Raw genomic sequence first — 141,373 nt, 5'->3', positions numbered from 1 at the left:
AAAATTGCATAAGTTAGGGATTAGAAAACAAATCTCGCTAGTCGAAAACTGGGGGCTCCGGTGATGGCTCGAGTGACGGGTACCGCTTGTCTCTTGAGCTTCCGATAGATTGTCGGAAATGATGATCGGAAGAGGCTTGTTTTCTCCAACGAAAGCGTACCGAAGATGTGGTGGCAATGGTTTCATTTCCACGATTGGTGGCACAACAGAGGAAGGAGGGGTAATTCCCCCATTCTTGATCAAATTCTCTTGTTTCGGCTCATCTTCTTCAGAATATTCATCATTAGACTCATCGGAATAGAAAATAACCTTTGAAAGTTGAGGAAAAGCAATTCCGTGTGTTGCAGAGCTTGTTTCGTTCGAAACAAAGCCTGTTTCGTCCGGAACAGAGGCATTTTCGGACAAAACAAGCTTGTTTCGGACGAAACAAGCTGTTTTGGCCTCCTCACTGTTTCTTTTTTTGTGTTTCTGTTTCGGACGAAACAACATCGTTTCAAAAGAAACAAGCTTTTAGAAGTTTTTGTTGTCCCAAATTCCAATTTTTTTTCTACACACCATCAAAAATAACACCCCTACATCACATGGAACTAAAAAATAAAATGGACAAAATTTGTAATAATAACAAAACTAAAGTAAAGAGAAGGGTAAAAACAAAAATCTAACCTTTCGGGAATGCCTCCCGAGTGCGCTTGTTTAGAGTCGTAAGCTCGACTAGCAATCCTCAAAATCATGGAGGATCAAAAAGAGCGACTTGCTCGCGACTTTCATCTATCAACACTCTAGGATATGGTTTGCACCACTCTCCAAGCACCTTAAAAACATCTCCATTGCCCCCCTCCAACTCAATCAAATCATCCTCCAATTTGCGCCGTGTTTTAAACGGTCCGCTCCACTTAGAAATCAACTTCCCCGCATGTGAATGCGCTTGAGAGGTTCGAACTTGGACGTACTCACCAAGAGTAGCAACTTCTGTATATATTTGTCTCTTGCTTGCGGTTCTTCTTCATAAGTCTTTTGCATAAGCGAATCGCCCGAAGCCGCATCAATAGTAGCTCGGGTGGTGACATTTGTCCCATCATAGAATATTTGTATAACCTGCTCTCTATTGAGCCGATGATGAGGCACACTCCGTTGTAAATCCTTGAACCGCTCCCACGCCTCATGAAGTGATTCTCCTTCAAATTGGACAAACTCAAGTATGTCCTTAGTCAACTTTGTAGTATTGCCATGAGGGAAATATTTGTTGAGAAAAGCTTGAGCCAACTCTCTCCAATTGTGAATAGACTCATTTGGTAGAGAATGTAACCAAATGCTAGCTTTGTCCCTCAAGGAGAAGGGGAACATCCGAAGGTTAATTTGGTCCGCCGTTATCCCATGAAGCTTGAATGTGTTTAGAACACCCAAAAACTTGGCGATATGCTCATTAGGATCCTCGTGACTCAACCCAAAGAAGGCACAACGATTTTCCAAAAGTTGAATGGTACTCGACTTGATCTCAAAAGTTGCCGCTTGAACCGGCATTGCGAAGCATCCAAAAGTGGCATTATCCACATCCGGCAAACAAAACTCGCCCAAAGTTTGTCTTTGTTGGTTTTGCACTTGTGCGTGCACTTGGGGTCGATCATCCCTTGGGCGGTCTTATTGCCTTGGTCGGTTCACATTCCCTAATGGAGGAGCGGGTGGATATTGTTGTTCCCCTCCATCCATTAGAGATTGAACCTCTCCTCTTCATCATAATTGTTTCTCTCGTTATTCATAACTTCGGGTATACGGGCTCTTCTTCTTACACCTCTTTCGTAGTTACCGAGGTTATCTTGGAACAGTTCTAGTGGTAGATTTGCTCGTCGCGTATTGTGCATACACGAAAATCAAAATCCCTACACAAACAAAAACAAGAAAACCGAGTGTAAATCACGAAAGACAATTAATAAACAATAAAACCAAAAATAGAAAATAACGCTAACTCGACCGAATTTCAAAATACTTTCAATCAATTAAACGCAACCTTGTCCCCGGCAACGGCGCCAAAAACTTGTTAGAGAATTTTCACTCACTAACTAGTAGTAATCCGGAAGTCGGATGTCGAACCCACAAGGACAAGAGGTTTAAAGTGAACGAACACGAAATTGAAGTTCAATTCGGAATTTGATTTAGATTAGTACTATGGAGTTTAATCACTAATTTAACGAACAATTAAACGCTAAAACAAACAATTAACACGTTACTTAAATTAACAATTAACTAAACAATCGCTAATTAACACAAGATTTAATCAATAAGAGAAACGCTTAGAGGTTGCTAATTAGGGTTGAAACGTTTTAGCTAACCGGGGTTGATTTAGTATTTGGTTCGGGTCAAGTTTTTCTAAAATGCCTAATCCGCTCTCTCGAGTCCGCAATTAGAGCTAATTGTAATTAAATTAATACACCGAAATCTAAATCGCTCTCACGTAATTAGATTTCGATTATATCAATTGAATCCAATCACAAAGCTAACCTATAACCAATTAAGTCCTAAACCGCTCTCGCGTGATTAAGCCCTAATTAAGTGATTTGCTAATTCCGGGTTATTAAATGACTCTCGCCTAATTAATTAACCTTTTAACCTAGGATTAGGAGATCAATCTATCCTAGGCATTAAGCACACAAATCACTACAAACCCTTATACCCAATCAAGCCCTAATCAACTAATAACAATCACCCTTCATTAACAACCCCTAAACAAGGGGTTTAGCTACTAATCACAAACATACTAACAATAACTAATAAGTAAGAAATAGGAATAAACATAGTGTAGAGATTAATTACCTTGTAATAATTGAAGACCCAAAGCATAAAAGAGATAATGAAGAATAATAATAAAGGAACCAATAATCTTCTATTAATAATAATAATCTTCAATCCATAACAAAAGCTCAAAATATCACTAAGAACAAGTGTAATTCAAAAAGCTGAGAATAGTAAAGTAAAAATGGGGGCTACAAATCTAAAATGAGTGCATCACCCTAAAAGGGAAATAAAGGGGTCCTTTTATAGTTCAAGGACAAAAAGGGTGCAAAATTACATCCTAGTACAAGTCTAAAATAAGCCACCAATGAAAATAAACCAAAGAGATGCCCATATATGTCATTCCAGCTTTCCACCATGTTTCTTCATTAAAAATGCGTTTCTGTCAGAAGTTGGCTTGTTCCGTCCGAAATGGCCCTTAAATGAAGAACTTCTGGACACATTCAGAGCTTGTTTCGTCTGAAACAAGTGTGTTTCTGCCGAAACACAGGCAGTTTCGGACGAAACACCCTTGTTTCGTCCGAAACAGGGCCTGGCTTGCAGGTTTCTGCTCCCTTCGACTTCGATTTCTCCAAATACGCTCCAATTTGCCTGATTCTTGCCAATATGTACCTGAAACACTTCGACATAAAAATGAGCAATAAAACACCTTCAATGGACATTAACATGGCATTAATAACTCAAAATAGACAAGTAAAATAGGTGTAATTCTACACCTATCAATTTACAACACACGCACATATAGGGTATTGATTATGGTTAATATTACACATCGGAATGTACTATGTTTCTTTACTCGTATATTGTCGATACTCGTTCTCGTATCATATTGCTTTACCCTTCCCCGGTTCTTTAAGCGATTATGTTCTTTTCATTCAACTATGTTATTATCAAAATAACATAAATATTCGTTTTCAAAATATATATCATAGTACACTTTCAAACATACATATCGTATACAATTCAAACATATAATATATTCATATAGCCCACCGTATTAAAATGTGTGGTTTTATGAATATCGACGAGTAATTAAAGTATACTCACCACTTGATATCCAAATACTTCAATACGAGCTAAGCAATATCACGATCTTTAAGTTTTGAGCCCCGTCGGTATTTGCCTCGCCGGGTCTACACAAATTCGATAATAGCAAGAATTAATAAAATTATAGTCATAACTATTTTAATGAGAACTAGTTTTCTAGCCAATTTCGGCTATCGAAATTGTTTACTTAAAACAGTCCGACCCCTAAATAAAATTGACATTCTTGAAGTTTTGGATGTCGCCTACAATTTTTGTTTAGGTCTCGGACTGAGATTAGCACCCGAAGGTGTCAGAAATTAACCTGGAAATTACTTACTGCAGAGCAGTCGGAGCAACATAAGGTTCTTCTCAAAACGAACATCTTAGAGACCGAATTGGGAAAACTTAAACTTAGACAATTGTAGAAAACATCCTCAAGTTTCTGTACCAAAATACAAAATTAAATTTGGATTTACACAACTCAAGATATCGCTCTCGCATTACGGCTGTTTGCATAACAATTTCTTGCAAAACATCAAACTATTGTTTATAAATTCAGATTGAAACCATTACGTGTCGGAACTAAAACCCTGTCAAAATCATGCTTCTTTGCTTACACCATTCAACCACCATATTCATTCCTAACTATTTACAATCCATGCCTTAGACATTATCAAACTTACTCAAACATGAATTCCATATTTGGCCGAACCCTTCATACATTTTCATACCAAAACTTAATAATCAAATTCAATTATAATTTAGCTATAACATCTTCAATGGTTAGAATTATCAATTGACTCACTTATCATCATCTTAACTTCATTGCGAAATACCCTAATCCATTTTCATTCCAAGTTTTCATCAATAACAACACTATTCTACAACCTAAATCATCAATTATCAATCATTACAAATTCCATATAATTGCCGAACACTTAGACCAATTCCTCATTCAATTTCATCAATAAAAACTCACTAAATTTCAGAAATTAGCTCACCTTGATTGTAGCTTCAAAACCGAAGGTGTAGCTCCAAAAATCACCATGAAAATTGCTCCATTCAAGCTCACAAGCTCACTAGAACATCAAACACATATAACCTGCATTAAACCTTAAAACCCTAGCTTTTTCTTTTCCATAATTCACCAAAACAACTCAGAAAAACCACAAACTATATAGCTTACCTTGATTACCTTAATATTTGTGGTTGATTTGCACCAAAAATGGTTGAATTTGGTGAAGAAATGGTGAAGCTAGGTGATGGAGGTGGGTTCGGCAAGTGAGAGAGAAAAATGAAGGTTTGAAGTTTCTTTCTCTATCTTAATCAAATGATGATGATGATAAATCCCTTAGTGAATAAGTTAATGACATCATCATGTGGTTAAAAGTCCATTTTGGCTCGGTTAAGGTACACTTTAACTCTATCGATTAACCGTCGTGCTCAACTTTCAAATCACCTCGGAAAATCCTTTTACCGATCAATTCTTAATTGTTTTAAATAATAATAATCCCTACTTCAAATTATTTTTATTTTTTGATCCATGTATTACTCTTATTCCGATTATATTTCTTAACTTTCACTTAGTCCTGCTACTAACTGCTTCAACGAATAATAATTTCTACTTCAAATTATTATTTCGTGATCCAACTGATATTCTTATCCTAATTATACTTTTTAATTTGATTCTCTTTCCCGATCTTTATAATGCTTTTCTACTTAGTAATCCAGTAAGGGTAAAACAACCTACAAGAAATGAATATGGTCAATTATAGTAAAATGGAATGAAACAGGCCCAAGAGAATTTCAGTCCCGGGCTAAAAGAGTCTTTATCCGGGATTGCCTTATGACTCATCCAGGATTTGCATCACTAAGGAAGTCGCCGGGCTTGAGGCATAAAGAACATTACTTGTAAAGAAAGAAATGAAGGCCCGGTTAGCCAAGGGGGCCACTAAGGATTATCTGACAAAGAGAACATACACATAACCACGCTCTGAACACCAATATAACTGAAAGGCGAGCTCAGCCAACAAGATAAAGGGACACCTCACCATTGGAAGCATGAGTGAAGAAGAAGAAATACACTATATAAATCACTTTATCCTTAAATTCTAATGTATTCCTTTTTGATCTCACATATTTCTCTTTTTGATTTTACTCTTCATCATCACCAAATACTTACTTGAGCGTCGGAACGAGCGCCCGAAAAATCTATTCTGGTGTTCTTTCTAACCGTGTTCTATGTTCTCAAATCCTGGAGCTTTAGTAGACCAGTCTCCTTTTTTTAATTATTTATCACTACTTACTAAACATTTAAAAGTATGTTTGTTATACCGTTTTAGTGTCATCTTCTAATTTTTTGTTGCATGAAAAAATGAAGTATTTTAAACTCCAGATTGAAGCCATAGTGCCCTTAATTTTTTATGAATATAATTCTTCTCGTTTGTATGCATTAGACAAATTTCGTTCAACTGCTATAACAGTCTCGTTGTCGTAGTCTTAAACATCTGATTGCAGTTCTACAAGTTGTTGTTTGAGTTGGTTGATTTGTTGGCGTGAATTACTTGAGTCATTGCAATTCCACCTAACTAATTTATATCGACAATTTTTAAGTTGTTAAAAACACCCGATACATTTTTTATCCCCTTACTGGTTGTAGTCGTTCTTCTGATACAATTTGCAAAATAATATTATTTTCTGCCCACCGAGCATCATATCTGAATGGCCTAATTACTTGTAAACTATCCGTGTTGAAACTTTTTTTATTTATACCCTGACGTAGGAAAAAAAGCGATGGTATCCTTTTTTGGGTTTTCATGTTTCACCTCTACCCAAAAGTATTAAATTGACATCTTTTTATTTAAAAAAATTTAAATTAATCCTTCATTTTTAGCCTATATTCTAATTAAACCTTAATGTTATTAATAGTACAAAATCACATTCTTCTGCCAAAAAATTTAAAAATTGTAATAATTTTTTTAATAGCAACCTCACCTTGTAAAACGGTCAATTGCGCCCTATTTTAGATTTTTCCATTTTAATAGCACCCTAAATTGAAAAGATTATAAAATTTTGTTATTATAAGGAAGAAAATATGTAAAATAACTAAATTTAAGAGCTATATTGTACTTTTTTCTATATGGACAAATTTAAAGAAGTCCTTTAATTTAGAATATAGTCAAATAAGCTCTCTTCTTCACAAATTAAAAAAAATTAATAAAAAACTATTAAAACGTATCCTACCCACCTCGCTCGAGCCGCCATCTTCCCCAACCCGCCACCTAGGGGTGTGCAAAATCGAACCAAAACCGAAAAACCGAACCGAACCGACAAATTCGGTTCGGTTCGGTTGGAAATTGGACGTAAATTTCGGTAGGTCAGTTCGGTTCGGTTTTTAGTGTAAAAAAATTTCTGACTGTTTTACATATAAACCGAACCGAAATAACCGAACCAAACCAAAATAACTGACCGAACCGACCGGTTCGGTTCGGTTCGAAATATTTTCTTCCTCTAAATTTCGGTTCGGAACCACCACCCACCTCGTCGGAGCCACACTTAGATCCGTTGTCGTCCTTCATAGGAGGACTAGCAGATTAGAGGACGAGCTGTTATCGTCCTCCATGGGAGAACGAACAGAGATGTCGTCCTCAAGGACGAGCAGTTCTTGAGGAAGAACAGAGTTGTTCTTCCTCGCTCCGTTCTTCGTCAAGAACGGTTCTTGACGGAGAACGATGTGTTTCGTGGCGGCAATGGATCTGAGGGATGCGGTAACGGATTCGAGAAAGGTGGCGATTGGTCAGAGTTTAATTATCTCTATTGAATAATTATTTTTATTAATAACTTTTAAATTTGTGGAGAAGAAGGTTTTTTTTGTAATATTTTATAACACTAAATATTATTTAGAATATTATGATAAATATGAAAGATTTGTTTTGAATTTATTCAAATAAAAAGAGTTCAATTTGATATTTTAAGGTGCTATTGAAATGTAAAAATTCAAAATAAGGTGCAATTTACTATTTTATAAGATGAGAGTGCTATTGGAAAAAAAGGGCCTATTAGCCTAAAAAAAGGTTAATAATCATTATTTTTTGGCCTAATTATTTAAAAAAATTCCACCTTATAATATTTTTTCGTTTATACCCTCACCTAGAAAAAAGTTCATTGGTACCCTTTTTTTGATTTTTCGTTTTCACCTCTACCCTAGAGTTTAAATTTTGACAATTACATTAACTAAAAGATGAAAACATTATAAATAATTAATAATATTAATATTTAATTTAAATATTAGTTAAATATAAAGGATCATTTTAAATATTTTTTTAAATGAAAAGAGGTCAAATTAGCTCTTTAGGGTAGAGACGAAAATGAAAAATCAAAAAAAGGATACAAATGAACTGTTTCCTACGTTATGGTATAAATAAAAAAAATATTACAAGATAGGTTTTTTTAAGTAATTAAGCCTTATTTTTTAATATATTTTATTTATGTAATTTTGCTATCAACTCATATTTTTGGTACCGGTGGTTATAGATTACCGAGTGGGCAATCTCCCGCGAGACTGCAGTTTTACTGGTAACAGAAAAATAAAAAAAAATAAAAAAATGTGCATATTCAAAGCGAGTTGAATTGAAATGATCAGACGCAGCAGAAGATGAGATTCAAAGTCCCAACCCCAAATCCCACGGTTTATAAACTTTCCATGATTTTTCTTGGTTTTTTACACCCAATTCTTTTATTTTCATTTTATGCCTATAAATATCATTCACTTCTCTCCTTTATTACAACATTTTTATTCTTTTTTTATTCTACCTTTTACAGGTTCATATCTTTCTTTCTCATTATTCATGTAATTATTACTCAGAAAACAAAATTTAGTGCCATTTGGTTTCATGAATGTTTTGTTTCTTATAAAGTATTTTCATGCATATTTTAAAGTTTAATGATCCTTGTCTAGTTTTCAGTTAGGTGGCACGGACACGGAACACGGGACAACAGCATTAGTTTAAGTTTTTTTATATTGAAATTAAAGTTTTGTGTGTGAAACGCCAAGTGTCCGACATGTTTCTAAATGGGGAAACATCGATCGGGTGAAGTGTTTGTGCTGCCTAGTTGTCTGGATTTGTTTTTCTTCTGTTTCTTTATGGTTTAAGCTTATTGAGTATGGCTACTTTGTTGCTCAATGTTAATTATGATTGCATATTAACATTAGTGTTTGTGCCACTTAATTTTGCTTATGATTGTTTTACTGCCTTCAAGTGCTAAATGATTGATTACATTCATGTTGTGGTGGATATGGAACATCTGTTTGTCAATCTTAATGATTTTATTGGAATTTCCCTTTTCATTGCAGGCATTTGGAATAGGGCTATTTCTCCTGTTTCTATCAGATCAAAAGTGTCTGCTTTAGTCATGATGAATGGGGCTGTCGTCATCGAGAATGAAATGCAACAGATGAAGCTACTTTCTGCAATCAATGATGAACATGAAGGTGTTATCGTCGAACTGGCTGAGCCTATGGGCTTGGAAGTCTTTGCTTCAATGCTTAAAGCTTCACTTGCTCACTGGAGAAAACTGGTTAACTTTACTCGTTTTTCAGTTTATATATGTTTGTTGACAGCTTTGTTGAAATATAATTACTTATGGTGCTTTTTCGCTCTATGCGTAAAAGAAAAAGAAAAGAGAAGATTATTCAAGTATAAGTGACTAGAATGCTTAGTTAAGCTTCAGAGCACAGCGTATAGTTAATGTACAGCTTAACGCAGCATAATTCAGCCAGTCAATTCAGTCAGTTTGAAGATACACAACCCAGATGTTTATTGCTTTTTGTTCATCCATACTAGACGCTTTCATATGTGATCTTGCTCTTTTTTCTTATGATTGGTCTGCGAACGTATGTGCAGGGTAAGAGGGGCGTTTGGATCAAAATTCCTATCGAATTAGCCAATCTTGTTGAAGCTGCTGTTAAGGTAATTTAGTTGTTTTGTCAGAACTCATAGATTGTGCTTGAAAAAATGGCTTATACGCCAGATCACGCATTCAAGTATTCTTGAAGTTATTGTCTTTTGTTTATAATTCTCTTTACAGGAAGGGTTCTGGTACCATCATGCAGAGCCGAAATACTTGATGCTTGTGTACTGGATACCAGAAGGCACTCATACTTTGCCTGCAAATGCAACTCATCGAGTGGGTGTTGGAGCATTTGTCATGAACAAAAACCGAGAGGTATTTCCTCAGTTTTTCATCAATCATTCTTACCTTCTGTTATGAAGTTGAGTAGTTTTTGGGGGGCTTTTCTGCATCCCTGTGGTCATTATACCATAAAGGTCTTGCATGATACGTCTGCTAATATTGGTCATCATTGCAAAACCGGGCAGAAGGATGTTTTTTCTGGTGATTGTACTTGAAAGGATTGCCTATTTGCATTTGGAATAGCATGGTAAGGACACAGAGAGAGAGAATTACAATGGTTCAGAGCTCTGAAAGATTTTTTATTAATGCAGATTATTCTCAATTCACTGAATCTTAATTTTTCCTCGTTATTCTGATGTCAATGCATAGGACATACTTACTATTTGATGATTGATATGGTCATCTGGGAAGATAGTTTGTACTGCTGATGCTTCTTTAGTTCTTAATTTTCTTTTTCGTCATCCTTATTGGTTCTCTTTGTCCGTGTTTGAAAAGTTTGCATTCATAATTTTCATTTCAAGGTGCTAGTGGTCCAAGAAAAGAGTGGAATTTTTCGAGGGACAGGTGTGTGGAAGTTCCCTACCGGAGTAGTTGATGAGGTATATTAATCATCAAGCATTTATGCACCATGTATGTATACATATAAAATATATAGGCAACAATATCATACACGTAGAGCTGTATTATTATCTACAGGGAGAAGATATTTGTGCTGCCGCGATAAGAGAAGTTAAAGAAGAGACAGATGTAAGTTACTGAATGCTACTTGTAGTTTTTTTTTTTTTGGACAATTGAATGCTACTTGTAGTTTACTCAAAGCTTAAAGTATATGATTATAATTTATTTTTGGCACTTTTCTTTTGTGCTGGAACAGATTGATGCAAAATTTATAGAACTTTTAGCGTTCAGGTATGAAGTGTGGACTAGAGTAATGTATCCTCATCTGTTAAGAAGATGCAAGTCTTGTTTTGTGCATCTAATTCTCATCTTGTTCTGGTAAATTGATTTTTTCGTTGTCCTCATGATTCACAGGCAAAGCCACAAGGTATTCTTCGGGAAGTCGGATTTATTCTTCTTATGCCTGCTGCAACCTCTCTCCTTCAATGTCCAGAAGCAGGAATCAGAAATTGATGCAGCCCAGGTAAGATGTGGTCATATCAGATTTTTCATTCGGAATGTGTTTGTGTTGGCTATTAACAGAAGCATAGTTGAAGCTAGTTAATATTTCCCTCGTCGGTAGATGTGTGCATTCATATCAAACCGAACTGAACCGGAATTTTGATTGCAGTGGATGCCTGTGGAGGAATATCTAGCACAGCCATTTGTTCGAAAAAACGAGTTTGTGAAGCAGATTTGTGAGATATGCTTGACAAAGACTGATAAAAACTATTCTGGATTTTCTCCAGTGCCTACCACATCAAATCTTGTCGATGAAAACGGCTATTTATATTTGAACATTCAAGACATGGAAAAGCATTAACATCTCGGCCATCATTTATTTATTCAATTCTGCTTCAGCAAACAAATAAATTCTGTTATTTTATTTCATAGTTTAGAATTTAAGGAAAATCAATTATGTTATTATTTTATTGCATTATTTAATTGATTATGTGAACTACATTGATCTGTAAGCTCAGTTAATTAAATAAAGTTATTCACTTTATTGTCTTCTCTTTACTCTGTTGTTGCATCATAAGTTATGGAGTAGGCAAATTGTCAGTGATCCTACCCAGTCCAATGGAATTAACACAAAATATAAAATTTTCTGCATATTTTCTCAATTACCTTTTATAATGACAAAAAATTAAAATTATATTATAAAATATTTGGTTTTAGAAGTAAATTGTGTTTCAAATAAATATGTGTTTTAAATTACTTGATATGTGTTTTAAATTACATGCATATGGATCCTACTAAATAAAGGAGGTTAGATTTCTAAGAGTAGAATTACATAACATTTATTAGGAAATTGCATCACTACTATTACATTCATTTTACGTATAAATATAAGATCGAAGAGAATGCATTATGGGCAAAAGTCTCAGTCACCACTGATTCTGAGTTTATGTACTGAGCTCGATTGTTCACTACAGTTTCCGATCTTATGCAGCTCAGATTCAATTGCTTTTCCTATTTCAGTACCTTCTGCGGCTGCCTCAGGCAGATTCACATGGAAAGAACCTTGTTTAATTGGCTGTGCAGGTTGCTTTACCAAGGATTGCTGCTTTATGTAGTCATAGAGTTTTTGATGAAAATGATGGTCTAACGAAAAGCAATTTTCAGCTGCATCCCCTGAACGTCGAGATGATCCAGGTCCTTCTCTTTTACAGAAATGTGGAAGAGATTCCAAATCCATTATCTACAAGAAATTGGCAAACAAGATCAGTTCTTAGCGAGCTACTTCGAATAATGTGGGAACGGGAAACATGCTCGTAAGATTTCTAGAGATTACTGATAAGCTGAAAGGGAAATAGCAGTCAAGTTCCATATTTCAATAATCATGGAATCGCGGAGAATGTATCTTACCTTCAACAGCTCATCTTGCCCGTTCCCTGATAATACCTGAATTTTTTTTCTTGTCCTCTCTTGCAGTAAAGGCTTAACAGCCTGCAAAATATTCATATGTTAATTGCGTCTCATGGTCATTAACAAGCTATGGTTTTCATCACAGAATGCTCTTATTGGACTCCAACTTTTACCAGCCAAACCACTCAACTATGGTTATGCTTCAATTAAGTGTGTGTTTCCCAGATTTTTGCAAATATTTAGCTAAAAATTTGCAATGTGTTAGACCGTGTCACCTAATATAGTTGTAAGTGTCTGCCGAAACCAAAGCAGAAATAATTTGATTGACAAAAGAATCAAAATTAAGTAATTTTACAGATACAGACAGATCAAGACCATATGCATACTAGCTACCGATAAGTTCAATGACTAGAGGTGACACTAACCCTACAACTAATGCGGCCAACATGATCATTGCACTTTAACGTGCACGGCTAAAGGGATAGTGAAATAGCATCAGACAATTGACTCCTAGCGAAAGGAGTGAAAGGAGCGAAAAAAGAAGAAGGCTTACCTTCCAACAAGCTGAAAATATGTATGGGGCATTTACAATGTAATATGTTTTAGTTTTCTCTGGATAATTTAAGTCATCAATAGTTGATATGATTGTCAACAACTGCAATACCAAAAATAAGATATGATTAGTATCAGATAAATCGTGAATTTATCATGAAGCAACATCAAAGATTTAAAGTCAGAAGCCTGTAAGAGAACAGATTTTAGAGTAAAAATGTTATTGTCCCTCGACACACATCAACTGACGCATGAACAAGTAAAGATGGAATTCTGAAGAAAGATTGGTGGAGAAAACCGAAACTTTCTAAAATGGCGAGTTATACCTTTATTTGGCTAAGTGCTGATAGCTTCAGACCAGACATATCCAGAACCTTGATGCAGGTGGTTATCGGTTGCTTATGTTTTTCTGAAGCAGAAGGCTAAACAATAGACACATACAGCCAGGTCAAAACAAAATTAAGATATTTCAAATGCTCTCATTCTAAGACTCACCAATATTACACGGTCCCTATACTCATTCATTTGAATGTGTGACTGCACATAATAGTTGACCTGTGATGAATCAAGAAACGCAAAACAGCTTCATAACTTACAAATATTCAAGAATTATTAGAATGAAAAATTAAAGTGAAAGAGTTTCTATATGTCACTTACAGATGCTTTATCATATGTGCTTAGACCAACACCAATAGCGAAAACCGGAAGGCCCTGAAGATAGAAAATGTTATAGGACTATCCATCAACACTCTTTCAGAACTGAAGAAAACATTTCTTGTTTATCGAGCATGATACAACAGCATCTAAATTGTTGTTAACTGGGGGGAAAAATAGTATCAGATCTTTAGATATTGAGGGAGTACCTCTCTTGAGTAACCCGACATTCCTATGAGCTGTGAATCACGCACTGCTCTGTATAAATCAGTGGGGATTATCGGTCTCTGTAAAAAGAATTAGCATCAATGTCAGACTTAAGAATGTATCCACCAGTTAATAATTGACAACATTTATCTACATTGGTAGAAAACTGCTCAAAAAACTTGATATGATTCTAAAGACTCGGATACTTTTTTTTTAATGAATTCGCGTCAAAGAAACTAGAAGATACAATGACAGTCTGCAATTTTCATTTTGTGTTCATACATGACAACAAAAACATACCGTTAATATATTGTCAATCTCATTTTGTATCCTCCAATGCAAACAATCAACTAACTGCAGCATTATAAAGGTATTAGGAACCATATTAGAAGTAAGCATCATTTCATTGTCCAAAAAACAAAAGGATTAGAAGAAGATGGCAGTATGATTTTGTTGCAAAAGTTCAACAAAACATGTTAGTAGTAACCATTTTATGGGCTTTGGTAACATTCCATTCTCTAGCTTTCAGGAATCGCATCGAAGTTTCGGTTTGATAGCCTTGATGGATATTCTGAAATAAAGAAACAATGGTTCAGCAAGGACATAGTAAACGTATACACATGGTGATGAATCTACAAATATCAAGAATGAAACCTCACACTATTTTGGAACAACTAAATCGAAAGCATACTAACCTTATATGTTTTCTTGAATGGATCCTCAACTGCCATAGCCACATTTCAAAGAACAAAAGCAGAAGAAAGTAAAGCAATGTTATTGAATCTATAGAAAGCAAAAGAAAGTTAAGAATAGAAAAAGAAGAAACCTTGGTCCATAAGTGCCTTAAACTGATCAACTGCCTCATCTGGAACAACCACCATTAGTCCTCAGTTGCCTCTCTTTTTATTCACTAAAAAGATTGTGTTTTTGTTAAATGTGATTATTTAGGAGTTTGATTGTTAGGACATGTTGTGTTTGTTGTGAGGTCAAGAAAGGCGGATGTGCATAGCTCACCAAAATGATAAAATTGAACAAGACAATACTAGGAAAAAAGTCAAAGCATTATAAAAGAGAAAAATAGAGGGTTTAACCCATTTATAGGCCCTTGTACTTTATACATTTTTCTCCGTACGTTTTTACACTTCATTTTTGTATTACCTAGTCCTTCTACTTACCTATTTCCGATTTTCAGGTCCTTTTTGAGTTTTTTCAAGTCCTTCTACTTACAATTTTTTTCCTCCAATCCGTCTATTTATATTTTTTTTTTCCTCCAGTCACACAAAAGGACTGAAAAAAACTCAAAAAGGACCTGAAAATAAAAAATAGATAAGTACATGGATCAGATAATACAAAAATGAAGTATAAGGATCTATAAAAAAAATATAAAGTACAGGGCCTTTAGATGGGTTTGACAAAAAAAGAGCACTTTATTACTGTTTCATTCTCATTTACAACATGTCATGAGGAGCCTCATTTGAAAAATTGAACCGGTGGCAGAAAGAAAGAACCACCGGTTTATATGGTTCGATGAGTTGGTCAAACTGATTTACAAAACCATTATTTTTAATTTTTAATTTTTAATTTTTTATGAATTAAATTTATTTTAATGTTAGTAAAATAGGCTAAATTAACTTAGCTACAATTTTGTTTTAAAATCCATTTCAATTAAATCAGCCACCAATTTTATATTGGCCAAATGACTAAAAAAACTAAATTTTTCATGAAAATTTTATAAAAGTCCAATTTTTTTAATTTTATCCAATTTATCCTGAAACGCATAATTTCTTGTCAATTATGTCCAACTAGATAATTTTACTTATGTGGCGATGATGTGTGACACGCCACATCGGCGCCACATGAACAAAATTGCATAGTTGAACATGTTGAAACAAAATCATGTTTTCAGATAAAATTAAAAGGTTTGAATTTTTGTGAAATTTTCGTAAAACATTTGACAATTTTTGGTCATTTGGTATTTTATATTCAACAATGTTTATCTCATACAACCGTTAGATAATTTTTTTTAAATAATTACTTTTTTTATCATTAAATATTGGCTAAAGGGCTGAAGAATTACCGACCTTTATTTTGGTTTTCAATTCCACCCTGACGTATGAATTTTGTCAATTTTACCCTATTTCGGATTTTTGGTTTTCTATAGCACCCTAAATAAAAAAATAGATGATTTTTTACTATAAGTATTAAAGTACGTAAAACAAGTAAATTTAAGGATCATTTCATTTTTTTTAATTTAGGGTGCTATTGAGAACCAAAAATCTGAAATAGGGTAAAATTGACAAATTTTTTACGTCAGGGTGGAATTGAAACCGAAACAAAGATTAGTGGTTTTGTAGTCCTCTAGCCATATACAAGGCAAATGTATCATTAATTTATTGCATAAATGATATAATACAATCATTGTCTTGTATAATTATTCTATATTGAATAGATTCAATCGATTCTATTCAATTTTGAAAAACATCCACTAATAGTTTCAAAACTATCTGAACATTATAACTCAAAAATGAAAAATTACCTAGTTTTTTCGTAACAATCACCCAATTTTAAATTTCTCTTTGTATATGTACCTAAAACATTCTTGTATTTGTTTTATAACCCCACTTGAAAGTGAGAGTAAATGTGTTGGGTGAGATTCGGTTGTTGTTCAGTGGCCAAACCACTTGTGGTCGCTGGCGGTCAGTGACCCTACCATAGTCAATGATCGAGCCAATATTTATCAGATAATTAAAAATTAAAAACATTGTTAACCTCTTATAAGAAAGATTACATGATTTGCCACCAAAGTAAAGGCTTATTGCTCTGTCTCTCTATATATATATTTGACTATATAAGACTAATAAAATAGTCCACATGTTAATGTTGAGAAATGTGGTTGGACCTGTGGTTATCTGGTGGTCAGATCTAGGCTGGTTGTGGTAGGATATATGGTGGTTGGTAGTGGGACCCGCAGTGATCAGTGAAAACTGTATGTAAACTCAATGTAAATTTGATGTTAAATTAAGTAAATAATTTTAAAAAAAATACTATATTGATTATAAATTTAAAGCTTAAATGTACAAACATTCGCGTGTTTTTGGTATTTCACATAAATTTTTATTTTTGTCAAAAAAGTATATAAACTTCCAAAATTTTGCAATTAAAGACATCGACACCGTTTTGGATATAAAACGGTACCGTTTTAGATTAAAATGACACCGTTTTTTTATATAAAATGACACTAATTTTCAAAGAAAACATTCATGTGGTGTTAATTGCAAAAAATTGAAAAGTTTATTTTAAAAATGCCAAAATTAAAAAAATTATGTTAAATATCAAGAACACGCAGAAGTTGGTGATTTTTGGCACATTTAACCCTAATTTAAAATTAATTTAGTCCAATTAAATTAATGTTAGTGTAAATTAAACATAATCTCATTGCAAATTAAATATCAACTTAAAATAAACTAACTTAAAATAGTTTGTGGCCGACAAACGATTATGCTTTCTGCTTTTCTCCATCTAATGGAGCTTCAGGAGGTCTACTATGTATCTGGGACTCTAATTCTTTCACTCCTTCAGAAATTGTCATTCAACCTCGATGGATTCGTATCGATTTTGAGCTCAACTCCAATCAGTTCAGGTTTATTTTGGTCTATGGTAGCTGTAATTCTGCGGAGAGATCTTTTCTTTGGGCTGATTTGTTACACGAAGCTCAGACAGAGAAAATTTGCTTTTTAATGGGGGATTTCAATGAGATTTTACAACCGGAAGAGAGATGGAATTTCTCTGGTTACACAGCTGGAATGCGGGATTTCCTGAATTTTGTTCAAGGTTCTTTTTTGACAGAAGTGGATTTAAATGGTCGCTATTTTACGTGGCAAAATAGTAACTCTAGATCGAAGATTGATAGATGCTTTGTTTCGCCATCGGTGTTCTCTACTTGGCCGAACTTACTGTTAAAAGCTCTTCCGAGAAGCTTCTCTGACCATGTTCCGCTCTTGTTTAATTCAGCAAATGCTATCGAGTGGGGTCCAAAACCATTTAAATCGATTAACGCTTGGTGGAATGACGACTCCTTTCCTGATTTGATTAAAAATTCTTGGGCTGCTATAGAGATAAAATATCCAGGGGCTGATTTAGTTCTTAAACTGAGAGATCTTCGCAACATTATTAAGGAGTGGAACAAAAGCTCTTTCGGTAATCTAAACACCAAATTTGATTCTCTTCAGTCTGAGATTTTTAATTTGGAAGCGGGGATGGATTTGAATCAGAGTTCAGACTTGGACTTGGATAAATGGGCAGTTCTTCATGAAGAATTCTCCAAGGTTTCAAAACAACTTGAATCTCTTTGGCATCAGAAATCAAGGTTGAATTGGAATTTACATGGAGACAAAAATACGAAGTTTTTTCATACTATTGCATCAGTTCACTCTCGTAGTAACTTGATCACTGAAATTTCAGTTGATGGTCGGTTCTGCACCTCTCTGGACGATATCAGGAAGAATATTCAGTTGTTCTACAAGAACCTCTACAAACCGAAATCTGCTGTGAGTTTCTCCTTGGACGGACTGCCTATAAAATCTCTCTCAAGAGCTCACTCGGTTGAGTTGATAAGAGAGTTTACTGAAGAAGAAATCTTTGCGGGTTTATCGGGATGTGATGATAATAAAGCTCCGGGTCCAGATGGCTTTAACTTTTTCTTTTATAAAAGGGCGTGGAGTATTATTAAGCACGATTTTATCGAACTTTTTTCTACTTTTTTCAAATCTGGTTTCTTTCCACCGGGTCTGAACACGGCTTTTCTTGTTCTTATTCCAAAGATAAAAGGTGCTTCAGACATCAAGGATTTTCGGCCCATTAGTCTCATTAATGGAGTCTTCAAGCTTTTATTCAAAGTTCTGGCTAACAGGTTATCTTCTGTACTACCTTCAATTATTTCAGAAAACCAATTTGGTTTTATTAAAGGTAGGAATATTCATGATTGCCATATGATTGCTTCGGAATTAATTCACTTAACCAACAGGAGGAAAGATCAAGTTTTCTTAATCAAACTTGATTTTAAGAAAGCTTTTGACTCTATTTCATGGGATTTTATTTTGAAAATGCTTTCCAGGATGAATTTTGACAAAGTTTGGATTGAGTGGATTTATTCTTTTTTTGATTCGGCACAATTATCAGTCCTAATCAATGGCAGCCCTTCGAAGAATTTTAATATGGGCAGAAGTGTCAGACAGGGTGATCCAATTTCTCCAATGCTATTTGTTTTGGCGGTAGAAGGATTAAAGGCTATCTTTTCGAAGGCAGTCAATTTAGGTTTGCTTGATGGCATTCATGTAGATGGTTACCCTGAACCAATTTCTATCCTGCAATTTGCAGATGACACTTTGTTATTTGTTCCTAATAATCTTGACATGATTAGTAATCTTCTCTGCATTCTTCGATGTTTTGAGTTGGTCTCAGGTTTACAAATAAACTATCAAAAATCGGCAATCATTGGGTTAAATGTCGACGATGCTTCTCTAGCCGCAGCTTCTGAAATCCTTAACTGTAAGATTGACTCTCTGCCTATTGTTTATTTGGGATTGCCTTTGACTGCTAAATCGGTTAGAGCAAACTTATGGAATCCGATCATTCATAATTTTTCTTCTCAATTAGCAAATTGGAAAGGAAAACTATTATCTCCTGCAGGAAGACTAATTTTGATCAAGTCTGTTCTCAGTAGTCTGCCAGTTTATTTTCTTTGCTCCTTTTCGATTCCGCAGTCGGTTATTACTACTCTTGAAAGATTTATGAGGCTTTTTTTATGGAGTGGGTCCGGTGATCAGATGGGTTTCAGCAAAGTTGCTTGGTCGGATGTTTGCTTACCTTTGCAAAACGGTGGTTTAAATATTACGCCCCTGCGGTTTAAGAACCAATCCCTTCTTCTTAAGTGGATATGGAAATTAAGGACAGATAGCAAATTTTCCCTTTGGTTTACAGTAATTTCCAACAGTTCAAATATTTCGAATTTGCATGATCTTCATTCTATAAATGTTTCGAAACTTTCTCATCTTTGGCGTGGGATTCACTCGATTTGTGTGAGAAATAAGCAAATATGGAACTACTTTAATGAGGGGTTGCATGTTCATTTGGGTAATGGTGAGGATATTAACTTCTGGAATGATATTTGGTTGGGAAATCAAGCTCTATCTTCTTCTTATCCAAGGCTTTTCAGTATCGTTACGAATGAGTCTGCTTCGGTCTCGGATATTTTTAATACGGAAATGGGCAGCTATACTTTCACATGGAAACGAAGATTACGTTTGGGAGATATTCAGCTTCTTGACAGTCTTCAGGAACAGCTCCTCAATTCTACTCCAAATCCAGAACAGCTCGATTTTTTTAGCTGGTATAAGAAGAACAGCTTTACTCCTTCAAACTTCAGGTCCATCGTTCAAGCTTCAGAAATTGCCTCTCATACCGTTTCAGCTAACCCAAATAATCAAACTCATGCCGCATCTTCTGGACAGATTACGGCCCCTCGCCATGTTTCTGCAATTTCTACAGTTTCAACATTTTCATGTCATAGAGCAGCAATTCGGGGAGCAGCAGCAGATGCTAATCTATTTTCTTTTTTCTGGAAATTTAAGCTTCCCCCAAGGATTCTTTTCTTCTTTTGGTTGTTGGCAAGGGACAGAATCTCTTTGAAAGCTGTTCTTGCAAATAGAGGAATTATTTCTGTAAATGAATTAGCTTGTTCATTCTGCTCTTATGATGAAGATAGCCTTCATATTGTCGTCCATTGTCGATTTGCATGGTTAGTTTGGTCCAAGTTACTTCAGATGTGCAATGTTAGTTCGGTTCTACCTGCCTCCTTGATTGATTTCTTCTACTTTTGGGATGACTTAGCCCTTACAAGGTTTCGTGGATTATGGCAGATGTTATGATTCTATTGTATTTGGGAATTATGGAAAGTTCGAAACAGGCGAGTTTTCAGGAACGAAGTTACAGAGGTGGACACAGTGGTTTTCACAGCAATTTGCAAGGCAGTGGAGTACTACAGAGACAACAATCATGGTTTTGCTTATTCAGGCAATGATGTTTTTCGTAATTTACTTTTTTTTCTGTAAATATGCATGACTTTTCTCGCCTTTTTTTAAGGCTTTTGCCAATCACGGCTTTGTGATTGCGCTAATATACCCATCATTTATCCAAAAAAAAACTTAAAATAGATTTTTCCTAAATTTGTTATAAGTTTAACATTAACTTAATCTAATTAAATTTATTAATTAAAAATATACACTATTAAGAATTAGTTTATAAATTGACAACTAAACTATTAATAAATTAAAAGTAAACTATCTGGCGTGCAGTCTGTGTAAATTTAAGGCTTAATTACTTAAAAAAATCTCACCTTGATCTTTTTTTTGTTTATACCCTGATCTTGTAAAAAAGCCATTTGTGCCTAATTTTGGATTTTTATGTTTCGTCCATACCCAAAAGTACTAAAATTACCTCTTTTTATTTGGAAAAAAGTTCAAAATAATCCTTCAATTTATATTTATATACTAATTAGACGTTGATGTTATTAATAATATAAAATACCATCTTCAAAAAAAAAAATTAAAAATAACAATAAATTTTTATTAATTTCAAAATAATTCTCCCCGCAGCTGCCGCCGCTCCATCTCCACATATGGAGAAGGAGCAGCGGCCGCCGCTCCTTCTCCAAAAAAGTTCAAGGTGGGTTTTTTTAAGTAATTAGGCCTTAATTTAATTTAAACTTAATGTAAATTCAGTGAAATTTTAACATCAATTCAATGTAAACTCAAAGTAACCTATTTGAAGGAATTAATAAGCTAATTATAACTTAGATATTAACTTATTGTAATTAAATTAATTTATTAATAATTTACGCTATTAAAAAACTTATAAATTGAAAAATAAACTAATAGTTATTTGAAGGCCTAATACCTCAAAAAACCCTAAACTTTTAGCCCCTTTTCAATTCTACCATGACGTTGAAAACTGGTCAATTTTACCCTATTTCGCATTTTCTCTTTTCAATTGTGCCATAATATTTTTAATTTTTCACAATTTATTTATTTAAATGAAAAAATCATTTAATTAACTAAGTTTAAAGATAAAATTAAATTTATTCCATTCAAAAAAGTACAAATAAGTCATTTATTTTTGAAAACTAACTATAAACCATAATCAAATTAAAACTAATTTAAATTCTTAATTAATTTAACTAAATCTAAATAAATTTTCAACATATACAATTAATATATACTAGACATGGAGAACGTTTTTTAATTTTTTCCAAACAAAAAAAACATCAATTTAATATTTCAGGGTACAATTGAAACACAAAAATGCAAAATAGGGTAAAATCGACCAATTTTCAACGTCAGGGTAGAATTGAAAAGGGGCTAAAAGGTCGGGGATTTTTAAGGTATTAGGCCTTATTTGAAAGTAAACTATCAAAGGTTTTATTAAAATGGAATTGAAAGTATATTTAAAATAAATTTAAAGTAAAATTAATGTAAATTCAATGTAAAATTAGCTTGTATCCTACTATGATAATGAAATTAATTGTTTATAATTTACACCATCAAAATATAATTTATAATGGACAAAATAAACTAATAGTAAATTAAAAATAAATTATTTAAAATAGTTTATAGTAAATTGTGAAAATTTAATATAAACCCAATGTCAATTTAAAGTCAACTCAATGTGAATTTACTAATATTATATAAATATTTTAATAAATTGATTATAAATGTAAAATTAAATTATTTTAATTAAATCAATTTATTAATAATATACACTATCAAAAATAACTCATAAAATAACAAATGAACTAATAGTAAACTAAATATAAATTATTTAAGTTCTTTCTGAAGTGAAACGTAATTTGAATTTAAAATAAACTTAAAGTAAACCGTAAACTTAATGTAAACTTAGTGTAAGCTCAATGTTAATTTAATGTAAATACAATGTAAATTTAAAATAAACCAATTTAAGCTAAGTTATTAGTAAGCTCATTATAATTTTTGTATAATTGTATAAATTAAAAATTAACTTATTCTAATCAAATTATTAATTTTTAATTTACACTATCAAAAATAAACTTATAAAATAACAAATAAACTAATTATAAAATTATATAAGGATTTAATGAAATTAAATTGAATATAGATTTAACATAAGCTGAATGTTAATTTAAAATAAATGCAATGTAAACTTGTAGTAAACTAGCCTAAAGTAAATTCTTAGTAAATATATTATAAATTTATAATCGATTAAGTCTAATTAAAATCATTTTTAAAATTTTATAAAAATAAAAATATTAATAATAAACTAAAAGTAAACTAACTATGTTTTTATCAAAAGTAAACTAAATGTAAATTTAAACTAAACTAATCTAATTTGATCTTTTAGTAGATTGATTAAAAATTTATAGTAAAAGTATTTACTAAAATATATAATACTGAAATAAAATTTTAAATCAGTATCATTAATATTAAATTAATCAAGGTTTTATTGAATTTAAACTAAATGTAGGAAAAAAAATAAATTGGACGTCAATCTAAAGTAAACCAACTTAAAATTAATTCTTAGTAAATTGATTGTAAACTAATTAAAATAAAAATTGTCTAACTAAAATAATTTACTATAAATTTATAATATAAAAAATGAACATTTATAAGCTATAATTAAACGGAGAGCAAAATTAGATTTTGAACATAAAAATATTTAGTTAACTTTTACTATAAATCGAATTAAAATAATCGAACTGATCTGTAATAACCTAGGGGTGTGCATAAATCAAATCGACCGAATTAAATCGACCGAATTAAACCGAATAAGGAAATTCAATTCGGCAGTAATGAAGAAAACGGCACCGTTTGGTCCAGGTATAGGGAAAATTTTGGTTAATGATAAACGATTCGGCTATGGTTATGAGTCAACCGATTTAACCGAAAAACCGATTAAGAAAACGACGTCGTTTTAAACTGAAGGAACTCGCACGTGGGGAGAGCAGAGCGTGTGACTCAGCGAGTAACCCTACACAAAAACGCAGCGTTTTGTGCAGGGTATATATTCTCTCATTAAAAAACCCTAAACCTATATCGCTCATTTCATTTTGCACACAGCCTCTTTCTCTCTTGTTTTCTCTCTTCAGTTCACTGAATGAAACCCCAAACCTAAGTTTTCTCTTCACAGACACTCAATCCCACCCCAAGTTTCATCTACACCTTTTCAGTTCATGATGTTGTTTCTCATTTAAAAGAACATGCCTCCAATTTTATTAACTCTCTGTTAATAATTAGTGAAGAACAACATCGCAGTGAGGGTTTTTTAGTATTTTGATTTCATTTTAATCAAGTTTCATGCTTGAAGTATCTGTGTTCGATTTTAACTAATGGGTCTCTCTTTCTGTGTTTGATTCTTGCATATTTCGTGCTTAATCTGTTGGATCTGACTTTTGAGCACCGATTCATTTCATTTGTGAACATCAGATTGAAAAAAGGTGAGTACTTTGTTGTAACCTGTTCGTGTCTTTCTGTGTTTGATATTGTAATTATTTTCTATTACTCATTCATATCTCTTCTCTGGTTTTTGAGGATTGAAGTGTTGGTGGTTGAACCTTACTTGTGGTGGGAGCACAGTTTGATCTCTTTCTGTTCTGTTGGTTGGAATCAAAATCAAAAGTTTGATCTTAGACTTTCTGGTGGGAGCAAAGTTTGATCTCTTTCTTTTTTTATTGAGGGATTAAGAATCTGATGGCAACAGATTCAATGGTAAGAAATGATTTTTTCTGTTTTGTTAATTATTACTATGTTTTGTATTCTGTTAATTCAAAGGTATCTGACTTTCTCTTGTTTATTTTACAGATGCCTACAGTTCAAGAAGCTGGGACTGAGAGCAATATTGCTCCCAGTCCTGCTCCTGTTGATGCGTCATTGATTGAGGGAACCACTAGACCTCAACCTGTGCCTCAGCAAGCAATTGATACTAATCCTCAATCTAGAAAGAGGAGGCAAACGGTTAGTAGATCTCCTGTCTGGGATCATTTTGAAAGAGTGTGTGATGATAATGGTAGAGTCCTTACTGCAAAATGTTTGTACTGTGCTAGACTTTATAATTGTCATAGTAAATTGAATGGGACCTCTACTTTAAGAGCACACATGCTGGCCTGCTTAAAAAACCCACATAGTAAGCAGACTAGGCAGTGTTTGTTGACATTGCATCCTGTTGTTGTTGGTAATGTTGTTGATGATAATAGAGTTAATGTGGGAGCCTGGAAATTTTGTCAAGCGTCTGTTAGGCAAGCTATAGCTTATATGATAATTGCAGATGAGCTACCATTTAGATTTGTTAAAGGGTTGGGGTTTAAAGAATTGATGAATACTGCTTGTCCTAGATTTATCATACCCTCTAGGTGGACTGTTACAAGAGACTGCTTTAAATTGTATGCTGATGAAAGGTTAAAACTAAAAGCTTTCTTAAAGAGTCATAGTTAGAGGGTCAGTATAACAACATATACATGGACAAGTATTCAGAAGATTAATTACATGTGTGTAACTTTCCACTGGGTTGATGATGACTGGGTTTTGCATAAACGTATTATTGCATTTATGCCTGTAACTGGTCATAGGGGTGAGTATATATCCAAGTCTTTAGAGAATTGTTTGCTTGACTGGGGTCTTAAAAATGTGTTTACCATTACTATGGACAATGCTTCTAGTAATGATGTTGCAGTCAATACCTTTAGGAAAGCATTGCTTGCTTGGGGAACTGGGGTTGCTAAGGGGCAGTTTTTGCATATGAGATGTATAGCTCACATTTTGAATCTTGTTGTAAGTGATGGTCTTAAGGATTTGAATGCTTCTGTTAAGAAAGTTAGGGAGTGTGTTAGATATATCAGAAACAGTCCTGCTAGGCTTAGAAAATTCAAGGAGGCTGCTGAGTTTGTAGGCATTCAAACTAAAAAATGCTTATGTCTTGATGTTCCCACTCGTTGGAATTCAACCTTCTTGATGCTTACCACTGCATGCTTGTATGAAAAAGCCTTTGAAAAATTTGATGAGGATGAGTCCTCTTTTAGAAGTGATTTGAATGGTGGCATTCCTGATGCTTTAGACTGGGAAATGGTAAGGAAGTTTGCTGATTGTCTATCTCATTTTTACTATGTCACTTTGCGAATATCTGGTTCTCTATATGTGACTGCATATATGCACTTTCAAGAGATTTGTGATTTGAATGTGGTTCTGACTGATATGATAGAAAGCAGTGATGTTGATGTCAAATTGGTGGGTCAAAAAATGAAACTTAAGTTTGATAAGTATTGGGGCGATCCTGAAAAGATGAACAAGCTGATTTTTTTTGCTTATATATTTGATCCTACCTCTAAGTTAGATGGTATGGAATATTCTTTGAAAATTATGTTTGGTAATGAGAAGGGTCTGCTTCTGTTTAAGTCTGTTGTTGATGAGCTAACTAGTTTGTATAATGAGTACAAATGCTTGTATGATTGTGGTGGAAGTGGAAACAATACTGCTGTTGTGGGTTCTCAAACCCAACTGGGTCAACCTCAAGGAGGCAATGCCTCAGGCTCAGTCCCCAGTCTTGTGCATGCATCCAGTTCAAGAAAGCCTCCTTCAGTTATGAAAGAAAGATTTAAGCAGCATAGAATAGAAATGGGAACTTCAAGCACTCGAAAGAGTGAACTGGAAGTATACCTTACTGAGGATTTAATGGAGGACGGAGAGGAACTTGAGGTTTTAAAGTGGTGGAAGCAAAATGCCCAAAGGTTTCCAATTTTGTCTAAGCTTGCTCGAGATATTCTTGGTGTTCCCATTTCTACTGTTGCTTCTGAGTCTTCCTTCAGTGCTGGGGGAAGGGTATTGGATTGCTTTAGGAGTTCATTAACTCCTAAATTGGTGGAAGCCCTCATTTGCACACAAGATTGGTTAAGAGCTTCAAGGGCACCTCTGGTGGTTGAAGAATGCATTGATGAACTGGAAACATTTGAGCAAGGTTATGCACTTCTCTCCCTTTCTGATTTTGTTATTTTACTAAGCAATTTTTGCTGCTGTATCCTGAACTTCTCTTTTGTTTGTTTATCCAAAAACCGACGGTACCGATTTAATCAGAAACCGACGGTACCGATTTAATCAGAAACCGAACTTTTAATACTTTTCTTGTCCCTACTGCTGAATGGTTATCGATGAAGTGGTTATCGATAGTCATTAAAATGAAAATTGGACGAAAAAGTGAGAAAAAGTGCAAGTTAGCTCAAAATGGAAATTTGAGCGTTTTTGGCCAAAATTGTCAAAAAAAATTATTGGAAAGTAAAGCTATAAGATATGGAAATAAATAATACGGAATTTATCGAGAATCGAATGATTAAGCGATTAGTGGACTAAATTGGACGAAAGAAAAGTTATGGATTAAGAAATGAGGAGGAGGTGACAATTTTAAGGACTAAAGTTGATATTAGCCAATTACTTACTAAGGAAGATGTTGAATTCCAACACTTATTATTTTCTCTAGCTTATTCATATCCATCATTGATTAAAAAGAAAAGGAAAAAAAAAAGAGAAAGATGCATAAGAGAGAAAGATGGGGGTTTGGAGCGTTTTTGGTAGAATCAAGCTACAGAGCTTGTTTCTCGACTGAATTCGATGATTTTAGTGGCTATGGATTCGGGACTCAATTATATACTCAAGGTAAGCATCAATTCACGTTTTTGTTGTTAACTTTTGCACGAAATTGATGAGTATAGGGCTGTTTGTTTCGGCGAAATTTGAGAATTTGTGATTGATGTGTTTTGATGATTATGGATGTTAATAAGCTATGAATTGTATGTTTTGATGATGAAATTGTGGGTAATTAAGGTTATATATAAGGTCATGGCCGAAATTAAGGGATTTTTGGTGATCAAATTGGATAAAAAAATTGGAAGATGAGATAGTTGGTAATTTGCGGAAATTCTGACGATCACGTGTATTTGATTATGCTAGTTGAATTTGAGTTATGAATTATGAGTTTTGATGGTTGAAGTTTTTGTTAGACTAGGGCTGTTGTGTTGATGAAAAACTGGTGAAAATTGGATAGGATTTCGGTAATAGGAGTGTTCGAATTGATTGACGAATTGTGACGTGTTTGGAAAATGTAAATGGAGAGTGGTAGTGATAAAACGTTGTGCGTTTGTTTGCTAGGCTCGGAAAGGATTCCGGACAGCCATGCCCTGCCCCTACTAAGTAGAGGAATGCATATATCACAAGGGCTGAGTGGGCAGTCCTCACGCGTCGAGGACGGAAAATGTTCGTCGTTGGTTAAACTCGACGAGTAACGGTCGAGGTAAGGATATAGTTCGACGTTTTCAAATTTAGTTTTGATTGAAGTTTGGTATGATTAATGTTCAAGGCATTTGGCCCTAGGCTAGAACAATGTTTTTTGATATAAATGCTAAGGTCTAAGGTTCCCTTAAGTTATAAGTTACGAGATAATCTTTACGCAAACAAGTAGGACGTTTTGCAAAAAAACTGTTCTGCAAAACAGCCATGTTGCATAGGCTATATCTCGAGCTATTTAACTCCAAATTAAGTTCAGTCTGTTGGTACGGAAACTTAAGGATGTTATCTAAACATGTATAAGTTTAAGTTTTGGCAAATTTGGACACTAAGATGTTCATTTTTGACAGAACAGTTTGTTGTGCAGTCTGCCCTGCACTTGTAATCAACTCCAAGGAAATAACTTCCGAGCTGATTTTCGACACCTTCGGGTGCTAGTTTTAGTCCGAGACCTAAACAAAAGTTGTAGGCGACATTCCAAACTTTAATAATGTCAAATTTTTTTCGGGGTCAGACTACTTTAAACAAGCAGTTTCGATAGCCGAAGTTGGCTAGAAACATAATTTTGGTTAATTTAATAATAGCTAGAATTTTATTAATTCTTGCTATTATTATATTTGCGTAGATAGGACGAACAAATATCTATAAGGCTTGAGGCAAACGGATCGAGATATCGTCGTGCTTATTTGAAGAATCTGGATAGCAAGTGGTGAGTACACTTTAAATTACTCGTCAATAGTCATAAAGCCACGTATTTTAATACGAAAGGCTATATGAATATTTATATATTTGAAATGTATGTTTTTAAAATGTATATGTGTGTATGTTTCGAAAATGATGTTTTATCGTACTGTGATATTTTTGACAATAACATAAATAAATGAAACAAATATATATGCTTAAACATCGGAGAAGGGTATAAAGTAATGTTATATGAATCGAACATCGAATAAAATACAAGTATTGAACCAGATACAAAAAAACAAAGTATAGTACAATCCTAGGGTTAAAGATTCTGGGGGTCACCCAACTTTTTCCAAGTTGCAAAATGGTCACCCAATTTCAATTCATTACAAAATGGTTACTATACTCACTAATATTGAACTTCCGGTGGTTTCTAAATCATTTCTGGCGATATTTTTCCTACGTGGCTACCGGATGCTGACTCACTCCATTCCTTATTTGCCATGTCATTTTTCTCTTTTGAAAATTCCAAGTCAGCTTGCCACGTCAGCTTCTCCTTCTTGGAGGGGACAGAACCGCCATCCATAGCCACCAGAAACCACCCACACCCACCATAGCAGCAACCAGCAACCACCCACGATTACAACCACAACCACTAGCAACCACCCTAACAGCAACCAGAAACTACCCACGCCACCACAGCCACTAGCAACCACCCACACCCACCAGCAAAATTAAATCTAAAAACCTCCGACGAGCATCAGCTTTTTTGTTCAACACTACTCATCTTCCCGCCTTACTCCTCTGTTGCTCGTCTTGCCGCCTTTCACCTTAGGTCGTTCTTCGGTGCTGCTGCTTTCATTCAACACTGCTACAAAGAAGATCGAACAATCCTCCACCACTGTTGTTGCAAACGCTACTCCTCGTTCAACACCATTTGCCACCAACTGCTGCTGCATTTTATATCTTTTGCTTGTTCATCTTGCGGCAGAGGAGACAGATGGCTGATAGAGACAGACAACGGCGATGGACGATGTGAGGAAGATGATATGCGGCGGCAGCTGGTTGATAGATTAGGGTTAGGTTTAATTAAATTAGGGTTAAATTTAATTTAATTAGGGCTTTATTATTTTAATTAGGTATAATTAGAGATTAAATTATAATTAAAAGAAATTAGGAAAGAGACGATGACATGGCGAAGGAGGGAAGGCATGATTCAGCATCCGGCAGCCACGTAGGACATATATCGCCGAAAATTATTAAGGAACCACCGGAAGTTCACTGTTAGTGAGTACAGTAACCATTTTGTAACGAATTGAAATTGGGTGACCATTTTGTGACTTGGGCAAAGTTGGGTGACTCCCAGAATCTTTAACCCTACAATCCTATTTGTACTATTACTCGAATATTTATAAAAGAACATAGTACGTTCTTGTACATACTATTAATCATAATCAATACCCTATTGTGCGTGTGTTATAGATGTAAGCTTTTAGATTGTATTGTGCATGTCATGGTCCATAAAAGATCAAGAGAACCCAACAGAAATCATCAAAATGATAAATACATGAGATAAGAAAAATATACTGTGACATATTAAATAATAAGAGCTAAGATACAAGGTTGAACTCGATAGAATTATCCCGGAACCTGTATCTCATCCATTCTCGATAATAGTCCTCGGGACTCATACGAAATAAAAAATAAGTACGATACATCGTGAATCAATACAAAACAAGATCGAGACACAATATGAACAAACTTTCCTATTAAATGTCAATAGGAATTATATGAATCAATAGTTAAGTTCAGAAGATCTGCAGGATGCAGAGTCTGAATACAGACACAAGGTTAAATTCGGTTGAACTATCTCAGGACCTGTGTCTGATGAGTAACTCAGTTGAACTATCTCGGGACTCACAACTTTGGATTAAGCAGTGGCATGAGTAACTCGGTCAAACTATCTCGGGACTGTGCCACATGGTTGTGGGTAACTCGGTTGAACTATCTCGGGACCCAACCATAAGCATCAAGTCACAAGAGACTTGTCAATGATTTAACTCAACTTAGATACATGATGATATAAACTAAGATTTTAGACTCGGTCGAAAACTGATGCAATAAAATGAGAAAAGAAAATTATTAAAACCATAATAAGAAATCAAAGATGTCAATACGTATAAATTATAAGTTTATGAAATAAACTAAGAGTTATGAAGGAAAGTAAAGAAAATATGCAATATGATTTGAAAAGAATATTTTTTATATGTATAAAATGGTTTTGCAACAGTTTTAACCCTTTATGTGATATTGCGTGTAATTTGGTGAACTCACTCAGTTTTATACTGACCTTGTTGCTTTTCCCATTTTCAGGAATAGCATGATATGATTTGGAAAGTCAAGTTTCCGAAGTTTTAATTCTCAGAAGTCATTTCCACAAGAAGTGAAAGAAGGTTTTCATTCTAGCGGTCCGCAATAGTCTAGATATTTTTGTCTATGTATTTGTATAACGCATTTTAACTCTGATGTTTTTGTAAAATGGGGTCACATATATTTTGTATATGAAATATGATTTGATTTGCGAAAAATTTACACAGGATTTTAGGCTTGCTACGGGTTTCGAAGTTACCACTCTCATTCCTTAGCGCCGGTCGCAACTTATAAATTTGGATCGTGACATGATCAGTTCAATTTGGTTTGAAATATTAATTCCTCAAAATTTCAGTTCATTTTGATTGAATTTTGAAAGAAATTAAAAGTTACAATTATGTTAGTTTCAATCTTTTTTCCATTTTTTAAAATCTACTTTTAAAAAAATTTATAATTAATTCTACTTAAATTACATAATTCAAATGTAAGATTTTAATTTTTGATATTCAATGCGAAACTTGTGATCATTAAAATAGAAGATTTAAAATCTAAATTTTAAATAATTTAACGCATTTTTTAACTTTTTAGTTCTTATTATGTATAAGAATCAAATGACTTAGACAACTTTTTATATCCAAAATGGGATTGCACCCAAAAAAAGGCAAGTTTGTTATCAAGTATATTTTGAATTACAATTTTTAGTAGGTTTTTGAAATATTAAAAGCTTATTAAACTGCATGCTAAATATGAAGGGTATATTTAATTTTTTTTTTCCATTTTAATTTGAAAAGGCTGCTAGAATTAAAACTGAATATTGAGAGATGATTTAAAATCAATGATTTTAAAAGTTTAAAATATAAATAAAAAAGTAAAAAAAATAAAATATTTTTGGATGATTAATTTTTTTTTAAAATTATAAAATATTTATAGTATATATTTTTATACATATATTGGGTAGTTTGAATAAAATACAAGAATAAATATAATTTTACTAATTCATCTTCACTCAATTAATTGAATGCCTTCTATCTTCATTCTTGAGTTTTACTGTGAGCTTGAAGAAGTGAATTTGTCAAAGTTTGTGGCTGCACCTCTATTGCTGCTCTTTTCTCTTCACTTTTACGGGTTATTTCTCAAACTATACTTTATAGGGAGTGTTTTTCCCATTTTGTGCCATAATTTTGTGTATTTCTCATTTAGTGTCTTTTCCCTAGATGCACGCAAACCGAGTTTGCGAGCAGATTGCTAATCTGTATGTTGCTCTCTAAATGGATTGGAGAGCAGCTCTTAATTACTTATTATCACTCTTAATTACTTATTAACGATATTTAATGCTGCTCTCCAATCCATTTGGAGAGCAGCTTGTATTAAAAAAATTAATAATTGGAAAATTAATCATTAGTATTTAATGATTGGTTTCCCAATCATTTGCATTTAATTATTATATGGCATGTTTTAATTTTTATAAAACTCTAACCCCTTATAAAATTTAAACTCTTAAAACATTAATTTTAAAAATATAACTTTTAATTTCTAACTTCCAATTAATCCAGCTACGATAGTTTTTTTATTTTTATCGATGTTCATTATATCATTTGATGATTATCCGTTAATTTTATTTATTTAATATTTATTAATTCTGTTAGTAAGTTTTTGGATTATTTAATAAATTATACTTTATCAATCGAAAGAGAAATCATTATTATGAGATAAAAATAGAAAATAAATTAATTATAACAATATTTTACAAAAAATACAAAACATTTCAAGATTCCGGAGTTAACTTATTTAATATGTACTTTTTGTAAAATATTATTGCAATTTTTTTTCTATCTTTTAATAATTATGATTTTTTTTTTCGAATGATAAAGTATAATTTAATAAATAATCAAAAAACTTACTAATAAATATTAAATAAATAAAATTAGCGGATAACCATCGAAACGATATAATGAACGCCGATAAAAAAATAAAAAAATAATCGTGATTAGATTAATTGGAAGTTAGAAATTAAAGATTATATTTTTAAAATTAATTTTTTAAGAGATTATATTTTAGGAGTTAGAATTTTAAAAATTAAAACATGATCATTAAATGCTAATGATTGGTTCTCCAATTTTTTTTTAATAGAAGCTGCTCTCCAAATGGATTGGAGAGCAGCATTAAATATTGTTAATAAGTAATCATGAGTGTTAATAAGTAATTAAGAGCTGCTCTCCAATCCATTTGGAGAGCAGCATGCAGATTAGCAATCTGCTCGCAAATTCACTTTGCGTGCAGTTAGAGAAAAGACACTAAATGGGAAATACACAAAATTGTGGCATAAAAAGAGAAATACACTCCCTATACGGTATAATCTGAGAAATAACCCTCACTTTTACCCCACAGAACAACGTAGAGTCCGAGAATAATAAGAATCGCACCGATTATCCTGCAGTTTTATATTACAATAATTTATGTTAGTTTATTCGATGTCTAATTGACTCGATCTTTAATTAAATTTTGGGTCTTTGATTTTATAGGTACCTAAAATATCGCTATTTTTATTTTGATGAGCAAACTCTCATATATTTATTTTGGTTATTAAATTTTAATTTTATTTTAAAGGCTTAATTACTTAAAAACCACACACCTTAAACTTTTTTTTCGTTTATACCCTAACCTAGGAAAAAATTCATTTATACCATGACGTATGCATTTATGTTTCACCTCTACCCCGAGGTACTAAATTAACCTCTTTTCATTAAAAAAAAGTTTAAAATAATTCTTCATTTTTAACCTAAGTTAATTAGAGTTTAATTAGAAATGAATTTTTCTCTAAATGAAGGACTATTTTAAACTTTTTTAAATGAAAAGACGTAAATATAGTGCCTCGGGGTAGAGGTGAAACATAAACACATACGTCAGGGTATAAAATGAATTTTTTCCTAGGTCAGGGTATAAACGAAAAAAAAGTTTAAGGTGGGTGGTTTTTAAGTAATTAAGTCTATTTTAAATGAGGTTTTTTCCAGTCAAAACGAATAGCATTCAAATTTTAACACGTGACAATAAGATTTTTTAACTTGACTTTGAAAATTTTAATGTATACATCATTTTTTTTGGAAAAGAGTCTCAAATTAAATTATGCATATATGATAAGCCTTCAAGTTAAAATAAAATAAAATCCGACTGCCATATATCCATTTTAGTTTAAAAATTTATCATTGAAATAAAATTAAGGCTTAAATGCACCAAAAATCACCAACATTCGCGTGTTTTTAATATTTAACATAATCTTTTAATTTTGGCAAAAAAGTACACGAACTTTCAAAATTTTGCAATTAAAGACACCGGCACCGTTTTGGATATAAAACGGCACCGTTTTACATTAAACGGCGTCGTTTTGGATGTAAAATAACACTATTTTTCAAAAGAAAACACACGTAGCCTTAATTGCAAAAAATTGAAAAGTTCATGTTAAATATGCCAAAATTAATAGATTATGTTAAATACCAAAAATACGCGAAAGTTGGTGATTTTTGGTGCATTTAAGCCTAAAAAAAAGCTTAATAATAAAATTTAAACAAAATAAAATTTTGTCACCAAATTATAAAAACATAATAATTTGGATACCCTCATTTACCAATTATCCTAAATTTTGTGATACCTTCCGGAGAATAGACGTTCGCCTAGAATGAAGAAATCCATAATAGCAACTAAAACTGTTTGCATGGGCTGAAACACCGCAACAAACACAGGACCGCCTTTTTAGATGCACCATGTTTGAACAGAAATGATAACACCAGACCCCACGATTCCCTTCATTTTTAAAAACAAAGTAAATATTTAAAGGTCATGAATAAACTACAAAAATTAAAAAACGGTACGTTACTAGTTAACATATGAATTTTATAAAATGATAACCAAACTATAAAAATTATAAATGGTTATTGAATTATAGGTTTTTATAAAACGGTTATATATTGAACTATAAACTTTTAACAAAACGATTACCAACTTGTTTTATGGTTGGTTGCACATCTCTTTTTTTGTCCACATCTATAATTTATAAAAAAATTATATTTGGTAACCTTTTTATTATTTTTTATAATTCAATAATAGTTTTGTAAAGAGAATATAATTATGTTACTATTTTGCAACTAATAATTCTTCAGTTACCATTTTATAATAAAACTATTATCGTAAAAATATTTAACCCGAAATTGATACTGCAACAAGAAAATAAACTTACAACATATACGATAAAAAAAAAAAACTTACAGCATATAGAATGGTAAAAAGTTGTTGTCTTGATTGGATTTTCCATTTATTGAGGTCCGTTTCTACAAATGCTGCTATCATCAAGAATTGGATCAATCCGAAGAAGCATGTGAAAGAACTGACTGTGAGTTTAGCTGGATACTTGTTCAAAACTGGAACCTGCAAAGCTTTAATAATTTTACTCTTTAGTACTTAACTTTTAATATACGTACTTTACTTTTATTCGTTTTGGTTATCCAACTTTAATTTGTTTCGATTTGAGTACTAGACGGGAGGTTTTTAAATAATTTCCGGCCAAATTTTACGCATACGTGACGATCAATGTTTAATTAGCTATGATGTGTATGATGTATACCTGAAGGACCAGCCAAGCAGCACATGAGAAGCAGCTGGCCAGAAGATAAATAGAACCCCATGTCCAATTCATAGGAGTAATTTCTTCTTGCAGAAGAGGAGAGCCTTTGTAGAGGATAATTACAGTAGCCCCCCCTATACTTGTAATGGTCCCCCCAATTTTGGCCAATCCATGTCTTTTTCCAATAATTACTTCCTCTAGTCTGGCTCAATCAATTATCATTATTTTTTTGGAGGAAGGCTCAATCAATTATTAGTCATACAAAATATCTTTCTTTTTCTAAAACGAAATTGGATTTATTCATAAAAATAATAATAGAGTTTATTTGTATAAAAATTTCTACCATTTGTTTTCGACTTAAGCACATTATTCAAAACGTGGCACTCTAAATTTTCATTTTTAGTCCAGTGTCGTTTTAGAGAATTTTCTCTTAAAAACAATGTCATTTTGGCCATTTTGAACAACTAAAACTACATCGGATAAAACATTTAGATTGTAAAATGACAAAGAAAAATAAAAAATGGGCTTTTTATGCTAAAAAGTTGAAATTCTTATACCAAATTTAAATAAGGGTTAATGTTATAAAAAATCACCAACTTTACACATTTTCTCATTCTAATCACGTAGTTTAAATTTTCTCATTTTCATGCACGAACTACCACTTTTTTCTCAAATATATACACGATGTTGAGGTGGCACTCATTCATTGGTGTAAAATGACCTCCACCTCAGCGAATTACACCAATAAAACCGTGACACCTCAGCACGTGCATGAATTTGAGAAAAAGTGGTAGTTCGTGCATGAAAATGAGAAAAATTAAATTACGTGATTAAAATGAGAAAACGTGTAAAGTTGGTGAATTTTTATGACATTATACCTTTAAATAATGTACTTAAATCGTAAAAGAGTTGAGATTTTACATACATATAACCGATAATAATAATAATACCCTAGAACTGAAGCCATGACAAATGTAATCGCAGGAACAGAGTTTGACATTGCTGAAGCAAAAGTCGGAGATGAATAATATAATCCCAGGAGATAAAATCCTTGATTTCCTATGATTCTGATTTCATTACAAATGCATTAGGTTTTTTACTTTTTTATAATTCTTGTAATTATTATTTTTTGATATACAATCCATTTAACCAATTCTTACTTACCCTACTAATCCTAGTACAAAGAACTGCACCACAATACCAATACTCAGAGGTGGCCTTTCATTCCTGAAACGCATTCAAAGTTTCGGAGTTTCAGAAGCGTTTTAGAAAATAAAGAGACTTAGTTTCCTAAGAAACAAGAAATTAGAGGGACTTACTTTTCTAAGAAATAAGCAAGAGGACCCAACAAAAGAAGCGCAATGATGTTCCTGTAAATTGGGAAAACAAGGTTGCTAACACCAATATTTAGTGCAACTCTTGTAACAATAATGAGCCCTGAAAAACATAACTGCAGCACAAATAATGCCACAATAAGTTTTGTTCTCTCAGACAGTATCATTACTGGCTTTTGATTAGAGTCTACGACTACCCTCTCTCTAAATGTTGCTTTATAGTCGGCTGTGGTAGATGGCAACACCTTAATTATTGTGGAGCAATAAATTAGTATTATATTCTGTGGACATGTTCTATCAAAAATTTAAGCTGAGTGTAATCGACATTTAAACTTTTTTCCAATAGCATTCCGAATTTGTAAAATCATCAATTCTACTCTATTTTACATTTTCAATTTGCAACTGTATTATGAAGCATCAAATTACTTCTTTTTTTTCACTCGGATAAAATTCAAATAAACCTTTCATATTTAACGTATATTTAATTCGACATTTTAACACAGCTGACTCCTTCGTCGCCCTCGGACCCGCCAAACCGGATATGGTTCGTCTTCCATGGAGGAAAGACTGGTCTATCTTCCTCCATGAAAGACGAACCAGATCCGGTTTGACGGGTCTGAGGGCGGCGGCTGCAGCGGGGTCGGAGGAGGGCAGCCGGAGTTGGAAGCGTTGACGAATGACGGTTCTTATTTTTTAAAAAAAAATAATAAATTTTAAAAATTAATTATATATCTAATATATTTGTCAATTAGAACTTATTTAGATTTTTTTAAAAGATAAAAGACTTGTATGAAATTTTTGAAGTGGAAAAATATATATAATATTATCTTTATAATTAGTTGTTTTGAATGGTTTCATCCTTATAGTAATAAAATTGTCCGAAATTGATGTTTCAAAGTACAATTAAAAGTCGGAAATGCGGAATTGAGTAAAATTGACGGTTTTATAAGGTCATGATGCTGTTAGAAAAGTCTGAAGGTTGGTGATTTTTGAGACATTTTACTTTTAAAAAAAGGCCTTGAGTCTAATAACCACAATAATAAATAAATAAATAAAACAATAATAATAATAATAATAATGATAACTAAATTGGTTTTAAGGAATAACTGGTACAGTAATAAAATATAATGCACAAGCTTTAGCAAGCACAATCAATCTCATAAAATTCTCGGCACAATCAAATAAGGAACCATTTCAAAAATTCAATCTATTTGACATTGAACCAGATGGTTATTAAGGTTCAACCAGTTAACGGTTTTCGATTCTCATGGAATTTTTCGGTTCAAAACGGTTGAATCAAAAATTTAGATTTTTGCTCTAAAATAAAAAAAATTTGAATTTTAAAAATAAATTGAACCGGACCATCATCCGGTTTCCAGCTGAACTTGTCGAATTATCCGGTCCGGCCCGATTTTTTAAACCATGGCTACAAAGTTGAAAATGAGGTTATTTGGTTCACATTACAAAGCTGAAGGGCTAAATTAGCTTTTATTCCAAATCGAAACCTATGTGAAAAGAAAAGAAGGCAAGTTTTATTCAGAGCTCACAGTAGTCTGCACTCGTCGCCATAGCAGCTCCATAGTGAGTTTTATTCAGAGCTGAGTTTTAAGAAGGTAACTTTACATTTCGTATTTTCCATTGCTTTTCAATTACTCGTTTAATTTTGCAATTGGCGTTTAGGAAATTTTGTTTCAGTGGGATTTTAATTTGTGGGTTTAATTTAATTTCAGTGCAAACGATTAGGGTTTTGATTTAGAGTAGAGAAAGATGAACAAGAAGGAGATTTTTAAACTTGCAAAAGGGTTTAGAGGAAGAGCAAAGAATTGCATCCGAATTGCAAGGGAGAGGGTCGAGAAAGCCTTGCAATATTCGTACAGAGATCGTCGAAACAAGAAGCGCGATATGCGCTCCCTGTGGATCCAACGCATCAATGCCGGCACCCGTCAACATGGGGTAAGTTGTTTTTCTTGAATCAAATATTGTTTTTTAGTTTCCTGGCATTAGATTGTTACTAGAGTTTGTACTTTTGCATCCTTTTGGTGCTCTTATTGTTACTTTGATTGTAGAGATTTTGTTGTTATGTGGTATAGAATACTTGTAATCACCTATAAAATATTTCTTGATTTGATAAGTCAATGATTTAACCTTGAATAAAGAGAGTTAATTACAATGCAGTGATGCATTTGAAAGGGAAGCAATTACAAAAAAAGTTGTAACTAAATGGACTCTGCAGCTATATATGTACCTATTTGATAGCAATAGCATGTTAGTTACCATGGAATTGACAAGCTTACGTAAATGTAGGACATTGACTCATTTAGTAGCAATTCTTAAGTAGTTTATAGACAAGCCTGCTAAATGTGCAATGAGGTTATTATTAACTGGAAAATATAAGTCGCAGACCAGCTTTCCTTCGTTTAGCAAACTCATAGAGCTTGAGCAGTTTTAGCGAATTCATAAACTTTAAACAGTCTTGCTGTACAATTTTTAAATATTTATTGTTAAAATTTGATCACTAATGCATGTGTTTGATATCCATACATATGTGTGTATCTGGGAGTATGCACATATTCAGTGTGCATGTTTGCCTCAAATTCAGATAAGAAGAGCCTCGGATTCGTGGTTGGACTCTATTATAACAAATTCATTTATATACATAATTAGGTCTAAAGCTATTAAAATATGTTATTAATTTCTCAAGAAGGAATTAATATTAATATTATGATATATATAGGAGTATTGGCGGAAAAAAAATCCCAACTTTTCACTTTTTTAGTGATTTAAGTTTAATGTTTAAAACTTTACGAAACAAGTTCTAACCTTTTCAATTTTTGCAAATTGTAGTCCAAGTTCTAATTCCTGCCATTTTGTCATCTTTTTAAGGCTACAAGTTGCAAAAATGTGAAACGTTGAGATTTTATTTGCAAATTTTAAAATGTAGGGATTTAATATACCAATAATATGGCTGCCACATAAGCAAATAATCGCTAGAAAACGGCTTAGGCTACAATTTGCATAAAATGAAAAGGTTAGGATTTGTTTCGTAAAGTTTTAAAAGTTAGGCTTAAATCGCAAAAAAAGTGAAACGTTAGGATTTGTTTTGCCAATACCCCTATATATTAATAGAATATATGTAATTGATAATTTTAATTTATGAAAGTTCACAAAAGTATTCATTTTTATATAACATTTTTAAAATCAACCTTATATAAATATTGTTATTTATATATATGAAAATTTTAAAATTATAAAAATATCTATATATTTTTAATAATTGCACATCTCCCCTACGTGTCTTGTCCTTCGTTTTTTGAAAATGTTGGTTCCCCGTGTCCGTTTGTCGTGTCCGTTTCCGTTTTTGTTTTCGTGCTACCTAGCATGTCACAGTAAGAAACATCCCATATGGCGTTAATTTTCTTTGCAATAATATTTTCTGCATGAGACCTGAGCCCATTTGAAGGAGCTAGTTGAGGGTATTCTTTCTGTAAGTTATAATGGATAATATTCTTTCTTTCCTCAATTAAAATACAATTGAATGGTGTTTACGTCTGCAATCATTGTGGCACTCTAACATTGATTTAGTTTCCCTTATGAAATGCGAATTCCTAAAAATGTGATTATAAACAGGACTTGTTTTTTCTTATAGACGTTTTTAGAAGGTATTACATTGGGAAAGGGTTGGGATGGCTGTTCTGCTTTGAGCCTAGATTTCATTCATTAAGGATAAAATGTTAGCGTATCTAGGGAAACCGGTACATATCCTTCCCATTTCATTTGCGATGATCGGTACAAATTAGCAGTTTCTGTTGTGAACCGGTATGCAGAACACCTCATGTCCACCTTTTTAATAAAACCTATGCAAAACACCTCATGTCCACCTTTTTAATAAAACCTAGTCCCGTTATTCAAGAGTAAAGTTAGAATAAACTTGTGAATAAAAATTCTTGTCAAGTTTAGGCACACTTTTCTTTTATCTGGTTGGAACTTGGAAGGAAAACTGACTGCTCTAATTTTTACTCGATACATTAGCTTTTGTTTGTCTGGTAGAATTTTGGACGAGGTTTGAGAATGACTGTCCTTTTTGTCAAAAACTGAATTTTTTTGGGGTGATATGTGACTTGAAATGCATGGATTATTAGGTTGTCAAGTCCTATGTTTGGGAGTTCTGTATTCATTTTTGAATTTCCTTTTGAAACTCCAAAATTTTATATTTATAACTTAATCTTGTAAAATGTGGTTTTTTTCGTTTTCCATTTCAACAATTTTGTTTCATTGCAACATAGTGCATGACCAAACATATTTTCTGTAGCCAAATATCTCCATGAACAGATTGAGAATGCACATATGGAGGAACTCATAGGTTTTCTTTAATAAAAATTGCAAAGTGAGCAGGATTTCGAAGGAATGCTGACATTTTTCTTTCCATGGCGTACTTACTCTTTTGATTAGGTAAACTATGGTAATTTCATGCATGGGTTGATGAAGGAGAACATTCAGCTGAACAGGAAAGTATTGTCGGAGCTGTCTATGCATGAACCCTACAGTTTCAAGGCTCTCGTGGACATATCTCGTGATGCCTTTCCTGGAAACAAAAACTTGGTTCATGCTCCCAGGAAGGTGGACACCATTTCCATCAATGTATGAATTCCAATTTTTCAGGTCTTTTCTGCAACTAACATTTTAATTAGCCTCTCTTTCAATTTTTTTACTTGTTGGATTTGAATGTTCATTTGGTTCTTGTAATTACCTTATGCTCTCTTGGTCGATGTGTAGAATGTCATCAAATTATTTGTGGAAAATACTCTACACCAATCTTAGATAAAAAGTTCCCAATTCTTTAAATTTTGTTAAATAAAATCACGTGTAAATTAATGTTAGTGCAATTTTCTTGCAACCGAATTTCAATTTATGAGCAATAAAGTTTTGCCAGAGTATAGGATGAGCAAACAGTCAACCCTGTCCATGACCTTGAATTCAAAGTCAAATAACTCATCTTTATCTATTTTTGATCCATTAAGAACAATATTCTTAAATTTTGAATTAATTGAGGATGATACTCTCTATTTTTAGGTCAAGTATAGATACAATTTAGTTATCTCGATCCTTAAACTAGTACATATTGCACAATTATGTCTATTGACCCAAACATTAATAGTAGGGTTAATGTTTAGCGTATTTTCGATTTAAGTTCAACCTTTAAAACGTCTCAACTAATAGCATAACCTTTCATTATGTGTCATATATTAGCATAAATGTTTAAAACGCTGTCGTTTTAGTCGTCTATATGGCAAGAAACGACGTCATTTAAACATAAAACAGAGCATAAAATGCATATCGGGCTATAAAATGAAAAATTTGGAAAGATTGGGCTAATAGATGAGATGTTTTAAAGCTTGGGCTTAAATCGAAAAAAACGCTAAATATGGTGCTATTTGGTGAAATTAACACTTAATAGTATTGTTCATAATTAATCAAAATGAATAAAACTAAATTATTTGACCCTAATGGTTCTTGAACTGTCGGCTTGAGTCTGATCCAACCTACAAAGAAAGATAGGTTAGAAGGATTCGAGCCGGTGTTGGCTCGAACACCCTCCGATGCCTAAATCAGATAGATTGGATTGATAATGAATTTGATGAATATGGATAAAGTTAAAGTTTGCCTGACTTAGGTCCATTTGTATATATACCATTAGTTATTGTAATGTGTTTCTTCTTCTTGTTTTGAATTCATCTTCTTGTTAAGATGGATGATCTTCCGTCGTTATCCCTAATTTTTTGGGATAACGAGCTGATCTTTTATACTCGTATGGTTATCACTGGGTGCCGTATCAGGGACATACTGACATACTGGTTACTCTTTGTGTCAGTAACTTGCGTCTTCTAGTCACCTCCTAGTATTACTTTCGGTGTAGTATCTATTAGACCCTAAATCTAAGTTGAGTGATTGGTCAGACCCCTTTGGTTATCTGAATAGTAAAACTTATATTATTTGAAAAATCAAAGCAATTTATCATTTAAAGGGATGAAATTTTTTAGTCTCATAATTTAAGAGTGGTGTTTTTGTGAGAGGATTTGTGAATATCCAATCTTAGATAAGATATTCTGAAGATGAATATATCCAAATGAATATCTTTATAACTTATTTTTGGTTCTGAAATCATACTATATATAAATTTGTTTTTTCTTAGAGAGAATTGTTTTGATATAGTAAAATGTTGAATTGAATCACATAACTAATCAAACATTAAATTCTTCCTAATTGTATCTCAGGAATTTAATTTACGAATCATTCCTACTAAAAATTATGAACACACAAATTAATTGGGATTAAATGATTATTATAGCCTAGAAGTAATCAATCTAAAATAAACAAGAAACAAAAGAGAGAATAAAAGTGTCATTTTGCTTAGAAATGAGCTGTGGACGAAGTCAAATTACATTAAAAGAATTTAATTGGTTTGGAAACAAAATTATTTCCGTACACATCATCAACAAATAAGTTGGTTCATATTTGATATGAACCTTTCGTACATATTAAAAGCTTCCATATATTGACTTCCAACATTTATATTATAACACGATGTACCAAACTGAACCGGAATCAAATAGATAAATTTATTTCGGTTTGATTTAATTTTTTTTTTTATTTTTGGTTTGATTTTAATTGTAAGAAATTCAATTCAATTTTTTATACAAACTTAATTGAATCGAAAATACACAGAACCCGAGTGGTTCAATTTGGTTTAAAATATTTAAGAATTTATAAAATGGATTTGAATTTAATTTTAACAACTTTAAAATTTAGATTCGGTTGTGTTTAAACCGAATATACACTCTAGAGACATCACATTCAGATTAAGAAAAAATCTCTCAATTTTGTTGTAATAATTATAATTAAAAACAGGTAAGAGCAGGGGGAAATATTGACATTTGAATGGCATATACCTAGGATTATGCTATACCATAAGATGTATATTAGTTTTACAATTCAAATATATATACATATCTATTCAGAAGAGTACGCACATACTGAATAAATATTATTTACTATTTAAAAAATATACACTCATTAATTTTGTTTTATTTTATGTTGAGAGGATAACTAAATAAATAGAGACATATAAACACACCATACTTGGCATTAATGTTTTTGTAGAAGCACTTTCTCTAGATAAAACTCTCCATCACAATACAGTTTCGTCGAACGGAAAATTATGTCGGATTGGATAACGGAGGTTGAGGTAGAAGAAGAAGAAGATGATGAAGAAGAAGAAAGGAGTTATCGTCGTAATCACTACTACCACTACGCTAGTAGTTCAAGCGAAATCGAGGAGGAGAATTCAAATGATAGTAACAGAGAGAGAAAGGTCATGGAATCGATAAAAGAAGAACCGTTCGAAGAAATAAGTGTGATTTCGTTCGGAAGCAAAGGAGAGGATTGTGTGTATGTTGCCGTAGGGAAGAGCGAGTCGAGCATGGATGCGGTTTCTTGGACTCTAAGGAACCTTATCAAAAACAATGAATCCACCATTCTTTATCTCATTCATGTCTACCCTCCGACACATTTCATACCTTCTCCATGTAAGTCATTTCTATATCTTTTTCAACTTTACATTTTTTGTTTATGTCCGGCAAGATTCCGAGAGAATTCGAATTCGAGATTTAATTTTCTTTTCTTTAATTAATTATAGTAGGTGAGCTTTTATTGGGTCAACTTATTAAGTCATTACACTATTCCTCTACTGCATTATTGTAGACTTTAGTTTATAAATAAGTTCCTTAATCATGATTAACACATGATACCACGAATTGGCAACTTTTCGGTTCAGATTTTTATTGATAAATTTATTTCAGTCTAAAAATTATGGATCTTGTGTGAGTATGACTTGAAGATTTTGTTTAGAGAGAATTTTCTTCCAAGAATCAAGGATTTATTGTAGGTGTGTGTAAAAATAGAAGTAAATTAAACGGACAAATTTGGCAGTTCTATTTAGACATTATGAAGAAAAATTCATTTTTTTAGTTCGGTTCAATTTTTTTAAAAAAAATAGTTAACTTTTGGATCTTTAGTACAAATTGAATCAAAAAATTGAGTTACACTAAAAAATTCAATCAAATCAAACAATCTAATTCAATTCGATTTGAAATGTTTTAAACATTTATAAATTTTAATTCGATTCGATCAAAAAATCAGTTTGGTTGGATTTGTGCATAGTGAAGTACTGTCATAAGTCCTGGTGGCTATTCGGAAGTTTCGTGGTATTTATACTTCAATTAATTGGACTAAAATTTTCTCAAGTTCACTTGAACATAAGAGGTCGTGTTTAGTAAATCTATATTTTTTCCATAAATGAAAGGTGTAAATTAATATAAACTGTTTTTATATATATCTTTTATTTTATAAAAGAAAGACGTAGATTTATTGAACATTACCTCCCATATTTAAGTGCATAATAAATCCAGATCAATATGTCAATTTTGTACTACAGGCCTAATCACTCAAAAACCCCTCACCTTTAAACTTTTTTTCAATTCCACCCCGACGTTGAAAATTTGTCAATTTTACCCACTTTTGAATTTTCCGTTTTCAATTGTACCCCAATATTTTAATTTTTGTTAATTTTTTTACTTAAATGATGAAATCATTCAATTAATTAAGTTTAAACATGAAATTAAATTCTTTTTTATTTAAAAAAGTACAAATAAGTCCTTTATTTTTAAAAACTAACTAAAAACCATAATCAAATTAACACTAATTTAAATTCTTAATTAGTTTAACTAAATTTAAATAAATTTTAAAAATATACAATTAATATATGCGAGACATGGAGAATGTTTTAAACAAATTTCCAAACGCAAAAGACGTTAATTTAATTTTTCAGGGTACAATTGAAATACAAAAATGCAAAATAGAGTAAAATTGACAAATTTTCAACGTGTATGATTGAAAACGGGCTAAAAGGTCGGGATTTTTTAAGACATGAGGCCTAATTTCAACGATTTCAAGTTTCATTTCATTGCTTTGCTGGCCTATCTATGGTGATATTTGTTTTATAGTTCAGTTTAGAATGAGACTAACATGTAAAGGTTGAATAAAGAGTTGAAATTCTTAGCTTCCAGAAGCTAATTGCCGATTATTTCTCAAGCAAAAAAACAAAAAGAAAAGACATAAACCATTATTGATTCCTTACACATTTCCAAACTTTCAATCCTACACCTAACATATACTCAATATATGCCCTATTTTATTTTATTATAATAAAATAATGTTGAAATATGAGAATTTTTTTAATTATATTTGAACTAAATATAACTTCTCTATTGCTAGAATATGCGACGTTAAGCCTTATAAACAATTGGAATATTAATATCGATTAAGTTTAGGTTGGAACTAAAGTTTTTTTCCTATATTTTAAAAAATTAATATTTTCATTAATATAATTTAAATGTAAGAAGAAAATAGTGAATTTAACTCTTCCGCACGATATGGATAATTTATTACTCACAAGCGACACAATGTCATTTTTTAGTGAATGCTTATAAATGTAAAAATAAAAGAATGTTGGGTGAAAATAATTTGAAAACTTGACATTTTTTAAAAGATTAGAAGTGTTTGGTATTTCTTTTTGTTATTTTTACTAAAATAATTAAAGGAAATCCCAGAAATATCCAGAAAAAGGCAAAAAAAATTCAAAATTACGTACTTCCAAAATAGTTTTTATTTAATACCCAAAAAAATTTCAAAAATATCTTAAAAGTTTTTGCTTCTTTCTATATATGAGATGTATTAACAACGTATCTTTAAGGTATCAAAAACGTATTGTATTTTTTATAATAGAAATAAGTACATATAATGTGAAAAGATTTTTCATTTTTAGATAAAATTAATATTTTTTTATTTACAACGTATTTTTGAAAATTAAGTAATTTTTAGAGTAGTTTTACAAGTAACCCAAATAATGAAGGTGTTTCCAATTTATGAAGTGGGTAAACTACCAAAGGATCAAGTAAGACCTGAACAAGTGGAGATTTTCATGGCCCAAGAAAGAGGCAAGAGGAGACAACTTCTTCAAAAGTTCATTAATCTTTGCTCATCATCATCATCATCCAAGGTTACATACTCATTTCTCATAACTACACTCACTTTGTTCTATGTTTTTTATATGCTGATTAGCCTAATGGCAATGGCACAGGTTAAGGTAGATAATCTGGTAATTGAGAGTGACAATGTTGCCAAAGCTATCCTAGACCTAATTCCCATTCTCAACATCAAAAAGCTAGTGCTTGGAACCACAAAATCTGGACTAAGGTAACCCTTTTAAACACTATCTTCAATCATCTTTTTATCACTTCCATTCCATTTTTCTTATCAACCCTTTTCGTTATCGGTGAACAGAAAATCAAGGACCGGAAAAGGAAGCGGGACAGCTGATCAGATTCTTCGAACTGCGAACGCATCAGAATGCTGTGATATTAAAGTCATATGTGAGGGGCAGGAAGTAATGGAACAGATGACCAGGACGTCATCATCACTCTCACAATCACCTTCCTTTGGTGATCCTGTCGGTGATGTTGAAGGCAATTCCAAGTCGGTGCAGTCGGAAGATCAATCTAATAACAATGATCCTTTTTGTATGTGCTTCAAATCTCCTCGAGTCGAGTGATGTATTACACAACATTATGTGTTGTTTAAGTAAGTCGATGTCTGGTGTTGGTTATTCGGTGATCAATTGATGCAATGTATAAACATTTTAACAAGAAAACCGATCAATGCATAGTGTGTTAAGAAGAAAATGGTACTTGAGACTGTCTAGAGAATAATAAAGAGGAGCTTGGAGTGAGAATGAACAGTTCGATTAAAAAACGACCAATTTAACCAAAATCAACTTACTTAACTCATTAACTAAACTAATTGAAAGAAACCATATTAACCAAACCCAAATTAACCGAAATCTTAAAAATACAAAACTGACCAACAGAATTAGTCAGTTATTTTAGGTAAACTGACTAAAATATAAGAATAATAACTTAAAATTAAAACAAATGGTTAATTCAGTTAACCAAATTAATAAACCATAACTGAACCGATAAAAAAAGATCGGTTAATTCAATTTAAACAATTGTTGCTCACCCCCAGAGCTCGTATAATTTCATTCCCAATGTACTTTCCTTACACGTTAAGTTCCTTAAAATACTGAACAAGCAAATCTAAAACGTAGAGAATGATTAACAAAGGTAGTTCATGCATCCGTTTAAAATTGAAGAAATAGAGCTACAATGTCTGGTTAAAGATCAGTGAATATGAAGATTTAGTTCATCATTTTAACTTTCGTCAATATTCCTCCTGAATCCCATTCAGTAGTTCCGGACCGACCTAATTGGAACTCTATACATGAACTAAGTTTTGCTGACACAGTCAGTCTAGTTCTATAATGGTGAATGCAATCCTGAGGTAATACAGAGCTGTAAATGTCAAACAGGCAATAACAAGCATACATTTCTTTATCATCTGTCAATATCAAATAACGGGGTAAACGAAAAAAGGAAAGTGATTCCGACAATTCTTCCCCATAAATAAAAATAATTTGCAAAATGCAAGCAATGCCATCTAAAAGAAATCAAACTCCAAATAATTATCAGAACCTTTTTTATCAGGAATAGGTGGAGGAGCTCCACTAGGTTTTTCACTTGTTGATGGTGGGCCGGGTATGCGCTCGACTTCAACTGGCTTTGGAATCTCAGGTGGGGTAGCACATCGTATCAACGCCCAATTCACACCTTCAAAGAAAGGATGTTGCTTTATTTCGGTTGCTCCACGCTTGTGTCCCAATCTATGCTGCGGTTCTTTTACAAGTAATCCCCTTATAAGGTCCCTTGCAGCAAAACTCACAACTGGTGCTTCTGGAAATCGAAGAGGCTGACCAACAACATTAAATAATGTGGCGCGATTCCCAGATCCCTTGAAAGGAGTTTTACCAAACATGAGCTCATATAGAAAAATTCCGTAAGTCCACCAATCAACTGCACTTCCATGACCTTCACCCTTGATGATTTCAGGTGCCAAATACTCATGGGTCCCCACAAAGGACATTGACCTGGCATCAGTTGGCTCTGCCATTAGCTCCGGTAATGGACTAACTTGGTTTCCGAGATCATTTTTGGGTTTTCTATCTTTCTTAGACTTGCTAGAAAAGAGGCGGGGTGAAAAGCATGTTGTAGGAGCAACACATGATGGCTGGATGCAGGAAGGCGCAATACAAGTTGGTTGAACACAATAAGCTGAGTTTTTTCTCAAGGGCTCAGACTCGAGAGATGAGGTTTTGACAAGTGTTGGACTTACAGCACATCTCAATGAAAGGTCAAAATCCGACAGCATTATATGCCCATCTTCCCTCACAAGGACATTTTCTGGCTTGAGATCACGATAAATTATCCCCAGCATATGGAGGTATTCCAAAGAGAGCAAGACTTCGGCTACGTAAAATCTGCAAGTTATGGATTTATAGAGAAACAAGGGTCACTAATCAAGTATTTACACAAACATAAGCAAAAATCAAAAACATAATCCTAACAAAAGAAAAGGGTCAGGAACTGGATCAACAAATTCGTTTTAGCTCAATAGGCCAAATAGGAATGAGTATATTTTGCAGCTGAAACTAAGATTAAATATCATTTTGTTGTTGTAAATTTTTCCTTTGATTTGAAAATCAACTCATGTGAGATGGAAGCTTTATCTTTCAACCATTAGTGATCAAAAGAAATGTGGCTGGATATTAAACCAAGTTGAAAATTTTTCCATTTTCAGTAGCCATCTTAAGCAATTAGAGAGGTGGTAGAATGTTTTTGAATGTTTTGAGAACCTGTGTATTTAAGGATGCATCGACCCTTTCTATTGAATGAGAGAGGGCACAACATTAGCTTTCACATATGATTCTATAATAGCAGATTTGACCATGAACAATGTTGTGTTTCTATGCGACAAACAGTGGCACTCAAACGTACTTCTAGCACTGGTGCAATAATATACTGGCTCGAGATAATGAAAAGAAATATAAGCAGCATTGACAATGCAAATGGAAAAAAAAGGCAGCAACTATGGGATGCAGGAAAACAGTTGAAACACAAGAAGATCACAATATACAATTCACTTAATTCCATACCTTGACACAGTTAATGAAAGTGGTTTGTGTAAATTCACCATATTGTGTTAGAAATAAAAATGTTTTCCAATTATCTATGTTTTCCGACAATAAAACAAATGAAAAAGAAAAGAATATCACAGAACAAACTAGTTCCCGAGTTCAGATATTCTAAACCTGTCTATGCAGATTGTTTCATGTTTACTACATTGCACATAACAATGCTAATTTTTCACGGAACATCAATTAGACAACATCATAGCCAGTCGCTTCTACAAACAGATAGACATTTCACAAGTACTTCTAGTAAATAAACTAGTATATAAGCATTGTATTCAAACATGACTATAATGAAGGGAAGACATAGAAGGCACATCTTGCAGCCTTGTTAAAGAGATGATATGCACACAAAGCCCTCATATACATACATTTAAAAGAGGTACAAATTGGGAAATCCACATTACCTTAAGACATCATTTGTACATGAGTGTGGTAGGCACAAATAACACAATTCCAACCTAAGACAAATCAGAGAACTGCGAGGTAATTCCATTCTAATCTCTCTAGATAGATTTAAGGTCCATTACAGGGATAAGCTGCTACATGCAAACTGCTTCTGAATTATCCTCATTCACCCCAATTTTTCCTTATGGACCACAAGTACTACTGGCATTAGCTTACATAACCGGAGAGCATTTATTCTCCATCCTGTTAAACCCTCATACGACACTCCCAAAAATATTTAAAACCTTAAATATCTATTTTATCACCCATTTTAATTCCAAAACAATGAAAGAGAGGTGTTTCCGTTTATTAATCAAAATTTCACAAACTGATATCAGCATGCTTTTATAAACAATGCAAATCATATATCCAAAAATCTTGCAAAGATAAGCACGTCTTAGTTCCTAATATTCCGCAACATTATGCCCCAACACGTACTTTTTTGTATTTCTATGAGTTCTGTTTCCAGCAATGAAATTAAGAACGTTTTTTACTAACAAGAATCATAAAAGGAAGATCACGAGGGGCACTTTTCGCATTTTATGGAGGCTGGGCTTCCAACTCTTGTGATCTAAATTGAAATGTCAGTCTAACATATAATCAGAGATGGAAAATTTTAGCAGTAGATAATCACATAGAACATGCATGACCATTAAATGAAAACAAATATGACTGTATGCAAGAGTTTGCTTATCATACTTTACTGCCTGCTCAGGAAAATGCTTCCCTGGTTGCCTCTGCCTAAGAGTGTGCAAATCTCCTCCAGGGCAGAACTCCATCACCAAACATGAGAATTTATCTGTTTCAAAATGAGTGTACAAAGTTGGAAGGAAAGGATGGTCCAAAGACTGCAGTATTTCTCTTTCCGTCTGAGCACGAAGTAGCTTCTTACGACCAGCAAGAGAGCCTTTATCCATAACTTTCATTGCAAAATAACACTTCGTTCCACTCAACTCGGACAAATAGACACTCCCAATGTCCCCACAACCCAACCTCTTCAGCAGTCTGAAATGACTCAAACCCAAAGACCCATCTTTTACTCTAACAGCTTGGATGGCTTCCCATCTCAAGTCATTTGCTTTATGCGGTTTGCTGATACTGCTACTAAAGCTACTGCATGTACTCTCATCACTTATATCACTACTTGTGCTTCCTCTACACATGCTACTTTTTCCACTTTCAACATAATCGACACCGGTCTTGGTACTTCCACTAGTCTTCGCAAAACTGCTGTTTCCATCACTCATTTTTGCAGATACAGAACTACTTTTAACACTGCCATACGCTGATATTTTCTTTTCTTGATCGACAGAAACATCCTGTGAGCCTCTGGTCTCGTTGATGGAGGAATCTGCCTCAGTAGATGTTTTTTCAAGCGTCGTTAAGGAAGAACTTGATTCCAATTTCTTACTCAATGAATCAACCATCCGTTCTTTATTGGAATTCGACAGCTTTTGATTTTCAAAGACATTTGGTGTAACCTGATTTAATGCATTTTCCGCTGAAGTTGGCATCGGCTCATGATTTAGAAGCTCAGACTTGCTCGCCTTTGAAACCTGTGAAGGCAAAGTCTTCAGATTGTTTCCTTCCACTCTTTGAACACCGAGGGATTTTTGTTGTAGTTTCGGAGACGCTTTGCCACCTTTCGAGGCCATCATAAAATACACTAAAATCAAACTACATCTGATAGAACCAGATCATTAACCGGAAAACATGGCATTCGAAGCAGGCACTCCAACGCGTGTTGATATCAGAATCTGCCAATAGTAGAGATCAACTTTGTTAACATAATGATGAGATATAAAGTATTAAATAACATGTGCATCAACATGAACTAATGTAGCCACTTCACATACTCAGAAAAGAGTGTAATCAAGAACCCTAATTGTGCACAGTCCACACACTAGATTTTGAGCTTCACACTCACTGATCAAAAATCAAAACTGATAACAAAGAAATGCCCACTACAATATTTCAGCTTAATCAAAATTAGGGCAAAAGCACAATCAAAAAGCTGCATGCAGAAGTTGATGAAATGATACATAAAAAAAAAGAAACAAACTTGAACAAAATCAGGCATCAATAAACAATCTTTTTCAATTGAGTAACTAGCTAAAAGAAAAGAAATTGAAGGGCCACACTTAAAAGCAAAGAATCAGTATCAGCTACCAAGCAAATGCAGTTCAATAACTAATTCCATAAAAACAACAAAAACCCAAGTAGAGTATACAAAAACATAAAAAAAAAAACTAAGCTAATTACTAATCAAAGGCAAGATCTTGATCAAAAGTATGAGACTAAAAACAAAGGGCATCAACAGATCCAAGCAAAATAAGAAATACCCAGATGCTAAAAAACAACAAAAAAACTTAAAAAGTACCTAGCTTGGAAGATCAGGAAGCTTGGAGAGAATAATAAACAAGAAATAGCATAAGATTGAGAGGAAAGGGAAGGGAAGATTGAGAGGTAGAAAAAGGTGGAAAAAAAAAATGAAATGGTTGTGAAGTACTAGGCTCCTCAAAGAAGAGAGTCGAGGTAAAGGTGTGTATAAACTATAAAGTTAAAGTTTTCAATGTTTGTACTATTTTTTGGTAAATACGGGACCAATAATCTTATTGGTTTTGCTTAAATGGATCCCAAATCTTGAACACATACAGTTTTTACTTCTGCCCTTGCTTTTTAATGAGTATACAAATCCTCTATTAAAGACTTGAAAAATTTAAATAATACCTCAAAAGAAATATTTTTTTATGAAAAAATAATAATATTATCCATTGCATGTGTCAACATCTAATCGGTTTCTATTTGAGTCAATGAGATGTTGACACGTGAAAGATACGCTTTTTAGTTTGACCAACCCACCGGCCGATCACTGGGCAATTTCAACGACCCTCTGACCACATTCAACCGGTTACCAACCACTCCGACCGGTGGTCAAAGATTGTTGACTAATGGTTAATGTAAGATAAATTAAAAATAAATATTTTAGTTTATCCATGACCTAAACATATGACCTCTTAATGTTTATATTCATGTGCTTTACCAGGAAGACAAAGATTTATTGTTGTTAGCTTTCACCTATATAAATTATATTCACACTCTTATACCGAATTTATATTAAGTTTACTTTAAATATTCTTTCAGCAAAATGTCAATTATTTTCTTTAGACTTTTTGGCGAGTCTATTTATTTTGGACTTATGCAAGTCTTTTCTCTTTAGGGTTTGGATCCCTTTATTTGAGGGTTTCAGACTATTTGTTTGATACTTTTGGCCCTTTGAGGGTTTGGACCCTTTGTTTGAGTTTGAATTTAACTTTTGATGCCAAGGGTAAACAATCTTTATTAATGATAAAAATTTACTTACAAGCAAACAGAAAAATAGATTTTTTAACTTAAATTCCACCGGGTAGGTTCAGTGTATCCATTAGCGGTGGATCTTTAGTCTTCTTTAGTTTTTGCCTTTTTTGATTTTGCGTTTTTAATTTTTTGGAGCTCTTCTACCGTCGTCATAGCATTTTTGGCGATTTTCTTGATTCCTCTTATTGTGACTACTCCTTTTTGGGTTTGTATTTCCATGGCAAATGCCCTTATGCTGGTCACATTGGCTAAATCGTGAAGGAAAGGCCTTCCCAGAATTGTGTTATATGTAAGATCCATCTCTACTATGTTCAATAAGGTGATGATTTCTTTGTTTATTCCTTTTCTTGGCCACACGATGACTGTCAGGACTACTACTCCCAATGGATTTATGGGTGGTTCGCCAAATCCCGAGAATGGGATGGGGGAAATAGTATCGCCTAACCTTTTGTAGGCAGTATCGATCATTAAATTCACAACACTTCCTTCATCTATTAGTATTCTTTCCATGTTCCAGTTCGCGATGATTGTTGATACCACCAGGACATCATTATATGGCGCTTTGACGTGTTTGTGGTCTTCGACACCGAACGTTACGTCTCGCATCGGGGATACTCTTATGTTCATGAATTCTTTTCTTTATTTTTCCCTAATGGAGGAACTGTTTGTTCCTCTGCCGTTGATCATATGAATCATTTCCATAATTTTGTTTCGTCTTTCTTCTTCTTTTTTGTCTTTAAGATTTTCATATCTGTATCGTTTCTCTCCTTGGTTGTCACTGCTTCCATTTTTCTTTGAGATAAACTTCTTGAGTCCGCCTGCCTCGTTCATCCTTTCTATCTCCATTTTAAGGTATCGGCACTGCTCGTTGTCATGTCCGTGCTCCTCACGGAATTTGCAAAATTCTTGGTATCGCGAACTTCGACTCCTCATCTTCGAGGGCCATTGCATGTTCTGCCCATTTTCTTTTATCCGTATTAGGACATCAGTCCTATTTGTGGAGAGTGGGATGTAATTTCTTTTATCGTCTCTACTGTCGAGTCTACTTTTAAATCTACTACAAAGAGCGAATCGTCGACTCTCCTTCGACATATGACTTTTTTCTTCGTGCTTCCTTTTTTTTCTCTTGGTTTTCTTGTTTTGATTCTTTAGCTTTCTCCTATTTTCCGCTTAGAGTTCTCTACCCTTCATCAAGCTGAAAGTACTTATGGGCGATACCCATTAAGTTTGAGAATGTTGTTGGTTTGTTGATTATTAGTTTGTCTATCAATTTCCCAAATCAGGTGCCTTCTCTAAGAGCTTCAGTTTCCATGTCTAAATTGAGGTTGTCAATTTTCATAGCCTCTTGGTTGAATCTTTCTATGTAGCTTCGTAAATTTTCTTTCTCCTCTTGGATACATGTTCTTAGAATGCTTGTAGTAGTCTTGGCGAGTATATTAGTCAAATACTTGTTTACAATTTTATTTGATAATGCAGTATAAGTTTTGATGAAACGAGGCTTCAGTCTGTCAAACCATCTCTCGGCGGTTCTTGTTAGCGTTATGGGGAAGACCCCGACACCTGATAGCATCAGTTCATTAAGCAGTCCCATAGCGGCATAAAATCTTAAGGTATGATTTCTAGAATCTCCCTCCCCATTGGAGGTCGGCATAGTTGGTAGTTTCATATTGTGGGAAATCATTTCTTTCATTATCTCGGCAAATAGGGGTGTACCCTTTAATTTCAGGTCGTCTAGATTTAGATCTTCTGCTTTTAACTTTTTCAGCGCATTGGCAATTTTTCTTCCAAGTCATTTTAAACCACGTATGTGGTTTTGCTTTTGATTGAGGATTCAGATGACTCTTCTTCGTCTTCTTCTTTATTCTTCTCTTTCTTCAATAGTGATTTTTGTGGCCCTTTCTCTGGCTTTTTACTTTTAGATGGGTTCTCCTCTTTGCCGACTCGTTTATTCCTCCTGGGATTTTCTCCTTCGCTTCACGTAACCTTTTTGTTCTTCATTATTTCGCGTGGTGTTTCCTCTACTTTCTTGGTTTCTTCCTATATTTTCATTGTTGTTATTTTATCATATTTCTAGGTTTCTTCCTTCATCTCTAGCACTTCTCCAATTTGCCTGATTTTCTTTCTCTCTGTTACTTCGACTATCATTCCTCATGTTTTCCCATTTTCTTCTTTTGTTTCCTTCTTCGTGTATTCTTTAGTTTTCTTATTTGTTGATTCCTCTGTTTCATCATGTATTTCTTTCTTCGTTTATTTCAGTGTTTCTTGTCGGAGGAGTTATAAATTTCATTCTTTATATGTTGATGTTTTCTAATATATGTGCCTTTATTGTGTTTCTTGCTTCTTCCGCTATCTTTTCCAGGTTGAATTGAATTTTTTTTCCAGCATCTTAGTCAATGCTTGGTGGTAGATATTTGGAAGAAAAAAAACCGTAGAGATTGGTTCTCCAAACCCATCTAAAGATGGGAAAACGATGGGGTTTTCTCCCATGATAGGTTGAGTCAGGTACTCGGATGTTGAATTTAAAGGTTTAGACCTGAGCTTGTTCCCGCCGAGGTTAGTCCTGCGACTGTTGATGTTTTTTCTCAGGTAAGTGGTGTCGGTGGTGGAGTGATTTCAAGATCTTTTGGATCTACAAGTTGTTTGTTGTTAGGATCATTCTCGTTGGAGTTCATCCTTTAACAATATTTGTTTGGTTCATAAAAACTCCTTTGATTTGAAGTTTTATTTGAGCTTTTCTCACAAGCGACGCTAATTGATGGAGTTTATCGTCTTCAATGGGCTTTAACCTGCAAAATAGGATAGATGGTTGATCGGACAATGGTTGTCCGATTAGCTCTCTAATGTTTAAGTTAGTATTGAGTTTAACGTAGTATTAATTGTAAATCTAGTCTTTGTGTAGGCATACCTCAAGTTCTTTCATAGTGAGTGTGAAGGACTACCTTATTGAGTTCAAATAGAAAAAAGATTCCTACTTAGCATATGAATCTAAATAGAAAAATAATTTCTATTTAGCTTATGAGCTTATTTAGGAATGAATCTCCTAAATAGGATTGTCCTAGAATTATAATATAATGGATTATGCCTAGACGCACGAACGAGACGAAACTCTTTCATTAACTCATCGCTTTTTAATTTGTTTGATTCGATTTGGAGTCACCACTGATCTATTTAGTAGTAATGGACCACCTTTGTTTTTGTTGGTCTGCATTCAAGGTTCATATTTTGCATGTAGGGGTAGCCTTCCCAACACACCCATTTATGGAACTTGTATTGCGATAATTATTTTATATATTCAATGATTGACTGTATTTTTAAATATTTACTTATTAATTTTATTGACATGACACTGTGTTAAAGTATATTTTATTTTTATTTATCAATTTGTAAGAAGTTTTATTTTACTTTTTGAAAAAAAAAAATCAAATGCAGAATATTGCATTATTTATTTTATTTTAGAGAAATAAGATAAATAAATTAATAAAAAAATATGAAAGTTATAGTATAAATAATACACATAAAATAATAATAATAAAGCACTTAAAAAAATAAAAAAAATAATGCGATAACGAAACAAAAATACGAAATGAAAAAGGAGAAATAAGAATAAAACATTAAAATAAATAAATAAAAAGTTTTAAAATATTGGACTTGAACCGGAGATTAAAATTCCGACTATCTACGTATCTGTGGAAAGGGATCAAAATCCACATAGTTCAATTGGACTTTAAAAAGATAAATTTAATTTTTGAAAGTTTAAAAAGATTAATTTGAAAGAAAAACATTTTTATGAAATAAATGGAATCGATCTCAAATTTAATATTTAAAAAATAAACAATCAATTAAATTAAAATATGTTTAAATAAAAGTAATTTTTAAATAAAATCAGCAAATATTTTTTTTTAAAAAAAGTGGTCTTGATTTTGATTTTCTATCAAAAAACCTACGTACCCGCTTGATGGGATCAAAGTCCTCGTAATTCGATGGAATTTGAAAAGACGATTTTTGATTTGATGGAAACTATTAAATAAAATAGATTATTTTAAAATTAAAAGCGTAAATTTTAGAAATAAACGATATCGATCTCTAATTATATTTTAAGAATTTAAAAAAGAAAAATTTGCACAAAAAACTTCTTTTTTAAAAATATTTGCAAAGATACTTCATTTTTTGAAAAATTATTTTTTTACCTTTTTTTCGAAAATTTATTGTCTCCGAAATGTTTTTGGTACTCTGAAAAAATCTGTAAAAATACTCTATTTTTTTAAACTGTTTGAAACTGTATTATAAACTGTTTCAAGGATGTCAATTTAAAAAAATTTGAAACAGTAATTGAAACAGTTTTTTAAAACGGTTTCAAATTATTTTTTAAAAAATCGTTATAAACCGCTTAAAATCTAATTAGAAACCGTCTTTGAAACAGTTTATAAAACAGTTTCAAATTTTATTTTATTTTTTGAAACCGTTTGAAACTCTATTAGAAACTGTATTTGAAACGTTTTGTAAAACAATTTAAACTTATTTTTTAAGAAACCATTATAAACCGTTTGAAATCCAATTAGAAACTGTCTTTGAAATTCTATTAGAAACTAAATTTGAAACGTTTTGTAAAACAGTTTCAATTTGTGTTTTTAGAAACTGTTTGAAATTGCGGAGTAAAAAAATAAAATGCGGAGTAAAAAAAATTAATTTTTAAGTACGTTTGTAAACTTTCAGTTTTTGAGGTATTTTTGACAAATATTTATAGTTTTTTAGGTATTTTTATAAATCACCCTTTAAAAAACGATTAGTTTAGATAAAAATATTTTCAAAAAGAAGTGGACTTGATTTTTAAATTGATCCAAAAGCCTACATACCCGCTTGACGGGATTAAAGTCCCCTAGTTCGAATTAAATCTAAAAATAAATTTTCGATTTTAAAATTTGAAAATATGAATCGAAGATAAATAAAATTTATTTTTGATGAAAATATTTTTTAAGTAAAGTGGACCTGATTTCGAATGAAATCTGAAATGCCTACGTACCTGCTCGACAAAATTAAAGTCTGCGTAGTTCGATCTTATTTGAAAAGCGATAAACATTTTAAATGATGTTTATTAAATTTAATTTAAATTTACGACATAAAATGACTAAAAATCAAATAAATTTCACAGAATTATGAATTACCGAAAAGATAATATAAATTTTTATATATATAATTTTTAATGTTATTATGCGTTATTTAAATATTTATTGAATTAAATACAATATTAATTTAAATCAAATCGGGAATTCCCGATCCCATTTACCCGGATATTAGTTTATGGGGTTTACGTAGGGGTGTCAAAATGGGTTGGCGGGTCGTGTTCGTGTCGTATCGACCCACTCTGTTGACACGAATAGGGTCAACACGAACACGACCCATTTAACTAATCGTGTCAAAATTCTCAAAACACGACACGAATTTTAGACGAGTGACACGACACGACACGATTAACACGTTAAAATAAATGGGTAACACGATTAACACAATTACACGGCTAACACGACCCACTTAACATTTAAGATTTTTTTTAAGCCATATAAATATAATTTTAACCTCAAATTTATCAATTAATATTCAAATTATAAAATTTGAATATAATTAATTTTATTTTTATATTAATACAATTAAAATTTAGTAATATTATTTTATATTTTTTTATAATTATAACTATTTTATTTCTATATTATTATAAATAATAAAATTTGTAAACGGGTTAGGTGGGTTAGATAGATTCGCGAGTCAACCCGTGACACGACCCATTTATTTCGTGTCATAAACGGGTTGACACGTTTTCGACATGAACCCGCTAAGCCTTAATCGGATTCGCCAAATTTACGGATTAACCGAATCGTGTTATCGTGTTATAACCCATTTTGACATCCCTAGGTTTACGTTTTAAAAATAGGCCTAAAGCCAATGGCCAAGAAAAAAAGAGTGTCCTATGCAAGTATGGGCTTAGCAATGGCCCATCCATTTGAATTGCATATACAAACATTATTTCCAAAATCCAATTTTGTATGCTTTTGGGTAATCTACATAAATCCCTCAAAAGAGGTCTTCTCTATTATTTTTACCTCAAGAATTTTAATTTGACAATAATCTCTCAAAAAAAGAAAAAACTTTTCATAAATCTCTCAAACCCCAAAACTAGTTGTTATTATAATACAACTGGACAACTATACCCTCCTTCTTCCTACCGTACGAGAGAAGAAGAATTTATAGCAAGAAGACTATCCAATCCGGCAAAACTCCATCACAGTGTAAGTGTTCTGATCACCGTGAAAGTTGATTTCTTAGCAATCTCTTGCGAAAGATTGATCCTTTCTTGTTGTTCTTAAGAGATCCAAAGTGATCGGCGATGACAAGGTCTGATTCTATTGAGATTGTGTCGGACGAATATTATGATCATCCTCCGCCGTCGCTGCCTCCAATACCGCCGATGATGATAAATTTATGCTGATATTTTACATCTTCAATATCAATTTTAAGAATCACAAATAAAATGGATTTCTCGTGGTTTAAAATTGGGGGTCATGTTTTAGTATAATTTTGTAAAGTCTTATACAGGTAGATGCTTAGTCATGGTTATTAGCTTTTAATTGTGCTGTTTAGGTTGTAAGATTGGCCTATTTTCTTTATACAATATCTTCTGTTAAAAAAGTTGAAGGTTGAAGATGATGGGTAAAATACCTTTTTGATCCAAATAGTGTAAAATGATATTTTAGCCAAAACTAAAAAAATCAACATTCTTGTCAATGTCATTATGAAATCAGAAGTTGGAATTTTACAGATCCAACCTAAAGGCAAATTATGAAATCAGAAGTTGAAATCAAATTCAATTTTGTTTATAAGTACTGTACCAAAAATTCCAATATATGGTATTATTTCACGTTTACATACAGTTCACATAAGATTGTTTTTCAGTTTTATAAACTGTCAATTACATTTTATTTAAAAACAATTGTTCAATTTTTATGATAGACTATATCTCAAAATTATTTTTATATAAAATGTCAGATAAGATTGTAAAGAGTAGTAAAATAAATTTTATTAAAAATTAAATTAAAGCAGTTAAGTTGATAAAGGTTCACATCAGGTTAATTTTTGGTTTTGTAGACTATTAAATACATTTCACTTAAAATAAATATTCAATTACGCTAAAATCTCAAAATTATCTTTATATAAAATTTCAGTTAATATTGTAAAGAGCGGCAAAACAATATTTATTAAAAACTGAATTAAGGTAGTTCAATTTATATAGGTTCACATCAGGTTCATATCAGGTTGATTTTCGGTTTTATAAACTATCAAATACATCTCACTTAAAAGAGATATCCAATTTGTATATTACACTAAATCTCAAATTCTCTCAATGTAAAATGTGAGTTAAAATTGTAAAGAGAAGTAAGACAAATTTTATTAAAAATTGAATTAAGGTAATTCAATTGATATAGGTTCACATCAGGTTGATTTATATATACTGTCAAATACATGTCGCTCAAAAAAATGTATTCAATTTGTATATTACACTAAATCTCAAAATTCGCTTAATATAAAATGTGAGTTAAGATTGTAAAGAGCAGTAAGTTAAATTTTATTAAAAATTGAATTAAACTAGTTCAGTTGATATAGGTTCACATAAGGTTCACATCAGGTTGATTTCCGATTATATAAACTTTCAAATACCTGTCACTCAAAAAAATATTCAATTTGTATATTACACTAAATCTCAAAATTCTCTTAATATAAAATGTCAGTTAAGATTGTAAAGAGCAGTAAGACAAATTTTATTAAAAATTGAATTAAGCTATCTCAGTTGATATAGGTTTACATCTGGTTGATTTTCGGTTTTATAGACTGTCAAATACATTTTATTTCAAAGATATTTAATTTGCATATTACACTAAATCTCAAAATTCTCTCAATGTAAAATGTCAGCGAAAATTGTAAAGGAAAGTAAGATAAATTTTATTAAAAAGTAAATTACGGTAGTTCAGTTGATATAGGTTCGTATAAGGTTCACATCAGGTTGATTTGCGGTTATATAAACTGTCAACTACATTTTACTTAAAAGAAATATTATATTACACTAAATCTAAAAATTCTCTCGATATAAAATGTCAGTTAAGATTGTAAAGAGTAGTAAGACAAATTTTATTAAAAATTAAATTAAGGTAATTCAGTTGATATAAGTTCACACCCGGTTCACATCAGGTTAATTTTTGATTTTATAGACTTCAAATATATTTCAATTAAAAGAGTGATTTAACTTGTGCTTACACTAGATCTCAAAATTCTCTCTATATAAAATGCCTTAAAGAGTTGTAAGATAAATTTTATTAATAAGTTATAATAACTATTTGCATAAAAATAATTAAAAGTAGAGTGTACTGAATTAAAAATTTATTTAAATTTAAATTAGATTTTACTTTAATAAAAATTTAAATAATATATATCAAATTTATATTGTCCATCTTGAAAAATCTTCAAAGATTTTTATTGAGTTTACTTATTTTTAATTTAATATTAATTTAATATTTATCCTAATTTTTTCATCTCCAAAACTCCAAAAATCTGTGCTCTCTTCCTCATCTCCATCTCCACTGCTACCTTCCACATCAATCTTTAAGCCACTATCATTTCTTCTTTTCATGTGGTTTCCATCTACCAAACCAGCATATAATCAAATTCCAAGTAAAATTACTCACCCAAATTTGATCCATTCCACTGCAGATTGTCAAATTTCAAATCATTATCATCTTCATTTCCACTACAGATTGTCTTTATTCAATATTTAATTTGAAATTTATATCACTTTTAATGCTCAAATCTACAACTATTTTTCTTTGTTTGACAAAATTCTTACTTTGCCACAATCACTATCATTACCAAAAACAATAACAGAGGCAAACAAATTAAAAGAAACAGACCTTCAAAATTATTGAAGCGCAGATCTAAATATTTTAAGAACTTTTTATTTCTAGCTTTTAAATATTAGTGACCAGCAAATTGATGAAGTTCCGGTCAAAAAGAAATTAGATCGCCGGTGGTTAATTGGCAACAATATCACCATCAACAATTACGATCAGACCAAGCTTGCCATAAAGTGATGGAGAAAAAGTGAAGAAAAAAACGTATAGGAGAAGAGAAACTTGGGAAGGGGGGAGGGGATGGGGAATTGAGTGTGTGAAGTACACAATAGTAATTGTGGAGCAGCAACTATAGAGCAGGGTTAGTTAAGTAACTTACAAATAAAAAGGGTAGAGCTGAAAATGGAACATTAAAAAAAAGAGATTTTTGCTAAAAATATTATGATGGGTCACTAACATAAACTTTTCAGATTTTGGGGTATATGGTGACATTTTCTCTATACTTTTGCTTTCTCAAAAGTTTTTAGAGCTTCTACCTCCATACATAAACAAAAGATAATCGCTAAGCATATTGATTCTTTAAATTTTGAAATACTAAATTAGCTTATAATAAACATATCAATTCATAAAAAATGGTTAAATGTTGAAACACCAATATATTTATTATATTTATTTAATTTTTTTTATTCGTATTTGACCAGATAAAATTGGATATCAACGGGATTCAATCCTTTACTCGTTTAAGCGAATCCCAAAAGATTTTTCTTTATCTGAACGAGTCTTATAGGACTCGATCTAGTTTTGTCTTTAGATATTATTCTTTGGCGAGTCCTGAGGTCCGCCTCGGTGGGCGAATCCTTACTGAACTCGGCGTATAGCGTTTATGTGAAACTGGGTGTCCATCAGGTATATTGCCATATTCCGAATTCAATGAAGATTTTATATATTATATATTTTATAATATTGCTTGGTATATGACTAAAGGGATATAAAGTTTAAAATTAACAAAATATTTATGTTTCTAATACAAAGTAAATATATTATAGAATTTGTAACATTTTAATTAAATAAAAATATAATTACCTTAATCCATGAAATATAATTATCATTATTTGACGAGTCATGCGATGAATCATGTGTGAACACACGAAAAGCGACACTAATATTTTAAAAGCCAAATGACTAAAAACAGATAAATTTTTCATGAAAGTTTCACAAAGTCCAAATCTTTCAATTTTATCAATTTGTCCTGATACGTATGATTTCGTTTCAATTATATCTAACTACATAATTTTGCTTATGTGTGTATTGTCAGATCAGTGCCACATAGGGCTCACATGAGTAAAATTACATAGTTTGACATTATTGAAACTAAATCATTCGTTTCAAGATAAATTGAATAAATTTGAAAGATTTGAACTTTTATATGAAACTTTCATAAAAGTTTGTCCTTTTTTTTGTCATTTGGACTATTTTAAAAGAGTTGAGCCTAAGAAAAGATAGGATTGGATAGAATATTTGAGGCCAAGTGTTTCAATATTCTTTGAAACATGTTTTGTCCTTTTTATATGACAATAAATGAGATGTTCTATCATGAAATTGAGAGGATGATGTAGCAAAATTCAAGATTTAAAACAAAGAATTAGTGGCCTGTTAAATAATTAAAGCTAGAAGAAAGGAACAATTGATGTGTAAGTGTTGTTTCCAATACATAAACTATAGTAGTTTTATAATCCTATTAGCTGTTTGTTAGCATCAACTGTACAAGAAAATTAGGAACAACCAATCCTGTTTGTTCCCGCCAACTGTAATTACTTGAGGTTCCAAAGTATCAGTTTTAACTTACTCTTCTTGTACTTACTTCAGGACTCTTATAATAATGCAAACAAATGGTAATGCAGGCAGAAGCAAGATTACAAATAGCAAAATTCTTAACCCATGTCCGAATTTCTGTTGTTTATAACATATATATAGAAGTTTAGCCTGAATCTTGTCCGAAAGGTTCAGGTAACGGAGCATGGAATCTGTACCGGAAACGAATGGGATTCATGACAATAATGATGTCAAAAAGCTCGAGACAGGTATTTCAGTTATTATATTTTTTCATGGCAGAAAGATAACAAAACCATAGCTTGAAGGTTTAAATAATATCCTTAAACATGAAATTTATACGTACTGCATGGAAACTTTACGAGTCTTATGTTTTCGCTTATGTTTCCATAAACGAACTGTATGTCTATAACTTATTTGAACATATATATTCCGAGTCTGTTTGGTCCGACATGGATTACTTACGTGGTTATTTATCGGTCAAACTAGGAGAGAAACTCCATAACTTTGATTAAATTTGAGTTTGGATATAATTGGCCAAATCTACAAAAATAATGGACCAGACTGTCCAATTCTTTAAGAAGTGTATCCGATAAATTCAAGTTGCTGCCATGCCATGAAAATCAACTCGTGATTAGGAATTCCAAGTTAATGACTAGTATTTTTATTGAATGAAACATATGCAGAAGAGGTAAACGATTCGCCAATCGAGCAAGTACGGCTCACAGTTCCTATAACAGATGATCCAACTCTGCCTTGCTTGACATTCAGAACATGGTTTCTAGGGATCATTTCTTGTGCTCTTCTCGCTTTCTTGAATCAGTTCTTCGTTTTTCGCCAGAATCCAATTTACATTTCATCGGTTGCAGCTCAGATTGTGGTACTCCCAGTCGCCAAGTTAATGGCAGCGTATTTACCGAACAAATTAATTCGAGTTCCAGGGACCAAATGGTCGTTTTCTTTGAATCCAGGCCCGTTTAACTTGAAAGAACATGTTCTTATCACCATATTTGCGAATGCAGGATCAAACAATGTTTATGCAGTGAATATAATTACCATTGTTAAAGCGTTTTATTATAGGGACATTCATCCAGTAGCAGCTTTGCTGTTAACACAAACTACCCAGGTCAGTTGTTAATTATTGCTCTTTCAATGTTCTTTTCTTATTATGTAGTTGATTAATTAAATTTGTCGATTCGATTCAGATGCTTGGATATGGTTGGGCCGGAGTTTTCAGAAAATATCTTGTCGATTCGCCTTACATGTGGTGGCCTGTAAATCTCGTTCAAGTTTCGCTCTTTCGGTGCTCACTCAGACCCTATACTCTGAATTGTCAAGCTATTTTATATGGAAATTTTTGAGAATTCTACGTTTCAGCATTTTGTTTTTATTTACCGAAACGCTTCTGAAACCCTGAAACTTTATATATATAACCTATATTAGTGTTAAAAATGTCATTTCACAGTTTTTAATTTAAGTATCAAATTATCTTTGAACCTTACAGGGCATTACATGAAGATGAGAAAAGGCCTAAAAGAGGCTTAACAAGGCTGCAATTCTTCGTTGTAGTCCTCGTATCGAGCTTTGCATACTATATCATTCCGAACTATCTCTTTCAATCTATAACCGCTCTGTCCTTCATCTGTTGGATATACAAGGATTCCATTACAGCCCAACAAATAGGTTCCGGTCTCCATGGACTCGGAATTGGATCGTTCGGTTTCGATTGGTCAACCATATCGAGCTTCCTCGGTTCACCATTAGCCACACCAGGATTTGCTGTGATGAACCTGTTAGCCGGATTCATCATTATCCTCTACGTTATTATCCCTACAGCTTACTGGACAAATGCATATGGAGCGAAACGTTTCCCAATTTTCTCACCACATGTGTTCAATTCCATGGGACAACCTTATGATGTTTCGTTAATTATTAATCAAACAAACTTCTCATTCATAGAAGATGCATATAATGGCTATAGCAAAGTCAATCTGAGTATATTTTTTGTATACACTTATGGTCTCAGCTTTGCACTATTAGCTGCTACATTGTCTCATGTTGCAATTTTCCATGGAAGGTACGTACCTTAAATTCCGACCATGTTTGCTTTCATAGTAAGATGTTCACTAGTTACAGGCCTAATGATCTAAATATGCAATCATTTTGTTAAAAACGTTTGTGGATATTGAACTATGCACTTCAACAAAACGGTTACCAACATTTCATTTGTAACATTTTGATAATCCAACTGATATTTTTTGGTAACGGAAGGTTACACGCTCATCTCAGATGAAAATCTGTACATATAACTTATCGTTCGGGTATGAAGTATTTGACATATTAATACTGATGTGTAAGATGAAATGAAAGCCGGAAAGGAAGGAAAAAAGTCGGCAGCCATGCACATAAGCAAAAAGTTCAAATAAAATGAGCGGATAACCTTCCGTTTCTGATAATTATTAGTTTGGTTATCAAAATGTTATAAACGAAACTAGCTGGTTAACCGTTTCGTTAAAAGTGTATAGTTGGGTAACCCGAAAAGTTTTAAACCATTTTCTCACCAAAAATGTCTTGTGGTTCTCCAGATCAATTTGGCAGCAAACAAAAGCAGCATTTACGGACAAGTACGGTGATGTACATACAAGAATAATGAAGAAAAATTACGAAGTTGTTCCGCAATGGTGGTTTTATACTATCTTGATAGTTGTAGTAGGACTGGCCATTTTTGCTTGTGAAGGCTTTGGAGGACAATTACAGCTTCCTTACTGGGGTGTATTGCTGGCTGTCAGCCTTGCTTTCTTCTTTACCCTTCCGATCGGCATAATTCAAGCTACTACAAATCAGCAACCAGGACTGAATGTGATAACTGAGCTTATAATCGGTTACTTGTACCCTGGCAAACCTTTAGCCAATGTGGCGTTCAAGACGTACGGATACATAAGCATGTCACAGGCCCTGATGTTCGTTTCCGACTTCAAGCTTGGTCATTACATGAAAATTCCTCCCAAGTCAATGTTTCTTGTCCAGGTATGCTCTCAACTTCCATAGATTTGCAAGGAGAAAATGTTTGGATTCTTCGGACTATTATTTATAATTTTTTGACAAATCGGCTGCTCAAAATAGCAAATTTTCTTTTTTTCATAAAATGAACACTAACATATATTTGATGTTCAAAACAAAGTTAGTAGGAACTATAATTGCATCCTCAACCTACTTTGGAACTGCTTGGTGGCTACTCACTTCAATAGAGAACATCTGCCATCCCGACAAGTTACCAGACGGAAGTCCTTGGACATGTCCTGGAGACGATGTTTTCTACAATGCCTCCATCATCTGGGGATTAGTCGGACCGTTACGAATGTTCGGACGACTAGGCCTCTATGCAAAAATGAACTACTTCTTCCTCGTCGGCCTCGTGGGACCAATGATCGTGTGGATATTCACTCGAATATTCCCAAAACAGAAATGGATAAGACTGATCAATTTTCCGGTGATCATAGGTGGCACCGGAGCAATGCCGCCGGCTCGAGCTGTGAACTATATAAGTTGGTTCACAGTGGGTATATTTTTCAATTTTGTGGTGTATAAGAGATATAAGAAGTGGTGGGCAAGGCATAACTATGTGTTATCAGCTGGATTAGATGCTGGAGTGGCATTTTTGGCAATTCTTTGTTATTTTAGTTTGCAGATTAGTGATATTAATGGACCAACTTGGTGGGGTTTGGAATTGAGTGATCACTGTCCTTTGGCTACTTGTCCTACTGCTCCTGGCATTGTTGTTGATGGTTGTCCTGTTTTGTAATCTCTCTTACAAGTTTATGTTTCCTGTCCTAAATGTTGTACTTTTCACTTCTTAATCTATGACAAAACAGAAGACCCAGCAAGAACATGAACCATACTATTTGCAGCGTGCTTTAAATACTTAAAAAACTCGAGCTATTTATGAAATGCTTGATAAATAAACAATCGTCTACTAATTCTTGATCGACAAGTTTTTGATACACAAAAGTAGTAAATTTGCAATTGGTACCGTCAAATGTATGACATATGATCAATGACTAAAATAATGAGACTATGATTCCAATAAGTGGAGGAAGTCGGACACCTTGTTTGTATAATAATCTGGCTGGATATTGTTCTTTGGATCTTCAAGTGTGGATTGATTTGTCACACCTGCAATTGCACCACTTTTACAGTTACCGTTTCTATATCCTTTTCTCATCTATACTTGCCATTTACTGGCCAACTGGGGGTGTAATGAGTTTGAGTCGACTCCCCATTTACTCGGGATTAATTCATAAATACTTGAAATCAGCATTATATTACTCGATTCTCAAATATTCTATTGAGTTTGAATTCAAGCTCCTAAAACAAAACTAGTAAAGGATCAACCCGGTCCCTCCCTGGACTTATGACCCAGGGTCGAATAACTCACTTTCAGCCATTTTGATCAATTAAGGACAATATTCTCGTTTTTTGGTCAATTAAGGATCATATTCTCTATGTTTAGGTGAATTTAGGAAGAAATTGGATTATTCCGATGCCTAAACTTGTTCATGTTGTACAATTTTGTATCAAAAAATAGAAAGTATTATTCTTAATTGATCAAAATGGCTGAAAATGAGTTCTTTAACCCTGAATTCACAAATTGAGGGACTGGATTGACCCTTTGCTCAAAATAAAACGCAGTCGAATTTGAATAGCATTTCGAATTTTAGAGTTGAGTTTGGGGTAGACACTTGACAGTGTCTCGACTCGACTTCAATATACTTCTATGGCCAACAATTCAACAAGGAAAGGACAATTATTTAAGAGTTAACAAGAGAATGTGAATTGGAGTTGGAGTAACCCAAGAGAAAAAACAAATGCACCTGAAAGAACAAGCAGAGTTTTGCAGCCAGCATTTTGTCCAAATAAAATGTCAGTGTCCAGTCTATCACCCACCATACACATTTTGGAGGTACTCACATCGAATCTGCCAAAAAATATCATATTAACGCCACGCAGATGTCATAATAAATTATCTTTGTTAAGACTATGGCATCACAGGAACTATCAAACTGCATTTTAAAATGAAAACTCAATTAGCATTTCTAGACTTTAATACATTTCAGCAGAGACATAGATATTTGTGAATAAAAAGCAGAGGGAGTAGTACGAGGAAAATGCAACTGCATAATACTATGTTCGAGTCTTTTCATTTATTAGATGAACCCGAGATAGCAGAAACTGAAAGAATACATCCATTAACTAGAATTTATGTTGCACGAAAACTTATCAAGTCTTATGTTTCGGTATTTCGTTTCCGTTTCTAGAAACACTTTAAGAAAATCCGAAACTTTATATTTATAGTTTATCGATCGTTTTTCCGTTTTTCGTATTAGCATTTTCGTTTCCGAGTAATATAGACTAGAGCTGTCTATAAGAAGAATAGTGCACCTTGCTTTCATGCATCCACTCCCATTAATAAACTAGGAGCAGAAAGAAATTAACTTACTTTTGCAATAAAAAGTTCATCATGAAAGTTGATGGCTTTCCAACTACAATAGGCTCTTGCTCAGTTGAACCGCAGATGGCAGCAACCATACAACCAGCGCCTGAAAGAAAAATGTTATGCCAAACTATTGAGCAATTACTATACAAGTAAGCGTAGCTTTCTCACCAGGCCACTCTTGTAAATCAGTCATATTTCCCACTGAATCTCGATTGGTTGCAATAAAGAGACACCCCGGATTCTGTCGTATGCAAAGTGTTCCATATCTAACATAAAGAAATAAACTTAGATCTGAAATGCATAATTTTATCATTCTTCACAACTCGTTAACTAAGAAGCTTGATGTTTAATATATTTTAGTTATATTAGCATGTCGTTAGAAAGTGGATTTGCTCTATCATTTCAAATCATTATCTTCCAAACAAATCAATGTGCCACTACAAATTTGAAAAATGTCTAAACTCTTTCAGTAGAAACATTAAGCATCCCGAATTTCCTTCAAAAAATACATGCCAGTAGCAGAAATGGGGATGCTATAGCACCTTGATTACAATTAGCAAGACGATACAGATGGATTTATAAATACCCTTATGAACTGAAGTATTTATAGAAACATTCCATGAGGCGTTATTAAAAAAAGACTACTAAAGTAAGACTTAGGGAAGAAGAACATGACATAATTGCAGAAGCAAAATAATTAAATGGAAACAAAGAAGACTGAAAATGATGAGCAAAGGAACAAAAAATTTAAATTTTCTTACTGAAGTTTGTAGTAGTTGATACGCGGATCCATTCCAACAACAACTGCTCCAACCTGGGGTAAGGGGTGTACGACTGTAAATCTCAAGCAGGACAAGGTAATAAATGGAGAAGTAAGATCTTCAAATAAATTGTGGAGAATGTGTTACTTTACACTCTTATCATGCTCAAAAAAGGAATTTGATTGCAGTTCTACTCTTTTTTCACCATCTTCCTGCAATAAATTGTTACAATAAGGTCACATGTTGTATCAATTTTAACTTGAAGACTTGGATTAAGAGCAGCAACATATATTTTCTGTTAAACTAGCATAGCTCCCTTTTTTCTCCAAATAGACAAAGAATTCACATCATACGAGTTCATATATTATACCTTGTATTTTTATATCCTTAATTCGCAAAAGTTCCAATTTTAGTAAAAACCAAACAAATTAGTAGTTTCATGTAAAGATTTTTCGCAATTAAACATCTAAGTAGATCACAAGAGATCGTAGAACGTGCATCAATTCCTCTATGAACTCTAGAGGGAGGGAAAATGAAATAGAGGACTACAAACCGAGTAACCAATCACTTATCAGTTTGTTCATTCCAAAAGTATAAACAAATAAATAAAAGGAAACAACAAAATATGAAAATTGGGAAAGACATACCGGGCCACCAAGACCTGTGTATCCAGCAAGCTGCAGCTCTTCTATTATACCTTCCCCACCGATCACATATACCTACGAAAAGCAAAACTACTCAACCAAAAGATTTAATGTACATATAATTCGTATGAATAAAGACAACAGACAAAAGGATAATCAAAAGAAGAAGAACTAACCTTCTTTTCTCTAGGAAAGTTATTGACCTTCAGGTACATAGCAGCCGCGAAAGATGACGAAAATATCTCATCCTACAACAATTGATAAACAAACACACATTCAGTTCATAGTACAGAAGTAAATGAATTATAAATGGTTACTGAAATTCCATTAAGAAAACAAATAAGCAAGCAAAAAAACAAACCTCACTAACTGAAATTCCAAGGGAATGGAACTTCTTAGCATATTGCTTTCTTGATTTTGAGGAATTGTTCGTCACAAAAACCAGCTTCTTTCCCTGATTTCAATTCAAAATATTAAATTTACATTCACTAACATATAGATTTAAAAAGGATTATTGTCATAAAATATTCCCACCTTTCGCGTTTTTTTCGATTTAACCACATTCTATCGAACATGACACCACACAAGAAAGCCCCCACCTTTTATTTTTGTGGCATTTAGTCTAAATGCCTTATACGAAGCCGTTTTGGTCATTTAAAACGGCCAAAACGATATCGTTTTTGCAGGAAAAAATCAAAAATTATGTGAAGCAAAAAATATAAAGATAAACATCTACCTTGGATCTAAGTAGTTGAAGAGTTTGAGAAACACCATCAATAAGTGTATCACCTTTCCATATCACACCTAAATTCACGGCCAACAAATAAACATTCAACACCATAAAATAATCATAACCCACATTTTATTACTTGGAAAACTGAAGATTTTTAAAGTACAAACCATCACAATCAAAAAGAAAGGCCTCAACAGAGTCAAAGAGAAGCTTAACATTGTCGGATGACAGAAACTGAGGGACCCTTTTGTCAGAGTTCATCGTCTCTCTCCCTCTCAACTGTTTTTCAAAAAGAGTTTGTTTGCTTGTGAAAGATTGTACATTGGCTGCTTTATTACAGATGCTAAGCTTTAAATGATTGGCTGGTTTAGTTCACTTTTTTGGAGTTTTTTTAGGCTGAATTCATCTAAAGGTCCTTGTACTATATTATTTTTTAAAAAAAACCCTTATACTATTTTTTTGTTTTTCAAATCCATGTACTTAGCAAAATTCCGATTTTCAGGTTCTTTTGAAGGACTGAAGAAATAAAAAAATTGTAAGTAGAGGGATTGGAGAAAACTAAAAAAGGACCTAAAAATCAAAAATTAAGTAAGTAGAAAGATCTAAAGAATTAAAAAAAATAGTATAAGGGCTGTTTAAATAAAAATGATGAATACAAAGGCTTTTAAATGGCTTTAGCCTCTCTTTTTATACTAGTTTTGCATTACATGCTATGCACGTGACTCGTAACGTAACTTGTCAATGAACATATTAGTAAATTTATTATAATTATATCAATTTTTTATTTATAATTAATATTTAATTAGTTAATAATTTTTATAAGAAAAAATATAATATATTCAGTTATTAATTTTTTTTTCATACTGAATTTATTCTTCTTTTGGTTTATAATAATCATAATTAAATAATTAATTTAATTTTATTAATAATATCTTTAAAAATAATAAGACTTGAATAATATTATATTAATCAAATATAGTATTTTAATTTTGTAATTCAATTAAACTAAAAGATAGGTATTCCCTACTAATTTGGAGACAATTTAGTTATTTTTTACATACAAAAATTAAATTGGAGATAATTTAGCTACCTATTCTAATTAGGACTTTTATTACAATAGTGATTAATTAAATAACTAATTAGTTAATAACCATAAAACCTTTATTTAGTAGTAAACTGAAAAGGATTATTTAGTAAATTTGTCTGTCCCCCCCCATCCGTGCTTTTATATATAGTATAGATGTAAGCCACTTTTCATCACTAATAATAGAGTCAAGGCATATTTTGGATCCTGTATTATTGCTAGATTTTCAAATCAGACATTTGATTTTTCACTTTTTTCAAAAGTACGAAAAAGCGACAAAAATGCTCCTATGATATATAACGGGGTTCAATTAAGCCCCTTTATGATATTTCGGTCTCATTTAACCCATTAAAATTGAGGAAATTACACCCTCTATCTAATTTTTCAAACTATTAGTACATAAGCTCTTTCAAATTTTCAATTGCAAGCGTGCCTACTTTTTGAAATTGGGTTGCATAAATAACCTTATCGACCATAATCCTATGTCAATTTGGTTTAAACGTAATTTGAACTAAGACTCGCCTAAAGTGTAATGTCAAACATAATGTACTTGATGGATCCGGATGTTGGACGTGCGTGTTCAACCCTGCAAAGTGGATGACAAAAAGAGGATCGGTTAAGACAGGTCTCCAAACCCCGTGACCGCTCTGAAACTCTAGTCAGTTGGTTGTTTTTAGTAAGTAATGTATATATTGGTTATGATTAGTCGTACCTCGGGCATATGGGTTCGTGTCCTATTTATAGTGTTTTCAGCGTATCAGCTTTCTCGTGGCTGATGTGGGATTTCCTTGTGCTACTTCCACTATCTCGTTTTATGCTTATTCCATCATTAATCTCTCCCCCTTTGTCTTGCGTTGACTAAGTATTTATACCTCGATTTATTCATCGCACCTTTCTAGTTCTGGTAGTTCCTTCTTTCTCTTCACCGTATCATTATTTTCTTGTCGTTCCTTATTTGTTTGGTGCTGTCTCTTAAGTTTGTGCCATATAATTACCTGGTTTTTGAGGGTTTGTCTGTTCTTTGTGGTTTGTTTCATCCATTTTCGTAGCGTGATTTGGTTCTGCGTTTCTGTGTGAATTAAACCAAAGCAAGCTACGAAAGTGGCCGGAACGACCCTTCTATCCACGTTTTCTTTCGTCTCGGAGTGCCTCTCGTGCATTTTGTAACTTGTTTTGGTTTTCAGAGTTTTGTTTAACCAAACCTAAACAAGTTACAAAGTGTTCGAGAGAACTCCTTCCTTCTTTCTTTTTTGCAGTTATTTTATTTCTATTTATAACATTTTCTTTTTTCCCTTTTACCCTTTTGTTTTCCCTTTTTTACCTTTATCCAAGATCTTCACGACCTATTCATCTGCCCACCTTAAATTTTATATTTTTTTAGTTTTGTCCATCTTATAAACTTTTAATACAACCTTGACCACCTTATAAAATATTTCTGGGTCCGTCATTGTACGTCAGATTCTTACATAACAAAGATACAGGATAATACACAATCAAATGACTTGACGAACAGTGCGCATGTGTAAAAGCTTGGCTTAATTTCACCAAAAACCAACAACTTTCGCGTTTTTTTTGTATTGGCGTAATCCTTTTTTTCTTGGCATATTTAACCTTAACTTTTATTTTTTTGACATATTTGTCCGTGGTTGTGTTTTCTTTGAAAAATTGCACCGGTGTTCAATTTATTTGATTAAATTTCGAATCATTCAACTAAACCAAACAAAAATTAATCAAATAAATTTACCATGAAAAATAATCAAATAAATTGAACTGAATTAGAAGAATTCCAAAAACTAATCAAAATGAATTGACTGAAATCAATAAATTCAGTAAAGTCAATTTATTTGACTAAAATTTTGCCCACACCTAATGGCGTAAAGAGTAGTAGAAAAAAATGACCAAGCTCCCATTAGAAAGTGTACTCTTTTTTATTTTGAATGTGAAGAAAGTCTCTTATTTTACTTTGTCCAAGATGCTAAACCCTGAATAATCGACTTCAACCGATCAATATCAGTTGAAAATAGAGGTAAAACAATGACTTATATCTATAGATTAAATAGATTTTATTTTATTCAAAACATCATGATTTTATTTTACCATAGCAACGATTAATGATATGCATTAGATCCAATTACGGATACAGAATTTTTTCTTAAAAGGGTCCGGATTTAAAATTTAAATATAATATATACTTTTAAACAAAAGTAATATAATTTATTAATATTTTATAAAAATGAATTTTTTTTAAAAAAAAAATTGCTTTCGCAATCGCTAGTTTTATTCTTAATCTTCATTGATATAATTTTCTGATATAAATGACCAGATAATTATTTAAAAGTTCATCTCTATTCTGACTACACAATAAATTTTTAATAAATTTATTGTGAAAGAAGCACGTTAAACTAATATCATTGCAATAGGTAGGAGTAATGATAACTTAATTGAAAAAATTGTAGCTATCATATTAAATAAATAATGAATTTTTAATAAACTTGTGTTGATAACTTATTATATTAGATCGTAGTAATAAATCGTTGAGTAGATTTAACCTCAATATTAACTTTATCGAATGGTATTTGACAAAAAATTAATTTAATAACATTGATTTCTCTTTAACACTTGTTATTTTTTAATAAATCGTTTCATGTTTATAAAAAGTGGGTTAATTGCAAATAAATTCACCAACTTTGGTCTAATTTGCAATTACAACATAAATTTTCAAATTTGGCAATGTCATCAACCAACTTTATCATTTTGGCAAATACAATACACCGCTAATTTTCGGGACATTTTTACTGAGTTTGAAGCCGGAATTTCCATGGATACCGACACATTGGATTTCAGCATTTGCCGCGTAATTTGACATATTGCAAATTAAATCACGAATTTTAGCGTAATTTGCAATTACAACACTAACTTTAGAATTTTGGCAAAAACAGACATCAACTTTTACTTTTTGACAAATAGAAACACCGTTTATTTTCAACGTGTCAGCCTATGTGGCAATACTGGCTTCCAACTCAGCAGATTTGTATACAAAAATGAACGGTGTTTTGATTTCCCAAAAAGTGAAAGTTGGTATCTGACATTGCCAAGTTTTAAAGTTTATGTTGTCATTGCAAATTACGCTAAAATTTGTGATTTAATTTGCAATTAACCATAAAAATCATAAAAATAACATATAAATAAAACATCTTTATAATAAAATAAGAAAAATTAATAAACAAAGCACAATTAACAAATAATTAAGTTTAATTACTATATGAATGTTGGATTAATAAAAACAATTTGGTGGATAATTTTTAATAATCTATAAAGGACAATGAAAAATTAATGGGTTCATTATTGTAATATACACTGTTAATACTGCATTTTAATTGATGTTCAATTTTGTTCATGTTAATGCGTAAATGGTCTTCAATTTTTTTGTGATTCAGATGGGTCCAGTGACCCCTTTAATCTTTAGTGTATCCGTCTCTGATTAGGTCAATCATATTTGATCATATATTAAATTTATTATTTTTGTTATTGACTAGTTGACATTTTTATTATCATTTTTTTTCCAATGATAGCAAACATATTAGACAATCACTTATTACAAATCGAGATGCGTCCAAAGAGCAAATCTAGCCTTTGCTACTTGAGCCAGATCATGAGCCTTCGGTTGTCTTCCCTTTTGATGTGGTAAAAGCTACAAATGTCAAAGGATTTTAAAATTTGCCAAATATCTTGACAGATACCCCAGCTAGAAACTGAGGAAACAACACCTGAGTTAATTGCTTGAGATACCAGAATGACATACCTTCGAATCTAAATTTTTTTCAATTGTTGTTTAGACTCTAGAGCATAACTTCCTTTAAAGCAAGGAATTCCATAATACTAGGGTGCTAAATGTGTCTGAAAATTGCAGAAAAATGACCCAATAGCCTCCCATTGCAATATTTTGCCACTCCAACCACAGAGCTAAATTTCTGTTGGGTAGATGTACCCGCATCATATTGAATGATGACTGGATGCCTTTGATCCTCCACACAGGTTTAATTTGGGAGAGGAATGGAAGGGATGTAATGATTAATGGCCAAGGTTTGGTCATGATCCAAAGAAACCTTGGCTGCCTCAAATTCTTGAAAGAGATTGAGGGCATTCGTTACAAATTCATCCACTGTCCATGTACTTTTTTTTAAATAAGAGCATTTCTTGCTTTTCACAAACCAAAGGAGGTAGTAAAACAACAAGGTGTTGGAAGGAGATTCATGACATTCCAGTTATGGCTGAAGGACAGATCGGACAACATTCTTGTATGTAGAGCTAAGGGTGAATGAAACCACATCCTTTTTGACAAAATCACATTGGAAAAAAAGGTGGTTTCTAGATTCCTGAGCTCCACATCTAGGACAAACCATATTTTCTTCCAGTCTAATCATTTTATTTTATGATTAAAATGCATGAATGGTTAATTCTAATTCTTCCTAAGGTTACCGAGTATAGACTTGATAGTAGAACCCTTAAAATTAATAAGAATTAAAATTTATGTCGTAATCTTAAGTTAAGACTAGTATAATGTTGACTGCTGATTATATTTTACTTATCATGTATATGAGTTATTAAGTCAAATCATACGAGCTATTTATGAAATAAAGCACTGGAGGAACCCATTATGAGAATATTACAAAGATCACTGAGCAAGTACAAGCATGTGAGCAAGTATTAGCATGTGAAGATGAATGAACATGTAAGTTTTCTTTTTCCACTTCTGACTATATTGAGAAGCATAATCATGTCTAAAGGATCTTGTATCCTTATTGCTCTTAGCCTTTTGAACCAAAAATGATTTAGGCTTTCTAGCATGCACATGAGCCTTCTTTCCTCCAATTGGTTTGACCAATCTATGAGGAAGAATTTTGAGGCAAAGATGTTTTAGTAAATTTAGTTACATTTAAACTAGAAATATTTTGATTATATTCAAGTCTAAATTTTATGGTTGGGCATCTTTGAAATGCAAGAATTGTATCTAAAGTCTCCTTTTATTTTTGAAATCTTGAAAATGAATATTTAAATTCAAAAATTTCATTTCTTAGTTAATCATTTTCCTTAAACAAGTCATCAATATTTAAACTTTGCTTAGGGATAGATTTTAAAAATGACTTTAGAGCTTCATTTGACAATTAAAGCTCATGAAATTCTTGACTCAAAACAAGCATTTCATATTTAGTTTTAGAAGTTTTATTTTGAAAAACAAGCATCTTGGCATTATAATCACCATGTTTAATTACCAATTTATCAAGCATGTTATAAACATTATCATCATGTGCATCATCATCAACAACAATTTCATTTTTAACATTTGAGCATGCATCATGTGATTCAACATCAATACCATCGCAAGATAAAAAAAGTTGGGGGATTTACCATAAATATTGGTTCCTTCTCAAATGTAATGAAGCACAAGTTAGCATCATAATGATTCTCATTGTCGTATTGAGAGCCATCATCACATGAAGTTTGGATCCTCCTTTAGCATTTTGTCTTAAAGAGGAGGGTCTCTCATGGTTATCTCTTTTGCTCTTGAGCTCTTCCACTCTTTTAGTGAGCCTCATGATCTCTTCCTCATTTCTTTCCTTCTTGTTCTCTTTAAGATGAAGAGCACTTGTTGAAGCTTTAAAAGCAATGTTGTGTTCCTTTGACTTCTCCTTTTGTATGTTCTTGATGTAGGACATCTCATGGAAAATAACTTGCCAATCAACTCATCGGTCCGCAAGATGGACAAGTCATGAGCTTCTTCAATGGCGGTCACTTTGGGTTGTCACACAAGAAAAGGAAGTGATCTTAATATTTTATCATTTATTTTCCTTACCTTGTAAAATTTTCCAAGTGCATCGAGGCTTGTAACAATCCAAAGGAATCTTGAGGTTATCAAGAAGACATCTTCATGAGGCAAGCATTGAAGCCTTCATATTCTCCAAGAAGCAACTTAAGTTTCTTTGTATTGACTTGGGTAGTACCTTCATGGTAGTTCCTTAGAGTTTCCCACATTTACTTGGCATAAGTCAAATGTTGAATTCTACCTTCTTCTTCTCTTGCAATTAAGGAGATGAGAGTTGTAATGGCCTTTCTATTCGTTCCATTCTTCTTCACTTGATCTTTGAACCACTCTTCTCTCTTTAAAAGAGCTCTATCTTTATTAATTGGATATTTTCATTCCCTTAAAAATACACTCCAAATATCTAGCCCTTGCATATCAAGATAATTTTCCATCATATGCTTCTAAATTTTATAATTTGACCATCAACAAAAAGTTTGAGAGTGATGAAAAAATTGCGGTTGTCATTTTTTTATCGTTGAACTCTTGCGATTAAACAAAAGAAAAACATTATGCTTTGATACCAATTATAATTCTTGATGGGTATGGAAAATCTTTGGTGTTTTATTGTGAATAAAAGATTTAATTTATTTAGCGGAAATAAGAAATTCAAGTGAGTTAAAGAGTAGAGAAGATGAACACAAGGGTCTAGAGTGGTTCAGATCATAAATCGATCATACTCCACTACTCAATCAAAGATTTTTCTAAGATAACTCCAAATTTAGTGCTTTGTAGCTAAACACCAATTATGAAATTTTACAAAATTAATCTCTAACATATAAGGGTTGAGTTTTCTTAGAGTTAAACTCTAACTTATAATCATTTAAGAGTTTACAAGCCTACTCTAAAATTAATAAACAAAAGTAATTTAAAGATGAGAGGTTTGTTGTTTCAAGGTTTATAAATCATCAATCTTGAAATGTTTCAGTCTATATTTATAACCAAAAAAATCCCCAAGCAAAGCTCAAACAAACAAAAAACGTTTTGCTCAAAAATAGTTTTATCGCCCCTTCTACAAATTTGTCGTGCCCTCTACATATGCAAGATGACAAAACTCTTAAACAGCTAGTGCCACATGTCAGGCATTCATTGGAGCATTCAAAATATATCTGTTCGGCCTACAACAGTCATGAAAGTCGCGCCCTCTCTAAATTTGTCGCCCCCTTTACAAATTTATCGCCCCCTCTATAGATTTGTCACCCTCTCTATAAATTTGTAGAGCGGACAAAGATGACTATAGAAGAATCCGACATAGTAAAAAATGGCTACTTGTGCCGATTATTAAACATTTGCATATAACTTACCTCTCACGCATACGTTTGATATTTTATTATGAATAAGCTTACAATTTTTTATTATTGTTTATTTAAAAGGTGGATTTTGGCCCTTTTTGACCAATTTTCTCATATTTAAACTTTTTAAGTTTTTTTACTTTTAATTTTGACCAATTTTAGTCTATATCTATAATTTTTTCTAGTCTGTTGTCATAGTTGAATTAGAGCTAGTTTAAGAATAATTTATTCTTCATCCTTAGAGGTGGAGTTTGTTGAAGTGATATTTCACATTGGTTGTGTGTGAGAATCATGTGTTTAAATATTGGTTGGACATTTTCACTGAACACCAATTAGTTTTAAGGTGAAATCTAACATGATATTAGAGATTTGTCTATTCACACAATTTGAATTTGGCCCAGTTCCCGTGAGATACATGAGGAAGGACTGATTGCTTGGCCCAAAACAAACTATCTGTAAGGGGAAATGTTGAAGTGGGAACATCCCATATTAATTGTTCGTGTGAATAGGCATGTGTTTAAATATTGATTGAACATCTCCACTTAATACTAATTAGTTCTAAGATGGAATTTAATAGAGATGTTGAGTTTGCTTTTCAAGCAAGTTTTATCTATATACTCCCTCCGTCACAATAGAGTTGTCCGCTTTGAGAAATTTTTTGTCCGAAAACTCTTCTCCACTATCAAAAAGTAACTAATTTTTACACTCAATTTTTCTATATTACCCCTATTTAAAATCCACTAATGAATAAATTTAAAGTAAATTGCAAGTGGACCTTATATTAAATAGGGGTATAACAAGAAAATTAAGAATTTTTTTACAAAATGTATAAACAATAATTATTTTTCTTAAACTGTATGATAAAGGTAAAGTGAATAACTCTATTGGGATAGAGTAATAACCAAACTTATCATCTTATGACGGATTCCACTAAATATAGGTGTATTTCGCATTCATGTAGATGACATTAATGTTAAAGAGAATTAAAGCTTTTGATTTAAAAGTAGTTTTTAGAAAGAAGGAGATAGATGATTTTTAGAGAAAGATTCGAAAACAATAAATATAAAAGAATAAGTATGTAGTTGTGTATGAAAGGACTACACAAATATTTCTTTGGAAAAAAATGACTTTTTAACCTATTTTTTGAAAAACCGGAATTTATCGGTTTTGGTCAAAAACCGGATTTTACCGGTTCAATCCGGTTTTTGGCGGATCTTCTGAAAATTTGACTTTAGCATCTAATTGGACCGGATAAGTGACTGGTTCCTGGTTAATCCAGTTCGACCGGCCGGCCCGGTCCAATTTTAATAACATTGTTTATGACGTGTTTCTTCAAATATCAAAATAAATGTATTAATCAATCAATCAGGTTTCGATAAATAATGTTTTTTTGAAAAAAAAAAACTTATTTTCCTAAATTAAATAAAGAAAATGACCTACCATCCAAAATTATTAAGGATAGTGAGAAGAACATGGGATGGCAGAAGAAGGTGTATAATATTAAAACAAAATCAAAATATTCTTTAGAATCATAGTCAGTTGTACAGAGACAAAGTACAGATAAGCAAAATGGCAAGTTCAGTAGTTTTACACCAAATTAGCCCCATTTTTACAATCGAAAATCAAGATTCAAAATCCAAAAACAAACAAAAACAGCTACACCAATCTCTTTTTCTCCTCCATATAAGTGGCCCAACAACAAGCCAACAACTGAGGCAGAGTCAACTATCCTCTCCTTTTATTTCTTAACAAACTCCCTTCCCATGGCGGATCTCAAGTCAACTTTCTTGAATGTCTACTCCGTCCTCAAGAAACAGCTTCTTCAAGACCCCGCTTTTGAATGGTCTCCTGATTCCCGTCAATGGGTTGATCGGGTACATTATTTCAATGCATTTCTATGTTCTTTTCTTGATTTGGTTTCTGGGTTTCGTGCGAAAATACTCATGATTTTCGGTATTTTTGTTAGAGTTTTTTAAGTAATTAGTGTAAATAGGAAAAATCATCAAGCTTTGCGTGAGAGATTTGTTGCATGTATGTGATTATGAACTGATTGAGTGATTGCTAAGTTTTTGCATGTCAACAAAATGAATTTTGATCTAAACATAGCAATTTCTTTAAAGTTGTTGCCTTTAATTCTTTTTACATAATGCTTAGTTGAAGTAAATTAGACTCCAGCCCTTTATGGGAAGCTACTGATTTTGGTTTTTCTTGCAAGGTTGCAAAGAAAACTTTTCTGAGTCCTATGTTTCGGCATTTTATTTTGATTTTTAGAACCACTTCTGAAACTCCGAAACTCTATATTTATATATTCTTTTCCTTTTGATAAGTTGGGAGCGCTTGTAGGAAGAAGTGAACCCATAGCAGAATGCTGCTGAGCGCTTATACTACTTGATCCTCTAGAAATTATTATTTTTCTGTTTTCCTTTTCGGTTTCTCATTTGGGCGTTTCTGTGCTTTCTTTTACGGATGTTCTTAAATCTAGCTAAGATCCTTCTAATAATGATCACTGAGAAACTTATACTCAGATTCCCAATCGATAGATATGGAAAATTAAGCAGTGTTGTTTGTAGATTCAAGTGAGCTAGAGTCAAAACAGTGCATTTAAGTTCTCACAGTTGTAACCACAAGTTGCATGAGCAAACGAACATTTCATTCAACTAACATATTAAATTTATCATAGTTATCAAAAGCGCGCCTCAGGCGTGCCTAGGCGCTAGAAAAGCGCTAGGCGAGGGTGGTGCGCCTGGGTGCGCTTCGGGTGCGCTTAACGCATGAAGTGCGCTTTTTCCAGGCAAGAGACATTGTTGGAAACCCTATTTTTTTGTATTTGTTAAAGTTTTGGGCTTTGGACTTTGAGCTTTTAAAAAATCAAATATAAATAAAACAATTAATGAAAACAGAAGCCTTACAAATATAAAAATATTGCACTTAAAAACTATTATGCTCAAGACTCCTCTATCTTGATCGATGATCTTGTTTTTTATCACATTAAAATAAGAATCAAGGTCATGGACAAAGAATCATGTCATCTGAGCAAGCTTTTATATATCTATAATAGGTATTTAACTTTTTTATGTATATGCGCCTAGATTCACTCGGGCGTGCGCTTTTTTTGCGCCTAGCGCCTCGGGCTATTTGAGGCCCTTTGCGCTTTAGGTGCGCCTAGCGCTTTAACAACTATGAAATTTATCAAGAGCAAACTATATCTGAGTGCAATGTGTACCGTTGAGTGAAATTTATGCTGCTTCATTTTTTTCTCTGATTTTAATACGGTCCTTTTCTGATGCAGATGTTGGACTACAATGTGCCGGGAGGTACGAGTTGAATATATATTGATATAATGAAAAAATTTATCTCAAGTATTTAGAATGTGTGTTCTGATTATGAAATTTCTGTTAGTCCATGTTAGGGGAAGCAAAGTTGGCCACAATGAAATACTATAGGCTTTAGTTTATCTTCTTTTTCTTTTTCTTTTTCCACAGGGAAGCTGAACAGGGGCCTCTCTGTCATCGACAGCTACAAATTGTTGAAAGAAGGACAAGAACTGACCGAGGAAGAAATATTTCTTGCAAGTGCTCTTGGCTGGTGTATTGAATGGGTATGGCCATTAGAATGCATATTACTCTCAGTTTAGGCTATAGAAAATTATGTTGAAGAGTTTACTTGCCAAATTTTCTGTTGCTAAATTGCTTCTTTGTTGCATTGTACTTGCAGCTTCAAGCTTATTTTCTTGTTCTCGATGACATTATGGATGGCTCTCATACAAGACGTGGTCAGCCTTGTTGGTTTAGGGTGCCCAAGGTATGTTCTAATCATGAGATTGTTTTCTTCGTCTATCTTTAAGGTTTTTGTTGCTGTTGAAACAATGAACTTCCATTGCTTGCACTTTTGCAGGTCGGTATAATTGCAGCAAATGACGGGGTTTTGCTTCGAAATCACATTCCCAGGATTCTCAAGAACCAATTCCGAGGGAAACCATACTATGTAGATCTTCTGGAGCTGTTTAATGAGGTAATCGACTTGCTGGTTTGTATAAATTTCTTTTGATTTTAAAGTATGCTTGTAACCTATTAACTTTTCTGTTGTGCTTATACAGGTGGAATTTCAAACAGCCTCTGGACAGATGATTGATCTGATTACAACACTAGAAGGAGAAAAGGATTTGTCCAAATATACTTTGTCACTGTAAGTAATACTTCTCTATCAATCTTTTACTGCTCATTAAAAGGAGAAATGAAATAAAGATTCTCACGGTTATATGAATGTCCTTCAGGTTTTGGCATACTATTTGCATTCTTTTGATTTTTGAATAAGTTAACCTTTCCGCTAATTTTTTTTTCCACTTAGTTTGTTTGTTGACATGTCCATTTCAATTTCATGCAGTCACCGGAGAATTGTTCAGTACAAAACTGCCTACTACTCATTCTACCTTCCTGTGAGTATGAACAATCTGATATATTAGTGTTGCTTGCTCGTTGTAGGAAGGCATATGCCTTAAGTGTATCTGACATTCAAATTCCATTAGTTCAGTTGAAATTCTGCCATTTCAATCACACTTAAATATGCAGGTTGCTTGCGCATTGGTCATGTCGGGTGAGAATCTGGACAACCATATTGATGTAAAGAACATTCTTGTAGATATGGGTATCTACTTCCAAGTACAGGTAACATTAGACTTGATTGCCTCAATTTTCCGGATTTGTTTTGTCACTCGGGAGGCTATAAATTGATTCCTGGGTTTCATTTGGTCCACAGAAAATGAAAATATGTATTGCTTCAGGTGATGGAATTCTTTATCTGTGCTAATTATATATCACTGTTCTTTCATTGTGTAGGATGATTATTTGGATTGCTTTGGTGATCCCAAGACAATTGGTAAGGTGAGCTCAAATGCTGTTGATTTGTGATAGTGAAAATATATATGCTTGGATGTCCAATCTATATGCATGTGTATGTTTACATTTAAGTGTTTTTGTATATAAATATATGTTAGGCAAGAGCTGAATGGATCACTGTTCATTAAACCAAGGAAAAAAAAAATCAAAGATTGGACCCGAAAATAAATGGTTGAATGAAGCATGCTAGTTTCTAAAATGACCAATTGGCTAATTTAAAACCTACGTAATTTCAAAATCCTATATTCACTGCTGCTAAGTCGATATAACTTGAAAAGCGAGTAAATGCCTCATCTCTAGAAGCGGGGCCTCCCTATATTAACCTAACCAGACAATGAAGTAGGTTCAGTTCAAAGGCCACCCAAGTGTTGAAAATGAAAGAGTTTTCTTTTTAGCTACTTGATTTTTCATTTAATATTTTTCTTAAAGGCTCCTTTGACGTTTGCCGGCGAGCACTATAATATATTTATCTTCTGTATTTTTTTAATCATAAACTGCAATTTTGATCAGAAAAATCCTAAAACAGGACCTTAATTGCTATTAAGAAATAAAATTGCTTTTACTTTTTAATATAGTTAAAATTCTTTGAAGGCAAGTGTGGGGAAGGGCGGTGGGATTGTATAGAGAATGGTGTATAGAGAGGGGAATCGAAGAATTTCTGTTCTTTTTGTGGTGTTTCTAACATGAATGTTTATGAAAATTTGTTTGAAAAATCAGATAGGAACAGATATTGAAGATTTTAAGTGCTCTTGGTTGGTTGTGAAGGCTTTGGAACTTTGCGATGAAGAACAAAAAAAAGCGTTACATGTAAGATTAATACATACATAATATCCCCATCGTTATTTCAGTGTTAATAACTTTTATTGTTCATAATTTGTTTTCCCTTAAGGAGCACTACGGAAAAGCTGATCCAGACAGTGTATCAAAAGTGAAAGCCCTCTACAATGAGTTGAATCTTCAGGTTAGCTATTGGTCTCTGATTATTTTGATTCATTTTGAATTTGATGCTATCGTAGAGTAAATAACGGAAACGGAAATGCCGAAATGGAAAATATTGAAATTATGACTGTGAAACGGTATTTTCTAAACAAATAGATTATAAATAGAGTCTCAGAGTTTTAGAAGTATTTCCGGAAACAGAAATGATTGGGGCAATGCATAAAACTGGAGAAGTTTCCGTGTAACTAAATTGGAAGTATATACAAAATTATGCTTAATAGGGTATACGAATGTGCTCATATACTAAAATAAGCTCCTTTCTCGTATCTCTAATTCCTTAAACTACTTGAATTTGTTAGGCGGTATTCGCCGAATATGAGAGCAAAAGCTACGAGAAATTAGTAACCTCTATTGAAGCTCATCCTAGCAAGGCTGTGGAAGCAGTTTTGAAGTCTTTCCTATCCAAAATTTACAAGAGACAGAAATGAGAAATGATGGTCAACAATGCAAGTTTGTTTCCGAGTTGTATTTGTATTAATTTTAATTAATCAAGAATGATGATTAATTTGCATGTTAGCATATTGTTCAAACGTTTCGATGTTAGATTGTTTTCGTTTTTTTTTTCTTTTTTTAAGGATTAAATAAATGGATTTCCATCTTCAATAAGAATTGAGCCTTACTATCCAAATCCTCCACATTGCATGATAAATTGACTTTGTAAAATTCTAGCACCAGAATTGCAATTTTATTAAAGCTTCAATTCTGATTAATTTCTAGATAAGATGCCAAATTTTTAGATGCATTCAGTTCAACTGACAAATAGTTTGGCAGATTACCTGACACCATAATAAGTGTTTAGATCATTGCGCTGATGCATTTCTTTTTTTAAATTGAGTCGCTCCAATATAATTTGTATATATTGAATTCTTAACTGGACGCCTAATAGTGTATGGGGGAGAATCTGGGCTCTGCGTGTTCCTCTTCATATCAGGAATTTTCTCTGGAGAGCTTGTGCTGGTTATCTCCCGTCTGTTGATGCTCTAGCCAGTCGTAGGGTCTTTGTTAATTCCACGTGCATGGTTTGTAGTTCCTTGCATGAGACTGTGCTTCATCTTCTTAGCAGCTGCAGTATGGCTAAGGAATGTTGGGAGTTAGTTCGTTTTGACGGTATGTCTGATTTCCAGCCAGATCTTATTTCTTGGTGTAGCAGATGGATGGACAAGCGTAGCATGGAGGAGCAAGCTATGGTGGCTTACATTTGTTGGAACCTTTGGTTGAATAGGAACAACATAATTTGGAAGAAAGTAGTTGGGACTTCCACGTCTATTGTTTCTGCGGCTGGGTTTCAACTCTCCTCTTGGTTAGTAGCTAATAATCCAGATAAGCGTCTTCGTGAAGTAGTAGTGAGTTCTCAAGATGGTGTTGTCAAGTGGAAACCGCCGGAGCAGGGGTGGATTAAAATTAATGTAGATGCTGCAGTTTTTCAAGGGAGACATCAGATAGGGCTAGGTTTGGTAGTGAGGGACTGCTATGGTCGTTTAATTCAAGCAAGGCAAGTCAGCCTGGCTGGCTCGTTTTCTCCTCGTTTGGCAGAAATTATGGGCATACGTGAAGCTTTAAGTTGGTTGAAGGGCTACGATAAAGTGGTTGTGGAGGCAGATGCTATGGATGTCGTGTTAGAACTTAGAAATCCTAATTTGGTTGATTCTGAGTTGCTTATTGAGGATTGTTTGGAATTAGCTAAGCAGTTTCATAATATTGTTTTTTTGTTCGTGAGACGATCTGCGAATCAGGCAGCGCATGTTATGGCGCAAAATGCCCGTTCCATTTCAGGTCATCAGGAGTGGTTTTGTCACTTCCCTGAGTTTCTCACAAATGTAACTGCTTTCGATTGATTTATTGATATCTTTTCTCTCAAAAAAAAAAAAGCTTTTGATTTTGTAGATATTAAAATCCTTCGGCGTAAAAAATATTAACAATGTCAAATTAGGTGAAATTGATTGAGGAACTTACTTTCGATAAAAATAAGTGCATGGATTCAATTTAATAAACTTTAGTATAGAAAAAACAACTATAAAATTTATTTCAATTGCATTAACACTGCGTGGAGTATACATATTTTATTTCCGTAATAGAGTGACTTAATATCTACAGTATTAAATTTATAGGGACTCAATGCTGACAAATAAAAGTGGAGAAATTCAATTTAAAACAAATATATATAGTTCGCCTAAAAAACCAACAATTATTACAAAGACGAATAAGTAAAAAAGCCATTATACTTTCTGGTTTCATATAAATATCACCTTATAGTGAAAAAATGGACATTTTAGCACATGTACTCAATCTTTTCGGTGTAAATATACTCCGACACTAATAAAGAGTTAACTTCGTTACCGTTTAAGACAAAAGAAAACCTAATATTTTTTGAAAAGAAAAAATAACATCCTTTTTAATTGTTAAATCTTATTATTTATATAATAATTTCAAAATAATACATAATCAAATATTATTCACAAATTTATAAAAACATTCATCATATCAATGTACACACGTTAAATTAATAAATTAAAAATAAAAGAAAAACTCTGTCCAAACTCTGGATAATTATAAAACACAACAGGTGCGCCATGCCATTCGTGCAATAAACCAATTGCGCATTAGTTATGTGGAAAATTGAATGATAAAAAAAAAATAATTAAAAGATTCCCTGTCGCAAATGCTCATTGACTTGATGTAAAAATGACGTGTCGCAACGGTTGCATGGGATAAACACTCCCAAACTCGACTGAATTCATGCAGAAAGAAACCATAAAAAGTAAAAAAAAAAATCTTTTTGTACCCATTAACATAGTTTGGCTAGCATTTTCCATCCCTATCTCATTCACTTAACTCAGAACATAACATAACAAGAAAGTCAAACGGTCTAACATCATACGCGCAGTTGCCCAATTTGAAAAATATTATAAAAATTTATTAAACAATTTGGAATTTCTGATCTTCATGGAAAAGTCCCAAATCATTTTTTCTACTCCAAATTCCAAATCATCAAAAAAAATTCTCTTCTTTTTTTAAAATCACATTGCTTTTGTCTTTCCTTTTCATTTATCCAGTCTTTAATTTTATCCCACATCCTCAACGGTTTTAAATCACCATTCTTTAACATTTTTGTTTTCTTTAATCACAACCAAATATTATACAATACCCTTTTATGTTCAATACTAATTCTTTACCATTTTGTTTGATTAATTCATTTTTTTTCTTGATCCATTCTGTAATTTGGTGCATAATTGTTACTGGGTTGTATCTGTTTTCATGTAAAGATTGTTTCTTGATTGAAAATGAAGCTTGTTGTTCGGGTAATTGAGGCAAGAAATTTGCCACCAACGGATCCTAATGGATTGAGTGATCCGTATGTGAGAGTGCAGCTAGGGAAGCAGAAGTTTAAGACCAAGGTGGTGAAGAAGAACTTGAATCCCAGTTGGGGGGAGGAATTCAGTTTCAGAGTGGATGATTTGAATGAGGAGATTGTGATATCTGTGTTGGATGAGGATAAATACTTCAATGATGATTTTGTTGGGCAGGTTAAAGTGGCTGTTTCCATCATTTTTGATGCTGATAATAAGTCTCTTGGCACTGCTTGGTATGCTCTGCAACCCAAAAACAAAAAGTCCAAGCACAAGGACTGTGGTACTGCCTTTTATGTTTCCCTCCTTCAAGTTTTGTTTTTGTTTTTGCTTTGTGTATTGTGATGTAATCTAGGTTGCACGGATGCGGGCACGGAGAAACGGTGTTATTTTAAGGTTTCGTCAGTAAAAAATGAAGTTTTGTATCCGAAACGTCAAGTGTCGGTGCTACCTAGAATGTAATCATTGGTTTGTTACCCCAGTTAAGTCCTTGAGTTATTGTTATTGTTACTCTTGGGGTCTGCATTAGTGCTATAATGTTGGTAGTACGGAAACGGAAATGCTGAAACGGGAAACTCCCAAACAAATATTGGAAAACAGTAACTTTTACAGAATTTAGGTTATAAGTATAGAGTTTCGGAGTTTTAGAAGCCTTTCTGAATAGAAACAAAATGCTAGAGTGTAGGATTCGAAAAGTTTATTTGCAACACAAATAATGTATAAGTACAGAGTTCCAGAGTCTTAGAAGCCTTTATGAATTGAAACAAAATGCCGATATGTATGATTCGAAAATTTTATGTGGAATGCAAATGTAGTTTGTTAGACAAGATTTTGCTTTTGCAGTATTTATAGGATTTTTCTGCTGTAGATGTTTGAGATTATGCAGCATTGCTTGCTCAAGTTGTCTGTGTTTACATGTTTGATGTAATGAAGTTATTTGCTTATTGATTCTGTATCGTTTATCTTTCTTCAACAGGTGAAATTCATTTAGGTATATGTTTTTCGCATAGTAATAAGTTTGTTGATTCAAACAATAATGGTGATAATGCACTACAGTTGAGGAAGAATGTAGAAGCAGTGACAGAATTGCCTACTCTCACATTTCGTGAGCCATCAAACTCATCTTCTCCTAATAGGTTGGAGGAAACTGCACCCTGCAAAGATGATAAGCCTTGTGTACAAAAGAATTTTGCAGTGCGAATTGCTCAAATGTTTAATAAAACTTCAGATGCAGCAACATCATCCACTTGCAATAAAAGTGTTGAAATCTCTGAGCCGTCAGAAACTGCTGGAACAGATGTTTGTGAAGATGATTCCGATGATCCTTCCACTTCTGGTGACTTTGCAGAATTATTGAGAGCGATGGAATCTAAAGATTTGGGAAGTGAAATTCCAAGCAATCTACCAGGAGGGCTGCTTGTGGACCAATTATATTTGACTGCTCCCCAAGACTTAAACTCTCTACTTTTTTCACCTGATGCAAGTTTCCCAAGATCATTGGCGGAAATCCAGGGAACAACAGAACAGCAATTTGGGCCTTGGAAATTAGAAAATGGTGGTGAGAGTTTAAAAAGGATGGTTACTTATATTAAGGCTGCTACCAAACTAATCAAGGCTGTGAAGGCCTATGAGGAGCAAAGTTATTTAAAAGCAGATGGGAAGGTTTTTGCGGTTTTAGCGATTGTGAGCACGCCAGATGTTATGTATGGTGGCACCTTTAAGACTGAACTTCTTTACTGTATCTCGCCTGGTCCTGAACTTCCTTCAGGAGAACAAACTTCACATTTGGTAGTATCCTGGAGAATGAATTTTTTACAGAGCACCATGATGAAAGGTATGATAGAAAACGGAGCTAGACAAGGTCTGAAGGAAAGCTTTGAGCAGTTTTCATCTCTATTATCCGAGAATGTTAAGCTAGTTGATTTGAAGGACTTAGGTTCCACGAAAGACCAAGTTTTGGCTTCATTGCAGGCAGAACCCCAGTCAGATTGGAAACTGGCTGTCCAATATTTTGCTAACTTTACTGTACTTTCTACAGTTATTGTTGGATTATATGTTGTTGTCCACATTTGGCTAAGCCCTTCCAGCACACTTCAAGGGTTAGAGTTTGTAGGACTCGACTTACCTGATTCAATTGGGGAATTCATAGTGTGCGGCGTCCTAGTTCTTCAATGTGAAAGGGTGCTAGAGTTTATTTCCCGTTTTATGCATGCCAGAGTACGAAAGGGTAACGATGTAACCCAATGATCCTCTTATCTAGTGCAAACTAACTACTATGTTTAGCATTGTCATTTCCTGATTAATTTTTGTGTTTTATAGGTAGTGATCATGGAGTAAAAGCACAGGGAGATGGGTGGCTTCTCACAGTTGCCTTAATTGAGGGAAATAATTTGGCTGCTGTTGATTCAAGTGGCTTCTGTGATCCATATGTGGTATTCACCTGTAATGGACAAACTAGAACAAGCTCGATTAAGTTCCAGAAGTCTGATTCTCTATGGAACGGTGAAACATATTGTTCTTTGTCAGTTGATTCATTTAACGCAAAGAATTATTGATCGAAAGTATTCTACAAATGTGTGAATAATGAAATCTTTGCACGGAAATGCTTTTTTAATTGGTGATAAACATGATGCAAATTGTCCTACGAATACTATCTTAATGGACATTCTCACTCTCTGCAGAAATATTTGAGTTTGATGCAATGGATGATCCACCTTCTGTGCTGGATGTGGAAGTTTATGATTTTGATGGACCTTTTGATGAAGCTACATCTTTGGGATATGCTGAAGTTAATTTTCTAAAATCTAATGTATCAGATCTAGCTGATGTTTGGGTCCCTCTTCGAGGAAAGTTAGCTCAAGCATGCCAGTCCAAGTTGCACCTAAGAATTTTCTTGACTAATACAAGAGGCAACAATGTTGTCAAAGAATACTTAAATAAGATGGAAAAAGAGGTTGGAAAGAAGGTAAATGGCTAGCTTTTGATGCTTTGGAATATTTAGATTGCCAATGGGTTATGCACTGTATCGTCTTTGTCTTGTATCGTCCGGTATGATTGAATTACTCGTGGAATTCTTGTAGATAAATTTGCGTTCACCTCAAGCAAATTCAGCCTTTCAGAAGCTCTTCGGGCTTCCACTAGAGGAATTTCTCATCAATGATTTTACCTGTCACCTAAAGCGAAAAATGCCCTTACAGGTTTTGTTCTTAACCTTCTCAGTATCTTGAATATTATTTAATGAATCTTCGATGCTTCTGATAGTCATGTTATTACTCTATTTCCTTTTTTATCAATATTATCCACATTAGGTTTTTGACTTGAATGCTGCGTCTAAACAGGGTCGTTTATTTCTCTCCGCAAGAATTATTGGTTTTCATGCAAATTTGTTTGGGCAGAAGACTAAATTTTTCTTTCTTTGGGAGGATATAGAAGAGATCCAAGTTTTTCCTCCGACATTATCGTCAATGGGTAGTCCAATAATTGTTATGACTCTCCGGCAAGGCAGAGGTATGGATGCCAGACATGGGGCAAAGACGCAAGACGAGGCAGGGAGGCTGAAATTTCATTTTCAGTCATTTGTATCTTTCAATGTAGCGCATAGGTAAATCTCAATGTTTTATGGCTCATTACTCTTTCTATAAGTGGATTCTTATTTCAAAATTAGCAATATTATTTTCAATATTGACATTTTCAAAAAAATTGTGAGTTTTATACGCCTTCCCCACATAAAACATAGTGAACTCTCTTTAGCTCTATGGCAGTCACAATTATGCTGGAATTGTGTATAGAATGTTTATTTGAAGTGGACATTGATATGCTGGTTAATAGGATTTAACGACTTTGCTTACTATTTATGTGAGCTCCATTCTCCAAGTTTCATGTCTAGTGAAATACAGTTTTATCTCCTAATTACACAATTTAGTTCTAGAGTTAAGCACACTAGTTTTGCGTTCTTGGAAACTTCATAGCACGTACATGCTGTATCTGGACTGCGCTCAATTTAATTATACAAAATGTGATTTTACACCATTCCTGAATGTTTCTTTAAACTTGGTGCATATTTGATAATATTAAAATTCCATCCCATTTCCCATCCATCCCATTTCCTTTTGAATCATCATTGGTAGAATACTGGAGCAATTCCATAAGTTTAACCTGCTTCTGGTTATGGAAAGTTTGTTCTGCTTGATCATCATTTTAGCACTTCCATTATAAGAATGCTTATTTTAGAGAATGCTGATTTTGATTGCCCTAGGATTCTTAATAGTCATTTTTTTTCCTTAACAGCTGTAGACAATTTCCTTATTTTTAATTTATCATACATTGTGCTGTGTATAGCAATATTAAGTTTATCAGAACTAAGTTAGGGCTGTTAAGCTTGAATATGCCTTCTTTTCCGAGATAAAAGTGATTACTACTATTTATAAAAAAAAAAGTGGTTACTAAAAATATAGGACGACAGAAGTCAGAAATATATGGCATTGATCGACTTTGTTATGCCTCTCACGTAGGACAATCAAGGCTTTGTGGAAGGCTAGATCATTAACCCCAGAACAGAAGGTGAGGATTATAGAGGAAGAATCAGAAACCAAAATGCTCCAAAGCGAAGAAAGTGGATCCTTGTTGGACCTCGAGGATGTTAACCTCGCTGAGGTTTATTCTTCTACACTCTCTGTTCCTGTAAGTTCCTTATTCTCTCTCCTTCGTGGCTAGACATGAATATATCTACTTTAAAATGTGTTCTGCAGATTTATCAACTACTCTCCGTGTCCCAATCTAATTGAGAAAATTTTTCTTTGCCGATTGTTTAAGAAAATTCAATGATTTTACTTGTATATCCTCGTGTTATACTAAATACATCACATCTTTCTAAAGAGGAAAGACATTAATTGAGAGGGTAAAACAGGAAAAATAGAGTTAAAAATATTATATAAATGGAAATTATCAATTAGAATGGGACCCTCAAAAAGGAAATTAGTGTCAATTAGATTGAGATGGAGGGGTATTATTTAACTGCAATTACTTTGTTTTAGACAAATTTCTTAATGGAGCTGTTTGGTGGGAGTGAATTGGAGCGCAAAGCTATGGAGAAAGCCGGTTGTCTTAACTATTCATATACTCCATGGGACTTGGAGAAGGCCGATGTGTACGAGAGGCAAATATATTACAGATTTGATCAGCATATATCGCATTATAGAGGAGAGGTGACAAGTACACAACAGAAATTCCCCATGTCTGATCGGAAAGGTTGGGTTGTACAAGAACTTATGACTCTCCATGGAGTTCCGCTCGGTGAAAATTTTAATGTATGGACATACTTATGACTGTTTTAAGTTGCAAATTGCTCTGGATTGGTTTAATCTTGAAAATGGTAATATTCAATATCATATATCAATTTTGACATGTTTGTTTTTTCTCGGCAGCTTCACTTGAGATACCAAATTGAGGATTTGCCGTTAAAACCAAAAAGCACTTACGTGCGCGTATTCATCGGAATTGCTTGGCTGAAAAGCACTAAGCATCAGAAAAGGATTACAAAGAACATTCTGTCTAATCTAGAAGATCGGCTGAAGGTGCTTTTCGGTGTGACTGAAAGGGAATATGCGAAGAAATAGGAAGGAAACAAAATGTATCGATGTTTAAATTGTTGGCTTGAACTCAGCTCCTGCTTTCTGCACCAAACACATTCTCTGTTCCTGATATTTGTTGGAACGTAAAAAGCGAAAACATCTCCGGTGGCTCATTCAGGTAGAGATCAGTTTGTAAATACTTGTACCTTTTGTGTAAATTCATTGGAGCTGCGTCGCTTCTTTTTCTAATTCATGGATTATAGTTAGATGTATACATTAATTTTCAACCGTTTCTGTTCATACAATGTAGTAGAATAATTTACAGTTTAGCTGTAGTATATACTCATTTACACCAAAGATTCTTGATTTCTAGCGTTGAGGGACGCATCAGAATTGAGCTTAATTAATTATCCCTTCCTATGATGGACTCTAATTGCAACCATCAGAACTGACCCGCTTTTACGCTCAAAACAAAAACTTTTTTATTTCTAGGCTTTTTACATTGTTCAGTTAACAGATGTATGCTGTTACAAAAAAATAATCAAAATCGTCACTTAGAGGAAGTAAAGGACGAGAGAAACGACTCAGGCTGCTAGAGTGGTGGTAAGTGGAGGTGCTATTGCTCTGTTTATAAGAATGAAGAGGTGGAATAGACACCATGTTTGGTTCATGGAATGAAATAGTATGAAATAAAATAGTTATTCCGTGAAGAATGGAATATCTACTCTTTACTTTTTGAGAGGAGTAATTATTCCACACAATCATGGAATATCAATTCCGTGAAGTTACTATTCCATGAAACAAAGTGAGGAATAAATATGCAATACGGAATAGTTATTCTATTCCGGACCTATTTCATGAACCAAACATGGCCTATTTTGATTCTTATTGTTTTAATGTGGATTTGAAGGCTGAAGTGGTCATTTATGTAGCTGCAAAAGAGGAAAAAGAAATTAAATATGAATCAAACTCGTTTTGAACTTGGACGGCGTCATCATCTTCTAGCTTTCATGTGGCCACTCTTAAATATCTGTCTTTATTGTACCTCTTGAATCTTGCACTTGATTTTCATAAATACATTTTGCCGATAGAACTAAATGCTTTAGTGCAAGGTCACAGACCTTGTTTCTTAACTCTTAATTTCGTCTAATCATCGTATAGTTCTATGATAGTGGATCGCCCATTGCCCCCACGTGATTGAAATGGGTCGATCTACGTCTACCACGATCCGTAATGTGTTCGTTTGATCTTTAACACTTAAAGATTGGATGCTTTTCACATGATCATCATACATCTTTGCCTCCAATATATTGTTATCTTCTCCAAAAGGACCAGGATCGCCCTGAACTACCTCGACACTTCCATCTTCTCTCCACATAATTAACATTTGATACATTGTAAACGGGATACACATGTTGGAGTGGATCCAATCCCGGCCTAACAAGACATTATAGTTGCTTTGAGCACTCACAACGAAGAATCCTTCTCTGATCTCTACTCTTCCTATCTCAATCTGCTTCTTCAACATTCTAGCTAGTAGGATATTCACACTGGCTCCATTTGTCAATTAGTACCCTGTTAATAAGGACTCTATTAATATAGGCTTTGATATACAATGGACGGACATCACTTCCGTCTGATCGACACTCTCCTCATCAGGAATAATCACGTACTCATCGAGTATATATAGTGTATTTCTTTTTCTTTTCTCGTGCTTCCAATGGTGAAGTGTCCTTTTACATTGTAGGCTGAGCTGACCTTTTAAATTATTTTGATAGAAGATATGTGTGTGGAGCGCGGTCAGTGTGGTGTATGTAGGTTCTCCTGTCAGAGAACCGTCAGTGGTCCCCTTGGCTAACATGGTCTTCCTATCTTTCTTTGCAAGTAATAAGGTTTATTCGGCCACGGTAGTTCCCTTGGTGATAATGGTCCAGAATGAGACATAAGATAGTCCCAGACTAAAAGAATCTTCAGCCGGAATATGAAATCCTCGTGAGCCTATGAGTCCATTTACTTTTATTTTGTTAGAGTTGATCATATATATATATCCTTGCAAGTTGCTTATACCCTACTAAATTATCACTAAGGACTAAAGCTAAATTAACTAACTAACTAAATTGTTTAAGCAATAATAATGTAAAAGCTTCAAATAATAATCAAATTACATAGTCTTGGATGTCATATATATAGTGGTTTAAGGCTTGAAAACACATCAACGATACAATCCTGGTAAAATCAGGACTCTTTGTCGCGGTAGAAAAATAATTCGATCCCCACGTTTCTTACTTCTATCGACGACCAAATTTCTATCGTCGATAGACTTACTTTACAAAAAAGTTTTTTTTATCGAGGTACAAGATTCTGTTGACAACCAAAAACTTAGTTCCTTCAATTCTAACGATGACCAACATTCTGTCATCGGCAGACATACGTTACAGAATCCAAAAATGTTGAGGTACAAGATTTTGTCGAGGATACAAATGCCTACCTCGATAGATTTCTATTTTTGCCAAAAAGATTGACTTCTTCTCGTTTCGCTTATTAATTGATCCAACAAGCTCCTCAACCAAGAAACCTACAAAACCAACACTTTTTCCAAGTGTAATACCTCAAAATAGAACATAAAAACTCGTATTACTGAAAGAAAAGACGTATACAAATCGTGTGTATCGAGCTTCCAAAAATCATGAGCATCGACTTCACCGCATTGAGCCGAGAATCTAGCCACGTGCCTTACCGTTGATTGTCCCATTTCCTCGCCTGTGAACAAGTTCAATTTTGAGACCTTGTAACCCTCAGGGAATGGGTATAACTTGTCAACCCAATCAAGGCATGGTTTCATTTACGGCGATCGTGGTATCGGCCCTAGGTCCACCCCAACTTTCTCCAACTCATCTAGCAATTAACCTTGATTATACACATTACCCCTTCCTTCGTTTATCGGGGCGCTCTTGCTACCTGCTGTCAAAGGCTCATTGATATGTTCCTTCCCTAGACGCTGCACAAAAGGCTCGCCCTTGTTGGAGGACTTGCCATCTTGGCGAATTAAAAGTTTAACAGAGCCATATGTGATGCCCAATTTATTCAATAGCTGCCCTTGTTTTGCCAAAATTGTTTGAGCTCCAAACCTATTAGAGGCTTTAGGAAAATTGTCCCTTTTGTAGCTTTGTTTAGTTACGGCTTGACCTGAGAAGATCTTGCCCAAATTGTCCATCGTACTTGTTAAGTTGTTCAAGTCCGATTTGATCTCCCTCTGAATGGAGGTATGATCGGTCATCATCGTCTTCATTACCGATGACATCTACTGAGTCACCTCATCAAACATTTATCAATTTTCTTGAGCGTGTTCCTCATTATAGAATAATCGGCTTGTGATAAGGAAGGGCGAGTCGGAGGCTGGTCATGTACGTACCCAACCATTTTTCCTTGAATCCAAGGTTTGAATCCTTAGCCGTGGGTTGAAAAACGTCGTCTCAGCAGGGGGTAACCAAGTCCCTTTTGGCGGCTATAGCCCAGACCTGTCTCCCTTAGCCATGATTTTTTAAAAGTCCGAGTCTAGATCGCCTGAAGATGCGCTCCCTATTTCAAACTGATCTCGGCTACGTGACCGAGTGCCCCTATAGCTTTTTTTCGTAGTTCTGATTTTTAAGCTGACCATAAATGTGTTCCCGCTGAATCGCCAAAAGATGTTCGCTAGAAAATACATCCAAGTTCAAATCTTTGAATTTATATGTGGGTCAACGTACAGTTCCGATGATTTAACCGGTTCAACTTATAAGAACGTAACATAGCTTTGAATGACGTAACAACTATTCTAACACTATAAGGAATAGTTTGGGAATCTGAGAATTCAAATAAGATTAATATCAATTTTACTCCTACATTAAGATTCAATCCTGAGATTAGAGATAAAAACACCGAGCTTATTTTGATAAATAATGTGTTGATAAAAAATAATAATAATAAATCTAGCTATTTATAGAGAACAAACAACCTCCTATTAAAAATTAAATAAAACCTAAATGATAATGAGGAAATTAGATGAGGCACCACCAAACACATACTTATTCTCACAAATAGAGACACGCGTATTCTCCTTAAAAAAATACATCAATCTCATTCTTCTTATTTTCTTTACATTTTCTCTTGATTTTTTTACCTTCAAAATATTAAAAAATACGGAATCCTCATCACCGGCGAGTGGCGTTGATGGACAGTGAGAGAAAGGTTTGGGTCTTCCTTTTGTTTTTCTCTCTGTATTATAAAGCTGCGGCAAAAGCGGCGATGGGTTTCCAATCCATGAGTTTGATGCCGATGGGTTGTCGATTGATGGGTTTAATGGCGGCAGTGCTAGGCCGGGGATGTGTTCGTTGGATTTGGTGGCGGAGGTAGTGACAACCGTGGGATTATTGACAGCAAGATCAGCGGCTACCACACGGATGGCGCTGGATCCGGCTGGGATTATGATTAAGGCTGCCTGGAACAAATTTGTGGGTTAAAAATTTGAGTGGTACCAAAACTTTATCTATGTTTCAATTTGAAATCCCAAATTTCAATTATCAAACGTTTACTTATAGTTCAATTTGGTTTCTATTTTTGATACCAAAGTACCGTACAAAATGACTTTTTGTTTATCATATTCTTAAGTTTTTATATTATTTTTTATTTATGAATTTTAGAAGTCTGATTTATTTTTTAGTAAAACAATAGTAACTGTTAGTAAACGGTTAGTAAACTTACGTCATTAGTTCACTGATGATCAGCGCTTATACCATGTGTATGAGATGTTATGCACTAGTATTCTTATAAATATTTTTCTTTTCAGACGATTTTGAATTTATTTTATTAATTATTATCAAACAATAATTCTAAAAGTTTACTTTTTTTATTCAAATCAAACTCATTAAATTTATTCAAATCATCTACAATTACAAAATTAATTAATACATTATCAATGAGCTATAACTCAAATAGTATAAGCGCTGATCAACAATGAACTGCTAGATCGTGGATTCGTTTTCTCCCACAAGCTCTCCTCGTCCCCCAATTATCAAAAAAACAAATTAATTACTAGTTTAATAATAATAATTTTGAAAATTACTTAATAAATTTGCATTTTTTTTCCGTAAATGGTAAAAACATAGATAATTCCGTAAAGAATAGGGGGGCTAGTGCAACATGATAAACTTGATAGAGAAATTAGTAATTAATCCTACATCTCAAAGGCAAGTGAAGGATGTAATTGTCACAGACGAAAAGAATGAGGACCATAATTCGCACAGCAAAACAAAAAACCTGCAAACGCTTTACTTTCCGAACTCGGAAGCTGCTTTGAGTGTCGTTCGGCTAATCCTTCCGAGTTCGCCTTCATTCTGAAAAGAGGAAGAAAAGCCATAATTTTAGGGTAAATTTGTTACAAATCTTTCAATTAGCTAGTCCTTCTATTTAATTCACCAAATCCCTTAATTTCTTTGTCAATTGAGTTGTTTTTTTATTCTTGTAATTCTGCATTATCTTACTTACTCCAGCTTTATTTTGATTAATTGTTTTATTGCTGTTGAATCTTTAATTACCACACTTAGGGTAAAATTGTTCATATTTTGCTATTTTTTTTTTAAGTTCGATACATTTTTGTTTCTGGGTTGGATTCTGGTTGATAAAATTTAGTGAAAGTTGAGGTCTTTTTCACTGAGAAGTGAACCTTACGAGTTTATTATTACTGTTTTAAATGTAAAACTTTGGTATTCATGATCTAATCTTTCCCGTTTTTCGGTATATTTTTGATGTAGGGTTTGGTTTGGAGGGAGCTAACTTAGCTAAGTGCTGTGTGGATTGTGGTTCTACTTGAAGTATCGCGAATTTGATTAAAGAAAACTTATTTGATTATAGGGAGCATAGAATGTATGGTAGAACGGGTCTTGACAGATTTAAGAAGGCTCAAACTTCGGACCCATTCTCTGTCTCCTTTAATTCGACTTCAAAAATCGCTGCACAACATGTTTCTAAAGGTGTCTCAAATCCGTCTGTGACGCAAAACCAGTCTCGTTGTCAATCCTCTGTGCCACAAAAACCGGTGGGGCTTGAGGCAGGGCCGTTGGTGGGGCAGACTCAGCATGTAACCCAGATTGGTGGAGGGCAGTCGAGTTGGCAGCCACCAGATTGGGCAATTGAGCCTCGTTCGGGAGTTTATTTTCTTGATGTCATGAAGGATGGTGAGGTTCTTGATCGAATTCAGTTGGATAGACGGAGGCAATTGTTTGGGAGGCAATCTCATATGTGTGATTTCGTGCTTGATCATCAGTCTGTTTCGCGCCAACATGCTGTTGTCATTCCTCATAAAAATGGAAGGTCATATCTTTCTCCATTTTAAGTTATGCTCTATATCTTGATTTTATGTATTGATATTTGCTATACAATTGTGCTGGAGCTTATTATTCCAATTATACCATGATTAATTGAATTCTTTGTCTCGAGTTAATTTAATATTAATCCATACATTGCTTTTATTCCTCTTGTTATTAGTACTTTTAACTACAATATCTCATGCCGTGCCTCATGCAAAATGAGTTACTTGATTGATCAACAACATCACAGAACCTGTAGATACAGAAACTGTGAACAGCTAAGAATTCTACCCTATGCCAACTAAGGAAAATTCTAATTTTTATTTGTAGGTCACCGTGAATTAATAATAGAATCATGTGTAGTTCCAGTTAAATGGTGAACTGAAACAGCTTCCGGTCCCTGCTCTGTCAATATATTGTCACTTGATTTCATTTCCACTTATGATTTTCACTATGTAACAAGAATTTTCTTTGGCATTTATACATTCTAAGACTCGGAGGTTTCCGATTTAGGGTTTAATTTTTTGGAGACAATGTCTGTCAATTTATGTGTTAGGATTGGCAATTGGATACAGTATTTTAAATCTTGTCCTCTGGTATCTCCATTTTCATTGATGACAAAGCAAACTATAAGACTTGGAGAGGATTTTTATCCTTGTTTGAAAAATTCTTTTGCTTTCGTAAGTTCAAAAATCCCTTGTAATTCATGTGTTTTCTTACTTCTGCAGCATATTTGTAATTGATTTGGGGTCTGCACATGGTACATTTGTGGCAAATGAGAGATTAACCAAAGACACCCCTGTTGAACTTGAAGTGGGACAATCTCTTCGATTTGCAGCATCAACGCGAACATATATATTGAGAAAGAACAATGCTGCCCTTTTCACACGTCCTCCACTGCCTTCAGAGATTAATCTACCACCACCTCCTGATCCAACCGATGAAGAAGCTGTTGTCGCTTATAATACTCTTTTAAATCGCTATGGCCTTACCAATCCTAATAGTAAACCTGTCATCTCATCGAGCAGAAGGGATGACGACAATGGACAGCAGACTGGCAGAGCTGCAAAAAGAATCAAGAAAGCAAGAGTGGTTTTTAGAGATCAAGTTGGGGGAGAACTAGTTGAAGTTGTCGGGTTTTCAGATGGTGCAGATGTAGAAACAGAGCCTGGTCCATTAGGCGTAAAAGAAGGAAGTCTTGTCGGAAAATATGAATCACTTATACAAACAACTATGATACCGAAAGGTAAAGAACATCCGTCTGCAAAAGAAAACAGTGCTTCGCAAAGGGGAGTGACTACTAAACTGCAAGAAGTGTTAAATAAGGTGAAAACTGCTCCCAAAAGTGGGATATATGATGAGCTATATGGAGAAACATTCTCTGGGAAATTGGGTTCATCCTGGGCTTACTCTTCTGTTGCTTCTGGTGATAAACTGGATCCTCCAAATAATGATAACCTACAGAAGCCTATTGGTGGTTTGAGTGAAAAACTAGGAAATAACTCTAGCTCGAACAATGATGATGACGATGATGACCTATTTGGCGACTAACTGAATGTTATGTTGCATGGCAATGGAAACAGAAATGCTGAAATGGAGAATGACAAAATGATATTTTTTTTTACAGGAATAGGTTATAGATATGGAATTTTGGAGTTTCAGAAGCTTTTCTAGAAACGGAAACAAAATCCTAAAATATAAGACTCGATAAATTTCCGATCAATATGGACCGGAGTAGCTTGAAGCATTCTGCTATTTGTCTTCTTCTGTTTGTGCTTTAGAGAACAGCAGCCACTGCCCATTGGTGAATTTGTAGATGGGAATTTTTGTTGTAATTCCTCAAATTGTGTTAGTAACAAATCATATGCCCCAATAGCAATAGGGGGGTCTTAATTCATTAATGAGTTGCAATTGGAGGTGTTCTCCCCCCTTTTTTTTTGGCAAAATGCAGTAGATTTTTATCCTCTTTTTTGTAAATCTATTTTTCATATATAAGCATTAGTATGTTCTCAATAATCTCAGTACTCGTCTGAAACCATCACTTGTAGTTACTAAAAACCGGACCAGTGAGGCCACCGGTTTTCGGTTCGACGTCCGGCACAACCGGTATAATAAATTTCTAAAAAAAATAATAGTTCACCGGTTTTTACCGGTTCAACGTCCGGTTCACCGGTTCAACTTTCGTTTTTTATTGATTTGATCCGGTTCAATTCGGTTCGATCCGGTCCAACCTGGTTTAATTGCAAAATTCGGTTTCTGTTTAAAGTTTTGGATCAGACCATTTGCCAGTTTCCGGTTTACGTGGTTCGACTGACCGATCCGTCTGGTTGTTAACACACTGACTATTAGTATTACGGCTAAAGATCTAAAAAAATCCTTCCAAGTTATTAAAAAAAAAATAGGCCTAATTACTTAAAAACCACTCACCTTGTAACTTTTTTGCATTTATACAATGACCTAGGAAAATTTTCAATTGTACCATATCTTCGATTTTTATGTTTCGTTTGTACCCCAAAAGTAAATTGTTTGATAATTTAATTAATTTAAAGATGAAAATATTAAAAACAAGATACATAAATGATTAACATTAACGTTTAATTAGAATATAAGTTAAAAATGAAGGACTAATTTAAACTCTTTTTAAAAAAAATAGGTCAATTCAACTCATTAGGGTAGAGATGAAACATAAAAATCAAAAATAGGGTACAATTGAAAATTTTCCTAGGTAGTGGTATAAATGAAAAAAAGTTATAAGGTGGGTGGTTTTCAAGTAATTAGGCCAAAAAATATAATTTTTTAATATTTTCAAACGTTGAAAACAAATTCTTTAAATGAGCATTGAAACCTTTTTAGTTTATTTTGAAACACTTAATACCTCATATTTATAGTTATTTGTGTGGTTTTTATCAAGCGTAACCTATATTTGCATCATTTTAAAACATTAAGAGTCCAATTGGTTGGAAAAAAAAATTAAAAAAACTTATGTGCTGATTCTGAATAATTTGAAGGGTTTCTTTTGTTACTTATGCCTTACTATTACTAATGGAATACCATAAAATCCCATACTACCAAAAGAAGAAAGGGCTCCCACGTTTGCCTATAAATACAGGGTCAAAAGCCACTCTCAGTGATACGTATATTATTCGTTATAACTAATACATACTTCATATTCCGTTATACCCTTACTGACTTAAGTATTCAAGTGGACCCGGAGCCCGAGCCCAAAATCCATCTCCCTCTTCGTCTTTCAGGAAGAACCAGACAACCGGATACGTGACCAGCCGCTCATACGTTGTCAGATCCATCATTTGGTGCCGTCTATGGGAACGAAATTCTCATAAAAATTATTTTGATGAAAACGGAAATGACCGACAGAACCATAAAATACCCACACCACCAACCAACCAAGAAACAAACCGCATGAAAACATCCCAAAAACCGCGCACAACCAAAAGACAATGGGAAGCGGATGCAGAAGTACCCTTCAAGCGATACAAATGGAGCCAACAAATGGCACCATTAACAATATATCACATATGCATAGGCGAGCAAAGAGAAACAGGCAGGGAGTTGTTGATGATCGAAGCAGAAGGAGAAGGGAGAAAGACGGGATAATTGTAGACCCCGGAGCAGCGATCAGTATTGTAACATGGGACGCTTATAAGAGCTCAGGTGAGAGCATGATTAGGATAAGATTGCAGTCGAACTAAGTGAGAGGAACAGGAGGAGCAAGGCTGCACTCGATGAGCACTACCATCATTCGACTACTACTCACGAGCAATGCCGAAAAAGGGAAAAACAATCGCCACCCTGTTCCACATAGTAGATAGGAAATTACCATACAATCTGATACTAGGACGACCATTTTTGTACAAGTCGGGAGCAGAAATCAATATCAAAAACCAGAGGATGATGCTGCCAACAACAAACGGAACGCTCGTGATAGTTAGAAATTTGAAAGAGAAAGAAGCATGCCACAGAGCTGCCATGGCGGAACTCCTACCGATAGACGAGATACTTAACCTCCCATGCAAAGAACCCATGTCGGGAGCAGTCGGAAGATACAAAGAATTGGGAAGTCTGCCTAAGAAAACTGGTAAAACTCGAGACTGGAGTTTCTAAGCCCACGAAGGAGGCCATTAAAGAGGTACTCAATAAGCTTCAAACGACCTTCACAACTAAAGCTTCAGAGAGGAGTAGGTCTCGGGATCACTTGTCATGAGTTGAACGTGGATCCAACGATAAAGCTCGTTAAATAGAAGAAATAGAGACATTTGAAAGAACGACAAAAGGAAATCGCGAAGTAGGTCGAGAAACTGTAAGACGCTGGGATCAAGCCCATCAAATACCCAGAATGGTTAGCCAACATTGTGCTGGTCACAAAAGCCAATGAAAAGTTCTATATGTGCGTGAATTTCATAGACCTTAATAAAGCCTGCCCTAAGGATTGTTTTCCGTTGCCAAACATTGATCAACTAGTGGGTGTCACCGCATGCATACAAACTCTACAGCTTAGTGTACATGGCATAAGGATATAACCAAATCCCAATAAATAAGGAGTACCAAGCCAAGATAAGTTTCATAAAAGATGAAAGTACGTTTTGCTATATAATGATGCCATTCGGATTGAAAAATACAGGAGCCACCTATCAACGGTTGATCAAGTACATGTTCAAGGAGAAAATTGGGAAAACAATGGAAGTATACGTAGATAGTATGATAGTAAAAATTAAAAGAGAAGAAGACCACCCAAGAGATCTTCAGACTATGATGGAAGTCCTCAGCAAATTCAATATGAAAATAAACCCTGATAAGTGGACATTCGGCGTGGAAGGAGAAAAGTTCCAAGGATTCATGGTGTTTTAGAGAGGAATATAAGCAAATACAGAAAAGATTAAAGCTATTATGGATATAACTCCATCAAAAAACCAATGAGAGGTCCAAATTTTGAATGCTAAAATAACGACATTAAGACGATTCATCTCATTGTCAGCTAAGAGGTGTTTCCCAGTCTACAACACATTAAAAACCAAGACGTTCAAATGGGGAAAAGAATGTGAAAAGGAGTTTGAAGATTTAAAAAAGTTTATGCTCAAACCATTGCTGCTGAGCAGACCCACAGAATCAGAAGTCCTGTACTTGTATATCGCGGTATGCAAAGACACCACAACAATGGTACTAGTAAGAGAAAGAGGGCAGCAGCTCCCGGTCTACTACGTTAGCCGCGCGATGAAAGACGCTGAAAATAGATACCCAGAAATCGAGAAGATGGCGCTAGCAATAACATCCACAGTTAAAAAGCTATAGCTATATTTGCAAAGCCACCTGGTGGTAGATCAAACAAACCAACCTCTAAGATAGGCGCTCCAGAGACCCGAGCTATCCGGAAGACTAGTTAAGTGGTCTGTGTAATTGGGAGAAAATGACATCTAATATGAGCCAAGATAAGCAATAAAGGCACAAGCTTTATCAGACTTTGTAGCTGAACTAACTAGCTACTCAAAAACAGAGATAGACCCCGACACTCAGTGGGAGCTCTACATAGATGGGGCAAATAACGAAAAAGGAGCATGAGCAAGCGTCATCATAAAAAGGCCACACAAAGTATGAGTCGAATACGAAATTAGCCTGGACTTTGCAGCAATGAACAATGTTGTAGAACACAAAGCACTCCTGATAGGATTGGCACAGGCAGTAGAAATAAGAACACAATACCTGAAAACGTACTGCGACTTTTAACTGGTGGTAGGACAAAACGGGGGAACTTTCACCACAAAAGAGGGAAATATGGAAAAGTATCACAAAAGAGAAAAAGAACCGCTAAGAGAGATAAAAAAAACATAGGAGGGAGATGGCAGATCATCAAAATAGCAAGAGAGGATAATGCCAAAGCAGACGTGATAGAAAAGGAGGCCTCAGAAAAGAACGAGAAATTTCAACTCTTGGAGCTAAGAGAAGAAATAAGCATCCTAACGGTCGACACATCAGCAAACTACTATCTACAAGAGGTAGACCCATGGATGCAACCAATAATAAAATACCTCAAAACGAGAGAGACCCCAAGTGACCAGAAGAAGGCGGAAAAGTTCAGAAGAACGGCTAGCATGTACGGTATCTATCACGACACGATGTATAGGACATCAGTCAGCCGCCCCTAGTACAGTTGTGTTTCAAAAAGAGAGGGATAATATGTTTTACGGGAGATAGACGATGGAATATGTGGATTTCACGAAGGAGCAACAAAGATAGTAAAGAAAGCATCCCTACAAAGATACTATTAGCCAATAATGGAGCATGGACTACCTTTATCTATCAATTGTCTCATTAGCCAAAAATTCTCAATCAAACCCGAGATAATTAGTGCATCTTGATGGGGGAATTTTATGCCCTCTCCGTCTCCGGGTCTAAAACTCACTTCGGGTAATGGTGTCATGGCCGAGATGTTCATCGCCATCGTTTTCTTCTCCCTTCTTCCCCTTTTATACTCGGAGTCTGCCATACTGCCTACTATGGTATTAATACACCCGCTACATTAGGTCTTTTGGCCGAGGTGTCGTCTTCTCTCTGGTTATTAGGCTCTGACATACTTCCTTCGCTTGAATTGAACGTTTTTCTCTATGAAATGAAACCCTTAAGCTGATTAATCTCCCTTTTCAAATCTCCATATTTGTTTATTATGTGGCCATATCCATCATGAAACTAACATTATTTCTTGCGGTACCCTTTGTAACTCAACCTCTCTGATTGAACGGGTCCATCGTTATATTACATCCATATTAGGATTTGTGATGTGGGAGTGTTTAGTGTTATATATGCCCAATCTTCCGGCTTTACTTCCTTCCGGTCTCTGGCTTTTGAGCTGCACTGGATCCCGGCTCTTTACACCTGCAACGATTATTTTTTTATTTGGGAAAAAGGTGTACAATTTTTTGATCCCTGACCCGCCAAATCGGCCGCTTTATGAATTCTTTCCTCGTCCATAGTTATGTAGTTCCATGCTCGGTTCAATAATTTCTAGTAGTTCTTCACCATGTTGGTAATTAAGTTATCTCAAAAACTATACATGGTGGTGTTTTCTTTCATGGCATACATCGTGGTATCATCGTTCAAATCTTCTACTAATATGGCCTCTTTATTCAAGTGAGTGAATTTTTTTATCAGACTTTCTCTCGGTTTTTGATAACATTCAAGTCACTAGATTTCTTCTTTCGCTCTATGCTAAGTGACAAATGGGTTCTAAAGGCTTTCTGGTACCATATTTGTGCCGGGCTTTTTAAGGTGATGGGGAAAATTTTGCATACTGCCGATTTCGAGAGGTTTTAAACCATCATTATTACCTATAAATAACTCAGATGTGTCATAGGGTCACACTTTATATCATAGGCATCAAAATAGAGCATTTTATAATTCAATGAAAAAGGTTCTTTTCTGATAGCAACCAAAATTGGAGATTCGAGTCTTAGATAGCCTGTTTTTTTGGCTTTGTCTTTCATTTTAATCTTATTTATCTCAGTTCTTACTCTATCAGTTATCTCATGATCCAGGTCCTTCCTTAGACCAGAATCGGCCTAGTGCTATGTACACTCTCCTCAACATCTACTTTCCTTGGCGGTCTCCTCTTTTCTGCTGGGACTCTCGCCTTGGCTTGCAGCCGAGTCTCGTCAACTCTGTTTTGATGGTGTGTCCTTCCTTCTCTGGGAGGTTAAATTAGGTTTTCCCTTGAGGGGTGTACTATGTTTGTATTTGGATGATGCAATGGTGTAGTAAAGGCGAGTCTTGGTCCCTGATAAAACTTTTGATGGGTGGATCGGTGAGGTAGGAATGTAAGCAGGTGGTAGTGTATGAGTGTGGGAGATTTCTTGGGTGGCGGGGTGTGCAAGGTCTTATTGCATTTGTTGGAGGGAGGCCAGATGTCGCTAGTGATACTCAATGTATTCTTGGATTTGAAGGAAAGTAGGGCTTTCATGTCCGGCTTGAGTATCGATGGTCGTTGAAACTGTCGCACTTGTGGGTAGCTGAGGTTAGTCGGAATTAGAGGCAAGTTTAGCATAAGACTTTAGGGTATTTGTGGCGTTGGGGTTACGAACAAAGATGCGCCTTGAGGCAGGGTGCATAGAGGCTATAAAAATCGTGTAGAAATAGGCCTGGGCTGTATGGCATTTCCCAAGGGTAATGGTTGCTTATCCTATTGGTAGAAGGTAGGTTACTCCCCATATGATTCAAAAAGAGAGGGCAAAAGGTGCTTTCTTCTGATGTTCTTGCCAACAGCGCCGTCAACCCTGCACCGGTTAGCCACACTGCTGTAACCGCCATGAAAGGCTTGATTTGTCGTATCGATGAATCAGTATCCTCCATTCTTAACCAATCTATTTCATAAATGAAGAACCGGTTAAAGAGAAAAGGATATCCCTTTTCTCTGAGAGAGTGCAAAGTGATGTCTCACTGAATATCAAAAGAGCTTTGGGCCTGAAAAGTCCATCAAGGTCCACCTGAAACAGATGTAAGAACCATAAGGAGGATGCCAAAAGTGGATTCAGGGACGTCACTCCGACTGTCAAGTCAGTTTCAGTAGGAGGAAAAAACAAGAAGAGAAAGGGCGATAAAGAGTGTGAAAAAATTGACCTCGAGCATTACTTTTTTTGGGTATCTATAGAGACTGATAACGTGATAAAGATTGTTATGAATATGATGACATGGCATATTCAATTGTTGTTTTTGTTGTACGCGTGATATGCGAATGCGTTGTGTCAGGTGATCTTTTTTATGTCAGGTGATCTTTTTTAAGAAGATCTTCAGGAATTTTCCCTATCTCGGAGCCGAGTCCCACTATTTCATATTAATTCTCTCTCCTAGTTAGAAGTTCTTTCTTATCTATCTAAGAGTTATCTCAAATGTTTAAATTTTATGAGTAACGAGACTGCTTGGCATATTCGGAGTCAAGATGGTCTGTCGTTTGCCCTTTGGTCTCGGTGTTCTAGCCAGGATCCGAGTTCAGACCGTGGATCTCCGTTTTGGACCTTAGGCCTAGGTTTGGGTATTTGGCTTTCGGAAGTTGTTCTACCTATATTGTTATCAATTATTTTAACAATGAATATTTGAAGAAAAAAAAACAACTGATACAACAGAATATTGCTTATGGAAGCACAGACAAAGAAAATGGAATACTGCAATAAAATCTCAAAAAATGAATAGAAAATGCGTTGGCATCAACTAAACTTGACTGCCTAAATATAGAACAAGAGATGTGCCCTTTTGGACAAGCATTGTAGGCCCTTTGTGATGATATATATAGAGTCAGAAATTGACTAGTCCCATTTTAGAAGTTGGCCAGCTACACCCTCCCCCTTCACTGAAACCAAGTTTGATAATATTGGTATGCAAAATTCGTATCAAATCGAAACTATTTAAAAATCGAACCAGTTTAATAAATTATGTTCGATTCAATTTAATATTAGAAAAATTTAGACTTTTCGGCCTAGTTTGATTTTGAAGTAAAATACTTTAAGTTCAACTTTGATATAAACCTGATCAAATAGTCAAACCAACTTAAATTTTCTTTTTTTAACGATTGACTAGTGCAGTTTGGCGCATTTTGGTATATGCTGTATTTCCAACATTCTATTTAAGAAGTTTTATTTAACTTTATGCACAATTTATCTAATATAAATTAACCAATTAACCAATTTCTAAACGCTGGAGTGGATCCTAAAGAAATCCCATGTGTCAAATTCACATCGAAAAAAGTAATATTTCTTTTTCCTAAATCAGCAACAACAGGTTTTATTACGGGACAGCTCATGATGTTCATATCGATCATTATAAATTTTGATATCATCATTATTATTTGTTTTAAAATTTTATTTAGTAATTAGTCATTTTATAAATTGTGTTCAAACATCAAAATAAAAAAGATACAAGAAAAAGTTTAAATTAAAAAGAATATTACAAATATAAAATGAACATTTTAAATGGGACATTGTAAAAAAAATGGAACATCTTAAATGAAAAAAAAAGAGTTAATTTTTATATTCAATTTGCTTTAATATAAAAAAAACTTAAATTTTAATTCGATTTTATTCAATTCGATTTGAACTGAATGTAGAACCCAGTTGATAATTTTTTTTACCATTCTTGCTTTATTGTCTTGGCTTCTAAAATATTCTAAAGGGTATTTTAAATTTGACTATACATTCATATTACCCATGCTAATTGACAGAAGTAGCATCTCTTGTCACTTGTTAACTACAAGAATCTAACATGGATCTTACATGTCTAATTATGAGATAGGAGCAATCATTGTCTCTTCGTCCGTGTATAAAATAACCAATTTTTAACTTGAATTATTTGATGTTGTTTTAGAGTCTAGGCTTGCCTTGTCATGAAAGTAAGACTGCAGCCACATTCAACTAATGAAGATTAATAAATATGTGCAACTAATTTCATTGAGTTCATATATGAATAACTCAATGGGATTTAAAGAGAGGAATAAACTTTTTTTTTTCACCTCTCTTTTCCCCCAGTTTAGTTATTGGGGTGAGAAGACAGAAATTTACGTTTTTGAAGTGAAAAATTATTATTTTTTAATTCGAGTATATATTTTTGTTATGTTTTCATTAAAAAGTTAATGGGCGTGAAGATTTCTTGTGTTTTTTGTATGTTCGATGAGATCTCATTGGAGAACCACTATGTTTCTCTTATTTCCCATAGAAAATTCACTTAATTTAATCACTTTTAATAATTAATAAATAATTAATAAAAGGTTCATTGCTCCGGCCCAGAATACGATTAATCCCGCATGGAGGAAGCCAATTAAAATGAAGAAGAAGAAAAATACCTTTGTTTGTTTTCGGAAAACCGGATTTGGCTCAGGATTGCCCATTTTTAATTCCAGGGTTGACCTGTTGACCCTTTGGCTTTTGCGGCGATAAATTTTGTAACATTTTCTGATTTTTTTGATAGTCGCGAAGACAAAATTGTTTCAAGCACCGACAGAATCTGTCCTTCGCTTCAAAGTGAATTCTCCCTAGATAACATCTAGTATATCTTGATTTGGTTAATATCTGTTGCTTTGGGCGATTGCCGATTTTGATTCTTGATGATCTAGTTATTTTTGTGTGTCTCTTGGTTCGTTCAAGTCATTTTAGCCCGAAATTGGACTTCGGCTTATATTCGGTTATCCGATTTGGTTGAAAACACATATTTGGAGTACATATTACACAAAATTTTCAACTTAAGAAATGATAGAAAATAGAAAATAAAGGAAGATACCAGCACGCATGAAATTTGAACAAACACAAATTGACTAAGGAGAGAATGCATGTCTATGTTTGGCCTCTAAAACAACCAACAAAGATAGAGCAGAGCAATCCAATCAAGAATGATCCGAGGAACAGAAGAACCAACGGCAACAAGCCAAAACACGTGGCCGACATGCAAATCAGGAGAAGGCCCTAAAGAAGGAAGAATATAGCGAGATAGTGGGGTGAAGCATGATGACATCTTAATTTTCTTTTTAGTTTTTAGCTATGAGACTATAGATGAGATGAAGGGTCATTCTTAAATGGGAAAAGGATTATTTAAACCCTTAAGATTTAACTTTAAAATCAAATAATCTATCAATGTCTGAAAAGGTTCAAATATACCCCCAACATCTTAAAATATTGACAACCAGGCCCCCGATTTGGACAATCGGGCCCTTAATGTATCATTTATGCGTCAAAATTAGGGATCTGGTTGTCAAAACTTTAAGACGTTAAGGGCATATTTGGACCTTTTCGGACGTTGAGGGCTTACTTGATCCTAAAATCAAACCTTAGGAGCATACATGACCTTTTTTCCTTTTTAAATTATGCATGCTTCCACTTTCAGAAAACCAAACCTATATCTTTTTTGACAATCAAATAATCTTCCATTAATATTAAACAGTTACTAGTGTAAGAATTTAGAAAGGCATAACTATTTCTAATGACCAGACATGGAAGAAAATGTAAAACCTTGATTCGCAGATTGCCTTACAATTTGAAAATAAAAATTACATAACTGCTTTCATATAGAAAGGACAACAACTTTCGTATAGAAAGACAATCTCTGTAATAAAGATATCACAAAAAAAAACTAATTGTAATCCCCCAGAATATTTAGTTATCTAATTGGATCACGTGTCCAATTTTGAGTTGTCAGAGTGGCAATATAAGAAAGATTTCCGAGAAATTAAAGATAAATAAATTTTATTAGGCCGGTTTCGAGGGGTTAACGACGAGGTATTTAATATCATATTCTAGCTGGAAAGTTGGAATTTGAATTAAAAGGAAAAATGTTAAGAAAGGCCCCAAAACAAAGTTCAGATACTAAAGTGGTACTTTAGCCACTACGTCTCGAAAATGGAAATTTTAGGTTTTGACGGAAAAATATTAATATCGGGATTCGTATTATTTATTGGATATAAATAATACGTATAAGGTATGATTAAAGTATTAATTGATTTAGTTATGGACTAAATCGAATAAAAGAAAAGTTTAAAGGATATTTTGTAACAAATAAAGAAAGGAGAGATCAAAGTGCAATTTTTACAAAAATATATATAAAACCACATTTGAAAGAAAGAAGAATCAGGAAAGAAAAAGAGAGCTCTAGAAGCTTCATTTCGTCGATTACGATCGTTTCGCCGCCGTTTCTCCATTCGACGGAATTCATGCCTCTATCATCTCCGGGCATCAAATCAAAGTAAGAGGTTGATTGTTAATATGAAATTTGGTGAAAGTGGGTTGTTTTAAGGTTATAAAGTTAGCTCGGTTTTAGCATTTTTGAAGAAACGGAGAGATGGGTTTCGCGTAGAAGGAAGTCATCAACACGTCGGGATGGTCGAAAAACCCCGGAAATCAGATTTCCGGGGCTGTTTACGTGGTGCACGACCGTGCACCCACCGAGATGCACGCACGTGCACCCACCGAGATGCACGCACGTGCACCCCGACTCGCACGAATGTGCATTACGGTTCGAGTACCGACCTAGGTATTTGACGTTTTTGAGTATTTGACTTTAAAAGACGAATTTTGGATCCGAGAATCATAAGTTTTGAGATTAGTTCGACGTCTTAAGCAATTAACGATAATAGAACACGTCGATTAAGATCTATGATTCTCGAATACGAGGAATCGTATTCGTTAAGTCGTAAGTACGATTAAGAGTTAACGAATACAAGAATAATAATAAGAATGAAACTAAACCCTAGAATTTGAAAGTATTAGACGTGTAACAACACGAGATTAATATCTAAATACTAAACGTTAATTAATATGTATCAGACGTTCGAGGGAGCAGTGAGGGCACTAGACGTGGACTAGTACGAGCATACCACCATATCTACTTCATTATATAGTGGATAGCGGTCACCGTGAGTTGCACTTTACTTTCGTGTATTATATATTAAAGTTATTTAAATTATATTTTATATATACGTGTATTGTTTATATGCATCGTATTATATATGATTTGATTAAATGTTATATATTTTTATTAAGTTTATATACGAGAAACTGGTATGCGATCCGAAAAAACTAGCTACCTATTGGGTGTCAATAGGCTGTGTAATCACCAGTATCGAGTCAGTCTAGTGTGCTTGCATATGATAAATGATTTGATATACATGTATGATATGAATATGAATATGAATATGAATTTCGAAGTTGGACAATGAATTCGATATGAGTGAGCACTCGGTTACGGTGTAACCTGGATTCCCGTATCTGGTAAGTTGGAATCACACTTTGGGATTAAGAGATTGGTCGCGATCGACGTGGTAGAGTATGAACACTTCCGGGTCAGACCATTTAGATCATATGATTTGAATATTTGCAAGTCGTGTCACATTTTAGGATATTAGTTTCGAACAGATCAAATACCTGTTTATATGTATTACTTTTATATTATTGTTTCTTGAAATGCGATGCTATGTTTTTATAATAATACCGTTAGTAAATGCCAACTCACTCAGTATTTTCCCAAATACTTACCCCTCACTTTTGATGTCTTTCAGGTGCTTAGTGTCTAGGCCTTGCTAGAAGCCAATTTTAAGATCCGGAAGTCAGCTACGTATGTATAGCTCATTGACTTCCATAGTGCTGCAGTAGTGGTCCTGTGTTGACAGAGTCGTAGCCTAGACAGCAGTACATTTTAATTATATATATTATTTGCTGTCTTGTTTATATATTTTTATAGGCTACGTACAATATGTTTGTTCACGGCACCATATACCGGTGATATGTTTGATACACTAACTTATATATATAGTACCGTGAAGCCAGTTCGTATAGGGTACGATAACTAGAGCCCACGAGGTTATCAGAACAGTTAGTGTAAATATTTGTGTGTATATATATTATATATGTTAGCTTCCGTTTGTAAATGTATTGCATTATATTTGCGAAAATTGATAGTGGTTTTAGACTTGCTACGGTTTTCGGAGCTACCACTCCCGTTCTCTAGCGCCGGTTGCGGCTCAATAATTTGGGTCGTGACACTAACATAACCTATAAACGATTTCATCTTCAGTCTTAAAAGATCTTGATATATCTTTAATTCTTGATTTGTATATATATATTAAATTCGACGCGCCTCGTTGATAGATTTACCAATAAAAACAAAAACAAAATGAAAATGAGTCAGTTATTTATTTTATTCTAAAAAAAAGGCTACCGCCAACGTAAAAATAATCAATTAATGGCCACCGAAGCAAAAACATAAAAGATTGAACTCTTTATTTTGGTTCTATTCAGTATTACTAAAATTAAAAAATTTACAAATAAAAAAACATTTATTTCTAAAGAAAATTTTCTACACTATAATATTTTCCATTTTATTTACAACTTCAAATTGTTTTTTTTTTTAATTTTTTAATTTTTTTTCACAAAAAATATTTTCTTCTTTTTAATTTTACAAATATCTTTTTCACTTTTTAATGATATATTCTCATTTATTATAAAAACATTTTTTTAGTATTTTTTTTATTTTTTTATCGTGTTTTTTATCGTAATTATGGTGCATTATACTATATCTATTGTGTTTTTTTAGTGTAATTATGATATTTTTGTAGTGTTATAATGATGTATACCATATAAAACTGCAAATACAGCATAAACATTGGAGATACACCATAAACACTGCAAATGCCTCATAGATATACTAAAAAAAGACAGAAATACACAAAAAAATATACATATACCAAAAAATACAAGAATTACACTATAAATACACTAAAAATACAGTATAACGTAAATATATTATTAAATTTTGTAAATGCACCATAAATCAATCCGTTTTTTTCAAAATAAGTAGCATTAAAATAAATAAACAAATCTATGAATGAGAGAAAGACAAATAATTATATGAATAATAGAACAATTTTATAAACAAAAAAATCATAGATCTACAATAATTTATTAACAAAATGTTTAAATTATTACAAAAAACCTATAAAATTATAAAAAAATCTAAAAACAATGTCGAGAAATTCATAGCGCGGACGGAAAAGCCGAACGTAAAAAGCACGAACAAAAAAGACGAATGGAAAAGCAGCCACGAGAAACTCATCGGAAGTAAATGAGGGGTCGTTCTTAAACTATGCATTCTTCCACTTATGGCTTTTGAGAAAATCAAACCGGCTTAAACAGTTGAACTCTTTAGTTTGATTTTATTCAGCGGTGTTTTAAAAACCAAACCGGTGGCAGAACCGGTGAGACCACCGGTTTCCGATTCAACTGGTTGAACCGGTTTAATGATCGGTTCAATCTGTTTAATAAATTTTAAAAAAATATAAAAAAATTAGATTCATCGGTTTTATACTGTTTTAGACCGGATCCCGGTTCGACCAACCGGTAAAACACCGCTTTTCAGTATTACTAAAAAAAAAATTTAATTTTACTGTTTCACTAAACTTCTCAACTTTTACATAATCACACATTTAAAAAAAATACAATTAATACTATTATTATAAAAAGAAAATTATTTTTTCTATATATCTTATTTAATATAGTCATAACAATTTCTTTTACTTATAGATAACAATAATATTACTCTCTCCAGTATATAATATTTAGCATATTTGTCCATTTTACATACATTAAAAAGTTAATAAATATGTTTGATTTATCTATAATTATATTAAATTGTTCATATTAATTACCAATATTTTTATTTTAAGTCTTACTGAGTTATTTAATTATAAGGATAAATTTAAAAAAATTGCAATAAATATTTTTTTGAAATCTTAATACGACAAATATTATGAATCAAAAGAAATTCTCAAATGCGACAACTATTATAAACTAGAGAGAGTAGTTTATTAGTGAATTTCAAATAAAGATAATATAGAAAAATTAACTTTAGAAATTGTTATTTTACTAAAATTGGATAATAATATTGGGACAAAAAATTAAAGAAAATAGACAAATCTATTGTGATGGAAAGAGTATAAAATTTAACCCAGAGCTATAATTTGAAAGTCGTATTGGAACATGTTTCATACTTTATTATTCTTTTATTCTTGCACATTGGCTTCTTGTTTCAAATTATGTTCCACCGGAATTAAAAAAACATTTGCAAATAACTTTAAATGGTTTTTAAAACAAAATTTGCAGTTGTTTATAAAAACTGTTTCTTATAATATTTTTAAAAATGATTCAAACTATTTCTGTTATCATTGTTTAGACTAGTAATTACCCATGGCCCTTGAGTTTTAAGGCCCCGGGCAAGAAATCCCCTAATGTTTAAAAACGGGCACAAAACCCCCTGATCTTTATGGCGACGCTCACAAAACTTCCTAAATCCCAAATATGACAAAACTTTAAATGGTTTTGGAGATTTGAGTTTGATTTTATGGAGCCGATTGAATGCTCACTCTTGCCAAATTTCAAACCAAATAAATCTCTAGCCCGAACTAAAACAGAATCCTAAATCATGACCCTAAACCAAACCTGAGTTCCAAATGGACCATTGCCTGAACCAAACCTAAACCAAATCCGAGTTATGATCCGGATTACCTGGAATCAAACTGAGTCCTGACCCACACAACCCTGGAATTTAACCGATTCTTGACGTGAACCAGCCTAAACCGAGTCTCAAAAAAACCAAATTGAATCAAACTGGCCCAAACAGTGTCCCGATCAAACCAAATTGGATCAAACCAACCAAGACCAAGTCTCGACCAATTTGAACCGACCCAAACCAAGTCTCGAGTGAACTAAGCTGACCTAATCTGAACCGAGCAGAACCGACTCAAACCAAGTCACAACCGAATGAAACCAAAATGAGTCGCAAACAAATCAAACAAAACCAAACCCACTCGAATCAAATAGAGTCTCAACCAAACCAAACCGAACCTCATCATGACCAAAATGAACTAAGCCGAATTAAATGGGACCGACCAAAGCGAATCGAGCCAAAATTCCAACCCAACCTAACCCAAATCCGAGTTGAGCTCGAGGTCCAAGTTTGAATTGCGTCCTGACCTATTAATTAATTCTAGCTTAATTATATCATTAAAACAAAAAATAGTTTAATTTTAGTCTTTGTAAAGACAATAAATAAGAAAATGGAATTATAATATCAATTTCCTCCTATTTAAAGGTATATATATTAAATTAAATATTTTAATAAGCAAACAAAAGTTTAGAGATTATACAACATACATGAAAAGTAAAAATATGGTGACATTAAAAAATTTGATTAGTACATATTTCCTCCTACTTAAAAGTATATATATTAAATTAAATATTAAATAATTAAAATTTGAATCTCAATTCTTTTTAATATTTTAAAAATTATACAACATACATGAAAAATAAAAATACAAAAATCTCGTTAAAAAGAAATAGTATGTTATTTAACTTTAGAAACTAGAAAATAGAAAACAATAAAAAAATTCAATAAGCAAACAAAAATTTAATCTTCTAAGGGCCGGCCTTAGATGAAATGAGGCCCTAGAAGGGTTGTTTTAACATTTTTTTAAATATACGCTTGCTTTATCTTTTTTTATATAAAAAATGACATTTCACTATTTTTTCTTATAAAATTACGCTTTTAGTAGATCATTGGTAGACTTATTGAATCGTTAGTAGATTTTTAGTGAATTTTTGATATATTTTAAAAAACATTATTTTTTTAAACAATTAAAAAAAATCTATTTATCAATAAAAGAATATAAAATATATTTTTTAATAAGTAAATAAATAAAGAGAGATCATCTCTATACGGTTAAAAATATATAAACTATATATTATTTTTATTGGCACACTGATTATAAATGGTTCCAATTAATATTTAAAATAAAAATTACAACACCTATTTTTAAAAGAACCAATGATCATTTTATATTTTAAATAACTTAATATTTTTAATAAGATCTCATAGGAATATAGGGCCTTTTTAATTTAACATCCTAATTATTTAAATATATAATTAATTTTTAAATAAATTTTCCAACACTTATCACTAAAAAAAACCCAATAAACATATAAATAATTTAATATATATATTTTTTTAAAGAACCCCATCTAAAATGGGGCCCTTAAAAACTTGAGGCCCTAGGCATAGGCCTTAGTGGCCTATGCCTAAGGCCGGGTTCTAGTTTTCTATTTGAAAAACAAAAACACTAAAAAATAGAGAAAATAAAAAGAAAGTTAAAAACAGAAAATAGAAAATATTTTCTATAACTAAACATGATCTTAAAATTTGTTTTGTAATGTTTTGAACATTAGAATTAAATTGCTATAAAATTGAAATTTTGTGATTTGTTTTCCATTATCCCTATTTCCGTCTCTCTATCTCTATCTCTGCTCTTCCCCTTCTTTCTTTTTCTCTTCTTACATTACAATATTACATGCATGAAATACAATTACTTCATGCACACCAACTTAATTATTACTTTTCCAATTATACTGAGATGTAAATGTTAGTGCTTTGATTCTGGTATGTTCTTTCTTCTATTCATATCCTAATTTTATGTTTTTTTTTATAGATTAATTTAGTTAAAGTTAGTTAGTTTTGTTGGTAATAATGTTGATTTTGGTTTATAAAATTGTGCTTCACTTGTTATTATTGAGCTCAAGCCTTCTTTTTTAATAATATTATGTGCAAATGATAGATTTGAAGATTTATACATTTTTAATTGGTAAAGGATATAAAAATAACAAAGTTATTAAAATAATAACTTTAGTTATACTTTTAATTAAAGAATTAGAAAAGGAAATTCCATTAGGATGTGGACAAGCAAGAAAAGTATATAAACAGTTTCTTGATCCTTGTTGACAAGTTCTTTCATCAATCTTTCAGAAAGGGAATGATAACATAAGTAGCATTTTTTTTTCTTTTTCTTTGGGGGGGGCCTTTATTCTGAATTGAATAAAATCTGACCTATGCATTACATTTTTATGAATGATTTGATTTATATTTATATTGAGATGGGTATCTAGTATATAAAAAAGAGATTCTGTTATTTTACCTCTTCTGGAAAACCTTTTAAATATTTTTTTCAGTACTATATATATTTTTTAAAAGACAACTTGTATTGGCTCTCCTCCACTGCAAAAGATTGATAGAACTAGAGCTGATCAATGGGTCCGGTATCCGCACGGTGTGTCCAGGTCAGGGCTGCGTGGTCCGAACTCGATCGGATACTTGGTCTCTTTAAGTTCAGCCCTACCCTGAGTCTGCCTAGCCCCTTTTTGGTATTTCATGTTAGTTATATACTATGTATATTCGAGTCCGCATGATTTTCCAGTTTTCGATTTCAACTGTATCTATTTTTTTAAAATTAAAATATTTTCACTTAAAAAGGTTAAATATTTTCATTCATATTTGACATATAGTTTCAATTACCATTACTTTTAGAATATCAAAGCCTATTTAGATTATCTGTTAAATATGAAGGATACTTTTAAATCTTTTCTAGTCATGTAAACTAAACTCCAATTTGAAAAATAGGTTGAATTGAAATTAAAAATTGAAAAATAGAATAAACCTGGCTGCTTTGAACATTTAAAACATAAAAAAATCGAGAATATATAATATTTTTGAATAAATACATTTAGGTCTACTATTGTTTCTGACAGACCACTAGCTAAGGTTATATTTTAACCAATGAATGGTGATAAAAGCACCTGGACCAACATCAACATTATATCTGGACCACCAAAACTAATAGGTCCAGTTTTTATATTTTCTTTATTTCTTTTCTTCAATTTTGTAAACTTGTATGAAACTAATAAGATAAGGAGAAAAAGAAAACTGAGGATTTGGTTACATTAAATTGACATTATTAATATGATAGTCCTCGTCATTTTCATTCTTAAATACATCCATGTTCATGTCTTCAAATTTAAGCCCCACCTTACCATTTTTCTTATTTTCTCAACTATATTGCAAGATTTATATTCTTTAAATTTCATATCCTAGTGTGTAATTCTTTAGTTTCTAAAATGTGATATTCATCCTGCATACTGAAGAACATGGTTGAAATGATATTTCTTTTTTGCATGATAACAAGTGAGAAGCTCGTTTATTAAGCTAGAAGCTCATGCGATTTTGCTATTTGCGCGGAATTCTTATCTTTTATATTATTATATAGGCGCTCGATCATTATTCTAAAAGCTCGAATCATACTATGTTTATACGGAATCCTATGTAAATCTTAGATCATTAAACTAAAAGCTTGCATCATCATGCTATTTTACGCGGAATCCATATCTCTTAAATTGTTAAGTAGACTTGAATTCCATCATTATATACTAAAGTTATACTTGGTTTATTGAATAGATAGCCTGAAATATAATGGAAGAACTACTTTTTAATTTTTGAGAGAAATATTTATTCCATTAAATCATGGAATAACAATTGTAAGAAACTATTATTACATAAATCAAACTACGAATTAACTATTCTACTTTAGAACTATTCTATAAACCAAACATAGCGCAAAAGTTCGACTCACGCAATTTTGAGTGGAATGAGCCTATCAATGTGCAATGCTATCATAATACCGAAAAAGAGCAACTAAAGTAGTCTTTCAATTCTAATGAACTACACCTCCCATTATAGTGGAGATAAAATTAGGTGATTCTATATTGTGTCCAAGTCAGCAATCTACCTTGCATGCCCATATTGTTTGAGAAATCTGACCTTTTTTGCAGAAAAAAGTAAGAGAATCAACTTGACTACTTTTAAGTTGTCTACTCTCTTCCATAAGAAAAGATACCACAAACCATAACTCATTTGGTTAGACATTCAACTCCATTATAGATGTTCCTGCTTTGATTGTATTAGTATGTCAACAATCTCTACACTTATAAATTCACCACATAAATCTTGCATGGCTTACAGCATATGAATGTTTAAATTTGTCATAATATATTCATAGTCTGTTTTAGTTTTATATTCTTGATCAGTTGACTTGTGTAGCAAAAGAATTTGTCAAGTTCTTAATTTTGATTTCTTTAAAGTCCTTTGTAGGGTTGTGTAAAAGAATTTGGATGGGACCCTTGTTGGATTAAAGGTGAGGTAAGGCCTACTTGCTTCCCAATTTCATTTCACTAGTGAATTCTTAGTGTGTAGCACTTCTTTGCAACCATAACTTATAGTGGATTTTCATGTCTATGATCTTCAATTTGTTTATGTTTGTGATGAGAGTTATGAGGAAGAACAAAATGTTACTCAACTATTTGAATATGTAGCTTTCGAATCTCTATGTTTTGGTACTTTCTTCCATGTCCTCTTCGAGTTGTTCTGATTTTCCGAGTTCCGTGTTATAATTCATTGTTCGTGTCATTATGATGCTCTCTGATTTGTTTCAGGTGAGATATTGTAAGTGCATATGCTTTGCTCGTTATCTTGAGGTTAAAGGAAGCGGAAAATTGCAGAAAGATGAAGTTTATGAAACTTGGGACGCGCCACGATACCTTCTACACAGAAGAGGCTACCAGGTATGCAGCAATAGCTATCTTTCAATGGGAGTTTCATGTGTATATGTATATATAATGTTCGTAATTTCACGGTTCAGGTCTGTGATTTCGGATGTACCTAGTGACCTTGTCATTCGAATCAACAACATTAATTATCTTCTTCATAAGGTATGAATTGAGAGGACTATTTTGAAAACATTTCCTGGTTTTCTTGTTTGATTCTTTGCTATAATATTACACTAAAACTATATTCATTTTTACTTTTAAGAGTTTCATTTTGAATTATAGAAATGCATTTGAAAGTCAGAAACTTTATATTTACAATCTATTCTTGTAAAAAATATAGTTCCGCCGGTTTCTGTTTCTGCATTTCTGTTTCCTAGCATAGCAGATTCTATGTTGGCTTCCTATATGATTTTATTGCAGATATTATGCTTACTGATTTTGATTTAACTTAGCTGCAGTTTCCGCTTCTTCCGAAATGTGGCCTCCTACAAAGACTGTGTTCCGATACAGATGATTCAAGCGCTATTACTATCGAACTTCACGATATTCCAGGAGGAGAAGAGGCTTTAGAGCTGTGTGCCAAGTATTGCTATGGCATAACAATAAACCTGAGTGCCCAGAATATTGTACCTGCTTTCTGTGCAGCTAAGTTCCTTCGAATGACTGAATCTGTCGAAAAGGGAAATTTTGTTCTCAAACTTGAGGCATTTTTCAATTCCTGCATTTTGGAAGGTTGGAAGGACTCCATTGTCACATTACAGACTACGGTTAGGTTGACAGAGTGGTCGGAGAATCTCGGAATCATCAGAAAATGCATTAATTCAATCGTCGAAAAAATCCTTACTCCCCCACCAAAGGTTAATTCAGTTACTTCTATAATCAATTAATTACAAGAAAGAAAGTATGCATTTCAGGAATTCGGAACATTCTCTTTGTTTCTGCTGAGAAAACTGACTACTCTCTTCTGCAGGTTACATGGTCCTACACATACACCAGACCAGGGTTTAAAAAGTCTCAGCAATCCGTCCCCAAGGATTGGTGGACTGAAGACGTATCTGATCTTGATATAGATCTCTTTCGATGTATAATCACAGCCGTAAGATCTACATACATGCTGCCACCGCAACTTATTGGTGAAGCATTGCACGTATATGCTAGTCGTTGGTTACCAGACAGTACAAAAACTCATCCTGCACAGATTTCAGTCACTCAAAATGAAGATACAGAGAAAAACAGAAAAATTCTCGAAGCCATTGTAAGTATGATTCCAGCAGATAGAGGGTCAGTATCCGTTAGCTTCTTGCTAAGACTTCTTAGTATCGCGAATTACTTAGGAGGAGCATCGCCTATTACGAAAACAGAACTCGTTAGGAGAAGCGGTTTGCAATTAGAGGAGGCGACGGTGACTGATCTAGTATTTCCTTCACATTCATCATTCAATCAGTGTTCCTATGATGTTGATTTGGTTGCATCAGTATTGGAAAGTTTCTTAATGCTATGGAGAAGACAGTCACCGCAACCTGTCGAAAATTCGCAGTTTATAAGATCGCTTAAAAATATCGGAAAGCTCATCGATTCGTATCTGCAAGTGATTTCAAGAGATAAGAGCCTGCCTGTATCTAGAATGGTTTCACTTGCTGAAGCTTTGCCTGATATTGCAAGGGAAGTTCATGATGACCTTTACAAGGCAATCAACATTTATCTCAAGGTATAGCTATTTTCATGATATCTGCTACTAAAACATGAATCATAAGGTAATTAATTTTGGGAGCTGCTAAACTTTCAGATTATTTTTTTGATCAATGGGATTTTAATTTGTTTCATTTTAATGACTAAATTTAAATTTCATTTCAGCTAGAAGGATTTTAACACAGAAATAGCGAGTTAATTCTTGACTGCTTGTGTAATTATAGAAAATAATTAGGTATAATTACCATGAATAATCAAACATTGATTTCCACATACGCATAATTTGGTTTCATTTCCAGTAAAATAAAATTAAAATTTATCACCAAAATAAAACAAATCAAAATTTCGTGACGAGAATGAAATAATTTGGAAATGTATGACTCTTAGAATCAATTACCTCATAAATCTATATCGTCAAGCATTAGTTCACATACTCAATGGGAAATACTGAAATGAAAACAGTAAAATAAAAAAAATTACAAAAATATAAAGTTTTGGAGTTTCAGAAACACTTCCAGAAACAAAAATGAAATGTTGAAAGGAACGACTCGACAAGTTTCATTGAAACGGAAATGAAATGTTTCAGAAACGCTTGTTTTATAGAGGAATTTTCTCTTAATGTGTAGAAACTTTTAAAATTGCCATTTTGCTGACTCATTCATGTTTTGACATTTCTGTTTCTGAGCAACAACCATAATATGATGAAGATTCACTTTTTTGACAAAACAGGAGCATCCCGAGCTGAGTAAAGAAGACAGAAAACGTCTCTGCAGGCATCTAGACTGCCAAAAACTATCGCCAGAAGTACGAGCACACGCAGTGAAGAACGAACGACTGCCATTAAGAACCGTGGTGCAAGTCCTCTTCTTTGAACATGAGAAAGGTTCCAGAGCAACAGATCAGAGAATGCTAAACCAGGAGACAAGAAGAGGGAAAAAGACGCAAATTTCCGAAGAAAAAATAAGTAAAATGCAAGATGAACAATCAACTGAAACTATTCCAGAAGGCAGCACGAGATCATCAGATCATCGGAAAATGAAGAAACAGCAAGAATCTGAAAGAAAGTTACCGGGCGGAGAAGAAGGAAGTTCAGGAAGTAAAATAGACCCCAAGAATATAATTCAGAGCAGAAGTAGATCGGACCGTGGCCGTGACAAATGCAGAGACAGGTAACAAAATCAACAAGAATAAAAGTTTTATCTGTATCCTTATATATATTTTGGCAATGCTGTGTCTATGCAATTTCTTCTTTCCTGCTCGATGCCTGAATTCTGAAACTCAATTCGATCATTATTATTAGTAATATGTACAATCATTAATATAGTGTTGTAGATATTAAAATAATACTATAATTCATTATTTTTAAGTTTGTAGAGGTGCTTTAAGTTTGTTGCTTTATAACTGGCTACATGCATTATTACATGACAATGTTATACACAAAGTTATGATCAATTTTGTGAATAGCTGCAATTTGCCTCCTCAACTTTGCAGCAATGACCAATTCACTCCAATATTTGACTCTAGTCTGAAAATTAGTTCATATTACCAAACGAAACTAAACTGGACGATTCACGATCTTTCTACATTAATTTTGTTTTTTGTTTTTTAAGATAACTTCATTTTGTTCATTATTTCACAAAAAAAAATATATGAATTTAATAAAAATATAAATCTTTATGCACTTTTTTGTTATTTAGCAGTATATATGAATCACAATGCTGCATCCAGCCAGGCACAAATTGTCATTGGAAGGAAAGTTCTCACCTTTTCACTAATCAAATTTAGTTTTATCAATTTTTTGTGTATTTAAATTAGTTAATAGTTAGAAAATTGGATTAGCTATAATGGCCACTGGCTACTTCATGAATAAATGGAAATCATTTTCCATTTCGTACTCACTGCAAAAATAAGATGATAAAAACAGACTGTATTACCTTGAAGTATACAAGATAGAAGAAGTTGTTCAGGGTTATACAAATGGCAACTGCCGTTAAATCAATCACAAAATGATTGCCTATTGCTATCATCTTATGAGGTAAAATTGATATTAACTTACCAAGTATCCCTCCAACTCCAAGATAGGAATTATGCTTGCTTTTTCAGTTCAGCTAGCTGTCCAAGGACATGTGTGAGTGGTTCCGTAAGTTCATTCATCTTCGACTGGAAGTGACAAGAAAGAAAATAATATTACATCAAAGATGGAAGAATAACGTTGAAATTCCTTAATATGAGGCAGCTATGCAGCACAAATGACAACAATTTATGATAATCCAACGACAAACAGCAAAACCAATTTACTGCTTCCTTCATTACCACGTTTCACAAAAATAAATTATAATTATTTGGACTAAATATAAGTACGGTTACCAAAGAGATACATATGTATCCTAAACATTGAGGTATACCTTCAATGATCGGACAAGTGCAAAAACTTCATCGGTGCTCTCCGGACAGACATTAGCTATTACTGCTATCTGCAAGCATAGATTTTACATAAGAAAACTGCTTCATTTTTCCTGTGAGATACCAAATGAAAAGGCAGGCATGGAATAATACCTCCCCATCAGAGACGCCATGTTTTTTCAAACCGCTGGTATTTGAGTTAAAATTCAACAAGAGATGGTTCACTCAAAAACAAATGCTACAATATACAAGTGTAACAGATGGTTATACACAACTACTTCAGAAAATAACCAAAGGATACTCAAGAATTCGCCTGACAGACTGGGGATTTGTATAATGAGAACCTTTCTTTGCATGTGGCAGTGCCCTGTCAAATGACCTGAAAAAAGAAGAAAGAATTATCACTTAAGAGCATTTCTACTTGAAACTAATACCTGTGGATATGCTTTACTCACACTGGAAGTTTGATTGTGGCATCTTGAGATAGTAAAACCATCTGCTCTTGGATTCCTTGTAAGATTTGTGCGGCCTCGCAGTCCATTAGACATGTGGAATTCTTTGGAAGCTCTAGAATAACAAAGCAGATATTACAGTAATCTAGAATTCCATAACCAAAGATCCTAAGGCTCTAAGAATCAGCAAATAGCTCGGTATATATAAACAAAATTATATTATCTGAATCAAAAATCACTGGTGTCCTAATACACATAATATGAGACTAATGCTTATGATATCTAAGCTCAAGGAACACGGGATCAACAGTAAAGCCACACTACAAAGCATTCAAAATTTGAAGAGTTGCATTATGAAATTTAGCAATGAATTGTTTAATGATATTTTGATTGTTAATAGCCTCCTCAAAAGAATGCTAGTTATAGCTTATAAGTTCAGCTATTTCAGAACCAAGAAAATTGAACATTTAAACAACCAACAAGGACAGAAAGATACAGAGAAAAATAGATGTTGAGGAGAGTGAGAGAGGGAATGGACCCAATGGGGTTTCTTTGTGGACAATATCTTTGATTAAACACTGTTCAAGATAAAAGTAGAAAACAAATAGAAAACCAGGAACAGCATACATAACATTTATATTCACTAAGACGGGCAAAACAACATTTCATCATAGTTGGATAGAAATTTTATCTCATTAGCTTCCACTGGAAAAAATCACTTTCATAGGTACAAGCTACTAAAAATATTGGAAGATAAAATGAAAGGAAAATGTAGTACTAGGGAATTTTGAAGTAAAATAAAGGAAGAATCCAAGAAGGCATCAGTGAGTAGTAAACATTCAATAATGATAATTTCAGTACCCTGCTCTATTTTCAGTTCAAGAGTTTGTCGATCCTTTTTTGAGGAAGCCTTTCCACCATTTGACGTCTTATCTCCTTTACCCCCCTTGCTCATATTACCTATTCAAGAAAAAATCAAAAGCAATAAGAATCAACGATAGCAATCCATGAAATAACATGATGGAAAACAAGACTAATAGTCAGATATCAACCACTTGTCGTAAGATCCCTTGTTGACAACTTTTCCTGGGGATCCATATCGACAAGGAAGCTAGACAGACCACTTTCGATGCGAAGAAACAATAAATGAAATGATTCCAAAGAAAATAATTGGGTTTCCCGATAATAAGCAGGGCAAAGAAAAGGTACAAATAGTTGAAAGGAAATCAAACCTTTGGCAGCAGCGGAATTAACATTCCCGTTAGAATTCGATAGGAAATCAAAATCGTCATCAAGACCTAGAAATAAATATATAACAAACCCGTATTTAGACATTTAGATAACAAAGAGTTGCAGTAACAAATCATGAATAATATGTAACAATGTCATAAGACGATCATCACAAAACAAGTCGTCTACGGAAAAGAGCACAAGCAAGAACTCAATTTAGTTGAATTCTTTCAAAAGAGCACATTCTAAATTCTTGCATAATAGACTTCAAACTACTATAAAACTAAAACAAAGTTCAAAGAAACTCAAACCTTCGGAATTGAATTGAACTGTCCTTCCCCTATTAGACTTTCCAGAGCCGTCCTCCTTTCCTTTTGCTGCTGCTATTAGATTTAAAGGTAATTAAAAAAACCAACAAAGCCATAATTTCAATCCACATCCAAATTCATAGTAAAGGATAAAGAAATCAAACATGCATGTGGTGGAATTTCATTAATAACAACCCAAAATAAGTTTCACTATCACTAGTGATCACTGCAGTGCTCGAAAGAAGTTCAAAAACAAAAAAAAAACCAAAAAACAGTAAAAATGATAAACAAACCATGGTTAGAATTAGGAGGAGGAGGAGACTTGAGAGAAGATTTGAGTGCTGTTCCAGGCAGAGAGAACCCTTTTCCACCCTTCTCCATTTTCACTCTGCAACACAACAAAACCCAATTTTAAAGCATCATACTCCAACTAAACCTTGCATTTGAGATGGGGTTAAGTGTGAGAAGAGACGATTAAAGGTTTACCTAAATGCAAATACAAAGAGATGGACAGTCCTCCTCCGTATTTTGCTTTTCTGATTTTCTTTTGATTTCTTTCTCTGCTCTTTTGGAGCAACAGTGTCAGCTTGAACATACAAATTGTAGTGTAAATTACAAAAAAAAAAAACCCTATGAGTTTCACTTATTAGGCTGTTGCTTTTCAATTTCATTGGACATTGTAAAATTGTCAATCGTATCTAAATATACAGGCTAATAATCACCCATGGCCCCTCAACTTTAGGGGTACGGGCGCTAAACCCCCTGAAGTTTAAGGCGGCGCTCACAAAACCCCTTTTGGACGAAATATGACCAAAATACCCCTGGCGCCGTTTTTTCAGTCAACTGACATTTTAAAAAAAAAAATCTGACACTGTCATATCATCTGACACGTCAGAAATATATCTTAAAAATTTGAAAAACCCAAAATACCCCTAATTTAATTTTAAAAAAAAATCAAACCAACCCAATTTAATATAAACCAATCTATCAACCCAAAAACCGACCCAACCACCACCCCACCCGCCACCCGACCACCGCCGGAAAATTTTCCGGTCATCTTCTCCGAGATGACCGGAAAATTTTCCGGTTATCGTGGAAGAACGACGGATCTGTTCTTCCACGAAGAACAGACCCATCTGGGTCTGTTCTTCGTGGAAGAACAGATCCATCTGGGTCTGTTCTTCGTGGAAGAACAGACCGGATCTGTTCTTCCACGAAGAACAGACCGGCCGGAAAATGTTTCGTCCATGGCGGTGGTCGGACGTGGTGGCCGGAGAGCGGTGGGGTGGTGGTTCGGGTGAAAGTGGTTTGGTTGGATGTTATTGGGTTGATTTGATTGGGTTGGGTGTTTTAGGGGTATTTTAGGTGTTTTAATTTTTAGGGTAGTTTGGTGACGTGGCAGCTGACGTGGCAGCACTATTTATTTTATTTTATTTTTGAAAAAAAAGTCAGTTGACCAGGAAAAACGGCGCCAGGGGTATTTTGGTCATATTTCGTCCAAAAGGGGTTTAGTGAGCGCCGCCACAAAGATCAGGGGGTTTAGCGCCCGTTTTTAAACTTCAGGGGGTTTAGCGCCCGTACCCTTAAAGTTGAGGTGCCATGAGTGATTATTAGCCAAATATACACCTTTATATTTCAATTGGACCCTATTTTATAAATTAAACTCTTTTTCATTTAGTAATATTGAAAAAACTCTTAAAAATGACTTATTTAAATTTTTTTATTTGAAAAATTAAAAATAAAAAACTTATTTGAACTTTTTCACAATAGAAAAAAGATCAATTTAATATTTATAGGTGAAATTGAAAGTGACAGATGTGGATTAGAATGTAATTGGCAATTTTGCAACATTAAGGTAAAATTGAAAAGAATATAATTGATAAGGATCGAGGTTTTTGGGTCATTGGCCTATTTATTATTAATCAGTTATTTATTTTTAATGGGGAAAGTATAAATATTACCAGTTACCACTGTTAGTTACCTCGGGAAACAGGTAAACTCTTGAAATATTGGTTTCAGAATTATCCAAAATGTTATTAAAATGGAACATATATGCAGTCCAATTAACATTATAAAAAAAGAGTCCATTAAGGGTAATTGATCCGAAAGATAATTGAATTTATTTTTTTTATTTTTAGTTAAATTTTTAATTTTCTTTTTGGGCGCTGGATTTTGACTTTTTTCATTTTAAATTTTAGTAATTAAATGATTAGTTGGCAGCCGGATTTTTTTAAAATGTGAAAACTTTCCATATATGCATAATTTGGTCTAAAAACTCCTTTTCAAAATGAAACTAAGTATGTGTGATAAGTTTTCAAGATAAAACTAGCAAAATTCTGATGTTACATGTAAAAACCCAGCTACCACCTAAGCTCCTCTTCGAATGGCTCAAACCCAGACGAATATCTCATTTTCGTCTTCATCTGGGTTTGAACTAGACGAAAATCTCTTCGTCTAGTTCAATGAGGAGAAACTGGCGGGCGATTTTCTGCGGGAGGTGGAGGAGGCGGCGGCGGGTGGTGTGGGCAGGAGGTGGTAGAAGATGGGTAGGAAATGGTAAAAATGTAATAAAAATATATTTAATTTTTGTTTTAAAAATTACATATAAAATTGAAGGGTGCAAATAACTTTTTTTTTTCATGTGATGTGGCTGCCACATGGGATAAAATTGACCGGAATTCATAAAATGACCTCTCAGTGTAAGGTTTTATTCGTACCATTACCATTTTATAGCGTTTCGTTAGTAGACTGACCATTTGATAAATTTAGAAGGTAGAGTGACTCTCAAAATTAATTACCCGAAAGATACTCACAACCTTTAGGCCTTTAGCAGATATATTAACAAAGTAATTGTCTATAGAAAAACTCAAAAATAACTTGAACTTCATAAATGTTAGCACTAAATGAGACTCTAAGAGGATTATGGATGGCAGGGATGTTTTTCTTGATTACTTTGATTTGGAAAAAATATAAATCAGGTGGAGACTTTATTTTTGATCCATTACACAATCTATCAAATTTAGAATAGTTCCATTAATCTCTATATAATATAGCATCAATATTATTTTCGAAAGTATTGTCAAAAATTTCAAAAGTTGTTTTATGTGTACCAGTTGATTTTAGTGTGATATCACTATAAACTTTATAATCTCCCAAAATTATTCAGCTTTAGCAATCAGCCTTTAAAGTGAGAAAAGCTAGCACAACAGAGTTTCCAGCTCTAAATGGCGAAAGCATATCTCTCGCACTTGCATTTCATGTAGTCGCCGTTAACCCATCCCACACTCATGATAGCAACGACTTCAAGTTCGTTTCATCGACACAGCAAACAAACTTTATACGCAATGCAGCATGTTTATGTTTCCTGAAGGGGTGCGCTTTCAGTGCAAATGCCGATGCTGAATATGTTCGTTCGTTCTTCTAACGGTATTGATGATAATATCCTTGCAGACCTTGCCGATGCTTTCAAAAACGATTACAAGGCTTAGATTCAATTGGTTCAAATCGTTCTACTATAAACAAGATTGATAGCTTGCTGCTACAACTCTAATTAGATTATAAAATAACAAAAATTCAGGAACCAAAAGAATTTTTTAAAGATAGATATTTTTATGCTGAAGAAAGATAGACAGACTTTGCTGTTACGAACTCTAAAGTTGGAGGACCGTGGATGGAACTAACCCCGACATTTGCTGGGAATTCCATATCTGGCGTAGCTTGTTGAGGTTCAGAGCTAGAGCTGTTCAGACTCTCACTAGTACTCTCGTCGTTGCTATCTTGTTCTTGGCTTTCTAATACCATCTTTCTGAATTTCTTCAAATCTCTCTTGTATTGCCTCGAATTATACTCTCCGTTGCCATCGGACGCAAATAGAGTGCTGTTGCCTGGTGTGGTTCCGTTATTTAAATCATCTATGTATACATTTCCTTCCAAAGCTCGAACAATCTGATTTGCATAAAAAATAGCAGCAAGTAGTACATCAGTACAAACTTTTAACTGATAATAAGTAATATGATTATATTACCTGACTCATTCGAGGCCTAACCCGTGCTGAATGGCGTACACAAGCTGCAGCACTAGCAATCATTCGAGTCATCTCACTATAGTCGTAATCTTTTTGCAATTTGGGATCGACAAGCGCATCATAGATGCCATCTTCAAATGCTTGTCTCAGCAAAGGCCTAGCCTAGATGCTCGTAAAATGACATTATAAGTGAGCTTGGAAAAACAAATCACATTCTTCTGTATATGATTAATGCCATATTCCATATGCATCAAGCAGAATTGTTTCAACCTACGGTTAGCGTCATTAATCAAAAACTTACCCAGTCAACTAAGAGAGAGGATTGAGTTCTATCAACAGGGCGACGGCCAGTAATCAACTCGAGAAGCATTACACCAAACGAAAAGACGTCTGATTTCTCTGTAAGCTGCCCGCTAGATGCGTACTCTGGAGCCAAATAACTACAGAAAATGAAGGTGTCGTAAAAGAAATGTTTCAAAAATCTCTAAATTATAGCAGAAAACTAAAGACAGAGAAGCGTAAAAATCAATTGGGCGAAAACTATCTGAAAACTTGATCGTGTCATTAGCATCAAACAAAATATTCATACCCAAGAGTTCCCATCACTCTAGTTGACACATGAGTTTCAAAATCTGAAAAATACTTTGCAAGTCCAAAATCCGCAACCTGTACAAACAAGATTTAAGTTGAGAAATGCTATGTATGAAAAAACATCATATATAATATTGAATTACACCAGAGATACATTTTAACTGACTACATGTTTTTTTTTACCTTCACTACAAAGTTATCATCCAGCAAAATATTGCTTCCTTTAATATCTCTGTGTATGATCCTGGGCTGACCTGAAGATACATAAGTTTAAGTACAAAAAATGGGCCAAGGCTTGATAACTAAATGAACCAATCAAAGAATACTCACAGTCTTCATGAAGATAAGCTAATCCTTTTGCTGAGCCTATGGCAATTTTCATTCTTGTTGCCCAGTTCAGAGTTGGTCTTCCTAATCCTGTAAGGCCAATCATGAAACGTTGGAATGCAAATTTTAAAAATGAGATTAAATTGCTAGAAAATTAAAACAACTGATGATAAATAAGTTGCACTGACCATGTAAATGGAATTCCAATGTGTTATTCGGGACGAACTCGTAAACAAGCATCCTATGGGCTCTACTAATGCAATATCCGACAAGTGAAACAAGATGCCGATGATGAACCCTGGTAATGATATCAATCTCTGCCTGAAATTCAGCTTCTCCTTGTCTGCTCTCTGCTTTAAGCTGCTTAATGGCAACCACTCTACCGTCACGGAGAATTCCTTTATGGACGTAACCGAATCCACCATGACCAAGATAGTTCGAGTTGGAGAAACCATTAGCTGCTATCTGTAGTTCTTCATAAGTGAAACAGCCCTGTGATGGTGTCACAACAGAGCCGGTGATAATATTCCGTTCATTGGAATCGGGACGAGGAACTTGTGAATTGCGGGGGGCATGTTTTGGCGGTGGTGCCACTCTGTTTTCAGTTGGTGAAGGGCCGTTCTGCTGCCGACGCTGAGGTAGGGCCGTGCTATGGTCATCTGGAGAATTTAATTGGCAAAACCATTTCAGAAAGAAATTTCATTATCACCCATTAAGTTTTATCTTAATTCAACAAAGGTTCATTTTGGCCATTGAATTAAGCAGAAAATATCAATTAAGGGCTTTGCAAAAAAACACTACGAGCTTGCTATTTTGGCTCGTTTTACCCCTTCCAATATCATATGTCAAATTATGATTGGACTATTTTATACATATTAGAGCTGATTTGGCGGAATATTATTAGATAATTTAACAATGAAGGGTAAAACGAGCGAAATTGTGAAGTTTGGAGCGGTTTTTTTTTTCAAAGACATGATCTTGATCTTTTGATTTTTTGTACCAACTTCATGGGGTAAATTGAACTTTAGTTGCATTAAAATTGCTCCCTAAATTCCGTTTTATTAATACAGTTATTTTTTTAATAATCTATTTAAAATAAATATAAGTATTAAAACATTACATAAATCAAACTTAACTATACATATTTATAAATTAATTTTGTTGGAGCAAAAAAAACCCCATAAAATATATTTCTTATAAGTAATTTGGTAACTTGATAGTTGATACTTCCAATTTCTTTAAATTTTAAAAGCCACCAAAATATTAGATTTCAAATTTGAAATAATAGAATTACACGTAAATAAAAAAATGTTAATAAATATATTTTCTATCGTACAAAATAAAAAAATTTAAGTAGAAATTGAATTCTGATCATATTTTGAAACCAAACATACCTTTAGATGTTTGCGGAGTTTGACTTCCAAGGAGACTTTGTTTCTGATATTTGTTCCTCTTCTTCTTGTAACAGATGACAATACCAACTCCTATGATCACCAAAAATATGGCTCCCACAGTTATTCCTACTATTATCCCTGTCAGAGCCTTAGAAGACAATCCTCCACTCGGTCGCGAGGGCGGTGGCAAAAACGGAGCAGGATGTGCAGGAGCTGCCGCCGGAGGTGGAAATGGAGGCGAAGGTGGAGGAGTAGGTTGTATGGTGATAGCAAGTTTTTGTCCGCCTTCGCAGTTCTTGGCGAGACCACAAATGTACCAAACGTTTCCTGGTGTTCCGTAAACGATCCTATCATTTCCAGTATACAATATCGGACCTGCCGAAGAGTTATCGCAGTTTCGGAAGGCTGTTTCGTTCACTTTGGCTACATTGTGGTAGCCAGCAGTATATTTGAAAACTACACCATTCAAAGTGTAAGTGGTGAGCATGCATTCTACAAATTTCAGATTGCAGAAAATCATTTGTGTTCTATCTGGATCATCATACTTTTATAATTAGGGTTGTCATAATGAATTACTCTTATCTTTTGATGAATTCGTAATGAATTATTACAGGATAACCCGATTCGCCAAATATTTTTTGATAAATAACAAAAAAACAGCAATCCGTGTCACAAGTTGTCTCAAGAATTCGCCTAAGCCGTTTATAATTTATACTACTTATTACACAGTGGCGCACTAGAGGTTAGGACTCAAAAAAAAAGTTGGAATATAAGAGAAATCATCGAAACAAAATAATACTATTGTAAAAGTGAAAAAAAAAATAACTGTTTCAAATTTGATTTAATAAAATTTGATAAATTAAAAAAAAACACAATGAAATCAGTAAAATTGATCACAACATAATTTTTTTATTCACATATATAATTGTATAAAGTTATTTCCTATAGACAGATATAAGAAACTCAAAAAACTATGAAGATATAATAAATAGAGAGGATCAATTTACTTACCTATAGCATCTCCAATATAAAAGTTCTTGTCTTTAACCCAATTTGTGTAATTATAAAATATAGTCCACCCTTTATCATCCCCAACTATATAATCTGTTGCAGAAGTTTTCACAGGAAATATAATCATAATAAGAAGCACAAAGATTACGGTTGCAACATCCATATTAGCCATTAGATTGTTGCATCCCAAAACTTTATTCATCCATTTTTGCAATTATGCGGCTATTGTTGTTCTAAGAATGCAATATCAAAAGGACATTGTTTACAAGAGTAGGACAAATATGGAACAAGGATGGCGTGGTGGTCTATAGTAAAGCAAATTTGGACTTCATGGAACATTCTTTAATATTTTAATTGTTATTTTAATATTTATCAATTTGGGTATTATTAAATTAATCGATTAATTATAGATAATAAAAAAATTTAAAGATGATTTCAATATACATAAAAATAATATTCCCTGTTGGGAAAAGTTGAATTTAAAATAACAAAAAAAAGTGTTATGTGTGAAATGAGAATATGGAGAGTTTTGTGATTTTTTCACATTATTTATGAGAACTCAATTTATTGAGTTTATAAATTTGATTTTTCTTATATGAGTTTGGATATCAAGAGGTACCCAATTTTATTAATAGATTAGGAGTTAAATTCATCTTGATTTACCACACATATGTACACTATCTGTCCGGTCAGTCGGCCTGGCCTGGGTTGGGTGGTTTGAGCACTTTAATTTTGCTTACCATAACAATTTTATATTTTAAATTTGTAATAATTTTTATTTTGAATCACAACACATCTCATGATCTCCTCCACTTGTCTAGTACATTTCTTAATATGCAAACATGTTTTTATTTAAGTTGCATAACAGCTATGTGGGCTAACCCAAGCCTGGACACCATATCATAATTACTATTTGGAATTCTAAGGGTCAAATCCCTTCACCTCCACTTCTGTGAGTGGTTTATCTTCCCGACGGCGGGTATCTTCTGATCATCTGTCACCCCCTACCTTTGACTTATCTTCACGTAGCTCTTCCCTCTTGTCACCTCAACTTATCCCCTTGGTTCCTGTTCTTGTTAGACCCCCTTCTTGCCCTCTGGTTCCTGGGAGTCACATCCTTTTATCCAGCTTTCCGATGCTATTTAACTCATGGGATCTCTCGTACTTCTTCACTACCTCGTACCACTTTTTCTTCTCCATCTTATCATCATTTACTTCCTTCTGTTCTCTAGCCTTGTCTCCCTCCTCGGCATTTACTCGCTCTGGTATCGGTGTAATAAACCATTACTCTATCATAATTATCCCACCTAACCCCTTCACTATGTCCATTCACCAGTCAACTATTAATGAACTCACTCTGTCTGCTGCTAGGCTTAATGTCTCTGAGCCAGTGCTTAAGTTGTTTCAAGTGGAACAAAAAGATAAGTTTGTCCTGGTAGGCAAATTTAAGGGTAACAAGTCCTTCCACCCAACTGTTTTGAAAGGAATTCTTTCCACTTCCTGGCGAATGAGATATGGCTTCCAGGTCTCTAGGGAGATGCTTAGTATTTTTATGTTCACCTTCGACCGGGAGGAGGATCTGGAAAGGGTCTGGAACGGGAGGCCCTGGTGTGTTAACAACCACCTTCTGGTGCTTCAGAAGTGGTCCCAGGAAGTTTCCATCGATGAAGTTGATTTCTCCACCTCACCTTTCTGGATACACCCGTTGGGGCTTCCGCCTAACCAGATTAACCAACTCAATGCAGAGCTAATTGGAGGCCTCTTTGAATCGTTGTTGGCATCTACAGCGACCACAGAAACCCCCCGAGGAGGGTGTGGTTCTCTGAAGCTCCAGGTCAATCTGAACGTTGACCAACCTCTCCGCAAAGGGTTCTACACCGCCATGCACGATGGGCAGCCTAAGTGGATCTGGCTACTCTATGAAAGAATGCCGGATATATGTTATAAGTGTGGGATCATCGGTCACCTGTCTTACTCCTGTAAGACACCGGAAGCAAGTCCAGAGGAGCAGGATGAGTTTGATTACGGTATTTGGATGAGGTTTGGGTCTAACAAGAAACCTCCGACTATGGGACGGTCAAAAACTCTACCACCAGCAACAATAGCAACTCTTAACCCGATGTCAACAGCTAGCAACCCCAGATCAACAACTCCGGCAACGACCATACTCAACCGGTGGGTGGACCGCAATCCCAAGCATCAGACTAAGACAGTTGACAAAGGCAAGGGGAAAGCGATTGAACACGAGGGGGCTAACACTAAGTCTATGCAGGGAAGGATGCAGCAGGATAAGAGGGGAGGACTCCCATTCAACCCTAACAAAGGTATCGTTATTGGCAACCCTATCAGTAGGGAGGTTTCTCCTTCTAAGCCTGTTTTAGCCGTTTCTCTGCCTTCGAAGACTGGAGAGCCTGGGCCTTGCCAAAAACGTCATCCAGCTATCATTAAAGCTTGTGAAGTTGACTTAGCCAATAAAGACTATAAACCCACTATCGCTAATCCTCCTTCTTATAAAAAACTCCAGCTGGACCCCTTTATTTATCCCACCAGCCCCAGATTCGATTTCAAGACTGGCCCAGAGAAAGGGGCCATCCACTGTAGTACAAAAGTCCTTGAAGAATTGGGTCTTCTCCACTTCTTTATCCCCAAGCCCAACATCCCTAATACCTTACACCAAGCCCAGCCCCTGTTTTCATCAACCCAACCAACACTCCCGGTCACATCTACTATCACTAGCAACCCCCCTACCTCAGCCACCTCTCCTTCTCAAGAAACCATATCCTCAGTCCCTCTTCAGAAGCTAAATCCCATCAAAAACACTTTTGCCTCTCCCTTCGATGATCACTCAGTCACCTCTCCCCATGGACTCAGCAAGATCCATTCTCAGGCTTTGGAGGAGCCGCCGATACCGATTTGGAATAGAAGGAATCTCGCTCAGCCCCTTTCTCTTGAGGTCCCTGCAGTGGGTCTTCAGCAAGGGTCCTTGCGACCTCACAGGGGAGCTCCCACCCAGTATGATGAGTTTAGTGATGTTACTCCCCCTAGCTCCGGTCCGATCCAGTCTCAGATTAGTCCCACTTCAGTGATGGTCCAAGCGCCGACTTCAGCGCCGTTCATTCCTGTTCCCCAGCTAAGGGTGGAGCAACCCCCAGCAAGACAGAGGCTCAAGGTCCGTGCCAGACAGGGGGCCCAGATAGCCAATCCTCAAGATCTTAGCTCTGAAGCTTTGGCCCAAGCTGCTGTTCCTACTAGAGTTCCTGATCCCTCTAGCCAGATTGAGGTTGCTTTCCATGACAGCTCGAACCTTAAGAGGTACAGAGAAGAGGTGGGTATTGACCCGGTGAAGAAACAGTGTGTTGTCCCTAAGTCCAAATTGGTGGAGGGTGCCAGCCTTAATGGGCCCCATGATGATAAATGAAGCTGTTGATATGGAATTGTCAGGGTGTGGGGAACCCCCTGACAAGCCATAATTTGAAAGGGATTTGTAAGACCCATTCCCCGGATGTTGTGTTTTTGTCTGAAACCAAGAACAAGGGAGATAGAGTGCATTCTTTTCTTAGAAAATGTGGTTTCAGAAATTTTGTGTCTACTGATGCAGTTGGTAGTTCAGGAGGTTTGGCCCTAGCTTGGCAACCTCAGTGTATTGTTAATGTTGTTGCTCAGTTTGACTTCTTTTTCCATTGTACTGTAGTTAACAATGATGATAATAGTCTATGGAATTTCGTTGGAGTTTACTTGGCTGTTTGTTTTGTTAATCGTTCCAACCAATTCTCATTTCTGCAAAATTATGTGCTTGGTCTTAGTGGGTACACTGTTTTGGGGGGTGACTTAAATTGCATCTGTTCTCAGGGGGAAAAACTGGGTGGCAACTTGGCCAGTTCCCGGAGTTTAGAGGGGCTGAATAACTTTATGTTGAACTCTCATCTACTTGATCTGGGCTTCCG

At 33.8% G+C, this 141,373-nt stretch overlaps 14 protein-coding genes and 1 pseudogene across 38 annotated transcripts; 8 read left to right on the top strand and 7 right to left on the bottom strand.

Annotated features, from left to right (window-relative positions):
• The first annotated feature begins 8,374 nt into the window (after positions 1-8,374).
• LOC126666347 (nudix hydrolase 2) lies at positions 8,375-11,682 on the top strand. Of its 3 annotated transcripts, none has more exons than XM_050359374.2 (9): positions 8,375-8,500; positions 9,167-9,390; positions 9,717-9,782; positions 9,901-10,038; positions 10,527-10,604; positions 10,702-10,752; positions 10,880-10,914; positions 11,038-11,146; positions 11,294-11,682. In XM_050359374.2, exons 2-9 carry the CDS (start codon positions 9,226-9,228, stop codon positions 11,483-11,485), a joined length of 834 nt encoding a protein of 277 aa, XP_050215331.1. In that variant the 5' UTR covers positions 8,375-8,500; positions 9,167-9,225; the 3' UTR covers positions 11,486-11,682. The 3 variants fall into 3 exon arrangements, with proteins under 3 accessions (XP_050215331.1, XP_050215329.1, XP_050215330.1); XM_050359372.2 differs by lacking the exon at positions 8,375-8,500 and adding an exon at positions 8,540-8,634; XM_050359373.2 differs by lacking the exon at positions 8,375-8,500 and adding an exon at positions 8,677-8,903.
• A 237-nt stretch (positions 11,683-11,919) lies between these two features.
• Positions 11,920-14,982, bottom strand: LOC126670987 (phosphatidylinositol/phosphatidylcholine transfer protein SFH3). The gene is made up of 11 exons (XM_050365014.2): positions 14,771-14,982; positions 14,640-14,668; positions 14,432-14,515; positions 14,245-14,298; positions 13,947-14,024; positions 13,741-13,794; positions 13,579-13,638; positions 13,410-13,505; positions 13,085-13,186; positions 12,532-12,612; positions 11,920-12,364 (listed from the first exon to the last, which is right to left on the bottom strand). The coding sequence occupies exons 1-11, from the start codon at positions 14,823-14,825 to the stop codon at positions 12,047-12,049; spliced, it is 1,011 nt and encodes a 336-aa protein (XP_050220971.1). The 5' UTR covers positions 14,826-14,982; the 3' UTR covers positions 11,920-12,046.
• Positions 14,983-32,255: 17,273 nt separating this feature from the next.
• On the bottom strand, positions 32,256-37,508 carry LOC126677780 (WAT1-related protein At3g18200-like; annotated as a pseudogene).
• A 1,295-nt stretch (positions 37,509-38,803) lies between these two features.
• Positions 38,804-42,175, top strand: LOC126676982 (uncharacterized). 2 transcript variants are annotated; one of them, XM_050371383.2, is made up of 3 exons: positions 38,804-38,911; positions 39,029-39,251; positions 41,748-42,175. In XM_050371383.2, the coding sequence occupies exons 2-3, from the start codon at positions 39,066-39,068 to the stop codon at positions 41,940-41,942; spliced, it is 381 nt and encodes a 126-aa protein (XP_050227340.1). In that variant the 5' UTR covers positions 38,804-38,911; positions 39,029-39,065; the 3' UTR covers positions 41,943-42,175. The 2 variants fall into 2 exon arrangements, with proteins under 2 accessions (XP_050227340.1, XP_050227348.1); XM_050371391.2 differs by having other exon boundaries at positions 38,805-38,911; positions 39,042-39,251.
• Positions 42,176-44,375: 2,200 nt separating this feature from the next.
• Positions 44,376-48,103, top strand: LOC126678068 (U-box domain-containing protein 33). Its single transcript, XM_050372939.2, has 4 exons — positions 44,376-44,881; positions 47,285-47,412; positions 47,494-47,609; positions 47,697-48,103. The coding sequence occupies exons 1-4, from the start codon at positions 44,515-44,517 to the stop codon at positions 47,962-47,964; spliced, it is 879 nt and encodes a 292-aa protein (XP_050228896.1). The 5' UTR covers positions 44,376-44,514; the 3' UTR covers positions 47,965-48,103.
• A 667-nt stretch (positions 48,104-48,770) lies between these two features.
• Positions 48,771-53,584, bottom strand: LOC126658250 (serine/threonine-protein kinase D6PKL2). Its single transcript, XM_050352642.2, has 3 exons — positions 53,324-53,584; positions 51,643-52,700; positions 48,771-49,785 (listed from the first exon to the last, which is right to left on the bottom strand). The coding sequence occupies exons 2-3, from the start codon at positions 52,599-52,601 to the stop codon at positions 48,909-48,911; spliced, it is 1,836 nt and encodes a 611-aa protein (XP_050208599.1). The 5' UTR covers positions 52,602-52,700; positions 53,324-53,584; the 3' UTR covers positions 48,771-48,908.
• Positions 53,585-64,737: 11,153 nt separating this feature from the next.
• On the top strand, positions 64,738-68,919 carry LOC126662061 (oligopeptide transporter 1-like). 3 transcript variants are annotated; one of them, XM_050355959.2, is made up of 7 exons: positions 64,738-64,882; positions 65,093-65,272; positions 65,708-66,147; positions 66,227-66,324; positions 66,526-67,098; positions 67,607-68,048; positions 68,203-68,919. In XM_050355959.2, the coding sequence occupies exons 2-7, from the start codon at positions 65,209-65,211 to the stop codon at positions 68,821-68,823; spliced, it is 2,238 nt and encodes a 745-aa protein (XP_050211916.1). In that variant the 5' UTR covers positions 64,738-64,882; positions 65,093-65,208; the 3' UTR covers positions 68,824-68,919. The 3 variants fall into 3 exon arrangements, with proteins under 3 accessions (XP_050211916.1, XP_050211911.1, XP_050211905.1); XM_050355954.2 differs by having other exon boundaries at positions 65,058-65,272; XM_050355948.2 differs by having other exon boundaries at positions 64,738-65,272.
• A 41-nt stretch (positions 68,920-68,960) lies between these two features.
• Positions 68,961-73,012, bottom strand: LOC126662075 (phosphoglycolate phosphatase 2). Its single transcript, XM_050355965.2, has 11 exons — positions 72,821-73,012; positions 72,657-72,724; positions 72,282-72,374; positions 72,097-72,168; positions 71,924-71,995; positions 71,429-71,488; positions 71,277-71,329; positions 70,684-70,781; positions 70,519-70,618; positions 69,893-69,996; positions 68,961-69,194 (listed from the first exon to the last, which is right to left on the bottom strand). The coding sequence occupies exons 1-11, from the start codon at positions 72,912-72,914 to the stop codon at positions 69,094-69,096; spliced, it is 915 nt and encodes a 304-aa protein (XP_050211922.1). The 5' UTR covers positions 72,915-73,012; the 3' UTR covers positions 68,961-69,093.
• Positions 73,013-82,439: 9,427 nt separating this feature from the next.
• On the top strand, positions 82,440-87,326 carry LOC126664810 (farnesyl pyrophosphate synthase 1). The gene is made up of 12 exons (XM_050357370.2): positions 82,440-82,763; positions 84,179-84,203; positions 84,372-84,487; positions 84,604-84,690; positions 84,784-84,900; positions 84,986-85,074; positions 85,273-85,324; positions 85,458-85,553; positions 85,725-85,769; positions 86,502-86,591; positions 86,674-86,745; positions 87,083-87,326. The coding sequence occupies exons 1-12, from the start codon at positions 82,653-82,655 to the stop codon at positions 87,209-87,211; spliced, it is 1,029 nt and encodes a 342-aa protein (XP_050213327.1). The 5' UTR covers positions 82,440-82,652; the 3' UTR covers positions 87,212-87,326.
• A 2,330-nt stretch (positions 87,327-89,656) lies between these two features.
• On the top strand, positions 89,657-96,057 carry LOC126660708 (C2 and GRAM domain-containing protein At1g03370). 3 transcript variants are annotated; one of them, XM_050354354.2, is made up of 9 exons: positions 89,826-90,413; positions 91,107-92,357; positions 92,450-92,632; positions 92,812-93,095; positions 93,211-93,327; positions 93,469-93,731; positions 94,642-94,810; positions 95,164-95,436; positions 95,554-96,057. In XM_050354354.2, the coding sequence occupies exons 1-9, from the start codon at positions 90,065-90,067 to the stop codon at positions 95,743-95,745; spliced, it is 3,081 nt and encodes a 1,026-aa protein (XP_050210311.1). In that variant the 5' UTR covers positions 89,826-90,064; the 3' UTR covers positions 95,746-96,057. The 3 variants fall into 3 exon arrangements, with proteins under 3 accessions (XP_050210323.1, XP_050210311.1, XP_050210319.1); XM_050354362.2 differs by having other exon boundaries at positions 90,284-90,366; XM_050354366.2 differs by lacking the exons at positions 94,642-94,810; positions 95,164-95,436; positions 95,554-96,057 and adding an exon at positions 94,469-94,552 and having other exon boundaries at positions 89,657-90,413.
• Positions 96,058-100,924: 4,867 nt separating this feature from the next.
• On the top strand, positions 100,925-104,008 carry LOC126665579 (protein phosphatase 1 regulatory inhibitor subunit PPP1R8 homolog). The gene is made up of 3 exons (XM_050358413.2): positions 100,925-101,104; positions 101,490-102,048; positions 102,773-104,008. The coding sequence occupies exons 2-3, from the start codon at positions 101,600-101,602 to the stop codon at positions 103,593-103,595; spliced, it is 1,272 nt and encodes a 423-aa protein (XP_050214370.1). The 5' UTR covers positions 100,925-101,104; positions 101,490-101,599; the 3' UTR covers positions 103,596-104,008.
• A 16,848-nt stretch (positions 104,009-120,856) lies between these two features.
• Positions 120,857-127,055, top strand: LOC126657642 (BTB/POZ domain-containing protein At5g47800). Of its 14 annotated transcripts, none has more exons than XM_050352437.1 (7): positions 120,857-121,007; positions 123,546-123,593; positions 123,892-124,015; positions 124,093-124,162; positions 124,453-124,857; positions 124,971-125,708; positions 126,419-127,055. In XM_050352437.1, exons 3-7 carry the CDS (start codon positions 123,957-123,959, stop codon positions 126,860-126,862), a joined length of 1,716 nt encoding a protein of 571 aa, XP_050208394.1. In that variant the 5' UTR covers positions 120,857-121,007; positions 123,546-123,593; positions 123,892-123,956; the 3' UTR covers positions 126,863-127,055. The 14 variants fall into 14 exon arrangements, with proteins under 14 accessions (XP_050208394.1, XP_050208373.1, XP_050208322.1 ...); XM_050352416.1 differs by having other exon boundaries at positions 123,887-124,015; XM_050352365.1 differs by having other exon boundaries at positions 123,536-123,593.
• LOC126657710 (DNA-directed RNA polymerases IV and V subunit 4-like) lies at positions 124,789-130,747 on the bottom strand. Of its 5 annotated transcripts, none has more exons than XM_050352472.2 (11): positions 130,569-130,747; positions 130,376-130,470; positions 130,086-130,157; positions 129,777-129,842; positions 129,406-129,504; positions 128,548-128,659; positions 128,394-128,471; positions 128,246-128,279; positions 128,095-128,163; positions 127,746-127,849; positions 124,789-126,960 (listed from the first exon to the last, which is right to left on the bottom strand). In XM_050352472.2, the coding sequence occupies exons 2-10, from the start codon at positions 130,461-130,463 to the stop codon at positions 127,775-127,777; spliced, it is 693 nt and encodes a 230-aa protein (XP_050208429.1). In that variant the 5' UTR covers positions 130,464-130,470; positions 130,569-130,747; the 3' UTR covers positions 124,789-126,960; positions 127,746-127,774. The 5 variants fall into 5 exon arrangements, with proteins under 5 accessions (XP_050208429.1, XP_050208438.1, XP_050208422.1 ...); XM_050352481.2 differs by having other exon boundaries at positions 124,789-125,520; XM_050352465.2 differs by lacking the exon at positions 124,789-126,960 and adding an exon at positions 127,351-127,587.
• Positions 130,748-133,614: 2,867 nt separating this feature from the next.
• LOC126665024 (proline-rich receptor-like protein kinase PERK15) lies at positions 133,615-135,723 on the bottom strand (the record flags this gene model as incomplete). The annotated part of the gene is made up of 7 exons (XM_050357697.2): positions 133,615-134,027; positions 134,107-134,268; positions 134,408-134,546; positions 134,696-134,772; positions 134,881-134,951; positions 135,028-135,114; positions 135,213-135,723. Coding segments are annotated over 7 exons (1,383 nt in total), but the record flags the coding sequence as incomplete, so codon positions are not given.
• Positions 135,724-135,899: 176 nt separating this feature from the next.
• Positions 135,900-137,631, bottom strand: LOC126665020 (blue copper protein 1b-like). The gene is made up of 3 exons (XM_056106092.1): positions 137,430-137,631; positions 136,419-136,910; positions 135,900-136,027 (listed from the first exon to the last, which is right to left on the bottom strand). Exons 1-3 carry the CDS (start codon positions 137,629-137,631, stop codon positions 135,900-135,902), a joined length of 822 nt encoding a protein of 273 aa, XP_055962067.1.
• Between the last annotated feature and the right edge of the window lie 3,742 nt (positions 137,632-141,373).

The sequence above is a fragment of the Mercurialis annua genome, linkage group LG1-X (genome assembly GCF_937616625.2).
Source record: "Mercurialis annua linkage group LG1-X, ddMerAnnu1.2, whole genome shotgun sequence".
NCBI classification, from domain to species: Eukaryota; Viridiplantae; Streptophyta; class Magnoliopsida; order Malpighiales; family Euphorbiaceae; genus Mercurialis; species Mercurialis annua.
This window is presented reverse-complemented; position numbering and strand designations above follow the sequence as displayed.

Excerpts from the sequence above, each read along its gene's own strand:
- LOC126666347 (XM_050359372.2), top strand. The coding sequence starts at position 8,562 with ATGCCTATAAATATCATTCACTTCTCTCCTTTATTACAACATTTTTAT. Across the intron at positions 8,635-9,166 it reads TTTTATTCTACCTTTTACAG|GCATTTGGAATAGGGCTATT; the intron begins GTTCATATCTTT and ends TTTTCATTGCAG. Across the intron at positions 9,391-9,716 it reads TTGCTCACTGGAGAAAACTG|GGTAAGAGGGGCGTTTGGAT; the intron begins GTTAACTTTACT and ends ACGTATGTGCAG.
- LOC126670987 (XM_050365014.2), bottom strand. The coding sequence starts at position 14,825 with ATGGTGGTTGTTCCAGATGAGGCAGTTGATCAGTTTAAGGCACTTATG. Across the intron at positions 13,795-13,946 it reads TGTCGGGTTACTCAAGAGAG|GGCCTTCCGGTTTTCGCTAT; the intron begins GTACTCCCTCAA and ends TTCTATCTTCAG. Across the intron at positions 13,506-13,578 it reads ATAGGGACCGTGTAATATTG|CCTTCTGCTTCAGAAAAACA; the intron begins GTGAGTCTTAGA and ends TCTATTGTTTAG.
- LOC126676982 (XM_050371383.2), top strand. The coding sequence starts at position 39,066 with ATGAACAAGAAGGAGATTTTTAAACTTGCAAAAGGGTTTAGAGGAAGA. Across the intron at positions 39,252-41,747 it reads CCGGCACCCGTCAACATGGG|GTAAACTATGGTAATTTCAT; the intron begins GTAAGTTGTTTT and ends TCTTTTGATTAG.
- LOC126678068 (XM_050372939.2), top strand. The coding sequence starts at position 44,515 with ATGTCGGATTGGATAACGGAGGTTGAGGTAGAAGAAGAAGAAGATGAT. Across the intron at positions 44,882-47,284 it reads ACATTTCATACCTTCTCCAT|TGGGTAAACTACCAAAGGAT; the intron begins GTAAGTCATTTC and ends CAATTTATGAAG. Across the intron at positions 47,413-47,493 it reads CATCATCATCATCATCCAAG|GTTAAGGTAGATAATCTGGT; the intron begins GTTACATACTCA and ends GCAATGGCACAG.
- LOC126658250 (XM_050352642.2), bottom strand. The coding sequence starts at position 52,601 with ATGATGGCCTCGAAAGGTGGCAAAGCGTCTCCGAAACTACAACAAAAA. Across the intron at positions 49,786-51,642 it reads TTTCCTGAGCAGGCAGTAAA|ATTTTACGTAGCCGAAGTCT; the intron begins GTATGATAAGCA and ends CATAACTTGCAG.
- LOC126662061 (XM_050355959.2), top strand. The coding sequence starts at position 65,209 with ATGGAATCTGTACCGGAAACGAATGGGATTCATGACAATAATGATGTC. Across the intron at positions 66,325-66,525 it reads GTTCAAGTTTCGCTCTTTCG|GGCATTACATGAAGATGAGA; the intron begins GTGCTCACTCAG and ends TGAACCTTACAG. Across the intron at positions 67,099-67,606 it reads GTTGCAATTTTCCATGGAAG|ATCAATTTGGCAGCAAACAA; the intron begins GTACGTACCTTA and ends GTGGTTCTCCAG.
- LOC126662075 (XM_050355965.2), bottom strand. The coding sequence starts at position 72,914 with ATGAACTCTGACAAAAGGGTCCCTCAGTTTCTGTCATCCGACAATGTT. Across the intron at positions 69,997-70,518 it reads ATGAACTTTTTATTGCAAAA|ATTCGATGTGAGTACCTCCA; the intron begins GTAAGTTAATTT and ends ATTTTTTGGCAG. Across the intron at positions 69,195-69,892 it reads AACTCTGCTTGTTCTTTCAG|GTGTGACAAATCAATCCACA; the intron begins GTGCATTTGTTT and ends GTGCAATTGCAG.
- LOC126664810 (XM_050357370.2), top strand. The coding sequence starts at position 82,653 with ATGGCGGATCTCAAGTCAACTTTCTTGAATGTCTACTCCGTCCTCAAG. Across the intron at positions 84,901-84,985 it reads TTCTGGAGCTGTTTAATGAG|GTGGAATTTCAAACAGCCTC; the intron begins GTAATCGACTTG and ends GTGCTTATACAG. Across the intron at positions 85,770-86,501 it reads ATCCCAAGACAATTGGTAAG|ATAGGAACAGATATTGAAGA; the intron begins GTGAGCTCAAAT and ends TTGAAAAATCAG.
- LOC126660708 (XM_050354354.2), top strand. The coding sequence starts at position 90,065 with ATGAAGCTTGTTGTTCGGGTAATTGAGGCAAGAAATTTGCCACCAACG. Across the intron at positions 90,414-91,106 it reads GTCCAAGCACAAGGACTGTG|GTGAAATTCATTTAGGTATA; the intron begins GTACTGCCTTTT and ends TTTCTTCAACAG. Across the intron at positions 93,096-93,210 it reads AAAAAGAGGTTGGAAAGAAG|ATAAATTTGCGTTCACCTCA; the intron begins GTAAATGGCTAG and ends GAATTCTTGTAG.
- LOC126665579 (XM_050358413.2), top strand. The coding sequence starts at position 101,600 with ATGTATGGTAGAACGGGTCTTGACAGATTTAAGAAGGCTCAAACTTCG. Across the intron at positions 102,049-102,772 it reads ATTCCTCATAAAAATGGAAG|CATATTTGTAATTGATTTGG; the intron begins GTCATATCTTTC and ends TTACTTCTGCAG.
- LOC126657642 (XM_050352437.1), top strand. The coding sequence starts at position 123,957 with ATGAAGTTTATGAAACTTGGGACGCGCCACGATACCTTCTACACAGAA. Across the intron at positions 124,016-124,092 it reads TACACAGAAGAGGCTACCAG|GTCTGTGATTTCGGATGTAC; the intron begins GTATGCAGCAAT and ends TTCACGGTTCAG. Across the intron at positions 125,709-126,418 it reads CAATCAACATTTATCTCAAG|GAGCATCCCGAGCTGAGTAA; the intron begins GTATAGCTATTT and ends TTGACAAAACAG.
- LOC126657710 (XM_050352472.2), bottom strand. The coding sequence starts at position 130,463 with ATGGAGAAGGGTGGAAAAGGGTTCTCTCTGCCTGGAACAGCACTCAAA. Across the intron at positions 128,660-129,405 it reads TGAACTGAAAATAGAGCAGG|AGCTTCCAAAGAATTCCACA; the intron begins GTACTGAAATTA and ends TTGTTATTCTAG. Across the intron at positions 128,280-128,393 it reads TCTGTCAGGCGAATTCTTGA|CGGTTTGAAAAAACATGGCG; the intron begins GTATCCTTTGGT and ends CTCAAATACCAG.
- LOC126665020 (XM_056106092.1), bottom strand. The coding sequence starts at position 137,631 with ATGAATAAAGTTTTGGGATGCAACAATCTAATGGCTAATATGGATGTT. Across the intron at positions 136,911-137,429 it reads TTATATTGGAGATGCTATAG|AATGCATGCTCACCACTTAC; the intron begins GTAAGTAAATTG and ends TGAAATTTGTAG. Across the intron at positions 136,028-136,418 it reads AACTCCGCAAACATCTAAAG|TTGGTACAAAAAATCAAAAG; the intron begins GTATGTTTGGTT and ends TACCCCATGAAG.